The 124,191-nt window shown below is 41.5% G+C and overlaps 1 protein-coding gene across 1 annotated transcript; it reads left to right on the top strand.

Annotated features, from left to right (window-relative positions):
• Positions 1–50,667: 50,667 nt before the first annotated feature.
• On the top strand, positions 50,668–100,928 carry TMEM170B (transmembrane protein 170B). The gene is made up of 3 exons (XM_061398862.1): positions 50,668–50,860; positions 70,657–70,827; positions 92,768–100,928. The coding sequence occupies exons 1-3, from the start codon at positions 50,764–50,766 to the stop codon at positions 92,896–92,898; spliced, it is 399 nt and encodes a 132-aa protein (XP_061254846.1). The 5' UTR covers positions 50,668–50,763; the 3' UTR covers positions 92,899–100,928.
• Positions 100,929–124,191: the final 23,263 nt, after the last annotated feature.

Genomic DNA, 124,191 nt, shown 5'->3' with positions numbered 1-124,191 from the left:
TGGAGAGAGGAGCCTGGTGGGCTGCAGTCCATGGGGTCCCAAAGAGTTGGACACAACTGAGTGACTTCACTTTCACTTTTCTGGTATGAGAACACAGAGGGGAGACCCACTGATCTTCCAGGAGAAAAGGAGGTCTGGGAAGACTTCACAGAGAAGGTAACAGTTAAGCTGGGCTCAGAAGCATGAATACGATTTCGACAAGTGCACACGCCATTTCTAGGTAGAGAAGAAACCACAGTAGGTCCTGGGAGGTGTAAGAATTCAAGGCAAGTTTGGGGAGGCAGGGCAGCACGCTGTGATCACACAGGGCTACATCAGATGATGTACGTGGAATGAGAAGGAAAGAAAGGAGTTTCAAAAAGAAAACTGGCGGCCAAGGACACACTGTCCTGAGTGCTACATCAAAAATTTGAATTTTAGTGCAGGCAGTGGAAAATCATCAATTTTTATTTTAAGGAATTTTTTTTTTTTCAAAAAAGAATCTGTATTCTAGAAATGCAATTTGTGAAATGCCATGAAAGATAAAGTGAAATAAAAAGAGACAGAAAGCAGAGTCTTCATTATTGGGGCTATCCAACAGACCAGAAAAGAAATAGTCAGGGTCTGATTTTAAAAAATGACAGTGAGGCACTCTCCTGGCAGTAAAGTGGCTAAGATTCCAAGCTTCCAGTGCAAGAGGCTTGGGTTTGATCCCTGGTCAGGAAACTAAGATCCCACATGTCACATCAATTCAGTTCAGTCGCTCAGTCAAGTGATCTGAGTGACTTGACTGAGTGACTTTCCCTCATCCAGCTATAAGCCCCTCCAGGGTAGAGTTCATGACTTATTTGTCTTTATGTTCCCCAAATAGCATACTTCCTGCTTTATAGCAGGTGCCCAATGAATTCTTATTGAAAATACTCCCTTTTCTTAAGGAAAGAAGAATTTGGATCAACTTCTGAGAGTGAAGGAGTAAAGAACAGGGTGAGAGCTTGAGAAAAGAGATTTAAGTTCAGAAACCCCAGTGCTGGAGAACAGGAAACTGGCTGGCTAAGGATCTATATAAGGACTGTTGGGTAAAAGTCTGTACCAGCGGAGAAAGAGGAGGCTTCTCCCATTTGTGTAAGAGCAGCGAGAAGCTAATAATGATGCAGGCACCGCCTTGTGTGTGCTTTGTGAGCTAAGTCGCTTCAGTCGTGTCTGACTTTGCGACTCCCGACTCTCTGGACGGTAGCCCACCAGGCTCCTGTGTCCGTGGGATTCTCTAGGCAGGAACACTGGAGTGGGTTGCCAATAAGGCAGGCATAGCCTTATAAGAGCAAAAATCCAAGTTGAGGCTTTCAGAGAGATTTGCTTTGCGAATTCTCTGAAGATTGTGTCTCACGTATTGGTGAGCTCGGAGCCCTGAAGTCAGGTCAGCCCCCCTCATCCGAAGAGACACCCTTCAGTGTGTCTGAGAAAGTGATGTATGTGCTGTGACCGCCTCCTCCTGGCCCCCTGGCATGGGAACAGTCAGAACCCCCTTCTGCTGGAAGAAGGTCACAGTCCAAGAAGACAGGTAAACCAGGGGTCGGAGCACACAGGGCTTCAAGGATGCCAACTGGCTTTGCCGCGTCGGGAGATTTCTCACACTCCCTGGGCCAAGTCTCCTGTTTTGTAACAATTCAGTCAAGGGTTTTTACTGAAGTAGACAAGCATGAAATGCATTTTCCAGAGAAGTTTCCGAAGTGGGGGAAAGTTCATGGCTCAGAAGCACCGGTGGGTAATGAAGGGAGACTGCAAACTTCTGTTTTTCTTTATAAAAAAGAAAAATAAGAGTTTACCAGGTTTTAAAACCTAAATCTAAAACTTGTGCTGTGTCCTTGACTCTTAACCCACCTTCTTCTCTAACCCTGATGTTGCAAGCTTATTTGAGGCTGCTTCAAAATGCCCCAAGTGGGTGACCGTGGCGCCAGTTGGCAGCAGGACACTCTTGGAAATGCGTGCAGGCTGGCTTCCCTTTGCAGGGACCTCAGCTCTGTGACTCCCCTCCAGCCCAGAGTCACAGCTACCCAGAGGGACTCACTGAGAGCAGGCAAATCTAGTGAAGGCTGCTTGCCTTAACCGGCTGGTGAGCCCTCATTATAAGTCTTGATTAAACTGCTGTTTATTGTCAGGAACTCATCTTTCCCTCACCTAAAACCAAATGCTAGCCTTAAGGATGAAGAAACAAAACTAAGACAAATCTGGCCATCACTCTCTGCTTTGGGCATTAACCTATTCAGCCCGTGTCTTTGATATGCAATCAAGCACAAATGAATGTTAGGTTCCCAGATTTACGAGAAAAAAAATTAATAAAAATACAAATACAGCTTTATAAAACAAGCCAAGTGAAAATGCTTTGACTCATCCTAGTCCACCACCTAGCCAATCTGCTGGTTCTCAGATCTAGTTCCATTGTCTGACCTTGAGTAAGATATTTAATAAGTCACTGAGACTCAATTATCTCTATTTTTAAATTGAAGGATAATTGCTTTACAGAATTTTGTTGGTTTCTGCCAAGTATCAACATGAATCAGCCATAGGTATACATATGACCCCTCCCTCTTGATCAATTTTCTCTAAATTGGATTAGTAACACCTCTTTGGAAGTGTTATGAGAATTAAGTAACATATATAAAGTATGGAAAGTGAAAAGTGAAAGTGAAGTCGCTCAGTCATGTCCAACTCTTTGTGAGCCGGTGGACTGTAGCCTACCAGGCTCCTCTGTCCATGGGATTTTCCAGGCAAGGGTACTGGAGTGGGTTGCCATTGCCTTCTGCAGGGCATCTTCCCAATCCAGGGCTCAAAGCCGGGTGTCCCGTATTGCAGGCAGACGCTTTACCATCTGAGCCACCAGGGAAGCATTAAGTATGGAACACCTTGATAAATGTCTATTTCTGTTCCCTTCAAACTGCCTCTTGGGATTACTCCTGTATCTCTTTTAAAATAGCCATACCATCTGGCAATCCCACTCCTGGGCATATAGACAGAACTCTAATTTGAAAAAGGTACATGCACCCCTGTGTTCATAGCAGCACTATCTATAATAGCTGGTCATGGAAACAGCCTAAATGTCCATCGACAGATAAATGGATAAAGATGCGCTATAGGTGAATTCTGACCATCGTTTTCTTGACTACGCAGCCCAAGAGCCTGAGCTCAAAAGTTTCAACCAGCTCAGGAATGGACCCTCCTCCGCAAACTCTGCCTTCCTCTCCTTGTCTTTCCTTCTTTCTTTTTCTTTCCTTCCAGTAAAAAGTATTTTATATTGACTCTTTTATCCCGCTTTGCAACATCTTATATTTATCATTTCTCTACTACATTTTAGAGGTACTTCTTTGATATTTTTCAAGAGTATCAAATGTAGTGTCTTCCCCTGACTCTTCGCTTTTGCAGGCATTGTTTCAAGTCAGGATTTAGAATTGCTGAGTTGTATGTTTGAAGCAACAGCACCTGTTAGTTGAAAATTTGTTTCATTTTTTACTTTAGAATTATACACAAATTTTTTTATGATACAGTGTGTCACAAAACACAGATGGTTCAGCATCCATTTATATTATGAGCTCATAGCATTACATCAGTGTTTTGTAGACACAAGTTCATAGGTTGCAATGAGTTTCACATCAGCATCTTTATTTTGTAATTCTTAAGAAGACTTAGTGTTATGTAATCCTGAGACCACTGTACTTGAAATAAACAAAAATGTTAATTTTGTAGCATTTTTAGCATCTTGATAATTGAAAATCACATATGGGCAGCCCTAAATCTTCCATAGCACTTCTTATTCCAAATTCAGATAAAATAAAACTCACAAAGCAGACAGAAAATAGAAAAATTAAAATTTGCTCATGAAACCCTGCTGGCTCTCCTAACTGAATCTTTGATTAAGGGATACACAGCTGCAAAGCTAAGATTTAAAAGCCAGGACCTCCCTCTAATTATTAAAGTTCCACATCTTCTTTGAACAGAAGCTGCAAATGACACACGTTTCTTCCTCCAATGGTCAGATACCTTACCAAGGAGCAGACTGGCAGACAATCAAGGAAAAACAAATGGCTTGAATAATCTTAAAAACGGATTCATTCACTCAACAAATACTTATTGAACATCTACTGTGGCTGGGCATTTTTCTAGACAGCAGCGGCACAGGAATGAGTAAGACAGAGCAAGTCCTTACTCTTAGAGAGCTCACGTTCTTGTGGGAGACGAGTGACAGCAAATGAGAGACAGACAAGCCTGTAATTACAGCCTGTAGTCAGGGCTTTGCTGGGAATGAACTGGGTGTGCTGATGAGAGAGAGCACGTCCTTTGAACAGAATCGTCAGGAAGGTTTGATCTCAGGAGCTATGCTGCTGCTGCTAAGTCGCTTCAGTTGTGTCTGACTCTGTGCGACCCCATAGATAGCAGCCCACCAGGCTCCCCCGTCCCTGGGATTCTCCAGGCAAGAACACTGGAGTGGGCTGCCATTTCCTTCTCCAACGCATGAAAGTGAAAAATGAAAGTGAAGTCGCTCAGTCGTGTCCGACCCTCAGCAACCCATGGACTGCAGCCCACCAGGCCCCTCCATCCTCTTTCCAGGCAAGAGTACAAGAGTGGGAGACCTGACAAATATGAAGGTGCCCACTGAGCAAAGGGATGAAGGGAGGCACAAGAAGACAGCCAGCAAGGCTGGCAGAGAGGAAGTGAGGGAGAAAGTACACTCTCAAGTCATGATTTCCACCAACAAGTAAGAGCAGAATGTGCATCTGGAAGAATCCCATTGAATCATCAGCCCAATATACAATATACAATCAGGCCGATATACAAAAGGAATGTGTTGTGTGGGGCCTGATGGGAGGGCAAACTTAGCATATTAAAAAGCAGAGACATCACTTTGTTGACAAAATCTGTATAGTCAAAGTTATGGTTTTTCACGCAGTCATATACGGAGGTGACAGCTGGACCATAAAGAAGCCTGACTGATGCTTTCGAATTGTGGTGTTGGAAAAGACCCCTGAGAGTCTCTCGGACTGCAAGGAGTTGAATCTAGTCAATCCTAAAAGAAATCAAGTCTGAATATTCATTGGAAGGACTGACGCTGACACTGAAGCTCCAATATTGTGGTCACCTGATGCGAAGAGCCGACTCACTGGAAAAGACCCTGATGCTGGGAAAGACTGAAGGCAAAATAAGAAGGGGGCAGCAGAGGATGAGATGGTTAGATAGCACTGACTCAATAAACGTGAGCTTGAGCAAACTCTGGGAGACAGTGGAAGACAGAGCTGCCTGGCGTGTTGCAGTCCATGGGGTCTCAAAGAGTAGGACGTGACTCAGCAACTAAATAACAACACCAAGCACGGGGTGTACATTACTGGTGCAGCATGGACAACGTGAATAGAGAACTTGGCACTTTAAGCGTAATCTAAGATATCTGTTCCTACCAGTTCCTAAAGACCAGTGCTTAGGTCTTTAGGGTGGCGGGCTAGACAGACACAAATTTTAAAGACAGCTTCAAATGTGTGCGTGTGTGTGCTAAGCTGCTTCAGTGGTGTCCGACTCTTTGTGATTCTATGAACTATAGCCCGTCAGGCTCCTCTGTCCATCGATTTCTCCAGGCAAGAATACTGGACTGGGTTGCCATTCCCTTCTCCAGGGGATCTTCCCCACCCAGGAGTCGAACCCAGGTCTCCCATATTGTAGGGAGATTCTTTACTGTCTGAGCCACCAGGGAAAATCCATTCAAATGTGTGATGAATGTTAAATTCCTGTTGGAAGTAAACATCACTACTATAGCAATTATCAGTGGAAAGTATTTCTGACTCTGTTATGTGAATACGATTAATTCTCTACTCCCCTTGGTGGATATTGTGACATTCTTAATCTCCAGATTGCTCTGTGGAATAGCATTCTGAAACCATTATATGATAATTTCAGGAGTCCCTGAGCATTCCATTATTATTTTAAAAATAAAAATAAAAGAAATTACGTTAAGTTAAATCCTTCGCATCTGCCTATACCCACTTGCTCTTCTTAACTCTGGGGTGAAAGAACGGTCCTCGTCTTTTTCACCAGTCAGAAAAAGCACGACTTCTCCTCCTCCTTCTCTTCTCTAGACTAAACATCCCCAGTTCCCCCAATGCTTTCTTTTTGATCTTCATTTCCAAACTATTTATCACTTATGCTCTCTTCCCCTGAAAGTTCTCCAGAGTTCCAAATAGTTGAGCCGCACAATGATGAAACAGCTCCAAGGAGGTTTAAGTGATTGCAAATAGAAGCAACCAGGACTTTTCTCGTCTTCCCTGAAAGGCCCATGGTGAACAAAATCCCAGGAAGACAGTTTCTTTCTTTATAACTTCACTTTCTTTTGGGGAAAGCAGTAGGTAAAGGAGGAATTAAGTGGAAGACATTGGTTTTGCATCTGATCTAGTTACTCTAAAAGAAATTTCAGTATGAAGAGTTTTTTTATTTTCATTTAGAACAAAATGCATTTTGTTTATCACTTTAAAAAGCTAATTTGAAAGGCTTAATATTAATTAATTCACATATCATTTGCTGGTAACCGCACAGGTAGCACTAGCAGCAAAGAATCTGCCTGCCAGGGTAGGAGACCTAAGAGACAGGGGTTTGATCCCTGGATTGGGAAGACCCCCTAGAGAAGGAAATGGCAACCCACTCCAAAATTCTTGCCTGCAGAATCCCATGGACAGAGGAGCCTGGTGGGCTACAGTCCATGGGGTCTCAAAGAGTTGGACATGACTGAAGTGACTTAGTACAGCACAGAATATAGCATGCAACTAAGAACAATTTTCAGGGGCAAGACCCTAAAAGTTACTCTTAAGGTCTGTTAAAAACAAATGAACAAACGAAACACCGATTAAAAACAGAACTCTGTTTCCCAATACACGTTTTTCGGCAGTTGAACTGTCTTACGCCAACGCCAAATCTTTGGTCAGAGTGTTTGTTTGGATCCTGTTTTTAAGGAAGCACTACATTTTGTGTCCTATACTGGTCCTTACGCATCAGGCCTGTTTTTATTTCTTCTCCGAGTGATGAAAATGAATGTAAAGCGCAGTTTCCATGCCCCCCACAGCCCCGCCCCAGCACATGATCTGGGCATAGTCACGAGCAGAAGAAGAATTGCGGAGGTGGGGGCAGACTTGATCGGCAGTCTCAGCTTACCATGTCAGTGTCAGAGACAGGCAGGCCAGGCCACCAGCCACCAGGCTCACGGCACAGTGCTTGGCACCGTGTCAGTCGCACCAATCAGTGGGAACAGGTGCGGAAGCTTGAATTTCACCTACAGAAGTGTGGGGAAAATGATGGGCTTTCTGAGGAACAGCCTGTAGGCATTTCCCCCCTCATTTAACATCAGGATTATCCGAGGATTCCAACAACTTAAGCTCAGTTAGCCATGCTTCAATTCAGATTCAAAGGCTTTCTTTGCCTTATCTGTAAATAAGATACATGGGAGACAGCCACTCAAAGAGGGAAATCAGAGATTTAGAGCACTCCGGGATGTGGCAACAACAAGAGTTGCTGGGGACAGGAAGGCGACAAGACAATGAGTCTTGAGCTTCCCTAAAAGTCACAGAGCTGTGCTTTGAAAAGCTTGTCATCTGAAACCAACACAGGGTGGAGAGGGACAATCAGTCAGCATTCTGAGGCCCTCATGTTAAAAAAATAAAACTAAAAATGTATCCGTGCTTTAAAAAAAAACCAAAAACAGATACTAAAACTAAAATAAAATTGAATTACAAATCAAACTCTCCCACCACGAATCCCCCAGCTGTTCGAGGTTTGTTTGTTTTTTTTTTTTAATCAAAGGATGTTCTGGAAGACGGTCAACAAATCAGAGATGCAAACATTAAATGAAAGAGTAAGATCTCCTTGGTTACGTTTGGACCCATTAGTCCAACATGATTCCAGGTATTTAAAAATCATGCTGAAGTCACTTTGGAATGCCTACATTTTCCCCAGTTAGCAACAAAGAATGGGAGTAAGAATTCGGAACAAGTCATCAGCAAGATAGCTCAAGAGTCACGGGATTTTATAAGAAGCTGTCAAACCACCGAATCATCTCTCCGCCCATTCCTTTCACACAACCGAGTAGATGCCAACTCTGCTCATTGCTCTTTTCATCATCTTCCTGTCTTCTTTCTGGAAATGCATCCAAGTCAGATTCAGGGGTGTGGTTGGTATAAGTCCTCTGGGACAAGAAGGAAGACCCCTGGGGCCTGGACCTACCACCGATCCAAGCTGTGTGACACCGGGCCTCAGATTCTTCAGGAGGAAAGAGAGTTGGATCCAGGGGTTACCAGGGGTGGCTTAGACAACAGCATGTGTCCTCTCCTCGTTTTAGAGGCTGGAAGCTCAAGACCTAGGCGTGGGCTGGTTTGGTTTCTTCTGGAGTCTCTCTGCTTAGCTTGTCTTCTCCCTGGGTCTTCACATGGTCCCCCCTCTGTGAGCACGTCTGTGTCCTAATCTCTTCTCATAAGGACACCAGACACACTGGACTAGGGCCCACGCATATGACTTCATGATCTCCTCTTTAAAAGTCCTGTCTCCAAATACGGTCCCATTCTGAGGTACCAGGAGTTAGAACATCTGAATTTTGGGGGAAGGCAATTGAGCTCCTAACCGTCCCCAGGGTACCTTTCAATTCCAGAGTTCTCTGATTTCTTTTCTCCCTCAAATAAAAAAAAACCTGCCTGTCAGAGCAGGAGACATGAGTCACAGGTTCTATTCCTGGGGACTCTATGGTCCATGGGGTTGCAAAGAGACATGACTGAGCGACTTTCACTTTCACTGGTAACATTCCCCACTACCTTTGACCTGGCTTAGCAGTTAACAAACTGAGTTCTGAGAAGTTTCTGGATATCACAGGGAGATTCCTCAAGGACATTCTGTAGGCGATAAGGCAAGAAAGTGGTGTGCCCCTCACAGAGTCCATTTCTGTGTCCTCATTGAAACAGAATCAGTTGTGTATTTTGTTTTTGGAGAAAACATTTTGTATTTTACTTAAAAAAAGAGGAACCCACATGTTGATTCTGTCACACGTCACACCACGAGACCCTATCTTCAGAGTACCGATCCTAAAATCTACTTTATAGTCGGCTTTCAGATTATTCAAAAGGAAGCACACTTTTGATCATGTCGTTTTTCCACTGTCTGGAAATGCACTGCTAGATATGGTGGCCATTAGCTATATGCATGCATGCGTGCTAAGTTGCTTCAGTCGTGTCCACCTCTGTGTGACCCTATGGACTATAGCCCACCAGGCTCCTCTGTCCGTGGGATTTTCCAGGCAAGAATACTGGAGTGGATTGCCATGCTCTCCTCCAGGGGATCTTCCCACCCCAGGAATAGAACCTGTAACTCATGTCTCCTGCTCTGACAGGCAGGTTTTTTACCACTAGCACCGCCTGAGAAGCACATATGAATCCAAAAGTGAGTGGGTATATGCCCAACTGATTCATTTTGCTGTACAGCAGAAACTAACACGGCGTGGTAAATCAACTACACTTCAATAAAAAAGTGCTTTAAAAGAGAACAAACCCTAATGTAAAAAACATTAAGCAATAAATGAAACCAAATTTAAAATCCAGTTCATTAGTTGCCTTAGTGTATTTCAAGTGCTTGACAGTGACATGTATCTACTGGCCACCATATTGCACAACTCATATTTGGAACATTTTTATCATTGCACACATTTCTGTTGGCTAGAACTGGCCTAGCTCACTAGATAAAACTTTCTGACTTTGACTTAGGACTTGAATCAACCCTCTCTAGACCCTCTGTTGCTGTTTTCCTTCATGTAAGGATCCAATCGGACTGAAGTGTTCCCAAATAGACGTATTCACTTTCTGCCTCCATGCCTCAGTGTACCCAGCCCTGCCCAGAACGTCCATTACTCCATGCCTGGATGCCCAACCCTACTCCCCACTGGGGGGCTGTCCTCCACGAAGCCCTTTAGAGTTCACAACTCAAGGTCATTTCCTTGTCTTGTGAATTGTCATAGGGTTTCACATGAAGCACCCTAATGTCATCTGCCACCATTTTTTCACAGAATCAGTGACCTGGGGACCCAGCCAGGTAGCCTCTAACGAGTGCAGTGGGCGTGGCATACCTGCTACTTCAAGTCTACAAAGTAGTTTGAGGGAGCCTTAGGGTTTCTTGGACTTCCCTGGTGGCTTAGACGGTAAAGCGTCTGCCTACAATGAGGGAGACCCCAGTTCAATCCCTGGGTCGGGAAGATCTCCTGGAGAAGGAAATGGCAACCCACTCCAGTACTCTTGCCTGGAAAATCCCATGGACGGAGGAACCTGGTGGGCTACAGTCCATGAGGTCGCAAAGAGTCGGACACGATTGAGCGACTTCACTTTCACTTTCTTTCACTTAGGGCTTCTTAGCAGCATGTGTATGAAACTCTCTGGAAATTTCCATTACTAGCTGGGAGGGACTGGAGATACTCTGAGGTTCCCATAGTCCACAATTTGTGGTTAAGTTAAAGAGGGCAGCGTTTGCTATTACCAGAGTGTTATAGGAAAGTATGTTACATGTATTAAAGCAAGCACTGCACATCAAATGATAAGACTTCACCTTAAGTAGTACCTGAAAAGTAATATCACTATTTACAGACATGTGTTAGGTAGAAACATCATTCTACTACCTTCACTATATATTTGTGTTTGTACTGGCCTTGTTTTAACCCATTAAGTTCAGTCTCTCAGTCGTGTCTGACTCTTTGGGACCCCGTGGACTGCAGCACGCCAGGCTTCCCTGTCCATCACCAACTCCCAGAGCTTGCTCAAACTCATGTCCATCGAGTCAGTGATGCCATCCAAGCATTTCATCCTCTGTTGCCCCCTTCTCCTCCTGCCTTCAATCTTTCCCAGCCTCAGGGTCTTTTCCAATGAGTCAGTTCTTCACACCAGGTGGCCAAAGAATTGGAGTTTCGGCTTCAGCCATCAGTCCTTCCAATGAATATTCAGGACTGATTTCCTTTAGGATGGGCTGGTTGGATCTCCTTGCAGTCCAAGGGACTCTCTAGAGTCTTCTCCAGCACCACAGTTCAAAAGCATCAATTCTTTGGTGCTCAGCTTTCTTTATAGTCCAACTCTCACATCCATACATGACTACTGGAAAAACCATAGCCTTGACTAGATGGACCTTTGTTGGCAAAGTAATGTCTCTGCTCTTTAATCCCCGTATGATGGGGATTAAAACAAAGACAACAGGATCTGAGCTGATCAAATCTTGTGCTTGATCATCAACCTGGTGGGTCAGCTAGAGTTTGGGCTGCCATTTCTGGATGCCCTCAAGGAATCAGCTCTTCAGAGTACAGTTCTCTCCCACCCCAGCCCCCTTTGACTTACAGTCTTCTGGGTTTGCAGAGTCCTGGCCTCATAGCACAAGGCTCTCATCAGATAAACCCACCACAACCCACCCTTTTTTATTCTTAAGACCCTGCCCCATTCAAGCCCCAGGAGTACTTGAGCCACCCTGGGGTAGGGCCAGCTTTTAAGACTTACTTCGAGACGGACAGGCTGTCATCATCGCTCAGGCTGCCAACCTCCTCAGGTTACTATGAACGATTATGGGTAAAGTCTGCTTTGAATTAGTTGGAAAGAGGGGTGAATTACAATGTGTTTGGTTCAGGCAATTCATTTCAAGGCTTTCGTTTCCCAAATTTCCTGCAATCATAATCATGGCCCATTTTCACAGCCACTAGACTATCAATCCTGTGTAAATAAGAACTAGGAAAAAATAAGACCTTTAAAATCTGTGAAAGTGGTGGTACAAATACTCCTCGGGCCCCTGGGAACCAGTGCTCAGAATTACCCTCTCGCCATCAGAAGCTGTGACAGAGAGACTGCTGTCGCTGTTCCTAGATACGGTAAAGACGAGGTTCACTGTCGTTTACGGTAAAGACTAAGAACAATGTTGTTTAGAAATAACAGGTTTGCAGAGCCCTTCTCCTTTTCAGGGATTAAAGAAAATACAACCTGCTCGACCACATTTACAATGGGAAAAAAAAAAAAAGTGTGGGTGGGGTATTTTCTTGTTCTTTGTCTGCACATCCAGTACGGAGGTAGCGTTATTCATGTTTTCTTGTTTTTTTGAGAATGTGCTTACTACACATTCTTGTGTATGCTAGTTCACTGGTTTTGAATTCTTCTTCGGTCTGTGAAGTCCACCTTTTGAAAGGGATAGTGAAAAATGAGAGGCGGGCTCCCCCTGGTGCCTCGGCTGGAGAACTGCACCAGCATGTCTGAGACCGCATCAACAGATAAGTGTGCCCTCTAGTGCCCAGAAACAGAGTTAAGCTACAAATTAAATGCTAATTGCTGTTCACTTGCTAAGTCCTGATCGACTCTTGCCACCCCACGGCCTGCGCACACCAGAGTTCCCTGGCCTTCACTATCCCCTGGAGTTTGCTCAAACTCCTGTCCAGCCCACTCGCTAGAAAAGACCCTGATGCTAGGAAAGATTGATGGCAGGAGGAGAAGGTGACGACAGAGGATGAGATGGTTGGCTGGCATCACTGACTCAATGGACATGCTGCTGCTGCTGCTAAGTCGCTTCAGTCGCACCGACTCTGTGAGACCCCATAGACAGCAGCCCACCAGGCTCCCCTGTCCCTGGGATTCTCCAGGCAAGAACACTGGAGTGTGTTGCCATTTCCTTCTCCAATGCATGAAAGTGAAAAGTGAAAGTGAAGTCCGACTCTTAGCGACCCCAGGGACTGTAGCCTACCAGGCTCTGCGGTCCATGGGATTCTCCAGGCAAGAGTACTGGAGTGGGTTACTATTTCCTTCTCCACTCAACGGCCATGAGTTTGAACAAACTCCAGGAGATGATGAAAGACAGGGAAGCCTGGCATGCTGCAGAGTCGCAGAGTCGGACACGACTGAGTGACTAAACAACAAACATGTCCGTTGGAGTCAGTGATGCCATCTAACCATCTCATCCTCTGCTGTCCTCTCTCCTCTTGCCCTCAATCTTTCCCAGCACCAGGGTCTTTTTCAATAAGTTGGCTCTTGGCATCAAGTGGCCAAAGTATTGCAGCTTCAGTTTCAGCGTCAGTCCTTCCAATGAATATTCAGGGTTGATTTCCTTTAGGATTTGACCGGTTTGATCTTCTTGCAGTCCAAGGAATTCTCAAGAGTCTTCTCTAGCACTGTAGTTTGAAAGCATAAATTGTTTGGTGCTCAGTCTTCTGTATTCTAATTACTAATTAAATACTCATGAAAAATATTAAAACTACAAAATACTAACATTACACAGGAAAAGTGACCAATTATGCTCTATGAGGCAAGCACTGTGCTAAGGACCAGGTGAGTATTGGTGATTTGGCTGTGCATTGTGTGTGCTTAGTCGCTCAGCCCTGCCTGACTTTGAGACCCCCCTGGACTGTAGCCCACCAGGCTCCTTTGTCCATGGGATTCTCCAGGCAGGAATACTGGAGTGGGTTACCACTTCCCACTCCAGGGGATCCTCCCAACTCAGGGATCAAACCCGAATGTCTTGAATCTCCTGCATTGTCAGAAGGATTCTTGACCGCTGCGCCACCTTGGTTGAGCATTGCAGGGGGAAAAATCATCTCCTAATGCGGTAATTTAAAACATCAATCGTTTATTATCTCGCACAGTTTCTGTGAGCCAGGAATTCCCGAGCAGCTCTGCTGGCTGGTTCTGGCTGAAGGTCCCTCATGAGACTGCAGTCAGATGGTGACTGGGACATCTCTCAGATTTGTTTGCTCACCTATCAGGAGGCTGAGCTGTAAGACTGGAAGAGCTGGAGCTAGAACATGAAGCATTGCTCCCTGTCTCTCAATGAGGTCATAAACAGCAATACAGCTTCCTCCTGGCTCTTTGTTGGGACCCAACCTGAAAGAAGTCTGGCTATTCCAGGGAGTCAACAGAAGGTCTACAGAGAGACCGGGCTCTGTAAAGTTAACATCCACTCATAGAAGGTCTATATATTGCAATTTATTCCTGTCCAGTAGAAAAAAGAAATCCTACAGATTGACTTTACACGGCATTGATCAGTTTCAATCTAATGTGTAATCTCATTTCAGCATTCTTTTCACCTGCTGACTAGATATAATAGATCTTCCTCTCCTTCTTTATATTTTCATTGTCATCATGCCAGTTCCTACTTTAATGTGTTAAATAAATCTTTGCCAGTTGCGTGTGCACACACACATCAGCATCTTGGAGGAAAGCACAGAGTTCTTGCCAAAGGGCAGGTATGGCCATCATGGAGAGGTGCTACTTGGGTCTCCCTTCAAGAAAGGACTAGCAGATGAGCAGCGAGAGGAACAGCTGGCTGACAGCCTTGACTGACGTGCCTCTGCTGGGATCCATCACTGTGACTAAGCTAGGTCATGCTTTTTCTAGGCAGTCTGGAGCCAGTGAATAAACCCAGCGGAGGTAATACTGAATGTTATTATTCATATTGTTGGATTTAAAGCTACAGTCTTGCTACTGTTTTGTATCTATTCTGTTTGGTCTGTCTTGCTTCTCTTTCCCCTCTTTTTCTTTCTGTTTTTGTGTTCAGTTCAGTTCAGTCCAGTCGCTCAGTCATGTCCGACTCTTTGAGACCCCATGAATCGCAGCACGCCAGGCCTCCCTGTCCATCACCAGCTCCTGGAGTTCACTCAAACTCACGTCCATCGAGTCGATGATGCCATCCAGCCATCTCATCCTCTGTCGTCCCCTTCTCCTCCTGCCAGCATCAGAGTCTTTTCCAATGAGTCAACTCTTCGCATGAGGTGGCCAAAGTATTGGAGTTTCAGCTTTAGCATCAGTCCTTCCAAAGAACACCCAGGACTGATTTCCTTTAAAATGGACTGGTTGGATCTCCTTGCAGTCCAAGGGACTCTCAAGCATCTTCTCCAACACCACAGTTCAAAAGCATCAATTCTTTGGTGCTCAGCTTTCTTCACAGTCCAACTTTCACATCCATACATGACTACTGGAAAAACCATAGCCTTGACTAGATGGACCTTTGTTGGCAAAGTAATGTCTCTGCTTTTGAATATGCTATCTAGGTTGGTCATAACTTTCCTTCCAAGGAGTAAGCGTCTTTTAATTTCATGGCTGCAATCACCATCTGCAGTGATTTTGGAGCCCCCCAAAATAAAGTCTGACACTGTTTCCACTGTTTCCCCATCTATTTGCCATGAAGTGATGGGACCAGATGCCATGATCTTCGTTTTCTGAATGTTGAGCTTTAAGCCAACTTTTTCACTCTCCTCTTTCACTTTCATCAAGAGGCTTTTTAGTTCCTCTTCACTTTCTGCCATAAGGGTGGTGTCATCTGCATATCTGAGGTTATTGATATCTCTCCTGGCAATCTTGATTTCAGGTTGTGCTTCTTCCAGCCCAGCATTTCTCATGATGTATTCTGCATATAAGTTTTTCTGTTAATAGAGTATTTTTGTGATTTTATGATTTCAGTTTAAATCCTCTGTTTCTTATTTTTTATATCTCTTCTATAATTTTCTGTGGTTTATATAATATATATTATATATAATAATATAATAATTTATGATATATAAATATATTATATTTATACATTACCACATTATATAACATTATATAATTTATTAAATTATATATATTATATTAAATATATTATATATAGTATTAAATTATAATATATATTTAAAATTAAAGATATAGTTAATATTACATTTTAAAATATACTGAATTATATTATATATTTAATATAATTTATATATTGCTATATTATATAATTATGTTATATTACATAATATAGTAATATATAAATATAATATATTTATATATTATAAGTTATTATATGTAATATATTATATTAATATATATTTATTAATATATTATAGTATATATTATAAATATTATATTATATAATCTATATTGTATATTATAGATTGTATTATATATAATATATAGTACACACTATATTATATTATTACTATAATTGTATATAATTATAGTAAAATACATAAATATATAATATAATTATAAATATATAATTAATATATATTCATTATTATATATAATATATAGATAGATAGATATCTTTAGGCTTCCCTGGTAGCTCAGTGGTAAAGAATCCGTCTGCAATGCACGAGGCTCAGGAGTCATGGCTTCAGTCCATGGGTCGTAAAGATCTCCTGGAGGAAGGGACAGCAGCTCACTCCTGTATTCTTGCCTGGAGAATCCCATGGACCGAGGAGCCTGGTGGGCTACAGTTCATAGAGTTGCAGAATGGGATGTGACCGAAGTGACTCAGCAAGCACTCATGCACGCATATGTATGTATCTTTAATTATTCACAGTCTACCTCAAATAATAGAGTACTCCACATGTAGTTTAAGGGTCTCACAACCTACATCAACAGACTCCCAAGTTCTCCTTCCCATCTTGTGTACTATAGTTTTCATAAATTTTAATTTATATAGTCTATAAACATCCACTAAAAGATTAGTATTTTATTTTTATAGCAATTACCGATTACATAATGTCTTTTATATTTACTTTCTGTATTTCCTCTAGGGAAACAGAACCGTTAGAACATCTACATTTATATATCTCCATAGGAAACAGAACCATTAGATATCTATATCTATACATCTCCATATCTGTATCCATCTGTCTCTATAAAGAAAGCTGAGCGCCAAAGAATTGATGCTTTTGAACTATGGTGTTGGAGAAGCCTCTTGAGAGTCCCTTGGACTGCAAGGAGATCCAACCAGTCCATCCTAAAGGAAATCAGTCTTGAATATTCTTTTGAAGGACTTATGCTGAAGGTGAAACTCCAGAAATCAGTCCTGAATATTCTTTTGAAGGACTGATGGCTGAAGGTGAAACTCCAGTACTTTAGCCACCTGATGTGAAGAACTGACTCATTAGAAAAGACCCTGATGCTGGGGAAGATTGAAGGCATGAGAAGGGGACGACAGAGGATGAGATGGTTGGATGGCATCACCGACGCGATGGACATGAGTTTGAGTAAGCTCTGGGAGTTGGTGATGGACAGGGAAGCCTGGCGTGCTGCAGTCCATGGGTTCACAAAGAGTCAGACATGACTGAGTGATTGAACTGACAGATGTCTCTATACCTAGAGAGAGAGATTCTGAGGAACTGTGTCACTTGATTATAGAGGCTGAAAACTTCCACAATCTGCTGTCTGTAAGCTGATCGTGGAAGGCACTGGTGTAATTCCAGTTTGAGTCTGAAGGCCAGAGAACTGGGGGAGTCAGTGGTATGAATCCCAGCTCAAGGGCAGAAGACTGATGCGCCAGCTCAAGCATGCAGGCGGAAAGCAAAAGGGGCAAACGCTCTCTTCCTCAGGTTTTTCTTTCAGGCCCTGCCAGCTCAAGCATGCAGGCAGAAACCAAAAGGGGCAAACGCTCTCTTCCTCAGGTTTTTCTTTCAGGCCTTCAGTGATTTAATGATGATCAGACACACCGAGAAGGGCAATGTCAGGTATCACTGAATCCACCCACTCAAATCCTAATGTCACCCAGAAGCACCCTCACAGGCATACTAGAAACAATCTAACACCATTTGGCTCAGTCTAGTTAACACAAACAATTAACCATTACACCTTCCTCTTTAGCATTTCTATGACCTTCATTTCTTGTGTACAGGTAAGTTTCTAGCAGTGTAGTCCTTCCACTAAAGTACTTTAAATTTTCTTTTTAGCTGTTGGGTAATGAATTCTCTCAGCTTTTGTTTGTACAAATCAATATTTGACTTAATTTCTGAAAGGTGTGGAATCCTGACTGGTAGGTTTTTCTTTTTTCTCTCAGTATTTTAAAGATGTCACTCCGTTATCTTCTGGGGTGAGAAGTCTGCTGTCATTTTATTTGGACTGTCTTCAGGATTTTCTCTTTGTCTTTGGTTTCCAGCAGTTTCACTCTTATCTGTCTAGGTGGATGTCTTTTTCCTCACATTTCCTGTTCTTCCTGGGTATGCATTTTGAAGCCTTTGCTTATGTTAGTTTTGTTAGCTCTTCAAATATTATCATCCCATTCTTTCTCTTTTATTTTGCTTATATGGCATCTAACTTCTCTTACTCTTGTGCTTTGACCCACGTGTGACAGCGCCTACGTCCTCAGAAGGGCCTGTCTTCTTTAAATTTCAGACTTCTTGGCTATCTTGAAAACTTAGTTCTCTGATGGGTTCAAAGAGAGCTATACTTTTACAGTTTATCTTGCATTTTCTTGTTTTCATGGTGGAAGTGATGTTTTCTTTTTAAAATATAGTTTTTTATATCCTTAAGAGAAACCATAATTTTTAATTTTTCTATAACTTAACATTTAAACAAATGTTGTAAGAATAGTAAAAGAAATTCCTAAATAACCTTTATTCAGATTCATTAATTATTTATATGTGCCTCACTTGCTTTATCATTTTCTCTCTCTGCCTTTCTCTTTATATATATTTCTCTATCTATATAATCTGTATATTCATATTTTATGAATTATTTGAGAACTGGTTGAAGTTATCATACCTTTTATCCTAAATACTTTAATGGATTATCTTTGTGAGAAAATTTTCTTATAAACAACAGTATATTTATCACAATCAATATGCTATCAGTAAACACATATTTCTATATTTATTTCATATATATAAATAAAGCCTATAATACACAGATGGACTTTTCAGAACTGCCAACCCATATCCCTGTAAAAAACACTCCTATTAACTAGAGCTGAATAACTTGCTAGTTTTTTCAGATAAAATTTACATACATTTAAATACAAAAATCACAAGAGTTCAATTTACTGAGCTATAACATTTTGCATGCTCCTAATATTACACTGGAGAAGGCAATGGCACCCCACTCCAGTACTCTTGCCTGGAAAATCCCATGGACGGAGGAGCCTGGTGGGCTGCAGTCCATGGGGTCGCTAAGAGTCAGACACGACTGAGCAACTTCACTTTCACTTTTCACTTTCATGCATTGGAGGAGGAAATGGCAACCCACTCCAGTGTTCTTGCCTGGAGGATCCCAGGGATGGTGGGGCCTGGTGGGCTGCGGTCTATGGGGTCGCACAGAGTCAGACACGACTGAAGCGACTTAGCAGCAGCAGCAATATTACACTGAAATGTCATCTCTTCCTTTGAAGACTGCCTCAGTTACCTCCACTTGCAGCTTGAACATTTCTCTATTATAAAACTTACTGCAATTATTTCTCTGATGTCCAGTAGACTATAAACTCATGAAAAAAAAAAGGGACAATGCTTCTTCATTTTGGGGCCCCCAGTTCCAAACAGTATCTGGTATATAACAAGGTATCAATAAAAGTTTGCTAAAGAAGCAAAATGACATCGAAACAGATAGCCTGCAGCTTTAAATAAGGGAGCTGTATAATTTTAAAGTTAAGATCTGCTCACTGTGTCTACTAAATCACCAGTAAGGAATGTATGATAAGAATTGTCAAGACATGAAAGGGAGGAAAGACAGCACTTGGAACACAAATAAATCATTAGGTTCCTAAAACTCCTTACAAAGACAAGAAACTCTTTTTAATCATTCATGGAGCCTCTAAAACTTGTGGGTGGTACAAATTGCTACCACAATATTTATATAGTAAAACCTTCAGCTTTTATAACATGTTTAAAAGCAAATGAATGTTACCTGTCCAAAACCTAATGGAGAACATTTTTGTAGTTCCTGTTTGATATTCTGACACCTGAGATTTTCTATTTTCAACTGTCTAAAAGCTGTGGTTAATCAAATGTGTTGACACACAGATATTTCTTTGGTATCACTAACTATTTTGACCAAGGGATAGGTTACATGAATTGAAATCTGATTACGCGGTTGCTTCTGAGTCATGTCGGAAGTTGCTCTTCTTTTTCTTAATTACAAAAATCAAAAGAAAATATATAGTCTTTTGAATATAACTAAATAAGTAACTGTTTTTAGTTCCTGTGAGAAATTACCACAGAACAGTTCTATGATATATTCAACTCACGATGGGTTTATCGGGACATAACCTCATTGTAAGTGGAGAAAAGTATGTAAATCCAAAGTGTATAGAATGAAGGAAATAGTAAAGAAAAGAAACCGATGAAATAGAAAACATAAATGACAGAGAAAATTAACACAAACAAATTTTTTTTTTCTTTTTGAAACAATAACAAATTTGATAACCCTACATGGGTTTCCCTGATGGCTCAGATGGTAAAGAATCTGCCTGCAGTGCAGGAGACCCAGGTTTGATTCCTGGGTCAGGAAGATCCCCTGGAGAAGGGAATGGCAACAGTATTCCTGCCTGGGAAATCCCATGGAAAGAGGAGCCTGGAGGCTACAGTTCATGGGGTCACAAGGAGTTAGACACGACTGAACAACTAACACTTAAGCCCTACATAGGCTAATCAAGAAAAAAATAAGAAAAATCATCAATACCAGGAATAAATACATGAGTATACTACAGATACTACATATATTATTAACAATTTGATGTTAATAAATTCAGCAGCTAGATGAAATTCCTAAACAATGCAACTTACCAAAACAGACGCAACAAGAAATAGGAAATATTGCTGAAAATATATTTATTAAGTAAACTGAATTTGTGATTGAAATCTTTCCTCAAATACATCAGGGTCAGATGGTGTCACTGGTGAACTCTTTTAAACACTAAGGTAAGAAAAGGTATCAAACTTACATAAATGTTTTCCAAAACAGAAGATGAGGAAACACTTTGCAATGTGTTCTATGAGGTTAGCTAGATCCTGGTACTAAATCTGACAAAGTCATTAAAAAAAAAAGAAAATTAAAACACCAGTCATTTCCAACTGGCCACCCCATCTGGTTTCCTTTCCCCTCCCTCAACAGGGAGACACACTCCCCTGCACTGGGGCTAGGGAAGGGAAGAACAGGTTGGCTGGTGGGTGACATCATCAGACTGCACAGTCCCCAGCTGAACAAGGAAGTTGATGCAGCCCCATGTGACTTTCTTCAGGTTCCGGCAAGATCTAGACAGAAGCCAGAATTCGGCGAAGAAATGTAAGATACACGACTTAGAAGATAAACCACTTGATCTGCTAAGCAAACATTATTGCCAAATGCCTTAAGTAACTGATGGCTTGTAGAACGACTACTTATTAATATAAGAGTTCTTTGAGATTATGCTATGCCAGCAGTCACTGATGTCACCAGTTATATGAACAACCCACATGGAGACACTGAAGATGAATAAAATAATGGAGTGATCATGAAATCAGAAATACAAACAGAAAAAAGAAATGGTAAAATTCTGAACTGGAACAAACACAAAGGCAGGAAACCCACAGCAATCCTTGGAACGCTGATGAAGAAGAAGGTAAAGAATAAGATTTCTTTATCCTTAAATTATGCAGAGAATAAAGTCAAAGAGTACCTAAAATCTTTATTGGAAGTTCAATTTTTATAAAGCACATGTCTGGATTAAGATGAAGCTGACAAAAATCTCAAAAGGTCTCTTTTCTCCTGCTGGCGTGCAGAGGATTTTCTGGTGAGGCAGTTCTGAGAAAGTGCTTTGAGACAATGGAAGTTGACATATCCATCTTTTTGAAAACATGACAAAAATAGGTGCTGGAGATGGCGAGAGTGCCACGGGAGAGAAATAGGAAAGTGAGAGACTCACCTCTTCCATGCTCACTGATAATAAGATGGACAGAGCAGGGGAAGAGCAGTCACAGTATTGGTGAGGTTCATCAGGGAATCAAGGTCACAGTGAGGAATATGGGCTCTCTTCCTTCAGAAGCTGATGCAGACATTCTAGCTGTGAAATTTCACACCGTGACAATGGAAGAGCGGGGGACAAATTTGGAGCACTGATGCGGTCTGGCTTAGATTATGTCTAGTGGACTTTCTCCCAAATGCAAGTCCTGGTGACTAGACTTTTAGGGAATAAACCTATGGTATGTACACAATCTATTTTTCCTCTACCTTAAATATGTGGTTGTCAGAAGCAGTGTCTGTTGTGGGAGTTATCTGTTGCCTTGTGAACAATTAAAGATGTTTGTTCTTTTTTCTGTTGATCCCAACTGCTTTAGAGCTCAACAATGTAATATCTGTTCTCTTTTAGAACAGTGAGGGATAAAAGGCAAATGAACCAAAGCAAATTTGCCATTCTCCACGAAGAGCAGGTATAATGCTTTTGGAATTTTTGTAGAACTCCTGCAAATACTTGCTTTGTGTTTAGATGGTATAAATAATGATACAAATGTTAGCTAGAATGACGTTACAGCTGGTTGAGGTTTTGTTCTCTGTAGTGCACTGACAGATTTTTCATTTAATTATCACTGTTGTTCATCAAAATGTCCTATTTTTTAAAATAGCCTTTGGGAAAATTTCCAGGGCCACACTTCCAATATTTCTTTGCTGCCAGCACCTTGACTGCTGAATTGCATTATATGAAGGGATGGAAAATATCTATGTTTATTGTAAATTTTGATTTGAGAAAGCTATGATGCAGCACCAGACTTGATTTTAAGTGGAATTTCCTAGAACTTCCTTGGGGCTCAGCAAGATAATCTCAACTCACCGTTGAGAATTACTGTAAACAAATACTTGCTGTCCCAACAGTGAGGCACATTACTCAGGACCTTAAAGATACTTTCTTAGAATAGCACCTCACCGTTCTTAAATGCTTATCTCTTACAGCCTCAGTCACAGAACAGCTCACACTCAACACCATGCCAGCATGTACCAAAGTGACTAATCCACTCTCAACACACTCTCTGCCAACCTTCGCTGTTGGTGCTGTGTGCTAAGTCACTTCAGTCGTGTCTGACTCTTTGCAACACTATGCATTGTGGCCCACCAGGCTCCTCTGTCCGTGGGATTCTCTAGGCAAAAATACTGGAGTGGGCTGCCATGCCCTCCTCCAGGGGCTCTTCCCTGGATCGAACCCAGGCTTCTTAGGTCTCCTGCAATGGCAGTCGGGGTCTTTACCACTAGCGCCACCTGGGAAGCAGGATCAAACAAAACACGGAGGAAAGACATAGAGCATCCATTAACCATGTACAAAGCCCCCTACCTGTCTCACTTCAATTTTTTTCTTATTATTTATATATGGCTGAAGGACTTCCCTGTAGCTCAAATCGTAAAGAATCTGCCTGCAATGCAGGAGACCAGAGTTCAGTTCCTGGGTCAGGAAGATCCTCTGGAGAAAGGAATGGCAACCCACTCCAATATTTTTGCCTGGAGAATTCCATGGACAGAGAAGCCTGGCAGGCTACAGTTCATGGGGTCACAAAGAGTCGGACTCAGCTGAGCAACTCACACACACACACATGCATGGCTGAAGATTCCATATATTCTTCCTTGATGAAGACTGAGAATGAGAGCAGTGAAATTAGATGACAGCATCTTAAGCATAATTAAGAAACATTTCAACAGACCAGAGGTCAAATAACTTTAACATAATCCTTGATATAAAATATGATCTTAATTTAATGGTAGAAACACATATCAAATGATACAGTTAAGCCAGAGTTTCCTCCAAGTATTTTTCAAAAACCACTGAAAATATCTAGAAGTTTTAAAAATTGGTTTTATCCTTGCAGTTGATATTTGGAAGAAAAGCTCTAAGGTGCATATAGGGCATTTAATCACTGAATATTTGCTTCTGGACCTTCCACTGAATGCATTAAATGTTGATAAACTACCTGATAAGTGGCCACTTTTTGAACTTTTATTCTCCAAAGACCTCTCATTTCAGAAGACAGCACTGAAAGACCATTTCATTTCTCTGTGACTTCTCTTGGTGATACTCTGGGGACATTTTAGTTGAGTCATTTAAAATAGAACATTACTACTGCCACAAATCAAATGATGAGGTATTAGTTTCCAATTCTTTGAGGAAGTAAATGTTGGAGAGGCATGGGGAGAAGGAATATATTTCATAAAATACTGCAATAAAGCTCAGGACTGATCACTGACTGGTAGGTGTTTCAGTATGTGATTAAAAATATGTAATGGGCAGTTAAGAAAATTACCAATAAGAAGAAACTTTGAGCTCACAAAACAAGGACAGACTGAAGTGTAGATTTTGTCTCCACTAAGTGAGTGTAAAGAAAAAAAAAAAAAACTGAAGTTCAAATAGAAAACAATCTACTGTGGTTCTACTTCTGGATGTTATTTATTAACACAATCATTCATTTAATTTATTCGTTAACTGAGTCGTAGTCTTTCTAGCAAGTGTACATTGAACACTTTTGTTTCATGGTCAAGATAGAATCAGTAGCCAAAGTTACTTACCATCTACTAGTTTTCTTTCCATGTCTATATCTACTGCATTGTCTTGATTTATAAAAGTTACCTGGGAAAAATAGAGGTCTTTTTTTCTTTTAGAGGAATAATACAGAAATTGTTGCTGCTATTTTGATGAGAAAAATTTTGTACAATGTGTTTTAATCTTTCTAAATAAAATGTAAATGTTATTTTTTTAAAGCAAATTACACAAAACCCCCTCTATAACCATAGATGCAAACTCCTTAATGAGATATTCACAAGTAGAATCCAGCAATATATTAAAAGAATGATATACCATGACAAAGTAGAGTTTATCCCAGGAATGCAAGGTTGGTTTCATATTCAAAAGTCAATCAGTATTACTCATCATAGTGACAGACTAAAGGAACAAAACTGTAGGATCTCCTCAATAGATGTGTAAAAAGCACTTGACAGACTAAAAAAACTCTTATAGGATTAAAACAAATTCTAAGTAAGCCAGAAATAGAAGGGAACTTCCTCCACCTGATACAGGATATTTATGAAAATCTTGCAGTTAATATAATGCTCACTGGTGAGAGAATAAGTGTTTCTCCTCTCAGACTGGACATAGGGTAAAGATGTCTCCTTTTAATGTTGTAATGGAGGCCCCAGCCAGTGGACTAGGGCAAGAAAATGAAATAAAGAGCATAATGTGTTTGCATGAGAATTCTAAGGAACTTAAAAGCAACTTAACTTGGCTTAAAACTCAACATTTAGAAAACTAATATCATGGCATCTGGTCCCATCACTTCATGGCAAATAGATGGGAAAACAATGGAAACAATGAGAGACTATTTTTTTGGGCTCCAAAATCATTGCAGATAGTGACTGCAGCCATGAAATTAAAAGATACCTGCACCTTGGAAGAAAAATTATGACTAACCTAGACAGCATATTAAAAAGCAGAGACATTACTTTGCCAACAAAGGTCCATCTAGTCAAAGCTATGGTTTTTCCAGTAGTCATGTATGGATGTGAGAGTTGGACTATAAAGAAAGCTGAGCACCGAAGAAGCGATGCTTTTGAATGGTAGTGTTGGAGAAGACTCTTGAGAGTCCCTTGTATGGTAAGGAGATCCAACCAGTCCATCCTAAAGAAAATCAGTCCTGAATATTCATTGGAAGGACTGATGCTGAAGCTGAAACTCCAATACTTTGGCCACCTGATGCAAAGAACTGACTCATTTGAAAAGACCCTGATGCTGGGAAAGATTGAAGGAGTGAGGAGAAGGGGACGACAGAAGATGAGACGATTGGATGTCATCACCGACTCAATGGACATTGAGTAAGCTCTGGGGGTTGGTGATGGACAGGGAAGCCTGGCATGCTGCAGTCCATGGGGTCGCAAAGAGTCGGACACAACTGAGCGACTGAACTGAACTATAAGCGATTACTAGAATTAGCAAATTTTTAAATGTTTCAAGGTACACTGTCAATATTCTAAAATCAATTGTTCTTTTATATTTTACTGGTTTGATGGTAATAAAAATAAAAATTTTCATTTAGAAAAGCAACTACAACATAAAATATTTAGAAATAAATTAAAACATGCAAGATCTCTCTGCTGAAATATGCAAAACATTACTGAGGGAAATTAAGGAAAACCCAAATAAATGGCTATGTATATCAATACCATGTTCATGGATTAGAAGACTTAAGTGAACCTGAAAAAGAAGAATGAGTTGGAGGATTTACACTATTTCAACAAGATCCCCTGGAGAAGGGAATGGCAACCTACTCCAGAATTCTTGCCTGGAGAAACCTATGAACAGAGAAGCCTGGCGGGCTATATAGTACATGAGGCAGCTAAAAGCTGAACTTGACTGAGTGACTAACTAACACACACAAGACTACATAAAATCAGGACAGTGTGATATTGGCATGAGCACTGAGAAATATCAATGGAACAGGGCAGTGAGCCCAGAAATGGACTCACATTGATAAAATCAATTAGTTTTCAACAAAGGTACCAAAGTAGTACATTTGGGCAAGCAAAATCTTTTCAATGAACGCTCAGTCTTGTCCAACTCTTTGCGAACCCATGAACCATAGCCCACCAGGCTCCTCTGTCCATGGGATTATCCCAGCAGAAATATTAGAGTGAAAGGTACTGGAATAAACAGATACTCAACTGGGAAGTGCTTATTCAAAAGGAACCTGGATGTTCTTCAGCTTTGCCCTTGTTCAATACACTAATCTGATGTTTTCCTTTTCTATTTACACATCAGTAATGTAGTATCGGGCTTCCCTTGTGGCTCAGCTGCTAAAGAATCAAAGCACCATTTCCATTATTAAAATAATATTCCCACTGCAAATTTTTCCTTTTAAAAAATGACTTTTTTAAGTTACAAAAGCTAGTTTTTCATTTATAACAACTCATAGGTTAAAGCATAAAGTCAACAAAAATTACTCATGATAACACAACCCAGAAATTATCCAAACTGACCTTTGGGGTTGGTTTTTCTAATCTTCTGTATCTAGTGTCATAAAAATTGTATGATGTATTTTTAACCTAGTATTATTTTGCATGTAATTTTATTTTTTCAAGACTCTGAGATTTTATTATTATTATTGTTTGCCTATAATATGACAATATTAGCTTTCAACATATTTTTATGACAGTTGTAATTGCATTTCCTAAAGACATAAATTTGAATTGTAAGCTACATTCAGATTGCGCTTCCAACAGACATCTATTTCTGGAGTATCTGCCAACCTCCCCTATCTAAAATGTAACTGTACTACTGAACAAGCATGACTCAGAGAAGCAATCACAGAACATTTTATTTTAAACTCTTACTTTAAATTTATTTTGTGTGTTTAGTTGTTCTCTTGCCCCTGATGAAATTCAGGGCAGGTCACACAACTGAGCATTTCAAAATTATTTTTAAATATCCTGTTACAAGGAAAACCACAGAAGCCATCTCTGGGCAGCCAAATTTACAGTAGAAAATCCGTTCCAAGGCCACGAGTGATTGTTCAAGTTCTGACAACCTGAACAAAATGGGCCAATAACGCTCTCACTCAGGAATTCCAAAATTAAGTTCGTAGGAAAGTTTGCCTACAACCAGAGCCCACATTGTGGACTGAAGATGGAGAAATGGAGTCTTCCAAGAGAGAGAAGATGGAAGGAAATGCAGAAAAAGGAGAAGCAGATATGAACCAAGAGCTCTTCCTGGATTCTGCCAGCTGCTAATTGCTGATTTTACTTCCTTTCACAACTCCAGGTGCATTCCTCCCTCTGGGTCCTGTGAAACCCCTCAATCATTGTCATACCCAACTTCTCACTTTTTTCTTGTCAAGTCAAGTTTTTGTTAAAAGAAGCCCAAATAACACAGAGACGAATATGGACTATGGGAAGTTTTATCCCCAAAACAACCAACCCTGTTCATAAACCCTACTGTTCCGAGTATCCTTTGGCTTTGCCCACGGACGGAAGTCCTTCTCTCATCTATTCCCTCCATCTGAGGTCCATGTCAGCTGTAAACTTGCAGTGTCCCTGCTCACTCACTAGGGTGTTCTCTGTATTGTTACCTAGATCATTTCTGCTCTTTTGAAATATCAGTGTCAAACTTTTATGTATACTTTCTTGATCTGAGAGAGCACACTGTCAGAAAATGCTTAGGATTTGATATTCAGTGACTCCTTCAGATGAGTTTTTAACTCTAATCCCTTTGTGTTGTTCTTAGAAAGGAAATCAAGTTTTATTTGTCTTACTATTATTCCCAAGGTAGTCACTAATTTTAATACTGTGAGAATAAAGCACTTCAGTTTTTTTGGCCTCTGAATGTCGATGAGTTCTGTTTTCAAAAATTTGTCTTGGGTGAGTCATAAATTTACACGACATATTTTTAGTGACTAAAGGCAAAATTCACTCACATTGCTAAATTAAAACAATTCCAGTATTACCAATGTAATTTGTATTGGTTAGTGTAGTTCGAAGGATATGTCTAGAAAACCAAAGACAGAGAAGTAACACAACCCCTAAAATGTCCTAATATTAATTTTTCATCACATGACTTAGAAACTATCTTTACTATTCATATTGCAGACTCTGTTTTACCTCGGGTGAAATATTTTTAGTTTATAAAACCAATTTGTAGAACATGTTAGGTTTTAGAAACTTGGCTTCTTCACATTCTCAAACTATTGTGAAACTTTATTAAATTAAGTGTATCAAACAAAACATATTCAATAAATAGTCAACATTGGCTAGGTGATATAGATGTTACAGAAACAAAAGATGCCCTCCTTTACCTGGTAAAGTAGTTAGGAAGAGACACAGAACAACAGTAATAAACCAAGACACTGTGCAGGGATGTTCATGCTGATTTTTAGAAGTCCTGAGAGGCAGGGGTAAGAAATGGAAAAAAAAAAAAAAGTAAACAAAGAAGCTAAGAACAGAGGATACAAAGAAAGAGCATGCATCTTGCATTTCTGACAACTTTTTTGTCATTCCCTTCTTGGGGCTCCATTGAAATGAACTGAAGTTGAAATAGTCAGAGAGAACTTCCCAGAGAGTTGGATTAGATTTGGGACTTGAAGGAAGAGACGGGATTTGAAAGAATAAATGGTCAAGTAGACAACATAAGCCAAAGTATGGAGATGAGAATATATTTAGTTTTGAAGAGGAGCAGTTAACCTTACTAGCATTGGAAGTCATAGGAAAGAGAACTGGGAGAGCAAGGTGGAAAAATAGAGAAGAATTTGAAACATGAAGAACATAGGAAAATGCTGAGAAGAGGGGTAACAGGATAAAAATTGGTTAGGGGGGATTAGCTGAGCACAGAGAAGGTAATGGCACCCTACTCCAGTACTCTTGCCTGGACAATCCCATGGACGGAGGAGCCTGGTAGGTTGCAGTCCATGGGGTTGCTAAGAGTTGGACACGACTGAGCATCTTCACTTTCACTTTTCACTTCATGCATTGGAGAAGGAAATGGCAACCCACTCCAGTGTTCTTGCCTGGAGAATCCCAGGGACAGGGGAGCCTGGTGGGCTGCTGTCTATGGGGTCGCACAGAGTCGGACACGACTGAAGTGACTTAGCAGCAGCAGCAGCAGCTGAGCAAGGTCATGAAAGGTGCTTGGGAAGGGTGAAGACTGGAGTCTGTCATGGTAACTAGGACATTGCCATAGTGATCCTTCCACGAGGCGACGATGGCAGTGTTAAGGAGGACCAATAAGCGCTTTCCAAGAAAGAAAACTATCTGATTTTGAGCAACCTGAGTCAGAGATGATAGTAGAAATTCTTGTCAAAAGGAGTTGGGAAATATGAGGCTGGAGCTTAGGGAAGCAGACAGCATGGAGAAGTAGACTGACACAGATTTAGTAGTCAGTGATACAGAGGAGACAGCTGAAGCCGAGAATGAGGGAGGCTTCATCAAAGAAGGAATGTGAAGGAGAGAGCAGAGAAACAAAAGTTGGCAGGCACCCACATGGAGGGCACAGGACAAGTAAATGAGCCAATGAAGAGGAAACACGGGATCTGAGATGGCGGTGAGACTAAAAGACGGTGTTATCAGAGAACTGAAGCAGCAGGGTGCTTAAGGAGGAGGACTCTGTTACCAGAGCTGGAAGAGGATGAAGTAGCCAGAAGATGAGGACCTTAGGAGAAAAGTTAATAACCAATAACCATCTGGAACTGGAGACCAGATCACACAGACAAGGGAGGGAAGGAGCTGAGACAGTGAGCCAGAGGACACGGGCGGAATTACAAAGCAGCTGGGAGGACAGGCTCTGCGAGCAACTCCACCTGAATCCTGGCTCCGCCCAGACCAGGCAACTTTACACACAGACGCTGCCCTAAGTCTCCATGCACGGGACTGAACGGCGTCCCGCCAAATTCACATCCCTCCCAGAACCTCAGAATGTGACCTTATTTACAGACAGGGTTCTTGCAGATATAAACTAGTAAAGATGAAGTTATTCTACAGCAGGTGGGCCCTTAATCCAATATGACTGCTGGCCTCATGAGAAGAGGAAGGGACAGAGAGAGACAGACACAGGGAAGACGACCACGTGAGGATGAAGGCAGAGACTGGAGTTAACCTGCAGCTGCAAGCCAAGGAAAGCCGAGCACGGCTGGCAACCCTGGAAGTTAGGAGCAAGGCCCAGGGCAGATTCTCTCCCAGGAACCTGAGAGGACACAGCCCTGCTGACTCCTTGATTTCGGACTTCTAGCCTCCTGAACTGTGAGAAAATACATTTCTATTGCTTTAAGCCACCCATTTTGTGGCACTTAGCTATGGCAGCTCCAGTAAACCAGTATTCTTGGTAACCTTATCCTTAAGTGAGGATACCTAGCACTCTCCTATTGGGAAGGGTGGAAATATAATATTAAAAATGCTTAGCTCAGTGTCTTCCCTCTTGCAAGAGCTCAGTTACATGTCGTCATATATTTTTCTTTGAACAATTTGGTGTGGAAGAAAGGAAAAAGTGGTCCTAGATAAGTCATAGATGTGGTAAAGTAAATGTTGTTATTGTTTCTTTTTAAACAGCACTTGTCCATGCATATTAAAACACAGAAAATAAATAAAGTCTCCAGAGAGAGGGGGAGACTAAAGAATCTGGCGATAATATAATCTTTGTCAAAGACCAAATCCAGTGCAAATGAGAGACTTCAAGAGATGGGACTATAAAGTAATAGACAACATACTTTAATGACTTACTACCACTTATAGTCCCAAGACGATATTATCCTTCAGAGAAGATGTTCTGGAGGTAGACTGCTATTCTAATGGCATTGCCATCACCACAAATACTTTTTAATTTTCTTCCAAACCACATAGTTCCAAACTACACAGACAAAGTTTTCATTAATTATGACACATCTCATTCTTTATCAAAATACATATCTTCCCAGGCTGTTTACTCAACTGACATGACACCAAGCAACTTCTATTTCCAAATGCCAAGTCCACCCTGAAATTATAAACATTAGCATCATTGAGGGCATTTTTAAAAGGTGTACCAAATATTTATCAAAGTAGTCTTAAATACCAAAATGTGAAAGAAAACATTCTGATTTCAAATAGAATATCAAACTTGTTGGCATAAAACCCTGATGACTTCAAACTAGACATGTGTTTTGACAAAAGTTTTTTAAAACAAATATATATCAATTTTTTCCCAGATATGTTAACACTCAAGGCCTAACTGGCTACTCATTGAAGCAATGATGGAATTTTTACTGGTGAATTTCCAACTGAAATCCACTCAGCTATTTCTAAGTAAGCCATTTAAGTACATGGCTTTATTTTTTTCCTCCTTATATCTCATACCTCAGGATACACAAGAAAGAAATGGCCTTGTTTTCCAAAGGCTTACAAAGAACAGAAAGGAATAAACAATGATTTTAAAATGCTTAATAAACTATTCACATCGTGTTCAGATTTTCAGAGAGGAAGGACAAGCAAAGGAAGAAAGGGCCATCTTTAATTTGTTCCCATTTTAACTTTCCCGGAGTTTCCATCCAAACAAAAAAAAAGATCATTAACAAAAAGTCACTTTGCTTAAAATGCGATCTTTTAAAATGGGCCTTTTAGTATAAGAACCAAAAATTTTTTTGCTGTTTACCTTCACCGTGGAGTAAATTAAATTCTTTATTCATCCTTCTATTGCATTCTATGCACCATATTTCACAGTGAAACACTAACCTGCACTTTATTTGAGCTTGGAAATCCAGGACAAATATAGGGAGGTTGCAATAAAAGAGGAGGCTCCCCCAGAGCCCAGACTTTGAGAAGCAAAAATGTGCCCTGCCTGGTTGCAGAGAGGAAGTTGCATTCGGTTGTGCAACTCATTGGTTACACAGAACTCTTGGCCTGATTCTGAGAGATGACATCTGGTCAACCATTGCCCAACTAACTCCTTTCTCAATCAGGATTTGTTAGCTAGATTTTAAGATACAGTCTTCCATTCCTTTGATCATCAGGAGAGATGGGGGAACTGAGAGAGGAAGTGGAGTGCCCTATGAAATACGACCTTCTCTCAAACTTGCAGCTGGATCACATGGCTTTGGTTCTGAAAAAGGCTCTGATTCATCCTGTCCTATTCTTATAAAGCCATCAGCATTTATAGAATATATATATGTATGGTGTATATATATATATATATATGTCTGTAACTAAGTACACACTTGCATTGTATGTATATATAAAATGGCATACCTATATGTAATATATTTCCTAAGTATATTCAAATATTATGCAACATATAAAATATACATAATATACTATTTTTATAATACATAATGCATATATATTATATACATGTTACATAGAATACATACTAAAATACTATTGTACATTATATACATGTATAACAGATAGTATGTATCATATTATATACGTGTACATAATACATTCACATATATCCATTCAGTTCATTCATTCAGTCGTGTCTGACTATTTGCGACCCTGTGGACTGCAGCACGCCAGGCCTCCCTGTCCATCACCAACTCCCAGAGCTTACTCAAACTCATGTCCATCACATCGGTGATGCCACCAAACCATCTCATCCTCTGTCGTCCCCTTCTCCTCCTGCCTTCAATCTTTCCCAGCATCAGAGTCTTTTCCAATGAGTCAGTTCTTCACATCAGGTGGCCAAAGTACTGGAGTTTCAGCTTCAGCATCAGTCCTTCCAATGAACACCCAGGACTGATCTTTAGGATAGACTGGTTGGATCTCCTTGCAGTCCAAGGGAGTCTCAAGAGTCGTCTCCAACACCACAGTTCAAAAGCATCAATTCTTCGGTGCTCAGCTTTCTTTATAGTCCAACTCTCACATCCATACATGACTACTGGAAAAACCATAGCTTTGACTAGATAGACCTTTGTTGGCAAAGTAATGTCTCTGCTTTTTAATATGCTGTCTAGGTTGGTCATAGCTTATCGTCCAAGAAGCAAGCATCTTTTAATTTCATGGCTGTAGTCACCGTCTACAGAGATTTTGGAGCCCCCCAAAATAAAGTCTCTTACTGTTTCCATTATTTTCCCATCGATTTGCCAAGAAATGATGGGACCGGATGCCATGATCTTGGTTTTCTGAATGTTGCCTTTATGCCAACTTTTCACTCTCCTCTTTCACTTTCATCAAGAGGCTCTTTAGTTCTTCGCTTTCTGCCATCAGGGTGGTGTCAAATGCATATCTGAGGTTATTGATATTTCTCCTGGCAATCTTGATCCCAGTTTGTGTTTCATCCAGCCTGGCATTTCACAAGATGTACTCTGCATATAACTTAAATAAGCAGGATGACAATATACAGCCTTGACGTACTCCTTTCCTGATTTTAAACCAGTCTGTTGTTCTGTGTCCAGTTCTAACTGTTGCTTCTTGACCTGCATACAGATTTCTCATATATACGTATACATAACTATATAACGCTAGTGTATACTCAGTCACAGGTTGTTAACTGCCTTCTTACTCTTTCTAATGTACGTTTTATTCTCTTAAACCAGTGCTGAAGTCTTCAATGGAGGAACAGTATTGAGATATGATGGAAGATCTATACTGTGGGTTGGCATTGGGTAGATTTCTTTAAGGGCAGTTTAGTGAGGAGCAAGCTGTGCAGACCTCTGGGGTGGGGTGTTCCAGGCAGAGAGGTCAGTGACTGCAAGGACCTTGAGACGGAGTGTGTTGGAGAGTGCAAGGAAGAGCAAGAAGGTCAGGATTGCTAAAATGCAGCAGACAAAGAGCGGAAGGCAAAGAGTTCAGAGAGAGAGAGAAAGGGTGACCAGCTGACATATGGTCTTCCAGGCCTTAATAATACTGAACTGGACTCTAAAAAGCTGATGAAACATAGAGCTTGAAGTTGAGAAATAAGAGCTTGGAGAATATCTGTCAAGACAACAGAATGAGAGGACATAAGAACTGGCAGACCTTGGAAAGAAGAGAAATCCAGAGTGAAGGCACAACGGAAGTGGCCTGAAACATAATGAACCCTTCTGCAGACACAGTGAAGGGCAGAATAATGTCCTGTAATTAATTAGTGAGCACAATGAGAGTGAAATGAACAGTCCAAAAAGACCAAAAAAGAAATGACAGCTAAGGAAGACAGACAAATAAGATCCAATATGTTACTTACTGTCTTCTAAGAAGGAACCGAAACAAATGGAAGAGGAGAAATACTCAAAAAAGATCATGTGAACCTGCACTTCAGAGGAATGAGCAGAGACTTAAGCCTATGATGTCTTAGGAAAACACTGACTCAAAATGATTAACTCTGAGATTGCTGTTGTCCAGTCACTAAGTGGTGTCTGACTCTGTGACTCCACAAACTGTAGCACTCCAGGCTTCCCTCACTATCTCCCGGAGTTTGCTCAAACTCATGTCTGTGAGTCAGTGATGTCATTCAACCATCTCATCCTCTGTCACCTCCTTCTCCTCCTGCCTTCAATCTTTCCCAGCATCAGGGTCTTTTCCAATGAGTCAGCTTCGCAGCAAGTGGCCAATGTATTGGAACTTCAGTTTCAACATCAGCCCTTCCAATGAACATTTAGGGTTGATTTCCTTTAGGATTGACTGGTTTGATCGCCTCACTGTCCAAGGGACTCTCAAGAGTCTTCCCCAGCACTGCAATTCAAAAGCATCAGTTCTTTAGTGCTCAGCCTTCTTTATGGTCCAACTCTCACATCTGTACATGACTACTGGAAAACCATAGCTTTGACTGTACGGACCTTTGTCGGCAAAGTGATGTCTCTGCTTTTGAATATGCTGTTTGTCATAGCTTTTCTTCCAAGGAGCAAGTGTCTTAAAGTCATGGCTGAAGTAACTATTCAAAGTGATTTTGGAGCCCAAGAAAATAAAATGTGTTACTGTTTCCACTTTTTCCGCATCTATTTGCCATGAAGTAATGGGGCCAGATGCCATGATCTTAGTTTTTTTGAATGTTGAGTTTTAAGCCAGCCTTTTCACTCTCCTCTTTCACCCTCATCAAGAGACTCTTTAGTTGCTCTTCACTTTCTGCCATTAAAGTGGTATCATCTGTGTCTCTGAGGTTGTTGAAATTTCTCCTTGCAATCTTGATTCCAGCCTGTGAGTTATCCAGCCCAGTGTTTTGCATGATGCACTCTGCATATAAATTAAATAAGCAGGGTGACAATATATGTACTCCTTTGACAACTGACATACTCCTTTCCCAATTTTGAACCAGTCTGTTGTTCCAAGCCTGGTTCTAACTGTTGCTTCTTGTCTTAGACGTCTGGGATGCTTCCTGGTAAAATTACTGGACTTCACAGATAAGAAAATAATTCTGTGGGCACCCAAGGAAAAATATCAAGTACCTATGAAAACAAGAAAGTTAGCTTCTCTTAGCCACAGTCCATTCCAGGACAATAGAGAAAAAACTGAAATTCTTCAGTGAAGAAAATGTGGCTCACTGATTTTGTCAAAAAATTGTATTTTAAGATGCACTCAAATTGAACTTTTTGATGCACATTTTTATGCATTTAATGCATTTTATGCATATTAATTCATGTGAGCACCACCACAATGAAAATACAGAATAATTCTATCACCTCCCCAAATTCCCTGTTATCCCCTTTTAGTCAAAGCTACCCTTCACCCCAATTGCTGAGAACAAATCAGTTTTCAGTCACTATAGCTTTGTCTTCAGTTTCCTGGGGCTCCCCTTTTTGGGCTTCTGACCAAAACATGGAGCTCTGTTACCATACAATATGCAACCTTTTGAGACTGGCTTTTTTCCCCTCATTCACATAATGCCTTTAAGCTTCATTCAAGTTGTTTGAGTGTACCAGTAGTTTTGTTATTACTTTGTACTACTGAATAGTATTTGATTGTATAGTTTGCACATATTTTACGGTACAACTCATTCATCCATTCACCTATTGAAGGACATTTGTATGAGGTTGTTGATATTTCTCCTGGCAATCTTGTGTGCTTATGGATAGATATGCTGTAAACTTCCTGCTATTGAACCCATCCGATAAGCTCTTAATTTTGGTTATTATATTTTTTGCATATGTAATTTTTTAACTTTTTATTTTGTATTGGAGTATAGCCTATTAATAAATAATGCTGTGATAGTTTCCAGTGAACAGCAAAGGGACTCAACTACACATTTACATGTATTCATTCTCCTCCAAATACCTCTCCCTTCCAGTCCGCTACATAACACTGAACAGAATTCTATGTGCTATACAATAGGTCTCTGTTGGTTATCCATTTTAAATATAGCAGTGTGTACATGTCCATCCCAAACTCCCTATCTTTTTTTCCCCATCCTTCCCCTGGCAACTATAAGTTCAGTTCTCTAAGTCTGTGAGTATCTTTCTGTTTTGTAAGTAAGGTCATTTGTATCATTTCTTTTTAGATTCCACATATAAGGGATGTCATATGATACATCTTCTATGACTTCACTCAGGATGACAATAGGTCCATCCACGTTGCTCCAAATGGAATTATTTCCTTCTTTTTAATGGCTGAGTAATATTGCATTGTGTATGTATATATGTACCACATCTTTATCCATTCCTCTGTCGATGGACATTTAGGTTGCTTCTATGCTTTGGCTACTGTAAGCAGTGCTGCCATGAACACTGGGGTGTGTGTATCCTTTCAGATCATGTTTTTCTGAGGATATGCATTCTCAATAGATTTTATCTTTTTAGAGCAGTTTTAAGTTCACAGCAAAATTAAGCACTGAGCCTATATGTTACTTCCCTCCAACACCATAGAATTCCCCACTATCAACATCTCATACCAGAGTGGAATCTTTGTTGCAACCAATGAATCTTATTGTGTTTTTCAGTTTAGAAATGTCCACTTAACTCTTTTTTATAGTTTCCATTTCTTTGTTGAGATTGTCTTTAATTCCTTACTTAAGCATTTTTATAAGAGTTGCTTTAAAACCTTTGTCAGATAATTACAACATATGTGTCATCTTGGAGTTGACAGCTGTTGATTATCTTTTTTTCCCATGAAAACTGAAATTTTCCTGGCTTTTCATATGTCCAGTAATATTGAATTATTTCCTGGGTATTTAAAATATTGTAAAACTGCATTTTGTTTAAAATTTTATGGATAATAATGACTTTTTTAATTTTAAAGTGAGCAATCCCTGTGGTCTAGTTCAGGGCACAAGGTTCAGATCATTCTTCTGGGGGTTGTAGTACAAATCCTTCATAGTGGTTCTTGGAGCTTCCCAACACACACACCACCCAGGTGTCACTCTGCATCTGGATGGCGGTCAACTTTAGTTACCGAGAGCTGCTATGTTAAGTGTCATAGATTGGGTATCACAAACAAGAATGTTTCTTAGTGTTTTGGAGACTGTGAAGTCCAAGTTCAAGGTGGCAGCAAGATTCCACGTTTGCTGAAGGGCTTCTTCATGGTTTGTAGATGGCCACCTTCCAGTCGTATCCTCACACGGCTGGAGGAGATCATTTGCCTTGTGCCTCCTCTTATAAGGGCACTAATTCCATTCATGAGGTCTCCACCCTCACAACCTAATTACCTCCCAAAGGCCCAATCTCTAGATATCATCCCATTGGGGTTTAGAGAGTAAAGAGTAGAAAACATATCATATACTATAACCTGATGGAGAAAAGGAGGAAGAATTTGATGGAAAAGAGGAGATGGGAGAAAGTAAAGGTATATAATATTAGGGTTGCTTAGAGTGGGTCAATAGATACATTGTAAACAGATGAAGTGTTTAGCAATGTTGGTCATAGAGATTACCATGAAAAATAAAAACAGAACCAACTGTTTCAAATTATATGGGACACATAAAAAAAGCACAGGAAACAAACCATGCCAACTACTATTTTAAAAGAAGCAACAAAAATATAAATAATAATACAACTTTGATACAACTGCTACCACATACCTATTAAATCAACAAACAGAAATTGTCTAAATTCTCCTATTAAAATAAGAATCTCAAATTGGATCAAATAGTTAAATTCAGCAAGAGAATCCCTAAAACAAAATGATTCATAAAGTTTGAAAAGAAAGAACCAAGATATACTTAAAGGGGCTTCCCAGGTGACACAATCGTAAAGAATCCACCTGCCAAGACGGGAGACACAGGAGACGTGGGTTTGATCCCGGGGTCGGGAAGATTCCCTGGAGGAGGAAATGGCAACCCACTCTAGTAGTCTTGCCTGGAAAATCCCATGGACAGAGGAGCCTGGTGGGCTATATAGCCCATGGGGTCACAAAGTAGGACATGACTCAGCATGCACGCAAGATATACTTGGCAAATACAAACAACAAAAAAGTTAACATTTCTACTAAAGTCATGACCTTTACATTCAGCTCAGTTCAGTTCAGTCACTCAGTGCAACCCCATGCACTGACTCTTTGCAACCCCATGGACTGCAGGATGCCAGGCTTCCCTGTCCATCACTTAATAATACATATTAAGACATTTTAAATTAAAAAGTAGAATCATAATTAAAATCCAACACACTTCAATATCTATTCATCAAAAATATAGAATCAAAGTTCATAAAGCCTAAACTGAAAAAAAAAAAAAGAAGAGAGAGAAATAGGCACAAATATATCACTATTAGGAGGGAGATCTCACTTCCCTTGTGCTAACCTGTGTTATGTGTTCAAATCATCTGTTGCCTCCACCCACCTCTCCTTTGTCATTCTTTTCTTTAGGCAGAATACCTCTTATCCTGTTCACTTTCGTTTTGACCACACAACCTCCTCTGTCCAAAAGAATGTGAGTATATGTGACATGGGCTTCCCTTGTCGCTTAGACGGTAAAGAATCCGCCTGCAATGCAGTAGACCCAGGTTTGATCCCTGGGTTGGGAAGATCCCCTGGAGAGTGGCAACCCACTCCAGTATTCTTGCCCGGAGAATGCCATGGACAAAGGAGCCTGGCAAGCTACAGTCCATGGGGTTGCAAAGAGTCAGACACAACTGAGCGACTAACACACCCACACACCCCCGTGACATGGACCATCTGAGCATAAACTTTAAATGCGCTCGCACGGTTTGACCCTGCAACTCTTGTTTTACCAGGACCAGGGGGAGGGTGGAGTGGGTGAAGCAGGATCATGCAAGTGCAGGGTCATATTCTGTTTTTATTTAAAAATTTTGATATTTGTTCATCATGGATTTTTGTATTAATTTTTAAAAATATTGCATTAGAAAATTCATTTATCCTGATCACTGAGTTGTTTTTTTTTTTTTAAGTCCTCTTAAATTTTGTACCCAAGGCAAGTTTCCTGCTGGTGGCCCTGCTTCCTGCCCCGAACCATGATGATAGTATGAACCCAGAGAGTAGGTACTCGTTCAGCCCTGTATCTGGAGTGAGAAGACTGTGCAGCTGGGCTGGGCTGAACCAGGCGGATCCCAGGGGAACCACAGTGGGGATGCAGCACTCATGCAATGCCAGCAAGAAATAAGGTTTGTTTTTTAAACTAATGAGATTTGAAGTTTCTTTGTCATGCAGCATGGTCTAGTGAAACCTAATGTATAGCCTATGGCTGATCGAGTTCCACAGGACTGGAAAAAGTCAGCTTTCATTCCAATCCCAAAGAAAGGCAATGCCAAAGAATGCACAAACTACTGCAGAATTGCATTCATCTCACATGTTTACAAATTCTCCAAGGCAGGCTTCAGCGGTATGTGAACCATGAACTTCCAGATGTCCAAGCTGGATTTAGAAAAGGCAGAGGAATCAAAGATCAAATTGCCAACATCTGCTGGATCACCGAAAAAGCAAGCTGCTGCTGCTGCTGCTGCTAAGTCGCTTCAGTCGTGTCCAACTCTGTGGGACCTCAGAGACGGCAGCCCACCAGGCTCCCCTGTCCCTGGGATTCTCCAGGCAAGAACACTGGAGTGGGTTGCCATTTCCTTCTCCAATGTTTCAGAAAAACATCTACTTTTGCTTTATTGACTATGCCAAAGCTTTTGACTGTGTGGATCACAACAAACTGTGAAAAATTCTTCAAGAGATGGGACTACTAGACCACCTGACCTGTCTCCTGAGAAATCTGTATGCAGGTCAGGAAGCAATAGTTAAAACTGGACATGGAACAACAGACTGGTTCCAAATTGGAAAAGGAGTACGTAAAGGCTTTGTATTGTCACCCTGCTTATTTAACTTATATGCAGAGTACATCATGCGAAATACCAGGCTGAATAAAGTACAGGCTGGGATCAAGATTGCCGGGAGAAACATCAATAATCTCAGATATGCAGATGACACCACCCTTATGGCAGAAAGTGAACTAAAGAGCCTCTTAATGAAAATGAAAGAGGAGAGTTAAAAACTTGGCTTAAAACTCAACATTCAGAAATCTAAGATCATGGCATCTGGTCCCATCACTTTATGGCAAATCAATGGGGAAAGAATGAAACAGTGAGAGACTTTATTTTCTTGGGCTCCAAAAATCACTGCAGATGGTGACTGCAGCCATGAAATTAAAAGACTCTTGCTACTTGGAAGAAAAACTATGACCAACCTAGACAGCATACTAGAAAGCAGAGACATTATTTTGCCAACAAAGGTCTGTCTAGTCAAAGCTACGGTTTTTCCAGTAGTCATGTATGGATGTGAGAGTTGGACTATAAAGAAAGCTGAGGGCTGAAGAACTGATGCTTTTGAACTGTGGTGTTGGAGAAGACTCTTGAGACTCCCTTGGACTGCAAGGAGATCCAACCAGTCCATCCTAAAGGAAATCAGTCCTGAATATTCATTGGAAGGACTCATGCTGAAGCTGAAACTCCAATACTTTGGCTACCTGATGTGAAGAACTGACTTGTTTGAAAAGACCCTGATGCTGGGAAAGATTGAAGGCAGGAGAAGAAGGGGATGACAGAGGATGATATGGTTGGATGGCATCACTGACTTAATGGACGTGAGTTTGAGTACGCTTCAAGAGTTGGTGATGGACAGGGAAGCCTGGCATGCTGCAGTCCATGGGGTCACAAATAGTCAGACGTGACTGAGTGACTGGACTGAACTGAACTGCACTGATCTAGTGGACAAAAATGTCAGATTGCAGATGACCTTTAGTAATGTAATAAATATGTTAGATCTTTCATGCAGACCACACTATTCCCTAAAAACAGAGAAAAGTGAAAAAAGTAAGTGTTAGTCCTTCAGTTGTGTCTGACTCTTTGTGATTCCATGGACTGCAACCTGCCAGGCTCCTCTGTCCATGGAATTCTCAAGGTAAGAATACTGGAGTGGATAGCCAATCCCTTCTTCAGGGGATCTTCCCCATCCAGGGATCAAATCCAGTTCTTCTGCATTGCAGATTCTTTACTGCCTGAGCCACCAGGGAAGCCCCCAAACAGAGAATACACCTTCTTTTACTGCGTACTAACTTCCCAAAATTAACCATATACTAGGCTACAAAGAAAACATCAGTATATCCTTCAAAGTGGAAATGGTATAGATAACAGTCTTTGACTACACTGTAATTAAACTATGAAATGCCAACAAATATAGAACTGCCTCCCTTTGAAAGTTGAAAGTTATAAAAAATCTCTCTTTTACATGACTTCAAAGTAGAAATCAAAAGTAAACTGGCAGAATTTCTAGAAGATAACAATAGAAAATGTTAATGGAACATTATGCATCAAAAGCTACAGGGTACAACCAAAGCAGTGCTCACGGCAAATTCAAAGTTACATCATACTTACATGAAGAAACAAAAAGAAGGTTTCCCAGGTGTCTCAGTGGCAAAGAAGCCGCCTGCCAATGCAGAAGCAGCAGGAAGAAATACAAATGAATGAATCAAGGAGCGAGCGTAAAATTTACAGAAAATAACAAAACAACTCAAAGAAAAGCAGAATAACTAATAACGATAAAAGAAAAAAGCAAATTAATATAAAGAAACACAGAGGACTGATAAATACATCGAATAGCTTGTTAGTTGGGAAAAATAAAGAATGATTAGCAAATATAATTAAGACAAGTGAATTCACAAAATAAGCAATGTGTTGGAGAAGTTAAAAGATTTACAAAAGAGGTATTGATTAACACTGCAAATTATTTTTTTAAATTGTATCAGATAAAAACAAGCCAAATAAAAGAATTACAGAAAGAAATCAGGAAGAGAAAAAAATGTCTAAATGGACCAATTGCCATAGAAAAAAACATGGTGCATAGAAGAAAATGGACAAAGAGCTGCTTCCCCAAAGCACTGACAGCAGTTCTACAGTTGAATTTCACCAAAAGCTGAAGGAAAAGAAAAATCCAAATAAGACGGCTTCTACATATTTTGTATAAAGCCAACACAATGTTAATTAGCAAAAAATAAATAAAACCCATGAAACTAAGTTAAACACAGCTCTAAAGGGAAAAGCACAGATCAATTTCACTCACAATATTGATGACATAATTCTAATAAAAGATTAAGACATGGAATTCAGTAGGATATTAAAAAAATGAGAGATCATAACTAAGTGCCATTAACTCCAGAAAGTCAAAGAAGATGTGTTAGGAGCTATTTGAATGTAATCCTCATGTATTTAGAATCAAAGGACTCACATGCATATCCACAGACGCTAAAAAAAGACATATTACGCATCTTTTCAAAATCACATTTCTTAGTAAAAGAAAACATTAAGATCTCTCGAGATCCTCTAAATTTATTTATAAATGTAACATTATTTCAATGAAAATAGAACCAGTAATACTTTTAGAATTAGGAAGCTGATTTTAAAGTTCTTCTGGAATAACACACACTCAGGATTAATCAGGAAAAAAACTGAAAATGAGTAAAAAACAAAGACCTATCTCAGCAGAACCTGAAGCAAACTGTAGCGTTAAAGAAAATAAAAATAGAGCGGTGCCGCACGTGAACAGATAGATGGAACAAAAATGAAAGTCTAGAAATAAATCCAAGTATATATAGAAATTTTGCACATGATAAACCTAGTATTTTAGGTCAGTGGGAAAAGGATGGATTTTTCAATAAATGTTTTGGGACAACTCAGTTGCCATCTGGAAAAACAAAATTAGATCTGTACTAACACAATTCCAAGTGAGCCAAAGGTGTAAACAAAGACACCCATAAAGTTTTTAGAAAAGATATGAGACTTAAAAAATTAAAATAAAATCTGAGACAGGGAAAAGACATTTTAAAGCAGAAAACTCAGAGACCATAAAAGAAAAAGCTGACAACATAGTATATCAGAAATTTCTACAAGACCAAAGACTTAAAGCTAAAAGGTTACTGACAAATGGAAACGGATTCATACAATAAATATCACATATCCTACTCAAGGTGTGAAACGTGTAGCAAGATGAAATTAGGTTGCCTCTGTAATGTGACTCTATGAGGTAGTACCTTACAACAGGGAAGAAAGATAATAAAGGGGAGAAAAAGATGTCCTCAGTAGTTAATGTTTTTCTCAAAGGATCAATATCATTTTATATTCTAATTGATTTTAAAAGCTTTCTTCTGGGCCCTCTCCAGAGAATTAATAACATGCTAAGACTTTTGGGTGTTCCCTCACTGGTGGGTAAGAAACAAACCAGGAACTCTTTGTGAATTGCTGTCTATTTCACATTCAAGGCCACAGGGCTAAAGGAGACCTCCAGGATTTACTTGGAGGTGTTCCCTGATTTCTGGCAGGAATGTAACTGAACCATTCCTTGTCTGGTACATTAATTCAATATCAAAAATCTGCAAGAAATCATACAACTTCCACCTGCATTAATTCAGTTTGGGTTTCATAACCCTAGCTATTGGAAAACAGTCAATTCACTTAAGAATATAGGCTTTCAACATAGTGAGTATCATTAGCTTTATCAAGGCAAACACAAGTTAAATGCAAGGTATTAACCTACAGAACTGTGACCTTATGATCTTCAAATCTTACAGATAACTCTTAGCACAGAATGTTATTTCAGGTAAGAGATGCCAAATAAATGCTTATTGAATTGAACTGAAAAGCAGGGGAAAAGTTGTCTGGTTATCAAAGTACATTAATGGCTTGGGGCTTCCTTACTGTGTCTTACTTTCTCATTTCCAGAAATCAACACTTAGGTTCCACTTTAAAAAATTACAAGAAACAAGAAAAATGCTAACTTTTCTATGAAGCTTATCCAGCTATTCATTCAACAAATATTTGATGAATACCTTTTGCTAGACACTGTCCCAGGTTCTGAATATTTTAAATGCATGCTACCGTGTTTTAAACAATCAGATCAGATCAGTCGCTCAGTCGTGTCTGACTCTTTGCAACCCCATGAATCGCAGCACGCCAGGCCTCCCTGTCCATCACCAACTCCCGGAGTTCACTCAGACTCACGTCCATCCAGTCAGTGATGCCATCCAGCCATCTCATCCTCTGTCGTCCCCTTCTCCTCCTGCCCCCAATCCCTCCCAGCATCAGAGTCTTTTCCAATGAGTCAACTTTTCGCATGAGGTGGCCAAAGTATTGGAGTTTCAGCTTTAGCATCATTCCTTCCAAAGAAATCCCAGGGCTGATCTCCTTCAGAATGGACTGGTTGGATCTCCTTGCAGTCCAAGGGACTCTCAAGAGTCGTCTCCAACACCACAGTTCAAAAGCAGCAATTCTTTGGCGCTCAGCTTTCTTCACAGTCCAACTCTCACATCCATACATGACCACGGGAAAAACCATAGCCTTGACTAGACGAACGTTTGTTGGCAAAGTAATGTCTCTGCTTTTGAATATGCTATCTAGGTTGGTCATAACTTTCCTTCCAAGGAGTAAGTGTCTTTTAATTTCATGGCTGCAATCACCATCTGTAGTGATTTTGGAGCCCAGAAAAATAAAGTCTGACACTGTTTCCACTGTTTCCCCATCTATTTCCCATGAAGTGGTGGGACCAGGTGCCATGATCTTCGTTTTCTGAATGTTGAGCTTTAAGCCAACTTTTTCACTCTTCTCTTTCACTTTCATCAAGAGGCTTTTTAGTTCCTCTTCACTTTCTGCCATAAGGGTGGTGTCATCTGCATATCTGAGGTTATTGATATTTCTCCCGGCAATCTTCATTCCAGTTTGTGTTTCTTCCAGTCCAGCGTTTCTCATGATGTACTCTGCATAGAAGTTAAATAAACAGGGTGACAATATACAGCCTTGACGAACTCCTTTTTCTATTTGGGACCAGTCTGTTGTTCCATGTCCAGTTCTAACTGTTGCTTCCTGACCTGCATACAGATTTCTCAAGAGGCAGATCAGGTGGTCTGGTATTCCCATCTCTTGAAGAATTTTCCACAGTTTCTTGTGATCCACACAGTCAAAGGCTTTGGCATAGTCAATAAAGCAGAAATAGATGTTTTTCTGGAACTCTCTTGCTTTTTCCATGATCCAGCAGATGTTGGCAATTTGATCTCTGGTTCCTCTGCCTTTTCTAAAACCAGCTTGAACATCAGGAAGTTCACGGTTCACAAGTGTGTAATGATAAGAACCTCAATGATTCCATGAAAACTAAACATTCCTAATGTGAATTTGATGAGTTTAGAAAGTTTACCATTAACCTGACATTGAAGGTAGTCACATTCTCCAATATCACTAATTATATAATGTCAACTCTCTTATTGGTAACCATTAGGTAACTTGCATCTTCCCACCCAGAACCTTAACAGAATGCAGTTGACAGTGACTTAAGAAATTCAGAAACTGGATTGCAAAGTGGTGTCACCTCTGTCAACACAACTCTGCAGAATAAGTTTTTCCTATCTGCAAAATAAAGTGAATTAACAAAAATGGTAAAGCCTCTTTTGTCTGATATTTTAAAATCTTAAACTAAGATCTAATTAATTCTAAGTCCTCAGAAGAAAATCACTCCACATTATGAGTTTTGGATCAGTTCCTATTCAGTTCAGTTAAGTTCAGTCGCTCAGGCATGTTTGACTCTTTGCGACCCCATGAATCGCAGTACGCCAGGCGTCCCTGTCCATCACCAACTCCTGGAGTTCACTCAGACTCACGTCCATCCAGTCAGTGATGTCATCCAGCCATCTCATCCTCTGTCGTCCCCTTCTCCTCCTGCCCCCAATCCCTCCCAACATCAGAGTCTTTTCCAATGAGTCAACTTTTCGCATGAGGTGGCCAAAGTATTGGAGTTTCAGCTTTAGCATCATTCCTTCCAAAGAACACCCAGGACTGATCTCCTTTAGAATGGACTGGTTGGATCTCCTTGCAGTCCAAGGGACTCTCAAGAGTCTTCTCCAACACCACAGTTCAAAAGCAGCAATTCTTTGGCTCTCAGCTTTCTTCACAGTCCAACTCTCACATCCATACATGACTACTGGAAAAACCATAGCCTTGACTAGACGGACCTTTGTTGGCAAAGTAATGTCTCTGCTTTTGAATATGCTATCTAGGTTGGTCATAACTTTCCTTCCAAGGAGCAAGCGTCTTTTAATTTCATGGCTGCAATCACCATCTGTAGTGATTCTGGAGCCCAGAAAAATAAAGTCTGACACTGTTTCCACTTGTTTCCCCACTATTTCCCATGAAGTGGTGGGACCAGGTGCCATGATCTTCGTTTTCTGAATGTTGAGCTTTAAGCCAACTTTTTCACTCTCCTCTTTCACTTTCATCAAGAGGCTTTTTAGTTCCTCTTCACTTTCTGCCATAAGGGTGGTGTCATCTGCATATCTGAGGTTATTGATGTTTCTCCAGGCAATCTTGATTCCAGCTTGTACTTCTTCCAGTCCAGTGTTTCTCATGATGTACTCTGCATATAAGTTAAATAAGCAGGGTGACAATATACAGCCTTGACGTTCTCCTTTTCCTATTTGGAACCAGTCTGTTGTTCCAAGTCCAGTTCTTTTTTTTTTTTTTTTGATGTAGACCATTTTTAAAGTTTTTATTGAATCTTTACAAGATTGCTTCTGTTTTGTGTTTTAGTTTTTTGGCCATGAGGCATGTGGGATCTTAACTCCCTGCCAGGGATCGAACCCTCACCCCCTGCATTGGAAGGCGAAGTCTTAACCACTGGACCGCCAAGGAAGTCCCCCATGTCCAGTTCTAACTGTTGCTTCCTGACCTGCATATAGGTTTCTCAAGAGGCAGGTCAGGTGGTCTGGTATTCCCATCTCTTGAAGAATTTTCCACAGTTTATTGTGGCCCACAATGTTAAAGGCTTTGGCATAGTCAATAAAGGAGAAATAGATGTTTTTCTGGAACTCTCTTGCTTTTTCCATGATTCAGCGGATGTTGGCAACTTGATCTCTGGTTCCTCTGCCTTTTCTAAAACCAGCTTGAACATCTGGAAGTTCATGGTTCATGTATTGCTGAAGCCTGGCTTGGAGAATTTTGAGCATTTCTTTACTAGCGTGTGAGATGAGTGCAATTGTGTGGCAGTTTGAGCATTCTTTGGCATTGCCTTTCTTTGGGATTGGAATGGAAACTGACCTTTTCCAGTCCTGTGGCCAGTGCTGAGTTTTCCAAATTTGCTGGCATATTGAGTGCAGCACTTTCACAGCATCATCTTTCAGGATTTGGAATAGCTCCACTGGAATTCCATCACCTCCACTAGCTTTGTTCATAGTGATGCTTTCTAAGGCCCACTTGACTTCACATTCCGGGATGGGTGGCTCTAGGTGAGTGATCACACCATTGTGATTATCTGGGTCATGAAGCTCTTTTTTGTACAGTTCTTCTGTGTATTCTTGCCACCTCTTCTTAATATCTTCTGCTTCTGTTAGGTCCATACCATTTCTGTCCTTTATCGAGCCCATCTTTGCATGAAATATTCCCTTGGTATCTCTAATTTTCTTAAAGAGATCTCTAGTCTTTCCCATTCTGTTGTTTTCCTCTATTTCTTTGCATGGATCGCTGAGGAAGGCTTTTTTATCTCTCCTTGCTATTCTTTGGAACTCTGCATTCAGATGCTTATATATTTCCTTTTCTCCTTTGCTTTTCACTTCTCATCTTTTCACAGCTATTTGTAAGGCCTTCCCAGACAGCCATTTTGCTTTTTTGCATTTCTTTTCCACGGGGATGGTCTTGATCCCTGTCTCTTGTACAACGTCACGAACCTCCGTCCATAGTTCATCAGGCACTCTATCAGATCTAGTCCCTTAAATCTATTTCTCACTTCCACTGTATAATCATAAGGGATTTGATTTAGGTCATACCTGAATGGTCTAGTGGTTTTCCCTACTTTCTTCAATTTAAGTCTGAATTTGGCAATAAGGAGTTCATGATCTGAGCCACAGTCAGCTCCTGGTCTTGTTTTTGCTGACTGTATAGAGCTTCTCCATCTTTGGCTGCAAAGAATATAATCAATCTGATTTCGGTGTTGACCATCTGGTGATGTCCACCTGTGATACAAAATTTTCCCTTTACTCCTGTGTTGTGACATCAAACAGACAAAACACAGGCCAACTAAAAAATGTCTCTTGACTTCAGGTTCTATACACATGAAGTCCTTAGCCAGTACAGTTACTAACATTCAGGACGCCCTGAAAGGAGATAAGGGAGGAGATCAGGAATGAAGCATTCTAATCTCCAGGAGAAACTAGCAGAACAGGTCTTCAGATAGTTAGAGCCTTTCAGAAGAATTTATGAGCCCAGTTTCTTGCATCTTCTCCTATCTAGAAAAGCACTAAAATCGTTAGTGGAGGTATCTGCTCCTTGCGACTAGCAGCAACTGTCTGCCAAAATGTGTGCTTAAGTGCAAGCATCCTCTTCATGGAAGTCACATACAGTGACCTCCCCCCACCTCTTCAGAGCAGTTCCTCGCAGTTATCTGAGAGGCTGTCTCCCGGGCTATAGTCTTCATTTTGCCCCAGATGAAACTTAACTCACCATTCTTGGGCTGTACATTTTTTTTTTTTCACATACACACAAATATATCCGTACATAACTATACATATATATATATATTTTAAAGCAGTCACCAAAGAACACCCTTTTACAGGTGATTCACCCTTTCTGCGTTTTGCTCAACATACTTCATGATTTAGCTACAGCAAGAGCTTTGGTGTCCTTGGCAGATTTTCTTTCGCAAAAGGATGTGGAGGGGCAGCTGCCTAGTGCATATGTTTTTATTACCCAAACTTAATAGTTTTCAAGATAAGAGGTTTCAAACTTGAAGGAGGAGTTTAGTTTGTTGTAGCTGAACTTTAGACAGTTCCTTGGCCTCCCATGGACATGAAGATAGGCAGCTAATCATAGAAAGCGAGATCTAGTTTAAGTCCTGGATGGGGAAGGGGGTGGAAATAATAGAGACGTCTACAATTTACATACAAAGAGTATTGTCACGGAAAAAACAGCTAGCCCCCTTCTTGGGACACCTGCCCAGCCCCGGGCACCGTCGGTGATTTCAGATGGGGAGAACCACGCGAGGCCCAGGGTCTTCCTGTAGGAAGAATCCACTGGATGAATCGTTAAGTGGGTCTGTTTCAATGGCCTTCAAATATATTCTGCACTCCTTGCAGGTCATCTGATGCTCTCACAAAAACAAACAAACAAACAAACAAACTCGCAAACTGACATATATTTCAAATCTTTTGAGGTATTTACACTTAAAAAAAAAAAGTTGTACTCAAACCTTTTTATTCAAAGCATTTCATTCGAAACCAAAGATGTGAACAGTCACTGAATCCACCTGTGGGACCTGGACACTGAGCTCCCCGCCGCGTTGGGTCCGAGCCGCAGCCCCAGGCCTAGCGGTCCGGGTACCGCGGGGCGGGGGATTCTCCCAGGGCGCGCGCCCGCGGCTGGAGGGCGGGGCGGGAGGCGGAGGGAGGGAGGGAGGGTGTGGAGGCGGTTCCCTCGGAGCGTCCAATCAGTAGCGAGTGCCGGCGGTGGCGCTAGTGACGTAACAGCGCTTCCCCCCGCCCCACTGCGGGGCCTACGCTCGGCCCCGCGAGCCACCCGAGCTCGCGCGCGCGAGAAGTTGAAGGGGGCGGGGGGAGGAGGAGGAGGAGGAGGGCTTCGGGGCCGGCCGGCTGTCGGAGGGCGGCGGGTCGCGGGAGTGAGCATGCGCGGTGGCTGCGGCGAGGGCGGGGCGGGCGGGCGGCGAGGGGGCTCGTGTGCGCGCGCACGAGCGGCCCGCCGGCGGCCGCGGGTGGAGGGGGCGGGTCCTCGAGTGTCGGCGGCAGAAGGGTGGGCAGGCGGGCGGCAGGAGGGGCCGCGGCCGCCGCCGCCGCCGGCTCGTCCGCGTCTCGGCTCTCGTCGTCCTCGCGCGGTGATGCCTGGGCCCCGTCGGGGGCTGCACCTGCCGGCTGCCCGTCACCCCGGCCCTCGCGGCGTGACCTCGGCCTCCTCACGCTCGCCGCGCGGCCCCTGACAGGCCGCGGCCTCCACAGCGCCCCGAGTCTTCCTCGCTCGCGGGCCGCGCGGGGAGAGCGCCCGGCCCCCGCCCCTCGCCGGCCGGCCGTCCTCAATGTCTCCCCGGCGGGGAGGGGGCTGCCTGGGAGACGCGCTGATCGGCCCCCCGGCGGAGGCCCGGCGGCGGCAGCAGCGACCAGCCCAGCGCCCCGAAGCCTCCCCCGGCGGCGGCGGCGTTGGCGGCGGCCTGGAGGAGCCGCGCACCCGCCGCCGCCCCCGGAGCCCGAGGAGAGGGCGGCGGGCGCCCCCCGGGGAAGATGAAGGCGGAGGGGGGCGACGCCTCCATGATCAACCTATCGGTGCAGCAGGTCCTGAGCCTCTGGGCCCACGGGACGGTGCTGAGGAACCTCACGGGTAATTGATGCGCCCGGTGGGGAGCGGGACGCGGCGCCGCCCCTCGCCTCTGGGATGTCCGCGCCGCCCTGGCTCCGGAGCTCGCGGCCCCCGGTCCTGGCGTGGAGGATGGGCATGGGAGCCGGTCTGTGCCCGTTCTGGGGTGCCGACTCCGGCCCCCCTAGCGCCCCGCGCCCCCGGGCTCCAGAGTGGCTGCGGACAGTCCACGACCCCCGCCTCGCTCCCTCCCGCCCTGCCTCCGTAGTACGCGCAGCACTGCTTTAGCGCCGAGTCTTAGTACACTTAGCCTTTATTTATGCCCCCCCTCACCTGCATACATACACACGCGCGCACACACACACTTCCCCACCTGCATACACACACGCACACACACGCGCTTCTTGCTCTTGCGATCTTTTTCTGATTTAGCGCTTTCTAGCAAATCTCAAGTCGAATGCAGGACTTAAATTGCCTGCTCGGATTGATCAGTTTGCTTCAGTTAATTTTTTTTTGGCGATATAAATGACTCCTTGAGTAGATTATATTAGGTCACGGGCTGGACCAAGGTCTAGCGCGTTCTAAGCACTTTTTGCTTTTATCGTATATCTTCTCCCTCTTCTATCTCCTTTTGTCTTTTCCCCTCTGCCCATAAGCTGCTGCCCCTGTGACATTTGATAATTTTGTGTATTTCCCTTCACAAGGCTATCAGGAGGGAATTGGACTTAAAATGTTATAATAATTAACATCAATTTCTGGTTGTAAAAGTGAGCCATAATACTCAGACTTTAAAAATCGAATTTGTAGGTCTGCTTTGTGAAGAAACTTCTGGCTTGGTTACTATAGAAATGCTTGTCTTATACCCTGAATTTAAAACATACCCTCTAAAGACAAGTGTTTACAAGAAAGTGCTTTCAGTTGCGGTTTGATGACCCCTCAGTGCCTGCTTCTCAGTGAAAAATCTTACAGACATACCCAGGATTTAATTCTTGTATAAGACAGCTAATTTTGATAGAGCATTAGTGTTTCAAAATGCATTATGTTAAACTGGTTAAGAGGATGACGACTATTTTATAAATGTAACCTGTCTTGATAGGATACAGGATGTTATAAAATCTGGCATATATGGAATTCAGATATTCATAGAGAAAAATTGAGGGCTGACTTTAAAGGCATTGGGTATCTTGCATGTGAAAACTATAAAATGAACATCAGTTCTGGATTGATTCACTTGCTTTTAATCTGTGGTTATTTAACTCGAAGCACACCCATCTTACATGATGGTCGCAGGTCAGGAACATGTTTTTATTTCTGAAAAACCTAAATTGATATAAAAACCATTTTATAATTCAGTTGAATTTTGAGATAGACTGCTTTATCTTACTTAGGGCTTTCCTTGGATTTATTCACTGTTAATATTTCAAATATTGTAAAATGAAAAACAAGGATTTGAGTATACGTATTTATATCTGTTAATGACTGTCTTCGCTCATCAGTGGATATTTAGAGAAAAGTAACTTTGGGAACCATAGAGTAAATGTAACTTAACCTCCTGGCCAGAGTTAACAATATTTTGAAATACTGACTTTTAAGATTCTGAATCATTACAGTGGCTTAGTTCCCATAGGTCAACCATTAGGTTAACAATAGTAGTCTCAATCCAGGGTTAGCTCTAATTATCTCCTTATGTAATCTTAATAATCATCAGTCTCTCATTGGACTTTGCCATTTTATAAAGGATATGGGATATGCTGAATATCCAAAACCAGGACTCAGGTGGGACTGAGGAGCATGGGAACCTGTTCTAGGAAATAAATACAATCTCGAGTATGCAAAATTCTGTGAAAATGGAGAAAACAGATTAGAAATAGGCTTCACCACCAGGTGAATGTAGCGCATGTTAGGAACGGCATCACTGCTAAAAAACGGACTCTGCAGGTGGTGACACTCTGATGTGGTTCCTTATGGCCTTCTCCATGCTGGTGACCTTCCTGATTCCATACGCAGCTTGAGTTAAGAGATGTTACCTGCAGTGCCATTTAGAACTCAGTCTATTAAAAAGAAGTAGTCAAACCCGACTTGTGAAACAAGATAACTCCTGTTTCTTGAATGCCTGCTATGTATCAGGCACTTTACAAATAATTACTTCTAATCATCAGAATACAGTATATTTACAAAGAAGTTCAGGGAGGGAAATTAAGTTGACCCACGTCATATAGCTCGAAATGGTTAAGTGGGTCTGAAGCCCCGGCCTCTGCCTGCAGAACCACTCCTTCTCCCTTTCCAAGCTGCTTTAGCTACTTCTCTGTCCTCCTCAAACAAGATGAATTACTCGCTTCATCCTGCTACTTCTGCTCTTTGTACATGCTTTTGTTGTTATGGTTTTCAGTTACATTTGCTGTTTTATTCGTGTCTTTGAGACTGTGAGCTTTCTGAAGGTTGGGTCCTTGTTGTAATTATAGAATTCTGGAATCCTAGCATGTTATATCTGGCACATAGTATATGCCCAATGCATGTGTTTTGAGCTTTTAAAACAATACATCACAGATGCATGATTAAAACATTCTGGTTGCCTTATTTTTCAGCTACATCTGTTGGAGTGAATGTGCTTTTAAGGAGGACATAAGTTGTTTAAGCAATTTATAGAGATTATTGTCATACCTTTAATACATACAAATGCTATTTTTGGTGCTAGTTGCTATTCTTTCATATGTTTTATTTCATCTTTTCAACCATTTTGAGAGAGGTTAGTGTTTGTCCTTCTTTTATAGATTCAGACATTGAAGCGTAGAGTGCCTTGCTTGGATCAGGTAGCTCATAAGTGAAAACTGCTACTTTTTCAGATTGTGATGACTCATATTAAGTCAGAAGGCATTTTTGTCATCATCATAAACTTGGAAATGAAACTAGAAAGGAGCATAGTGTAGAACCAGGCTGATGTAGATTTTAGATCTAAAGACCAACTTTTAGAAACTAGTCTTGTGAATGTATTGCTTTGATAGAAATACATGTTTAAAAAGTGATAGGAACTAGAAATTAGAACTAGCTTAACATTTTAGAGATAGAAGTTATAAAGTTTGGTTACTTCATTTTAGAATTACTGAAATACACACTGCTGGGATCAAACGGTCATTTAATGACAGGGCCAGGACTAGAACTGATGTTCACTGACTCTCAGTTCTGTGCCTTTTGCTTTTATTCCACATCAGTTCTTAACTCAGGCAGGTCTGACAGATGATAAATCTTAAGGCAAGTAAAAGTTGCTGTGTAAGTGTTCACCCCAAATGAGCCCAAGAATGGGTGAATGGAACTAATTTTTTCCAGAAATAAAAGATACTGGACATTGTAAGATATTGACTAGTGATAATAATAGTAATAATCTTTCTAAAATGTAAAGTTGCCATAGTCTCTGTAAAAGTTAGTGACCCATATGTATTATATATCTACTTTTAGAAATTATACCAGTTTCTGTCTGTGTTTTTCTCCTTTCAGGAAGACAGTAGTATGGGGATTCCGTATGGAGATTAACCCCTTGAGACCCTATCTTTGTCAATTAGCAACTGTTGCCAGGGTTCTCTTCTGTGTTTGTCACTTCCCAGTGTGTGTGATTCTCAGGATTCCCAAATTGTTTGTTAACTGTATGTAGGTTATATGCTTATTCAGCTTACTCAAGTAGAGAGAGACGTGGTTTCCTTCCTTCTCAATTATTTTTTCTTTCTCTGAATATGTCCTAAAGCCCTCCTCCTTGCCACAACTTAAAATTAGAGTCAGTATGTATATATTCTTTCAGTTTTGTGGTTAACCTGACTTTTAAAAAATGGTCTACAGTGAAATGTATTCTTTTGCTTTACGTTTATTTTCTTCAGCTTACACTGGCTCCCAACCTTGTGTTCCCACCCAAGCTTGGTTGCTAAGAGTTTAGAGAAGAATTTTGTTACTTAAAAGGAGGCAGGATCCTTAGACCCCTGGATAAACATAGCCCAGCTGGTGTTGGGAAAGGAATAATTGGTCCCTAGGAAAAAAAGTGAAGGTAGGCTGCACCCCTCTCTCAGTGTCAGCAGCAAATGTGGGAGCTGGTGCTCTCTCCTCTATTGATACAAACACCGAGAGACTGGGAATTCAAACTGGAATGAAGGTCAGAGGTCTGTATGTGTGTTTATAAAATATATGTGTGCTTATGTTCACTGTATACGTACACACTATTATAGTCCCCCTTTAGACTTTGTAGTTGCTAAGCCACCTTAGCGTTAATCGGATTATCAGAAAAAAAGAGGGAAAACAACTGGGTATGTGCTGTGCATATTTGTAATTGTTCACATCTCATACTGGGCTTCCCAGGTGGCTCAGTGGCAATCTGCCTGCCAAGCAGGAGACCGGGGCTTCGATCCCTGAGTCGAGAAGATCCCCTGGAGCAGGAAATGGCAACCCACTCCAGTATTGTTGCCTAGGAGATCCAATGAACAGAGGAGCCTGGTGGGCACTACAGTTCAAGGGAGCCACAAAGAATTGGACAGGACTCGATGACTGAACAGCAACACCCCTCAGGCTCGTGTAGCCAGAACCTTTCTTTGGTGGTGCTCCCAAACAGGTTTGCTTCTCCCAGTGTTACCCTGTATTCTAATGTCCCATTCCCAAATGATCTATTACAGGCGGTGAGTTTATGTAGGTAAAATTATTTCAGATGTCCACTTACAGATATGTTTTGAAACTGTAGTCTTTTTTTTAACTAATTATTTTAATTGGAGGCTAATTACTTTACAGTACTGTAGTGGGTTTTGCCATACATGAATGGCATGAGTCAGCCACGGGTGTACATGTGTCCCTGATCCTGAACCCCGCCTCCTCCCTCCCCGTCCCCTCCCTCAGGGTAGTCCCAGTGCACCAGCCCTGAGTGCCCTGTTTCATGCACTGAACTTGCACTGCTGATCTGTCTCACGGATGGTAATACACATGTTTCAAAGTACATGTAGTCTTAAAGACAGTGTGCTACTTTTCAATATTTATGCCAAATCCCCAAATTCACTTTTTCTGAAAACATGAACAGTCCCTTACTCTTTTGTGGTGCTGAGCCAATTAATAAGTGACTTTTACTTTATAGGGTTTTGTCATTTGGAAGACCTAGCTGTGTATCTTGATCAAGAATGAAGTCACTATCATTTTTCAAAACTTAGAATTGTCATCTTCAGGTTCTTACTTTCTTAATTCCCACCTCATTATCTTTGAATTGTGCATCTGTATCTTCTGGCAATACCACGTCCAAGGTCCAGATGATATTTCTTAAAGCAATTTCCAGATGAGTCTTGAGACTGTGTAGGCTGTAAGTTTGATTCTTGAGTAGTTAACTATCAGAATATAAATGCATTTCTCTTTTCTTGCTTAGTGATTGGAAGGAATGACCAGAAAGGTAAGATAATTCACAAAGAGGACTTGGAGTAGCTGGAGATATTTTTCCTATAGAAAGGAATCCTAAACAGAAGAGGAAGGATGAGGCAGAGATGGGGAAGAGGAATTGGAATCAGGGAAGGAAACTGGTATTCAGAATGGTCAGAGGTTAAGAGGAGAGCCCAGAGAACACAGAACACTGAACTTACCTTAGAATCAGACGAATAATCCTAATGGGGCTCTGTTTACTGAACACCGACTACATGTCAGGTCCTTTGCAAAACATTCTGCATGCATTTCACTTCCTATAATCAAAGTGGCCATATAATGTATTGTTTCATTAAATGTATGTAGAGGATTTATACTAAAAAGCAGCATCTAGCATTTTCAAGGGTCAATCTTGTTGGGTATTTCTTGATCTTGAGTGATTTGCCAGTCTCTGTGGTAAACACTGATAAACAAAAATGAAAATGTCAGTCATCCATAAGGGGTTCATAGTGTAGAAATGCTAACTAACCTTCAGGTTAATAGTACTCTAGTGGTTTGTAGAGTTCAGGGAGAACCAAATAATGGGACTTGGAAGACAACAGAAGAGGTAGAGAGCAGAGAAAGAACGTGTTTAAGGGATGATGGAGATGGAGGAGAGGATGTTGCCTGCTTTTAGGATGGTTCAGGATACTACTCGGTTTTAATTAAATTTAAAAGTATAATATTACTCTTGGGTATTATGTGTAGCTAGTCAATTTTCATTTTAAAATTCTCTCCCTGTCCCGTCCCCTTCCATGGATGGCTGTAATCCAGCATGGTTTCTAAATCTTGCTACATGTCATAATAACTTTGGGCTGGTTAAGGGTACAGTCCACAGCCCCAGTCCACAGCTATGGAATTAGGACCCTTGAGAACATAGTCTAGGAAGATACATTTTTAACTAGCTCTTAAGGTGATTTTTTGGGGGCTTCCCTGGTGGTTCAGATGGTAAAGCACCTGTCTGCAATGCGGGAGACCCGGGTTCGATCCCTGGGTTGGGAAGATCCCCTGGAGAAGGAAATGGCAGCCCATTCAAGTGGTCTTGCCTGGAGAATCCCATGGATGGGGGAGCCTGGTAGGCTACAATCCGTAGGGTCGCAAAGAGTCAGACACGATTGAGTGACTCCACTTTCTAAGGTGATTTTAGTATTGAGAGCTCAAAGATTGGGAACACCAACTTTTTAAAAATTAAGCTTTTTTGTGATATTTGTAACTGTCTTGTGATATATAATTCAGTCTAAATACGGAGTGTTGTAGTATAGCTAAAGATTTATTAAAATTTCAACATAAGTGACTCATTTCCAGGAGGATGCTATAACCCAGTTTTTTAAAAAGTGACTGCCTTTTAACATTAGAGGATAATATTGTGTGTTTAGTCACTCAGTTGTGTCCGACATTTTGCGACACCATGGACTGTAGCCTGCCGGGCTCCTCTTTCCAAGGGGATTCTCCAGGCAAGAATACTGGAGTGGGTTGCCATGCCCTCCTCCAGGGGATCTTCCCAACCCAGGGGTTGAACTCAGGTCTCCCGCATTGCAGGTGGATTCTTTACCATCTGAGCCACCAGGAAAACCCAGAGGATAATATTAGAATTTATCTTAAAAAAATGTTTTATTTATGAGTTACTAGCAACAGAGAAAAATTCTTATTAAATGGTATTTTAAAAGAAATCCTAAGCACTTTAGTTATATTTAATCTGAAGTTATATTTAATCTGAAGTTTATATATATGGGAGAACTAAACATTAACAATGTTTATGTAAATACTTAACATGATGTGCAGGTATCAGAACTTGCCCCCTACTGGGATAAATTGGATCCTGCTAGACTTTTGTATCCAAATGAAGAGTCTAAAGAAGTGATAGGATCCTTGAGTTTATGAGTCAATAAACTGAGTTTTATCCTTGAATGCTATTAATTTGCTCTTATACTTGAAAAACCACATATTTAACCAGGCCTCTGTTTCCTCATTTATAAGACAATCCAATGACAACACTTTTCATGTTGATGTTAAAGGAAAAATGATCTAAAAATATTAATGAGTTAAGAAAAAAGTTGAGAGATTTTTATTTTGAGTTAAGGAAAACATTTACCCATTTGCATATAAATTTTTCTTTTTATCTTTAAGCTTTCTTTTTGAAGTGGGGCTTCAGACCTTTAATATTGCTAATTTGTAGAGTGAGGTTTGTTTTGTTTTTGTTTTAGTTGCTCAGTCCTCAATGCCTTGGATTGCTCAGGCAAGAATACTGGAGTGGGCTCTTATTTCCTTCTCCAGGGGATCTTCCTGACCCAGGGATCAGACCCACATCTCCTTCATTGCAGGCACATTCTTTACCTGTGAGGTTTACTGCTAAGTCACTTCAGTCGTGTCTGACTCTCTGCGACCCCATAGACGGCAGCCCACCAGGCCCCACCGCCCCTGGGATTCTCCAGGCAAGAACACTGGAGTGGGTTGCCATTTCCTTCTCCAATGCATGAACGTGAAAAGTGAAAGTGAAGTCGCTCAGTCGTGTCTGACTCTTAGCGACCCCATGGACTGCAGCCCACCAGGCTCCTACTCCCGTGGGATTTTCCAGGCAAGCGTTTAAGACCTAGAAAAACCTTTGTGCTCTTAACACCATTTAATAATTAGTTTTTAGAATTGGGCTTTCTTAAAACTTGATTTAGGAAACTCTGGATTCAGTATCTGAAGATCCCTTCCAGTTCTGAGATTATCTGTTTTTGTTTTTTAACCTCAGTGGGGCAATAACTGCTTCCTCAGGATTACTGTCATCCTATCAAAGGTATGACTGTTCTTACCAGCCTGTGCATTATTTGTTTTCCCCATTGTGCTTTCATTAATATCTTCTGATCTGTCCTTTATTTGGACTCCTATTTAGATTTAACTTTAGAAATTTGTTACATTGAGAGTTTCATTATAAGATATGCTCATTGATGTGAAGAGTTCTGCCGGGGACCAGCCCCGGCTGATCCAGGGTATTCGAAGGGGAGACGGCGTCGGCGACCTATTCAAATGGTAATTAGAGATATAAAGAGTAATAGAATGAGGATAGCTCAGTAGGAAAATTCAGTGGAGAAAAGAGGCTGAGTAGCTTGGTTTACGTGGAAAATCAATATAACCCGTGACACCAGGTTAGCTCTGACCACGGAGGCCGCAGGCGCCCTCTCGAATAGCGGAAGGTGCCCCACCTTAGACACCTTCTCGAGTGGGTCTTAGAAGCCCAGGCAAATAAGTGGTTGCAGAGGATATCCACGCTCCAGATGGAGACTTCAGCCAGAATGTTAAAAGGAAGAATGACATGGGGAGACCAAGCGTTGGTGAGCAAGGCCCATAGCTTTATTTTTAACAGGGGCTTTTATACCCTAAGTTACACATAGAGGATAATAGGGGATGCAAAGTCAGCAGTCTTTGATTCTTATCAAAAACCAGGGTTTCTTTCCTGCAAATTTATCCTATACAAATGGTTTAGGTGATTTACATCATCTTCTGGCCAGAAGGCCTACTAACATTTTATGACTCTTGACAAGGACTTATCAACAAAGACTTATTTTCTCTAAGAGTAATTATTTTAAGGTTTGGCGCCATCTTCCAAAGATAAAATTGCATTCCTATAGGGTGGATGTGTAATGGGTTAACAACAAAGGAAAGAATTTATTACCTTAAGGGTCTAAAGTTACTAACACCAAGGCCACTACTTATTTTTTCTACATACCAACTATTAATTAATACATATTCAAGGATACAATTCAGGGGATGTGAAAACTTGGCAGCAAGCATTGACTCATCAATGAAATAAATCCCTTACTAGTCTTATTCTGACAGTTTCTAACTCTCTGAGAGGCTCTAAGCTATTTGAATATCTTAAGCTTCCCATGCCGGCTGGGAGACTGCATAGCTGCAGGAGTCCGGGTAAACTTGTCAGGCGAGTTAGAGAGCCATCTGAGGGGTTTGGATTTAAACACTCCTAATTGCCCAGGAACTTTATTAATTGGAGCTGTAAGTTAACTCTTTGACAGAGAGAGAGAGATGGCGGTAGGGGACAGCCCCCAGTAAAGTCAGAGGTGAGAGCACAAAGCAATAAAGTAGGCAGACTCTGGTTTTTTGGGGGAAGATACTTGAGAATATCCGGGGAGACTCCCGAGGCTCGATCCCGCCTTTGCGTATGCCGAGCCTCCTTCCTCATGACCTTTGTCACGAGCGGAATGTCTCTCGCCGGCTCCCGGCAGAGTTCCTATTTCAGTCTTCAGTGCAAATATCCCTTGGAAATACTGTATCATGAAGTTGTAAAACATTTTATCAATCCCTGAAAAGATGTTTTTTTTAGTTCAGTGACTGATTCAAACAAATTCGTGTTACTGAAAAATTTTTTTGGTAGGATGTATAATTTAAGATGCTTAAAGGTGTATAAATAATAACAATGCAAACTATTGTATATTGTTCTAATTTCATAATAGACTCAGATTTTGACATTTAAGCCTATACATTTATAACTATGTAACTAATCAGTTATGAAAAGGGCAAATTGAATGGCATTTTTTAGGAAGATAGTGCTATTTTGGAACTATTTTAAATAGCCTTAAACTGATTTTTTTAAATAAAAAAATGATATTCTGTTTTAAATTTATAACTTGTTTTTCTAAGAATTTTCTTTTTTCTGTTCAATGATTACTGTAATTTACAGTTTAAAATTATATAATTAGTCGATAAAAGGGTAATTTAGTTTAAGTAAGTAATAAACAGTATTGTGATAAGCTCTGAGAGAGGCAGTATACTAAAGTAGCTCGTGAAGGTGTCACAACTAAAATTTCAAACTAATGTGTTTGCCCCTTTTTAAGAAGTAGAAGCAGACAGCTATTAAATATCTATCATAGCTTTAACTTTTCCTGCGTTAAATGAGGCTTCAAGTGAACAAATGCAGCAGCTTATTTTTAAATCCAGTTAAAATATTAGAGTGATTAAAAATTAGAAACAATATATTTTAACTTTCTTTGTTGCTCATTGCTTTGTGGAGACTTGGGTTCTCATTTCACGTTGCCCTGCTGTCTGAAGAGCTTCCTTTAATATGCCACGTAGCACAAATCTGCTGGCAGTTAATTCTCCCAGTTTTGTTTTGTTTTTTTTTTCTGGAAAAAAAACTTCATTTCACCTTCAGTTTTGAAAATTATTTCTCTTGAATATAGGTCCTGGCTTTGCAGTTTGTTTTTTTTTTTCCCTTTTAGTCTTTTAAAGTGTTACTCTAGTTTGTCTTCTGATTTGATGGTTTCTGATGAGAAGCTTGTGGTACTTTTTAATCTTTGTCCCTTGGTAATACGTCTCTTTCCTCTCTTTCTTTTTTCCCTTATTTCTTCTTCAGTATTTCCCTTTATCTTTGGTTTTAGGTCGTGTTACGGTGGTATATCTCGGTATGATGCTTGTGTGGTTTATTTTTGCTTTATTGTTTTTTACTTCTTTTGGGTGATCTTTATCTTGCTTGGGATTCTCTGGGAGTGTTAGATTTGTGGTTTGATATCTTTTATCATTTTTAGGCTTTTCAGCCAGTATTTATTTAAATATTTTTCTTCTGCATGATCTCTTCCTTCTCTATCTGGGTCTCCAGTTACATGTACGTTAAACCATTTGAATTGTTGCATAGCTCTTGTATGGTTCCTCTTTTCCCTCCTCCTCCTACCTTTTTCTCATTGTATTTCAATTTGAGTAATTTCTGTTGGCCAACCTTTACGTTCACTGATAGTTTATTTTTTACATTTTTTATTGAAATACAGTTGATTTACAGTGTTGTGTCAGCTTCAGGTTTACAGCAAAAGGATTCAGTTATGCATATATAAATACTTGTTTTTTAGATTCTTTTCCGTTATAAGGTATTATAAGATAACGAGTACATCCCTGTGTTATATAGTAGGTCCTTGTTGGTTATCAGTTTTGTATATAGTAGTGTATATATATTTAATCCCAGACTCCTAATTTATCCCTCCCCCTCTTTCCTTTTGGTAACCGTAAATTTGATTTCTGTATCTATGAGTCTGTTTCTGTTTTGTAAATAAGCTCATTGGTATCATTTTTTTTTTTTTAGATTCCGTATATAAGCAATATCATATGATATTTGTCTTTCTCTGTCTGACTTAGTTCCCTTAATATGATGAGCCCTAACATTATTTCATTCTTTTTATGGGTGAGTAATATTCCATTGTGTATATATACTTCATCTTTTTTATCCATTCATCCATGAGTTGAAACTTAGGTTGCTTCCATGTCTTGACTCTTGTAAATAGTGCTGCTGTGATAAGCTCACCTGTTCTTCAGTGTCGAGTTTACTGGTGAGCCCACTGAGGGAAGTCTTCATCTTTGATATCATGTGTTTTTGTTTGTTTTTTGTTTTGTTGAGGATTTTTTTTTTCTTGAGGATATTCATTTGACTTTTTCTTGGACTTTCTGTCTCTCTGCTGAACCATCCCCATCTGTTCATGTGAGTTGCTGACCTTTTCCATGACTGACTTTGACATGTTGGTTATAGTTAAAGTCCCTGTCTGCTTGTTTTAAAATCTGGCTCATCTGAGTCTGATCACTTTATTTTTTGATGATGAATTGTTTTTCTTATTTTTGAGAGTGTCTTATACTTTTTATTGAATTCAGGCCTTCACATGTATAACAGTAGTGACTGAGGTAAATAATATTTGTGCCTGGAAATGGGCCGCCTCTGCTAGACGGGTAGGGTTCAGGTTCATTTAATTTACTCAGGAGTGATCGGTGTTTGAGCTTTCTTGCTACTGGTTAGGCTTCAAATTCTCTAGAAGGTGATGTTGTACATGGTACTTGGGGTGCGGGCCAGTGCTGCAGGGTCATTACAGTGTTTGTGCTGTGTTGTCAGCTTTTAGCCATCTCTGCAGGCCTGCCTGGAAGACACTTTCCCACACACTTGCCTGCCCCCAGTCACAGCCTTGTTGCTCGTTACTTGGTGTCAAGCTCTCTTCAGTCTCCTGCCTGAGACCCTGTATTTCTAGGGAATGCTCGGTAGCAACCCGTGGAAAGAGCTTGCAGGTGACCCTGAGCTTTCCTGTGTCACTTACTCCAGGTTAACTGCACACCTGGCTTTCAACTTGCAGTTACAGTTTCAGCTGCTCTTCTTTCCCACGCACATGGTACCCATTTGTTGCTCCTGTGCTTTGCCACAGGAGACCCTTTCCTTGGAGGGTCCCTCTTTGGAATTCATGTTACTGCGTTATCTTGCAGGGTCACCTGACTGGTCGGCTTAAAAACTGTGAGTTTGTAGTTTATCTTCTTCTCATTGTTAGGGTAACAATGACATTCCTTATAGTAAATTTGATTCAAACTTGTATCTAATAACAGAATTGTTTTAGTAATCATAGATTTAAAATTTGACAAGTCACACAGGAAGATTAGAGATACTAAAAATTTGAGATTTACTCTTTTTTAAAAACATGTCCCATAATATAAATGTATAGGGTTAGATCTTCACATTTTTCTACTTGACATTTTCTTGGCTTTAGCTTCTTTATTGTTCGCTGCTCACCAACATTTGAGTATACGGCAGATGTACCGAATATATTTCCCGTGTTTCCATACCTGATGGCCTGTGCTCTATTCAGCTATGTCCGTAGCAGGAGTCAGGGAAGCCAGACATCGCATCTCCTCCATCATCCAGGCTGTCAGCCAGTCCAGACACTTCACATTCTTTTCAACCCTCTGGCCATTGCCTAAGTCCAGGCCTCAGTTTCTCTTTGGATTCTTGAAACGTTCTGATATTCTCTCATCTCCATCTAGTCCCCCTTTCCCATATCTGCCAGGATAATTAATTTGTTTTAAAAGATAAATGTGATTGTATCACTTCCTTGTTTAAAGTCTTTCATTGGCTCCTTATTACCTTCGGCCTTTGGAATGAAGTCTATATCTTTAGGGTCTATAAGCAGCCTCCCCTCCCCCACAAAAGCCACCCTGGCCCCAGCCCACGTTGTAATCCGGAGCATCTTCTCTCAGTATTTCTTGGCAGTAGCCGACCCAGAGGTTGCCGGGCCTGAGAACCAGCCAGGCCTGAGAACCATGAGCTATTCTCCACCCCCTACCCTCGTCTGTCTCCAGTATGTTTTCTCATTCAGTTCAGTGGTTCAGTCCTGTTTATTAACAATTCAGGTGGTAACAGATTCTCTTGGGATCTTTCTTGATTGATATTTCTTCCTCTGGTTCTTTGTCCCTGTGGTAATATGTGCCCCGTAGTCAGGTGGTTCACAGGTCTCGTGAATCATACTCTGCCAATCCCTGCTGTAGTTGACTTTCTCAGATTATAAAGGCATCATCTCCCTGAAATTTAATGAGCCGCCAGTGTGGGATACACCCCCACGACAGAGAGGTCTCATGTCAGAAACTAAGGGGGACAGTTGCCACCCCTTAGATTTGATGGAAGCTTGAGATAACTCAGTTTGGACACAGATCAGTTAAACGTACAGTGAGGACCATTTCTGTTAAGAAGAGAGAAACTATGAGCAGCCCCCAAGTTTAGTCTTGCTGGTGTATTATAGTCACCTCGAGGCTTAGAGTATGTTGAGTACATGTAAGTGTTCAGTATGATTTTTGTTAGAAGGGTTAGATCCACTGTAGAGGATTAAAGATTATATTTAGTGTTTGTCTAGTAAGATACGTTTTGTTGTTTTTATGGCTTTGGGATTTTTTTTATAGGTACCTCATGTGTAACCTTAGCCTAGAGCAGTGATTTCTGTCTTTATTGCATGTCATGATTGATAAAGGCAATGAAAACAGAGTCGTTCAGGTCCCCATCTATAGATAGTTTTAGCTATCTGTGGGTAATTCTTGTGAGCAGCCTGGATTGAGAAGCACTGGCCTCACAGAGCATCTTCTCTGATGAATTCTAGAATGAAAAACTATTTTTAAAAGACAGTATATCTGCAGTAAAACAAACAGAACTTCAGGCTGGTTGCTAAAACATAACCAGTGAAGAGTAAAATAACATCATGCATATCCTCTCTTATTCTTAGAAGATAGCCATTATTTTCTGTATTTCTCTGTACCTATTATTTTTAACAAATACAGGGTCATACAATATGTACCATTCTTTGAATTGTTTTTACTTGGTTAAATATACTCTAGAGAAATTCATTTCCCAGAAATAATTTTGTCCAAGGATTAAAAACAAAAGCACAGAAGATGATTTCTAGTGACTTGGCAACCAGGGCTGATGGGAGATACAGACTGGGAGTGAGGCTATTTCTAGTATTGCTTGAAGGCTGAAACAGATCACAGCTCCCCTGCTTCTGATCCCACTGAAGGTAAACACACACACACACATACACACACACACACACGCGCGCGCGGCAAGAATGAACACACACGCAACAAGAGTGAACACACACACATGACAAGAACGAACACACACATACACGCTGGAGCAGATCACAGCTCCCCTGCCTCTGATCCCACTGAAGGTAAACACACACGCACACTGTTTTACTGCAGATACACTGTCTTTTAAAAACAGTTTTTCATTCTAGAATTCATCAAAGGAGAAGATGCTCTGTGAGGCCAGTGCTTCTCAACCCAGGCTGCTCACAAGAATTACCCCCAGAGCAGCTAAACTCTCTCTAGATGACAGACCTACACGACTCTGCTATCATTTCCTTTATTGAGGCAGGGATTGAAGGGGTGGCATACTTCTGTTTTGTAGAGTGTGTTTTTTGACTTTTTGTTTTGTATTTTGTTTAGCACCAGAGAAGCCTCCCTCTGGCTCCCTCCTTTCCTTGTTGTCAGTTGCTGGAAGCTCAGGTTAGGCGGGGTATGAGTGGGGAGAGCAGCCTGGGCCTCTGGGTTGTTCGTGTGAGCTGTGCCGTGCACAGCAGTTGAGAACAGGTGGTCCCCGTCCTCTCCTGGTCTCAGCACCTCTTCCTGCTCTGGGGCTCTGGGGCGTCTGTCTGTGCTCTGCTCTTAGGGGCCTGCAGGTAGTTCTCCAGGTGTCCTGCGTTTGCAGAAGTGAGTTGCCTTAGACTTGTTTATCCAGGTCTTCAGAGGCCCTCCCTGTTCACTGATGGGGTGGTTGGTATTGATCTATCAGGTAATTTAAAATAGTAGTAACAACATCACTCATTATCAGAGAAGTGCAAATCAAAACCACTATGAGGTACCATTTCACACCAGTCAGAATGGCTGCGATCCAAAAGTCTACAAATAATAAATGCTGGAGAGGGTGTGGAGAAAAGGGAACCCTCTTACACTGTTGGTGGGAATGCAAACTAGTACAGCCACTATGGAGAACAGTGTGGAGATTCCTTAAAAAACTGGAAATAGAACTGCCTTATGATCCAGCAATCCCACTGCTGGGCATACACACTGAGGAAACCAGAAGGGAAAGAGACACGTGTACCCCAGTGTTCATCGCAGCACTGTTTATAATAGCCAGGACATGGAAGCAACCTAGATGTCCATCAGTAGATGAATGGATAAGAAAGCTGTGGTACATATACACAATGGAGTATTACTCAGCCATTAAAAAGAATACATTTGAATCAGTTCTAATGAGGTGGATGAAACTGGAGCCTATTATACAGAGTGAAGTAAGCCAGAAGGAAAAACACCAATACAGTATACTAATGCATATATATGGAATTTAGAAAGATGGTAACAATAACCCTGTGTACAAGACAGCAAAAGAGACACTGATGTATAGAACAGTCTTATGGACTCTGAGGGAGAGGGAGAGGGTGGGAAGATTTGGGAGAATGGCATTGAAACATGTAAAATATCATGTATGAAACGAGATGCTAGTCCAGGTTCGATGCACGATACTGGATGCTTGGGGCTAATGCACTGGGACGACCCAGAGGGATGGTATGGGGAGGGAGGAGGGAGGAGGGTTCAGGATGGGGAACACATGTATACCTGTGGCGGATTCATTTTGACATTTGGCAAAACTAATACAATTATGTAAAGTTTAAAAATAAAATTATAAAAAAAAATAGTAGTAACAACATGCAACCTAAATTAATTCTAGATATTCTGAGCAGCATTCAGGTTTTTTTTTTCTGTGATAAATAGTGTGATTAAAAAAAAAAGAAACATAAAAATAAATTTGCGTTTGGGTAGTTTGTGCTCAGTCTGCTTGAGGGATAATCCTGGACTGATCCTTACAGGACTGTTTGAGATTCTGCCTTTTGGTTATATCATTCTTTGATATCTAGGGATTTTATAAGACATTAGACTTAAAAACTTACTTTTCCTAATTACTAGGCAAATTTATTGTTGAGGTCAATAGCTGTATAGTCAGTAGGCAGACAACATTACTTAATAATGTCCAATAATTCCTGTTCATAGTGTTACACATGGTCACGAAATTTTTCACCCCACCTGCATGACAAGGACAACAAGGAAAAGTGCTCTGGGGGCTCACTCTGGTAAGAAGCAGGCTTGGGGCTCAAGGCAAATGACTGATGCCTGACTCCTCTTATTAAGAGCAGGCACCTGCCACAGAGCCTTTCCTCATCTCAAAGCTCCCTTAGAGAATTTTTGTTCTCTTATATTCTTTGTTAGATTCACTCTGAAAAGTTAGATCTTTTAAAATACAAATATCATCTGGGCAAGTTAAGCGCTTTTGTCTTTAATGCATTTGAAGCTATTTGTTTGGGAAAGACAGCATGAAAGCATTGTTTCCCTGAAAGCTAAGAGAGAGAAGCCTCTGAAAGGCAAGCTTTGTCTGTTTTCCTTAATCACGAGCGTCTCGCTCTTCTGCCATAGAGAAGCATTCTTTAACACAGAGATTTATCAGATTTCTCTTCCTTGAAATTATCAGTCCATTTTAAGTGTCAGTTCTTACGAATTTGGCAGGGTGAAACTGATTTTTTTTAAAAAATAAAATCTGTTTGCTATATATCCTCCCTTTTAAAAATTCCGCCTTTAATTTGGAGGTAATTGTAGATTCCCATGCAGCTGTGAGAAATAGTACAGCGAGAACCCAAGTGGCCTTTACCCCAGCTGAAAAGTGAAAGTGAAAGCTGCTATACAGTCCATGGAATTCTCCAAGCCAGAATACTGGAGTGGGTAGCCATTCCCTTCTCCAGGGGATCTTCCCAACCCAGGGATCAAGCCCAGGTCTCCCGTATTGCAGGCAGATTCTTTACCAGTTGAGCCCCAGGGGAAGCCCAAGAATACTGGAGTGGGTAGTTTGTCCCTTCTCCAGTGGATTTTCCCAACCCAGAAATTGAACTGGGGTCTCCTGAATTGCAGGCGGATTCTTTACCAGCTGAGCCACCGGGGAACCCCAAGAATACTGGGGTGGGTAGCCTATCCTTTCTCCAGCAGATCTTTCTGACCCAGAAATTGAACTGGGATCTCCTGCACTGCAGATGATTCCTTACCAACTGAGCTGTACCCCAGTTCCCCAGTGGGAACATCTTGGAAAAACCAGTGTGTAATACCAAAACAAGGATGTTGACCTTGACACAGTCCACCAGCCTTTTTCAGATTTCACAGGTGTTACTTGTACACCTGTACTCATGGGTGTGTTTATATTTATTTCTTTTCAGTTTTACCATTTGTATATGTGTGTACCACCACAATCAAAATACAGAACAACTCCACCGCTGCAAAGATCCTTGGTGTTTGTACCCATTTTAAGACAAGAAGTCCCACGTTTCCTCTGCCCCAAGTCCCTGGCAGCCACCACCCTGTTTTCTGTTTCTGTTCACTTGACTACTTTAGATACCTCATAGAAGTGGAATTTACCAGTATTTGTCCTCTTGGGCCTGGTTTATTTTACTTAGTGTAATGTCCAGAAGATTCATGCATGCTGTAGCATGTGGCAGAATGTTCTCCCAATGAATAATATTCCATTGACATATAAACCTTATTGTTTATTAACTCACCCATGGATGAGCACTTGAGTCGCTTCCCCTCGTGGCAATGGCGAATACTGTTACTGTAATCATAGTTGTGCAGCTGTCTCTTCATGATCTTGCTTTGATTCTTCTGGATATATACCCAGAAATGGAATTGCTGGATCAAGTGGTCATTTTGTTTTTAGTTTTGGAGGAGCTACCACACTGTTTTCCATAGCTGATGCCCTGTTTTACATTCCCACCAGCAGTGTATATCTGTACTCCACTGATGTTTGAGTAAATAAGTTTCAGTTAATCCATTTTTGTTCTCTTTATTCATGACTGTTTTATTGCCCTTTTTCACTTGATAGAGAGTGAACAGATAGCTCAAATAGCAGATGAGACATTTTGCACTACAGAATGTTTGCATACCAAGGCTGATCCTGAAGGTGACATCTAAATATTTTGGAGTCAGTTCTTTCAGCTATAAATAACAGAAACCTTACATAGGCCAATTTAAAAGGATTGCATTACAAGGAGATTTTATCATGTTGAATCTAAGGGTATTAACATGGCAGGGCTGAATGTAGCACTGGAATAAGGGATTTGGTTGTCCCTTGCCTTTGATGCTTCTGTTTGTCTTTTATCCTGTTATCATGGGTTTGATCAAGTGATGATGAGATGACTGTTCACAAAGCCTGAGCCCTTCAGGTTCAGCCTGAAGGATAAAGACTGAGGTGCTCGGTTTTGGTCCCAGTTCAGAGTTCCCAGGGGAAGGGACTGATGGACCCAGTTTGGATCAGTGGCCTGTCCAGATGTTCCTCCACGCAGGCACAGTCAGGGGGATGGAGTTGGTGGAGGACAGGCAGTCTCTGCAGGAACCGTGGGCACTGATGGAGGGGCAGGTGGCCAGAAAGAAAGGGAGTGGGTGCTGGAGAGAGAGCGGAGGGCATGCCCGTTGGCTGGCTGTAGCCGACTTCAGTGAAAGCAGTTGAGACCACATTGATGAGTTCTGGGTAAGGGCTAGTATATGACCTGAGACAAAGAACTTAAAAGATTCGGACAGTTCTTCAGTATACAAAGTCGAGAGCCAAGAGGGAAAGGACCTGAACTTCTTAAAATTGTAAAAGACAAAAATCATTGACTCACTTCTGGAATTATTTGAATTAAGGGGTAGTTTTTTTTTTTTTTTTTTAAGGTTTGGACACTTAGTGTAGACAGTTATATATCAGACAGCAATTAATTAACTTAAATAATTTATTCCAGGAGATTTGCAAACAAGAGGGTGTATCAGAGAAAATAATAGAGCATAGCTGTGTCATGGGGACATTTAGAGGAAATTGGAGTGTGGCTTTGACCTGGTGAAGTCATGGAGGTCGATTTCCCCATCAAGCAGTAGTAATGATGATAATTGTTAAAATTTCGTACTACTATGTATCAAGTATTGTACTGGGCATGTTTGTATCTATGATCTCTAACCAGACCATGATTATCCAGACCATGGGTGCTCACGCTTTGTTACACTGGATTTTTCCAAGAGGTTTTCCAGCACAGTTTTCAACGCCTTGCTTTCCCTTTCAGAGATGTGGTACTGGATCTTCCTCTGGGCCCTCTTCTCCTCTCTGTTCGTCCATGGTGCTGCCGGAGTGCTGATGTTCGTGATGCTGCAGAGGCATCGGCAAGGGAGAGTCATCTCCGTCATCGCCGTCAGCATCGGATTTCTGGCTTCCGTGACTGGAGCGATGATCACTAGTAAGTAGATGCTGTTTTAAGAATGTCATTTTATATGCACGTAAGTTTGGGGCTTTTTCATTATAGGTTATTCTGTGTGTGCGTGTGTGCGCGCGTGTGTGTGGGCGTGTGCGTGCTTAGTCACTCAGTCATGTCCAACTCTTGGTGACCCTATGGGCTATAGCCTGCCAGGCTCCTTTTTGTCCGTGGGATTTTTTTTTATAGGTTGTTACAAGATATTAAATATAGTTCCTAGTGCTACACAGTAGGTCCTTGTTACCTGTTTTTTCTATAGTAGTCTGTATCTGTTAATTCCAGGTTTATCCTTCCCTCTGCTCTCCGATTTGGTAAATACCACTTTGCTTTCTGTGTCTGTGAGTATGTTTCTGTTTTGTAGATAAAGTTGATTTGCACCATACCTTAGATCCCACACCCAAGTGACGGTATGTGGCATCTGTCTTCTGACTTCACTCGGTGCGCTGACCCCTAGGTCCGTCCGTGCTGCTGCAGAGGCATTATTTCATCCTGTTTTAATTGCTGAATAATACTACACTGGGTGTGTCTACCATATCTTTATCCATTCGTCTATCAGTGAACATTTACATTGCTTCCATGTCTTGGCTATTTTAAACAGTGCTGCGATGAACATTGGGGTACATGCATCTTTTTTTAATTAGAGTTTTCTCCAGTTATATAACCAGGAATAGAATTGCTGAATCATGTGGGGCCTCCCTGTGGCTCAGATGGTTAAGAATCTGTCTGCAATGTGGGAGACCTGGGTTCGATTCCTGGGTCAGGAAGATCCCCTGGGGAAGGGAATCCCCTCCAGTATTCCATTATTCCCCAGAATCCAGAATTCTGGAGAATTCCATGGACAGAGGAACCTGGCAGGCCACAGTCCATGGGGTTGTAGAGTCAGACACAGCTGAGCAATTAACACACACACACACACACACACACACAAGCTGTATTTTTAGTTTTTTAAAGAACCTATGCTGTTCTCCATAGTGGCTGTCCCAGTTTATATTCCCAACAGTGTAGGAGGGGTTCCCTTTTCTCCACACTCTCTCGAGCATTTATTATTTATAGACTTTGTAATAATGACCATTCTGACTGGTGTGAAGTGATATCTTATTGTAGTTTTGATTTGCATTTCTCTAATAATTAGTGATGTTGAGCATCTTTTCATGTGCCTGTTGGCCATCTGTATGTCGTCTTTGGAAAAATATCCATTTAGGTCTTTTGCCCATTTATTGATAGGGTTGTTGGTTTTTTTTTTTTTTTAATATTGAGCTTTATGAGCAGCTTGTATGTTTTGGAAATTGTTAGCAAATATTGGTCCCATTGTTAGCAAATATTTTTTCCTGGTCCATAGGTTGTATTTTTCATTTTGTTTGTGTTTCCTTTGCTATGCAAAAGCTTTTAAGTTTAATTAGGTGCCATTTGTTTATTTTTGCTTTTGCTTCCATTTCTCTGGGAGATGGATTGAAAAAAAGATTGCTGCAATTTATTTCAAAGAATGTCCTGCCTATGTTTTCCTCTAGGCATTTTATAGTATCCAGTGTTACATTTAGGTCTTCAGTCCATTTTTAGTTTATTTTTGTTTGTGATTTTAGAGAAGGTTCTAATTTCATTCTTTTATATGTAGCTTCTCAATTTTCCCAGAACCACTTATTGAAGAGACTGTCTCTTCTCCATTTTATATTCTTGCCTCCTTTGTCATAGATTAACTGACTATAATCATGCACTTCCTTCTTAAACACAAGTTGTTACGACATAAATCTCCCCTGGCCTACTAGAAACTATTAGCCACTTTACACTGTCCTCCAGTTGTCTGGAGGTTTTCTACTTCCCTGCCTCATGTGTGTGTCCTGCAGGCCCTAGGTTCATGCCCTCTGACCTTCACCTCTTACCACAGCATTGAGGCCCCAGCTCCAGCCTTAGGTTCTGCTGTGCTAGTTAAACCGGGACTTTGATGTGTCCTGTTGAGCCTGGAGGGCCTCAGCTGCTTCCTTCGAGTGGTTCTGCTCAACACTGGTGCTGCTGTCTGCTGCCGTGGTCTCATCACCGCCTGCAAACAGTAGCACTTCTGTTGCTGGTCACCTGGCCTGCTTCCGTGAGGCCAGGGCAGCTGCCTGCCACCACTGGATGTGTGCAAGACCCTCCTTAGCTCAGAGATGAGAGGAAATCTGTTCCTACCATAGCTCTATGGCCTCCCTCCTCTTGTGGCACAGTCACGTTTCCCCGGAGTGATCAGCGTGCCTTGCCTGAGAACATAGCCCTGTCCCCGGGGCTCTGGGTCTGCCCTGGGCACAGCTGTGGTAAGCTGTGAGCAGTCTATTTTCTCTTCCTTTCTTCATTTACTATTCTTATGTATCATCTTGTGTTAGGTTTTTTTGTTGTTGTTGTTGCTGTATTCACCTGTAACTTTCTCATATACTACTTCATTCCCTTTGCCATAGGGTTTAAAACAAGTAATCAGGTTTAGCTGAAGCACCAAGTGTACAGAGTGGAGTAATGGGAAATTCAGCTGGGACAAGCCAGATCCTCAAAGATCCTGGAAGGTCAGCCAGAATTTGGACTTTATTCTGCAGGCCATGGAAAGCAAGTAGATATTTTAGAAAGGAATTGGAAAGGGGCAGAGCAGTTCACTAGGAAATTTGTTTTGTGGCTGAATGTAGAATAAATATATGTGAAGGAAGAACCAAAAGGAAACTCTGAGAGAGCAGGGGCCTTGCCTGTCTTCATCACTGCTGAATCTCCAGCAATAAAACAGCACCCGGAATGTAACAGATACTCAGGAAATACTAGTTGGATAGATGGACATAGTGAGGGAGGAGGCACAGAGGACAGGAAGAAGAAAGTGGAGGAGGGAAGAGGGGGCGGGCGGAGAGGGAGAAAAAGAGCCGAGGCTTTAACTTTTGGTCTGAATTTGAGGCTGGATCTGAAGTAGGCTGTGGCAGTGAGATGGAAGAGTTGCTATAAGGACTGTGACAAAGCAGAGAGTTCAGATTAGTCGTTGCTCACTGTGGAGACGTACAAAGAGGCCTGGAAAGGGACAGCTCATGTTTTTGATGTGGCCACTGCTGTAACTGTGGAACCGTGAGCAGAGGCGGAAGGACGAAGGAACAGCTTGTTCAGAAGCTGAAAATAGTGTGTGTATTACACGTGTGTTTATTGGTATACATAAAGTTTAAAGAGAACATTATTCTACTTCTGTTTATCTCTAATGATGGGTGTATGTATTACTTTCTTTCTTTTTTTTTTTTTATTCTTCCAATTTTATTTTATTTTTAAACTTTACATAATTGTATTAGTTTTGCCAAATATCAAAATGAATCCGCCACAGGTATACATGTGTTCTCCATCCCGAACCCTCCTCCCTCCTCCCTCCCCATACCATCCCTCTGGGCCGTCCCAGTGCACCAGCCCCAAGCATCCAGCATCATGCATCGAACCTGGACTGGCAACTCGTTTCCTACCTGATATTTTACATGTTTCATTGCCATTCTCCCAAATCTTCCCACCCTCTCCCTCTCCCACAGAGTCCATAAGACTGTTCTATACATCAGTGTCTCTTTTGCTGTCTTGTACACAGGGTTATTGTTACCATCTTTCTAAATTCCATATATATGCGTTAGTATACTGTATTGGTGTTTTTCCTTCTGGCTTACTTCACTCTGTATAATAGGCTCCAGTTTCATCCACCTCATTAGAACTGATTCAAATGTATTCTTTTTAATGGCTGAGTAATACTCCATTGTGTATATGTACCACAGCTTTCTTATCCATTCATCTGCTGATGGACATCTAGGTTGCTTCCATGTCCTGGCTATTATAAACAGTGCTGCGATGAACATTGGGGTACACGTGTCTCTTTCCCTTCTGGTTTCCTCAGTGTGTATGCCCAGCAGTGGGGTTGCTGGATCATAAGGCAGTTCTATTTCCAGTTTTTTAAGGAATCTCCACACTGTTCTCCATAGTGGCTGTACTAGTTTGCATTCCCACCAACAGTGTAAGAGGGTTCCCTTTTCTCCACACCCTCTCCAGCATTTATTATTTGTAGACTTTTGGATCGCAGCCATTATGACTGGTGTGAAATGGTACCTCATAGTGGTTTTGATTTGCATTTCTCTGATAATGAGTGATGTTGAGCATCTTTTCATGTGTTTGTTAGCCATCTGTATGTCTTTTTTGGAGAAATGTCTATTTAGTTCTTTGGCCCATTTTTTGATTGGGTCGTTTATTTTTCTGGAGTTGAGCTGTAGGAGTTGCTTGTATATTTTTGAGATTAGTTGTTTGTTGGTTGCTTCATTTGCTATTATTTTCTCCCATTCTGAAGGCTGTCTTTTCACCTTGCTAATAGTTTCCTTTGATGTGCAGAAGCTTTTAAGGTTAATTAGGTCCCATTTGTTTATTTTTGCTTTTATTTCCAATATTCTGGGAGGTGGGTCATAGAGGATCCTGCTGTGATGTATGTCGGAGAGTGTTTTGCCTATGTTCTCCTCTAGGAGTTTTATAGTTTCTGGTCTTACGTTTAGATCTTTAATCCATTTTGAATTTATTTTTGTGTATGGTGTTAGAAAGTGGTCCAGTTTCATTCTTTTACAAGTGGTTGACCAGATTTCCCAGCACCACTTGTTAAAGAGATTGTCTTTAATCCATTGTATATTCTTGCCTCCTTTGTCGAAGATAAGGTGTCCATATGTGCGTGGATTTATCTCTGGGCTTTCTATTTTATTCCATTGATCAATATTTCTGTCTTTGTGCCAGTACCATACTGTCTTGATAACTGTGGCTTTGTAGTAGAGCCTGAAGTCAGGTAGGTTGATTCCTCCAGTTCCATTCTTCTTTCTCAAGATCTCTTTGGCTATTCGAGGTTTTTTGTATTTCCATACAAATTGTGAAATTATTTGTTCTAGCTCTGTGAAGAATACTGTTGGTAGCTTGATAGGGATTGCGTTGAACCTATAAATTGCTTTGGGTAGTATACTCATTTTCACTATATTGATTCTTCCAATCCATGAACATGGTATATTTCTCCATCTATTAGTGTCCTCTTTGATTTCTTTCACCAGTGTTTTATAGTTTTCTATATATAGGTCTTTAGTTTCTTTAGGTAGATATATTCCTAAGTATTTTATTCTTTCCGTTGCAATGGTGAATGGAATTGTTTCCTTAATTTCTCTTTCTGTTTTCTCATTATTAGTGTATAGGAATGCAAGGGATTTCTGTGTGTTGATTTTATATCCTGCAACTTTACTGTAGTCATTGATTATTTCTAGTAATTTTCTGGTGGACTCTTTAGGGTTTTGTATGTAGAGGATCATGTCATCTGCAAATAGTGAGAGTTTTACTTCTTCTTTTCCAATTTGGATTCCTTTTATTTCTTTTTCTGCTCTGATTGCTGTGGCCAAAACTTCCAAAACTATGTTGAATAGTAATGGTGAAAGTGGGCACCCTTGTCTTGTTCCTGACTTTAGAGGAAATGCTTTCAATTTTTCACCATTGAGGATAATGTTTGCAGTGGGTTTGTCATATATAGCTTTTATTATGTTGAGGTATGTTCCTTCTATTCCTGCTTTCTGGAGAGTTTTTATCATAAATGGATGTTGAATTTTGTCAAAGGCTTTCTCTGCATCTATTGAGATAATCATATGGTTTTTATTTTTCAATTTGTTAATGTGGTGTATTACATTGATTGATTTGCGGATATTGAAGAATCCTTGCATCCCTGGGATAAAGCCCACTTGATCATGGTGTATGATCTTTTTAATGTGTTGTTGGATTCTGATTGCTAGAATTTTGTTAAGGATTTTTGCATCTATGTTCATCAGTGATATTGGCCTGTAGTTTTCTTTTTTTGTGGGATCTTTGTCAGGTTTTGGTATTAGGGTGATGGTGGCCTCATAGAATGAGTTTGGAAGTTTACCTTCCTCTGCAATTTTCTGGAAGAGTTTGAGCAGGATAGGTGTTAGCTCTTCTCTAAATTTTTGGTAGAATTCAGCTGTGAAGCCGTCTGGACCGGGGCTTTTGTTTGCTGGAAGATTTTTGATTACAGTTTCAATTTCCATGCTTGTGATGGGTCTGTTAAGATTTTCTATTTCTTCCTGGTCCAGTTTTGGAAAGTTGTACTTTTCTAAGAATTTGTCCATTTCTTCCACGTTGTCCATTTTATTGGCATATAATTGTTGATAGTAGTCTCTTATGATCCTTTGTATTTCTGTGTTGTCTGTTGTGATCTCTCCATTTTCGTTTCTAATTTTGTTGATTTGATTTTTCTCCCTTTGTTTCTTGATGAGTCTGGCTAATGGTTTATCAATTTTATTTATCCTTTCAAAGAACCAGCTTTTGGTTTTGTTGATTTTTGCTATGGTCTCTTTTGTTTCTTTTGCATTTATTTCTGCTCTAATTTTTAAGATTTCTTTCCTTCTACTAACCCTGGGGTTCTTCATTTCTTCCTTTTCTAGTTGCTTTAGGTGTAGAGTTAGGTTATTTATTTGACTTTTTTCTTGTTTCTTGAGGTGTGCCTGTATTGCTATGAACTTTCCCCTTAGGACTGCTTTTACCGTGTCCCACAGGTTTTGGGTTGTTGTGTTTTCATTTTCATTCGTTTCTATGCAAATTTTGATTTCTTTTTTGATTTCTTCTGTGATTTGTTGGTTATTCAGCAGCGTGTTGTTCAGCCTCCATATGTTGGAATTTTTAATAGTTTTTCTCCTGTAATTGAGATCTAATCTTACTGCATTGTGGTCAGAAAAAATGCTTGGAATGATTTCTATTTTTTTGAATTTACCAAGGCTAGCTTTATGGCCCAGGATGTGATCTATCCTGGAGAAGGTTCCATGTGCGCTTGAGAAAAAGGTGAAATTCATTGTTTTGGGATGAAATGACCTATAGATATCAATTAGGTCTAACTGGTCTATTGTATCGTTTAAAGTTTGTGTTTCCTTGTTAATTTTCTGTTTAGTTGATCTATCCATAGGTGTAAGTGGGGTATTAAAGTCTCCCACTATTATTGTGTTATTGTTAATTTCTCCTTTCATACTTGTTAGCATTTGTCTTACGTACTGTGGTGCTCCTGTGTTGGGTGCATATATATTTATAATTGTTATATCTTCTTCTTGGATTGATCCTTTGATCATTATGTAGTGACCATCTTTGTCTCTTTTCACAGCCTTTGTTTTAAAGTCTATTTTATCTGATATGAGTATTGCTACTCCTGCTTTCTTTTGGTCCCTATTTGCATGGAAAATCTTTTTCCAGCTCTTCACTTTCAGTCTGTATGTGTCCCCTGTTTTGAGGTGGGTCTCTTGTAGACAACATATGTAGGGGTCTTGTTTTTGTATCCATTCAGCCAGTCTTTGTCTTTTGGTTGGGGCATTCAACCCATTTACATTTAAGGTAATTACTGATAAGTATGTTCCCGTTGCCATTTACTTTATTGTTTTGGGTTCGAGTTTATACACCGTTTTTGTGTTTCCTGTCTAGAGAATATCCTTTAGTATTTGTTGGAGAGCTGGTTTGGTGGTGCAGAATTCTCTCAGCTTTTGCTTGTCTGAAAAGCTTTTGATTTCTCCTTCATACTTGAATGAGATCCTTGCTGGGTACAATAATCTGGGCTGTAGGTTATTTTCTTTCATCATTTTAAGTATGTCTTGCCATTCCCTCCTGGCTTGAAGAGTTTCTATTGAAAGATCAGCTGTTATCCTTATGGGAATTCCCTTGTGTGTTATTTGTTGTTTTTCCCTTGCTGCTTTTAATATTTGTTCTTTGTGTTTGATCTTTGTTAATTTGATTAATATGTGTCTTGGGGTGTTTCTCCTTGGGTTTATCCTGTTTGGTACTCTCTGGGTTTCTTGGACTTGGGTGATTATTTCCTTCCCCATTTTAGGGAAGTTTTCCACTATTATCTCCTCAAGTATTTTCTCACGGTCTTTCTTTTTGTCTTCTTCTTCTGGAACCCCTATGATTCGAATGTTGTAGCGTTTAATATTGTCCTGGAGGTCTCTGAGATTGTCCTCATTTCTTTTAATTCGTTTTTCTTTTATCCTCTCTGATTCATTTATTTCTACCATTCTATCTTCTAATTCACTAATCCTGTCTTCTGCCTCTGTTATTCTACTATTTGTTGCCTCCAGAGTGTTTTTAATTTCACTTATTGCATTATTCATTATATATTGACTCTTTTTTATTTCTTCTAGGTCCTTGTTAAACCTTTCTTGCATCTTCTCAATCCTTGTCTCCAGGCTATTTATCTGTGATTTCATTTTAGTTTCAAGATTTTGGATCAATTTCACTATCATTATTCGGAATTCTTTATCAGGTAGATTCCCTATCTCTTCCTCTTTTGTTTTGTTTGGTGGGCATTTATCCTGTTCCTTTATCTGCTGAGTATTCCTCTGTCTCTTCATCTTGTTTAAATTGCTGAGTTTGGGGTGTCCTTTCTGTATTCTGGCAGTTTGTGGAGTTCTCTTTATTATGGCGTTTCCTCACTGTGTGTGGGTTTGTACAGGTGGCTTGTCAAGGTTTCCTGGTTAGGGAAGCTTGTGTCGGTGTTCTGGTGGGTGGAGCTGTATTTCTTCTCTCTGGAGTGCAATGAAATGTCCAGTAATGAGTTATGAGATGTCTATAGTTTTGGGGTGACTTTAGGCAGCCTGTATCTTGAAGCTCAGGGCTGTGTTCCTTTGTTGCTGGAGAATTTGCTTGGTATGTCTTGCCCTGGAACTTATTGGCCCTTGTGTGGTGCTTGGTTTCAGTGTCGGTATGGAGGCATTTGATGAGCTCCTGTCAATGAATGTTCCTTGGAGTCAGGAGTTTCCTGGAGTCAGGGTTTGGACTTAAGTCTCCTGCTTCCGATTATCGGTCTTATTTTTACAGTAGTTTCAAAACTTCTCCTTCTATACAGCACCATTGATAAAACATCTACATTAAAGATGATAAGTTTCTCTACAGTGAGGGTCACTCAGAGAGGTTCACAGGGTTACATGGAGAAGAGAAGAGGGAGGAGGGAGTTAGAGGTGACCCAAATGAGATGAGGTGAATCAATAGTGGAGAGAGTGGGCTAGCCAGTAGTCACTTCCTTATGTGCCCTCCACAACTGGACCACTCAGAGATGTTCACGGGGTTATACAGAGAAGAGAAGAAGGAGGAAGGTAACAGAGGTGGCCAGAAGGATAAAAGGGGGAATGAAAAGGAGGGAGACAGATACAGCCAGTAATCAGTTCCCTAAGTGTTCTCCACCGTCTGGAACACACAGAAATTCACAGAGTTGGGTAGAGTAGAGAGGGGTTAGGGAGGAGACACAGGCGACCTGGTGGAGAAAAAGGAGGGTCCAAAGGGAGAGAGAGCAGTCAAGCCAGTAATCTCACTCCCTAGTGAAAAATGGGTCCTGAAGATTGGGTCCTTAAAGGTACAAAATTGGTAACAAATACATAAAAGCAAAAATTAAAAATCTAGAGTAGAGTTTGGAATTTCAAAAATACGATGTTAAAGAAAAGAAGAAGGAAAAGAAAGAGAGAAAGAACGAACAAACAAAAACAAACAAGGTCGCGAAAATTATAAAGAAAGGACAGGTACAAAATTGATAACTAATACCAGAAAGCGAAAATTAAAAATCTAGAGTAGAGTTTGGAATTTCAAAAATACGATGTTAAAGAAAAGAAGAAGGAAAAGAAAGAGAGAAAAAACGAACAAACAAAAACAAACAAGGTCGCGAAAATTATAAAGAAAGTACAGGTACAAAATTGATAACTAATACCAGAAAGCAAAAATTAAAAATCTAGAGTAGAGTTTGGAATTTCAAAAATACAATGTTAAAAAAAAAAAAAAGAAGAAGAAGAAAAATAAAGAGAGAAAACAAACAAACAAATACGAACAATGTCACAAAAATTATAAAGAAAATACAGGTACAAAATTGATATCAAATACCAAAAAGCATAAATTAAAAATCTAGAGTAAAGTTTGGAATTTCAGATATACAATGTTATATAAAAGAAGAAGAGAAAGAAACAGAGAAGAAGAAGAAAAAAAAAAGTCACAGAAATTATATAAAAAAAAAACTATAGGTACAAAATTGATAACATATACCAAAAGCGAAAATTAAAAATCTAGAGTAGAGTTTGGAATTTCAAAAATACAATGTTAAAGAAAAGAAGAAAAAAACAAAAACAAAACAAACAAACAAAAAAAAACAAGGTTAAAAAATTATAAAATATATATATATGAAGTTTGCTGAAGAAGAAAAAAATAGGGTCTTTTTTTTTTTTTTTTTTGCAAAGTAATAGGTTATAAAAGTGAAAAATAAAGGAACAATAGAGGAGTTAAAATTTTTTTTTTTAATTAAAAAAAAAAAAGAAAGAATGATCGTAAAAATAATAAAAATATATCTAGGGCTTTTTTGGGTTTTTTTTTGTGGGTGTTGTGGGTTCAGTTCATTTTTGGCTAGTTCCTTGGTCAGATTTATATTTCTCAAGATCTATAGGCCCCTTCCTATGTAGTCCGTAGTAACCACAGGGTTTTGATCTATTGCCTGTACCTTCCAAGGCGTTTCCCTCTGTTATATCTTCTTCTGTTTGCTAGTCTCTTCAGTATCTGGTTTCCGCCCTGACTCAAAGGGCACGGTGGAGGACACTTTTTTTTTTTTTTTTTAGGCTTACTTGTTCAGTCGCGCTGTGGGGAGGGAGGGAGGGATGCTGCAAACAAATAACACTGGCGTGGGCTCGCAGTGCCTCAGCCACCCTGGGTCTGCCCCCGCTCACGGCGCGTGTAGCCTCCCTGTCCACACTGCTCGGACTCTAGGTTGTTCCGCCGGGAACAATCCGAGGCTGGCCCTGGGCTGCATGCACCTCCCAGGTCCAAGCCGCTCAGGTTCAGGCACTCGGGTAGTCCTCAGAGGCGCAGACTCAGTTGGGCCTGCGTTTTGTGCTCTTCCCAGGTCCGAGCGCCAATTTGCTCTTCCCAGGCGAGCGCCAATGCTGCGACTTATCGCCTCCCCGCCACTCGGTTATCTGGATGTAAAACCGGCGCACCTTCTCAGGCAGATGTTGACCGTCCAGACCCCCAAGAAGTTTTAGTTAGCAAAGAAGCCTGCTTACAATTTTATAGATAATGTCTCTCTGGGGCTGCGATTGCCCCCTTCCGGCTCTGGCTGCCTGTCACCGGAGGGGGAAGGTCTGCAGCCGGCTATCTCTGTTCAGTCCTTTGTTCCATGCACGGGCCTGGCGGTCTTAGGTTAGGGCTGGCTTTTCGCGTGGTAGGTATCCCACAGTCTGGTTTGCTAGCCCAAATTATTTCGCTCAGATAGCGCTCAGGGTATTCAGGCCAGATTCTTACTCTCAGCGATGCAGCCCACGCCGCGCCTCCCTGCCCAGCCCCGGTTTGCTAATGGCGGATGCAGGCGTCTGCGCTGCTTCTCCGCTGGGGGAGTTACCGTAGGGCTCGCAATCTGCGAGTTTTAAATTGTTTATTTATTTTTTCTCCCTGTTATATTGCCCTCTGTGCTTCCAAAGCTCGGCGCAGATTCGGCAGTGAGAAGGTTTCCTGATGTTTGGAAACTTCTCTCTTTTTAAGATTCCCTTCCCGGGACGGAACTCCGTCCCTCCCTCTTTTGTCTCTTTTTTTTTTTGTTTTTAATATTTTTTCCTACCTCCTTTCGAAGAGTTGGGTTGCTTTTCTGGGTGCCTGATGTCCTCTGCCGGCATTCAGAAGTTGTTTTGTGGAATTTACTCGACGTTTAAATGCTTTTTTGATGAATTTGTGGGGGAGAAAGTGTTCTCCCCGTCCTACTCCTCCGCCATCTTGGCTCCTCCCCTATGTATTACTTTCAACTCAGTCAAGAATAAAACAAACTAATGATTTTAGAAACTGTTATATTTAAAATTCCTTACAAATATGTCTGGGCTCCCTTGGTGGTTCAAACTGTAAAGAATTTGCCTGCAATGCAGGAGAGTGGGGTTTGATCCCTGGGTTGGGAAGAGCCCCTGGAGAAGGGAATGGCAGCCCACTCCAGTATTTGCCTGGAGAATTCCATGGATAGAAGAGCCCATGGGCTACACTCCATGGGGTCACGAAGAGTTGGACATGACTGAGTGACTATCACAAATATGTGTGACACAATTTCGAGTAAAAACTTGTATCCAGGTTGACAATGAAACATACAAATTTCTTCTGGCTAATTTTCTGACCTGCAAACACTTGAATTAAGAAGACTATCCAATGTGAATATTTACCTGCATTTATTTTCTTAAATGCATTTTGTGAGCGCTAGCACAGTCACAGCTATATATTCCATTCAGCAAAATGATGACTGACTGAATGTAGATACGTAACTATTATATTTTACTACCTCTTAGATGTTTATTTCCAGGATAGGGTGAATTTTCATTTTAGTTAGTACTGATAGTTAATACCAGAATTGGGAGGAAATGGGTTTCTATATAATGCCATTGCTTGGCATTGTGTTGCTGTCTAATTTTAGCAAGTCTGAGGGCTAAATTAGTGACATCTCTTTGTTGGTTTGATTTGCATTTCTCTGATTACTAATGTATTTGAACATCTCTTTCTATTCTTATTATATATTTAGTTTTTTTCCCTGCAAATTGCTACTTTTAATTCTGTGCTTTTCTTTTGGGGTCCTTGTTCTTATTAAATGATAGATGTTTCTTAGATACATTGGTGTCCTGTTGGTTTTGTACTTCTCAAATAACTTCTTTGTCTTTTAGCAGTGCCTTCATCCATGATACTGTTCATTGAGTAGAAATTCTTATTCTGTGTAACCAGCTTAAAGAGTTTTTTGCCTGTGGTTTATAATTCATAATTTTATTTATGTTCTCCCCCACACTAAGGTCAAAAGATACTCTGATATATTGTGTTTTGTTAATTTTATAGTTTTACCTTGGTAGTAAAGTCTTTATCGAGAGCAGGACTGAGCAAAACTTTTCTTGAAAGGCCAGATAATAACTGTTTTAAATGTTGCAGGCTAGATGGTCTCTGTCACAACTCTCCAGCTCTGCCATTAGGACTTAAAAACAGCCATCAGTTCAGTTCAGTTCAGTCGCTCAGTCGTGTCCGACTCTTACGGACTTCACTCAAACTCACGTCCATCAAGTCGGTGATGCCATCCAGCCATCTCATCGTCTGTTGTCCCCTTTTCCTCCTGCCCCTAATCCCTCCCAGCATAAGAGTCTTTTCCAGTGAGTCAACTCTTTGCATGAGGTGGCCAAAGTACTGGAGTTTCAGCTTCAGCATCCAAAGAACACCCAGGGCTGACCTCCTTTAGAATGGACTGGTTGGAACTCCTTGCAGTCCAAGGGACTCTCAAGAGTCTTCTCCAACACCACAGTTCAAAAGCAGCAATTCTTTGGCGCTCAGCTTTCTTCACAGTCCAACTCTCACATCCATACATGACCACTGGAAAAACCATAGCCTTGACTAGATGGACCTTTGTTGACAGACTAATGTCTCTGCTTTTGAATATGCTGTCTAGGTTGGTCATAACTTCCCTTCCAAGGAGTAAGCGTCTTTTAATTTCATGGCTGCAGTCACCATCTGCAGTGATTTTGGAGCCCAAAAAATAAAGTCTGACACTGTTTCCACTGTTTCCCCATCTATTTCCCATAAAGTGCTGGGACCATATGCCATGATCTTAGTTTTCTGAATGTTGAGCTTTAAGCCAACTTTTTCACTCTCCTCTTTTACTTTCATCAAGAGGCTTTTTAGTTCCTCTTCACTGTCTGCCATAAGGTTGGTGTCATCTGCATATCTGAGGTTATTGATATTTCTCCCGGCAATCTTGATTCCAGCTTGTGCTTCTTCCAGCCCAGTGTTTCTCATGATGTACGCTGCATAAGTTAAATAAGCAGGGTGACAGTATACAGCCTTGACGTACTCCTTTTCCTATTTGGAACCAGTCTGTTGTTCCATGTCCAGTTATAACTGTTGCTTCCTGATCTGCCTATAGGTTTCTCAAGAGACAGGTCAGGTGGTCTGGTATTCCCATCTCTTGAAGAATTTTCCACAGTTTCTTGTGATCCACACAGTCAAAGGCTTTGGCATAGTCAATAAAGCAGAAATAGATGTTTTTCTGGAACTCTCTTGCTTTTTCCATGATCCAGTGGATGTTGGCAATTTGATCTCTGGTTCCTCTGCCTTTTCTAAAACCAGCTTGAACATCTGGAAGTTCACGGTTCATGTATTGCTGAAGCCTGGCTTGGAGAATTTTGAGCATTACTTTGCTAGCGTGTGAGATGGGTGCAGTTGTCATAGTTACCAGTAAATGAATGGGCGTGGTTTCTTCCAGTAAAACTTTATTTGCAAAGGCAGATGTTGAACATTCAGGTCATAATCTGCCTTCTGGTTTAGAGTCTGTCTTCATTTTTGGAATTAGGTAGGATTTCAGGTTTGTTTTTTTTTTTCCTTCCACAGAGTAAGTCAATTTTTACTACATTCTAAAAAAAAATCCATCCATTGATCCATCTTTTGTTGTATACTATGTTCTCAAGGTACATGGATCTGTCTCTGAACTCTGTTCTGATTTTTTTAGTCCTTTTAGCTGTTGTTTCAGCAAGGTCTCATTTTTTATCTCTCCTGTTTTGTACTGTTTCTTAATATCTGGTAGAGCTGGTCCCTCATTTTTTTCTTTATCAAAGTTCACATAACTATTTATGGACCTTTATTCTTTCATATAAATTTTAGAATATGTCTACTGAATTCCTCAAAAAGTATAACTGTGATTTTTGTGGGGATTTAATACAAGGTAGAGGTTAATTTGGGAAGAATTGACATATTAAATTATTCCACCCAAGAACATGTAATATATCCCCATTTGTTCAGATCATTTTCTGGTTCTTTTGTTAGAGTTTCAAAGTTTTTTCTTCTCCCAATAGGAGAGTTATACATTTTGATTAAGTTAATTCCTAAACCCTTATTACATTAATGTTGTTGTACATGGTATTTTTTTAAATTATGTTGTTTAGTTTTATTAGTATAAAGAATTGCTGTTTTTTAAGTAAAGTTTATGAAAGATTAATAACAAAGCAAAAAACTAATTTTCTAGAGAGATAATAAGCCGAATATATTTCTGCCTTAGCTCTAAAATAGTTAAGACAGAGAAATAAAATGTGGGATAAAATAGAAGAAATAACTACAGGCTTGACAATAAAGGTAGAATAAAGAATTATAAAAATAGCAGTTTTATACACAGCTATATATTCCTAAATATAAATTGTTAAAATTGGCATAAGAAGAAATAGAAAATATGAGTAATACAATAAATATTGTTAAACAGTTGAAATATTGAAGATCCCTCCTCCCTGAAAGAAGTCCAGTCTCAAATGAGGTTTACAGATGAGTTCTACCAGATTTTCTGGGAACAGTTCCTATTTATCCAGATTATTGCAGAAAATGGAAAGGTTAAAAGCTGTGCACAGCATGTTTGCTGAATCATTGTAATCTTTTTGCTAAACAAGATGAAGACTACAGAAAAATGGAAAAGTATAGGTTCATTTGCTTCAAGAATATTATCCTACCAACCAGGACCTACTGTACAGCACGTGGGTCTCTACTCAGTGTTAGGTGCCAGCCTAGGTGGGAGGGGAGTTTGGGGAAGAATGGATGCTTGTATATGTACTGCTCAGGACCTTCACTGTTCACCTGAAACGACCACAGCATTGCTAATCCCTCTGCTCCAATTCGAAACAAGAAGTTTAAAGTTTGAAAAAAAATGTTATCCTGGAAATGCAAAGATAGTTCAGTATCAGAAATGACTGTGGGTGTATGCCAATGAAACTTTGTTTATGGACATTGAAATTTGAATTTCATATAATTTTCATGTATCATGAAATAATACTCTTCTTTTGATTTTTTTAAACCATTTAAAAAATTCAGCAGAATTGTTTTCTCCACTTCATCTTTGCTATACCAGTCTTCTCTAGCTCCTTAATGCTTTGGGGAATCTTTACTTATTTCTAGCTGATACCTTCCAGAGAACGCAATGGCACCCCACTCCAGTACTCTTGCCTGGAAAATCCCATGGGCAGAGGAGCCTGGTAGGCTGCAGTCCGTGGGGTCGCTAAGAGTCGGACACGACTGAGCGACTTCACTTTCACTTTTCACTTTCACGCATTGGAGAAGGAAATGGCAACCCACTCCAGTGTTCTTGCCTGGAGAATCCCAGGGATGGGGGAGCCTGGTAGGCTGCCGTCTATGGGGTCGCACAGAGTCAGACACGACTGAAGCGACTTAGCAGCAGCAGCAGCAGCAGCAGCAGCTGATACCTTCTGCCATTGTTCACAGTGGCCATTCCAAACATGTTTCATTTATTTCATGCACCCTATTATACTTCTACCCTCTTCATTCTTGCATATATTTCACCAAGAAAATAAGGATCACAATATTTGTACTTTTTCAGCTGGCTATTGTTCAGCAAAATATACCTTAACAAGAGTGAAAACTAAAGCACAAGTTGGGGTAAGACATTTGTTAGCTTATATAAATGTCAATAGATTAATATCCAAACTATGTTTTTAAAAACCCTATGAATCAAATAAGAAAGTGACAGTCCAGTAGAAAAATGCATAAAAGATATGCCAAGCATTTCGTAAAAGTAGAAACCCTAATGGTCAAATTTGAATGATATATGAGGAAAAGCTCTGTGACATTAAATATCAGGGGAACACAAATTAATTGCAGAGATAACATCTCTTACCCAGATTGACAAAAAAAAAAAAAAAAGTGTTTTTAAAGATATCAGCTGCTCCTGAGGATATGGAGTAAATGGAATATAAATTGGTTCAAATACTTTGGAACAAGTTGGCATTACCTAGTAAAGTTGAAAATGCCATAACAGGCATACCCACATGTTATAGGGAAACTCGATTTAGTATGTGTGCTGGGGGTCATGTTACAAGGATGTTCACAGAAGCAGGGTTTGTCATTGTTAAGGATTAGAAACAGTGTCATCCACATTAAAATGGAAAAATAGGTTGTGGTATATCCATACTTAGAATTCTGCACAACAGTGGAAATGTATGAATTACAGCTCCATATTATACAACAGCCTGGATAATTTCCTGACATATGTGCTGTGCTTAGTTGCTCAGTCGTGTCCAACTCTTTGCAACCCTATGGACTGTAGCCCACCAGGCTACAGGCTCTGTCCATGGGATTCTCCAGGCAAGAATACTGGAGTGAGTTGCCATGTCCTCCTCCAGGGGATCTTCCCAACCCAGGGACTGAACCTAGGTCTCCCACATTGCAGGTGGATTCTTTACCATCTGAGCCACAAACAGCCAAAAATTCCAAAATACTTAGAGTATCAATTTATATAAAATTTGCTTATTTAAAAAATTCAGTAATATCTGAGGATATAGGCAGGTGGTAATGCTGAAGAAAAGCAAAGGAATGATGAAAACCAAACTTGGGAGGAATTGGGGTGTGACAGGGGAGTCCGTGGGAGCCTCACGTAAAACAGTAACGTTCCTGTGTACAGTTGGATGATGGTACTTGGGCAGCTGTTGGCTTTAATTTTATAATCTACATATATTTTGTAAATACTGCTTCCTGTCTGCTCAGTATTTAATAGCAGCTTCCAAAACCATTTAATAGGCACACAAAATTGTCTTCTTTGTGATCATTTTGCTGAAGAGTCCCACGGGAGCGGTCCTCTCTGGCTAGTGCTTCGGGTCTCGCAGTGATGCAGTGCGGTGGAACTGCTGTGCGGTGCTGCCTTCAGGGGGAAGCTGTGACTCACACACTGGTTCCTGATCATCCACAGGGAGGAATATGGTTCTTCATTTTATTTTCTGTATAACACTACAGTGTCTCCCTTGATTTTGGAAACTGGAGTTTTACACTGGGTTTTCTACTCTTAACATCATAGTCTTGAAGATCTTACCCTCTGTTCTTGAAAGTATAAAGAAAAGTGGATTATTTACGGTTGTGTTAAGCTTTTCCTTGAACAGTACAACCTTCCAAGGGAAATTCATTTTATTTATTTGTTTTTAACAACTAGTTTTTTAATCCATCTGAAATTTACTTTGGGGAGTGGTGTGAAATAGGGACCTAGATTTATTTCTTCCAAATGGCTATCAGTTGTTCCATACAACATTCATCTTACTTGCTAGCAAAGAAATGCTCAAAATTCTCCAAGCCAGACTTCAATAGTACGTGAACCATGAACTTCCAGATGTTCAAGCTGGATTTAGAAACGGCAGAGGAACCAGAGATCAAATTGCAAATATCTGCTGGATCATCAAAAAAGCAAGAGAGTTCCAGAAAAACATCTACTTTTGCTTTATTGACTACGCCAAAGCCTTTGACCGTGTGGATCACAACAAACTGTGGAAAATTCTTAAAGAGATGGCAATGTCAGACCACCTGACCTGCCTCTTGAGAAATCTGGATGCAGGTCAGAAAGCAATAGTTAGAACTGGACGTGGAACAACAGAGGTGGTTCCAAATAGGGAAAGGAGTATGTCAAGGCTGTATATTGTCACACTGTTTATTTAACTGATATGCAGAGTACATCATGAGAAACGCTGGGCTGGATGAAGCACCAGCTGGGATCAAGATTGCTGGAAGAAATATCAGTAACCTCAGATATGCAGATGATACCACCCTTATGGCAGAAAGCAAAGAAGAACTAAAGAGCCTCTTGATGAAAATGAAAAAGGAGAGTGAAAACGTTGGCTTAAAACTCAACATTCAGAAAACTAAGATCATGGCATCTTGTCCCATTACTTCATGGCAAATAGATGGGGAAACAGTGAAACAGTGAGACTGTATTTTGGGCTCCAAAATCATTGCAGATGGTGACCGCAGCCATGAAGTTAAATGATGCTTGCTCCTTGGAAGAAAAGCTATGACCAAATCTAGACAGCATATTAAAAAGGAGAGACATTACTTTACCAACAGAGGTCCGTCTAGTCAAAGCTGTGGTTTTTCCAGTGGTCATGTATGGATGTGAGAGTTGGACTATAAAGCTGAGCACCGAAGAATTGATGCTTTTGAGCTGTGATGTTGGAGAAGACTCTTGAGAGTCCCTTGGACTGCAAGGAGATCCAACCAGTCCATCCTAAAGGAGATCAGTCCTGAATATTCATTGGAAGGACTGATGCTGAAGCTGAAACTCCAATCCTTTGACTACCTGATGTGAAGAACTGACTCATTGGAAAAGACCCTGATGCTGGGAAAGATTGAAGGTGGGAGGAGAAGGGGACAACAGAGGATAAGATGGTTGGATGGCATCACTGATTCGATGGATATGAGTTTGGGTAAGCTCCGGGAGTTGTTGATGGACATGGAGGCCTGGCGTGCTGCGGTTCATGGGGTCACAAAGAGTCGAGCATGACTGAGTGACTGAACTGAACTGATTGAATGATGAATCACTGATTGGAAATTCATTTATCATGTACTACTTAGACAACTACTAATCAAAAGTTGGAGTACATAGTAGGGCCAGACACTGTTCTAAATACTTTCCAAATATTATCTCTTACTCTTCATACCCACCCATTTTACATTTGAGGGAATGAGGCACAGAGAGGTTAGGTGATTGCTCATTGTCACACAGCTACTAATAAGTGAGCTCGGATTTTAACCCACAAGTCTAACTCCAAAATCCATGTTCCTAACCTTATATAAGCATGAGTTGTTGGAATTAAATATTTGGTACTTCCCAGGCAGCCTGAGAAGGCAATGGCACCCCACTCCAGTACTCTTGCCTGGAAAATTCCATGGATGGAGGAGCCTGATAGGCTGCAGTCCATGGGGTCGAGAAGAGTCAGGCACGACTGAGCGACTTCACTTTTCACTTTCATGCATTGGAGAAGGCAATGGCAACCCACTCCAGTATTCTTGCCTGGAGAATCCCAGGGACAGAGGAGCCTGGTGGGCTGCCGTCTGGGGTCGTACAGAGTAGGACACGACTGAAGCAACTTAGCAGCAGCAGCAGCAGGCAGCCTGAGCTTATGTTTTTCACCTCTTGGATCATTTTTGAAATTTTTTTTCTTTTTAGTTGCTCAGTCTCTTTGTGACCCCATGGACTGTCGCCCGCCAGGCTCCTCTGTCTGTGGGGCTTCTCCAGGCAAGAATACTGGAATGGGTTACCGTTCCCTCCTCCAGGGGATCTTCCTAACCCAAGGATCGAACCCACGTCTCCTGCATTGCAGGCGGATTCTTTACCATCTGAGCCACCAGGGGAATTTAGTGCTGGAGAATGGAGGCCAAATTGCGGTTTTTAAAATTGAAGATAGTCATGGAAAACTAGGGAAAATCCAAAGTGAAAACAGTATTTCTCAGGTTTATTTTAACATATTTTCTGATAACAAAGAAGCCTAAGATATTTAAATTTTTTTCAGGTTGTTATCCAATTCTAAAATTTGAGGATAGGGCTTCCCTGGTGGTCTGGTGGTTAAGACTCCCCACTTCCATTGCAGAGGGTTTGAGTTTGATCCCTGGTTGGGGAACTGAATTCCTGCATGCTGCATTGTGTAGCCAAAAAAAAAATTAAAATTCAAGGATATGACCAATTACACTAGTGAAGTTTTCTACTTGATTGAATAAATGTTGGTGCTCCTAGGAATTTTATTTAATATTGATGTAATTATCAGTTACTGAATTTCTTATTCTATTTTTTCACTTGGTGTAAATGTAAAATAGAATGATTTGGAGATTTATAGCCAGACTAACCTGGATTGAAATTCCAGCTCTATACTTAAATGTATTTTCTTGGACTAGTAACTGAAACTCTCTGAACCTCTCTTTTTTTCATCTTTAAATTAAGTGATAATACTCAGGAGTGGTATGATATTTAAGATGATATTTGTAAATTTTCTGACAAGTTACATATATACTATAAATATACTATGCATTTTAATTTCTTTCTTTAAAATATGTATACGAAAGCCCTTGGCTTAAATTAATAATTTGCTTTTCCTATTTGTATCTTCAATAGAGGACTATAATAATTTTTATTTGGAAAATTTAGGTGAACTATGGAATTAATTCTTAGCTAATTTTTGTGAGTAGATTTCTATCTCAAATGATTTAATTCAAGTGTCTTCAAATAACATTTCTGTTCTTCTTTCCTTTTGTTTGACCATTCTAGGAATATATAGACAGTTTTTTCCAGACAAAAGTTTTAAGGCCTTCTCAACCTGTTCAATGCCATAACCGTAGTTTAAACGTTTCCTCCTTTTATGATTTCTGAGTGTACTTTTAAAGTCAGACTCTTAGATCCCATTATATATACTGTAGCAGTAAGATGAAAGTATTGAGCCAGAGCCTCAGGGCACTAAGGTGCCCGAGAGTCTCTCATTCTCAGAAGTGCCTGATATCTAAAGCATTTTCCTAAAACAGATGTCAGGTTCATCTCCCACTTTTATTAGATGTCAAAATAGTAGTCTCCAGATAATTTTACAGTTTTATTCAAATACTTAAACCATTTTATACGGTAGATTGTAAAGTACATTATTCAAAATTCTGATATTATTTATGACGTTTAAGAATTCATTTTACTGAAAGAAATAAAAATTTCTTTAATATTAACTTTTTCTTGAATAATTTAGAAATTATATTGTGTGGTTTTTCTATATTATTATTTATAATCATCAATATATTGTGTCATATGTTTTTAAAAGTGCTGATGGGATCTGGCCGAGTCAACACCCAGCTGAGAGATTAATGAGTGATTCATTTTTTTATGAACATATCTTGTGTCAAGTAAGCAGCGTATACCATAAATACATATTTTGCAGTCGAATTGAAAAGCCTGTTATTCGGTTTTGTGGGTGAATGTGGTATGGTAGAGTGTAACTTGTACCAGTCGCATGGAAACTCTTTCGCAGAGAACTGTAGAATGAGAATGCCTGGTGGCTTGCTGTCTGGCTCCCGGGAAGGCGAGCCCAGGCGGCAGCCCTGCAGCGAGCCTCGGGAGTGAACGTGTCGTCTCCTCTCTCGCCAGGTGCAGCCGTGGCCGGCATTTACCGAGTGGCCGGGAAGAACATGGCCCCCTTGGAAGCCCTGGTGTGGGGCGTTGGGCAGACAGTACTGACTCTCATCATCTCCTTCTCAAGGATCCTCGCCACACTCTGAGGTTTCTGTGGGAATGTCTTTACTTCACATAAGGAAACAGACGTACAGATTCTCTGAAAACGGCATCGTTAGCGAGTGGGCGTGAGACGGTACAAGGACGTGGAAGGAGCAGGTCGAAACACAAGGCCTCGGGCCGTGTGGGAAGATCGCCCTCTGGTGTTCAATGATTGCACTACCGCACCGCACCTTACGTGCCTCCGTCCCGGGCAAGGCGCACTGCTGCGTGAAGCTACAAGAAAAAGCACCTTGTTTAGCTGCCAATCAGGTTAACACTGGTGTTGAATCATCATTCTTAACAGTGTTGTGTTAAGTTACAGGGACGTTTTGAAGAATTGATACATGTGCCAAACTCTTTTTTTTTTTTTTAACATTGATCATGTGAAATTTGCAAGTGTAGCTGTAGATGAGTGCTGTGAACATATTTGACATGAATTCAGGTGATGTAGTGAGAAATTTTGTTTTGTAATGCTAAATCCTGTATGAGTGCTGAATATCAAGTCATTTATTATGAGACAAATTACCTGATTTTTAATGTTGAACGTTTCTGGGATTTAGGGCTTTCATATAAACTAGGTATTTATTGTTATTTACTTTTCGTGGAAAATAATACTGAATGGAGAACTGCTAGACTCTTTCAAGGATTCAAAGTAGATCTATAGGGTGCATCCTTTTCACTCACTCAGATAACACTCTTTAATAGTTTCCCTCATGCATAAACATTCTGTTGCTATGAATTTAAAAACTTTTTGGGTCACACATATTGATTGTAGTTTGTGTGTCATGAAAATTTAATTTGAAAATTTTCTTATAAATTTTGTAAGAAAAGTCTGAAATACACATCCTATTCTTGATCCTTCTGAAGAAAGTTTCTGCCATGTATCTCATGGAGAAAACATCTTTACAACTGGTATCTCAGTGGGATTATATTACTTGTTGCATATATCTTGATTTTTGACAAAATGTAAGCAATCTTTCATCCTGGAGTATCAAATATATATAAAGAGTGGCCTAAATTAGGCTGTGAAAACAAGAAGCCTCACTTGTAGTTAAGAAACAAGTCATATAGGAAGAATAATGAACGATCTTATTTTGGCTGTGTGGTAGCATCATAATTTCTCTAAGTAAAAATTGGGGAATATAGTAAATTTAAAATTTGGCAGTTACTCTCAGCATATCAGTACAGTGTTGAACATATATTTAAGTGATTCATTTCAGTTTTTCAACTCTTGTTTCATTCTGTTATTTAAATTTACTAGCACCTATAGTGATATTTATTAGAATGAAAAGTTATTGGTATAAAACATTTTAAGAGGTTTTGGCCATATGTAATTGTATTTAAGAGTGTAAGAAGTAAGGGAAGCGTAGAAACTGGTTGAATTCATCTCCTACTGAGACTTTTTCGAATACTAGATGCAATTATACATTGTTGTTTAGTTGCTATTCATGTCTGACTCTTTGTGACCCCACAGACCGTAGCCCCTCTCACACTCCTCTGTCCATGGGATTCTCTAGGCAAGAATACTGGAGTGGGGAGCCACTTCCTTCTCCAGGGGATCTTCCTGACCCAGGGACTGAACATGCATCTCCTACATTGGCAGGCGGATTCTTTACCACTGAGCCACCAGAGAAGCCCATGATTGCATATATGTTAATTCAACAGAAGAGCCAATTGCAGAAAATATGAAGTTATGGACAATCCAAAAGATAATCTCCATACTCTAGCCTCACTCTTTTATAGTCTAACTTGGTAACAAGTAAGCTTCTACTAGGCCCCATTCAAATTTAAGACCTTTGTTACCCACGACACCTTTTCTCTACCAAAAAGCAGAATACATCAACAACTCGATGATGTGTTGGGGGTATTTTTCCAGTATGGAAGCCAGTTTGGGGTGGGGTAATTTAATAACACTGTGGTTTGGAAATCTGTTTTAATAGAAGCCAAGAAGCAACTATGCATTCTTAGAGATCTTTAAATCTTAAAGTGGATTATTTTTATTATGTTTAGCCTGAAATTAGTTTCACATGTTCTTTATATTCCTGATGTTTTCTTAAATTTAGGTCTAAATCTCCCAAGTCCACTTGACTTTTCCTTTTCAGTTAGATTTGAATCACTTTCTTCCTTTACTTTGGTTATTCTGTCAGTAATTTAAAGTGTTCATATTCCTGGGGAGAAATTATCAATAATGTATTGAAATTGAGATTCTACAGAAATGAATATTTATTTTAACACGTGATTAGTTTATGTTTTCAGAAAGTTATCTTGGTAAGGTAGCTGGGGCACGTGGTTCAGAATCTGAAATTAGCCAGAAAATAACTTGGACATGTTAAATGTATGGCTGCATGGACCAAAGAGATTTAAACTCCTGTTTCTGCTCTCGGATAGAAGTATAAGAAGGTGGATCGGTTTGTAGCGTGTCCTGCAACTATCTCATTATCAGGTCGCTTCATATTGTGAGCTGTGCGTGTGTGCCTGCGCCTGTGCTTTTAACTGTGGGGGGAATTTTGGTTTCTTCCATTGTTCTTAGTTACTTTCATTGGGATTTTGTGCAGCCGTTACTCTTCTGATGTTGTGAAATGCAGCTGATAGTGTGAATGGATGAAATGTTTTAATAGCTGTTTCTATGAGATTTTTTTTAAAAGGTCAATGGTTTTCTTATAGAGGCAAAGAAAACATTTAATGATATATGTCTATACACATATATGTCATTATACACACACACACACACATATATATGTAAAGCTGCTGTATATGAATAGAGTCTAATTGAAAAGCTTTTGTTCAGTGAGCACTTTGATGTAATGGAGAATTTAATGTATTTGCTCAGTTGAATGATCTTTTAAACAGATTTGAGGAAGTTTGAGATTTTTGAATTGGGGGAAATTTTTCTTGGTTTCTTAGTGCTAGATATCCTTGTTTGTGATATAACAAAAGCCCATATTGATATATTTGGGTTATTCTTAAAATTTGTATGTGATTTAGCAGTAAACTTTTTTGTGTGTGTGATAAATGCAAGAGGAAAGGGGGCTGAGAGCCTCGGCAGTTTATAGATCTTTATCTTAAGAAATGCTAATAAAATATGGCTGACAGTGAAATCAGTTCCTTGAGAAAGAGACTCCTGTCTGCCCAAACTAATCATTAATTACTTAACACACTGGTTAGAAATGTCCATAGATCAGAGTTAGGGGGTCTCATCTGAGCTACAAGTGATGCTTAAAATTTAAAATGCTTTAAATGAAGAAGGTGCCAGCAGTCCCCCCTGGACAGTCCCACTGGTTGTCTAGAATAACATGAGTCCTAAACTCGGGCCGTACTCCGTGTTCACACTAGTTACTCACTCTTCCTTTAGGTCTGTGTGTTTACCGAGCAGGTTCACAGTTTGTAACCCAGTGTGCTTTCTTGGTATTTGCAGAATGTGTTTCCACTATCCTCCCAAAATGTGAAGATTTTGTTTGTACTTTAAGTGAGAAATAAAGAAATGAGCTACCCCATATGTCCTATTTGTGGTATAAGGAACAAGAACAAGTTTAAAAAAAATGTTCTTGGAAAACATGTTTAGAGAACCTGTAATAAAGATCTGGAGAATGGAGCTGCCAAGTCAATGTGCCCAGGCTGGCACTTACATACCAACTAATTCAATTTTGTAAGCATTTTTGGTGGATCTAATATATACAAAGTGCTGAGCCTAGTATTTTCTGTAGTAAGCACAGGATACCTCCAAATGGGATCCCTGCGCTTGAGTCCACCAAGAGCTACTGAGACGATTTAAATCCTAAAACAGTTGGGAGAACATCCTGCTTCTAGTTGAGAGCCCCCAGCCCGCCCCCTCCCCCAGTTCTGACTTTTCTCATTCACCAAGTGGAATTTTAGAAACTGAGACCCCACTGCTGTGGCACAGCAACGAGAACACTGGAACCACGCCGGTGACACAGGCTTGAATCCAGGACCTCTCACTTGCTGACCGTTTGTTTACGGTGGAAGTGCGTAGTTTGCCCTCCGTATCTGTGGTTCCACATTCAGGGATTCAGCCAACCTTGGATGGAAATATTTGGAAAGAAGATCCAGAAAGCTCCAAAAAGCAAAATGCCCCACACAGAACATTTTCATAGTGTTTACACAGCATTTACATCGTGTGAAGTAGTATAAGTAATCAAGGGATGACTTAAAGTTATATAGGAGGGTGTGTGTGGGTTAAATGCAAGGGCTGCACTGTTTTCCATAAGGACCTTGAGCATCCTCAAAGTTTGGTACCCACGGGGGTCCTGGAATCAGTCCCCTGTAGATACTAAGAAAATACTCAGTATTTAATAGGAAATGATCGATAGTCATTTTAATTTTTTAAATTAAACTTTGCAATACCAAGTTAATACATTGTTTTGTAAGATTCATCTATTGTCTTTCATTTCCACATTTCCCCTACATGTATTTTAAGAAGGAAACTTTAAAAAAAAATTCTCTTATGTTGCTTTCTTTACTTACTTTCAACCTCTTTTTTTTTTAAATCACCAGATATTTTTCCAAGAGTGCTTCTGGGGGCTGGTGGTGATAGAAATGGCCAGGGCAGGCAGGAATCAGTATCAGGCTGTGCGTATTACTAGTTAAAAAACAGGAAAGGTGAGAAGTGGTCAGGACTTACCCCTTATTTTCTCTGGCTTGCGTAATATCCATTGAATCTCCACTGCATGCAGCTTACTCTGCTTGTTCTAGGCATGGGGAGGTTACCCCTCGCCCATGCATCCACCTCTCTCCTGCCACCCCAGCCTGCAGGAGAACATAACTCGGCAGTGCTGTCTGCCATGTCCCTCCTCCCCTGGAGCAAACGTGCTTCAGCCCTACTTGTTGTTTGTTTGTTTTTAACTTAAAAGGTAATACTTTTGTTTTAAATTTATGTCCATTTTATAATTCAAGAGATAATAAGATGTTGGGGACTTTCTGAAATATTCTCAAGCCACTTGACTCTTGTAACAAACGTGTCTCTCTGAAAGTCTTAGAATTCTTCAAAGAGTCGCTATTTGTTTTTAAGATGTGAAGAATGGAAAGTTACTGAAAAAATTGTAGTGACCTAGATTGCAGAGAAGTTTGGCAACACTTGGGTAACTGGGTAAACGGTTTCAAGGCTGAGAATGTCTGTGGTTGAAATTGACCAGCAATTTCCCTTTTCCTGTCCTTTTTATAACATTGCGGAGGAAGACTGCAGCATAAAAAGGACATTATTTGATTAAAAAATGATAAAAATGTTCAAACATGTAGTAGTATTTATAGCAGGGGGAAAGTTTAAAGATGGGAAGAAAGGTTGGAAGGGTAATGCACAAAGACAGACGCATTTGACAAAACGCCCTGCAGTATGTGAGCGCAGGTTCCCCTTCTGGTAAGACTACAGATGCCACCGCGTGAGTATGTTTACTGCATGTTTGCAAAACGCGTTTCTTTATATGTGAGACTAAACGCACCACAGAGCATGAGATCGTTCTCCGGTTTCGTGCGTGTTGTGGTCGGTTTGCCCCACTCCCTCAGAGACCTCTGTTCAGGGTAGGCAACACGGTGTTTTTGAGGAGGTGGCTGAAGCTGTTGTCTAAAAATTTATCTATGAATTTGTTTAGAGAAAGTAACGCTTACTATATACAGTATTTTCTGTAAATGTGGAGATAAACCGGTTAATACATTATTAGATTAGTGGAAACACCCAAATTTCTCAGTGTGCTGAGCTGTAACCATCTCCTGCCCTGAGCACAGGGGCCTTGTTTTCACATTCTTTATGTTCATTGCATGTATGTTGAGGTTTCATAATAACCCTGTCTTGATTTTTGAGAACTAATTTAGCAGTGTTTTTTTTTTAATATTCCTCCCTCTTCCATACACATATCATACGGGGTAGTTTAAACATATGTACAGTTTGTTGATAGAATCAGAAGTGCTGGTTTAGAAGAGAATGTTCTCAACACCTTACAGTTATGCAGCTGTAATCTTGCTGAAAATTAAATACTGTAAACAAATCAAGAGAGCATGGACCTCCTATGTGGTTTTTTTTTTAGGATGGTGTCCTGTACCAATATATATCTCCGCTCAGAGGTGATGTGCCTGTCCTCTTTTGGGGACTGCGTTTAAGTATGTAACTGAAACTGGGAAGCAGTGTAACATAAATACATAGGAAGAGGAGCTATCATGTATAATCACCATAACTGTAACACTCTTTCTTCTGAACATATTGCATATTGGTAATTTCTAAAGATCATCCCTTTTTTATAGCCCTGTATAAATGAATGGTAACTTGATAGTACTGTTGGTGGTGAGAAGTTTCCTTTGTCTTTAACGTATTTATACGTCCTCACTAAGTATCTTTGGGTAGGGACATTTTTAAGTTCTCTCCATAGAAGGCAAAAGAGAGGCACCTGTTTGAATTAAAAATGATTTACTTTCAATACTGGATGAGTTGAGAGTCTGATTATTGACGCTTTCTTAGTATTTGTGATATCACATGCATTTACACTGGAGGAATTTTTAAAGTTCTGGCTGTCTCCCAAACACACACACACACACACACGAGCTCTGCATATTTAGATGAACAGTATACAATTCCACAGTATTTTTCATTTTAGTTCATTTAATTAACTAGGTTAAAATTCATAGGATTCTACCATGAAGTATTAACTCCTGACTCTAGTCATTCTAGAACAAGGGGATCAACTGTATCTCAATCAGCTAAAATGTTCTTATTTACATAGCAAAAATATAGTTTGCCTGATAGGTATTACAAACTCACTTGCAAACTGTGTTAATGCTCAGACCACTGATGAATCATTTAGTAAACCACAGTGCAGTTTTTAAAAGCTAAATGATGCCTTAGTGCCTTGGAAGTTAAGATACTTTCGCAAAGTGAATTTAGCAGAATTCAGGATTGGTATGCCTGTTGCTGGGAATTCAGAGCTGAGGAAGGATGTAATTGAATTAACTCCTTGTGGTTTAGTAAACAGTCAGTTATTTCATCCTTGACAGATGACAACTGCTTTCATTACATTATCATGATGTGTGGTGTTTGTTTTGTTTTTTTCCTCTTTCCAAGTAAGTTTGAAATGGGAGAAAATGTAGTCAAGACAGTTAAATGTGGAATGTTAAAACTTGGTTTTGTTGTAAACTGGAGACACTAGCGTGAACAGTGTCAGCTTCGTATTGTAGTTCAAGGGCAGACACTTAATTGTCACTTTTAGGAATATGTTTACCGTCAGGGACTTTTTGTTTTTTACTCTAGAAACACTTAATGTACTGTGAAACTTAAAGACAGGAAGAAGAAACCTTGGAGGGGTGTGCACAAAACAGAGGTGTATGTGACGAAGTAACCTGCATTATGTGAACACAAAGTCCCCCCTTCTGTTAAGACTGTAATCTACACTGTATGAGTATGTGTGCTGCATGTTTACATAATACAGTTTAATTTTGAAGGGTTATTTAAAAAGTATGTTTATTTATAATGCCTAACAAGCTGTAAATATTGTATACTATTGATTTTTAATTTTATATAAGCAATTTTTTATTTCCAACTCATGTACAAATCCCATGGTGTATATAGTGTACTTTCCCGGAGAACACAAACTTTGCAGTGAATTTTAATTGTAGTAAGCATCGGGTTTGATTGTGGTAAGCATAGAAATGTTGATCTTTATTTTTAAATTATTTTCCACCACTCATTTTCTTCAAAGGGCAGCAATAAATATATGCAAGTTATTTTTGATTTACAGAACGTTGGTCTGCAAAGACAAGGTCTAGGTTCCAATTCATTGCTTTACAGAAAAGATGCACAATTAACATCACACACCGTCTAATCTCAGGACCATTTCTGAGGTCCGTATGTGTCTCTCCGCTTTGTAATGTACAGGGTGAACTCTTTACTGATACACACAGAACAACTGTTCCAGCACTTAAATGTCATTACACAGAATTTATTGGGTTAAAATTTGTAATATACAGTATTTTAATAAAGTTTCTGTATTCAACTTCATGCACTTATATATAAATAAACCTGTCTTTAAAAGCTTTATAGGGTGTGTGTCTCTTTATGACATACATTTTCAACTCATTCCTTGCAGACTCAAACCTGACACAAGGCCAAGTGTCTCCTCTTACCCTTTGGTCGGCTTTTCTGGGCCAGTTTTACAGTGGATTTGGAAGATAGCACTGAGAAGTTGATCACATGTAAGAGACAAACCTGGCCTACTTCACAGTTTTACGGAGGACAGTGCCAGGCCACATAAGGATCTGCTTCTAAGGATCACTGTATTAAAGAGCCCATTGTCACTTTTATTAATAAATGACTACCCTTTACTGAGTACTTAGTCTGTTAGACACCTCATAGGCATTCTTTAACACGTAGCCTTTCAGGCTAAGGGGATTACTAAGAATTCTGAAGGTAATCCTTCACTTTATGAGTGACGCATTTGAGGTTCAGAGAGGGTGAGCAGCTTCTCAAAGTCACACAGCTAATAATGCTGAAGTGGGCTTTTCTTATTTTATTACCTATATTTTTCCCCCACTGTGCTGTGCTGGTTTCTGCGAAGTATCAGGGAGCCGGTAATGAGATCGGTCAGTCACTCAGTCGTGTCCGACTCTTTGCAGCCCCTTGGACTATACAGCCCATGGAATTCTTCAGGCCAGAGCACGAGTGAGTAGTCATTCCCTGCTCCAGGGGATCTTCCCAACGCAGGGATCGAACCGAGGTCTCCTGCATTGCAATCGAATTCTTTACCAACTGAGCTACCAGGGAAGCTCTGTAATGAGGTAAGACAAAGACCAGATGGCAATACGGGGATTTGAAAAATCATCCTCAAGATTTGTATTGCCAAATCTAAGCATATTTTGAATTTTTGTTGGGGATTCCTAAGGCATGGTACTAGTTACCCAGTTAGGGTCCACTAATCTCCAGCCTAAAAAGAGATTGGGGCCAACAAAGCCAGTGACTGTAATTGTTAACAAACCCTGCTGGTATGAAAACTTGATTAACTTTAAAAATTGTGCAAAGAAAGTATAAGTAAACTTTTTTTTTCCCCCACATATACTGACTTATTTCATGTATTGCTTCATTAAAATGTATTTTCTTTTTTCTAGGTAACTTCTTCATTCAACCATAAGATTTATAAAATTATTAAATATATTTTCCTTCCTGACCATGAGTCTTAAAAGGTCCTTAAGATAAAAATCTTGAGATTAAAATTTTCCTTTTTGATTTTATTCTTTTGAGCTCTTGAAGTAATATTTTTATAGTATTTTTGTAAAAGGAAATCTGTCTTTGGGTATCTTGATAATTCACTGAGCATCGAAAGAAAGCATTGGATTTCATATCTGTTGCCACCCATTTAGAATAAGACCAGAGGGGAAAGTAATCTAGAAGAAAGATCCTCAGTTCTTAGACGGAACTTGTTTTCTTTCTTCCTTTTATAAAAAGTTTATATTTTTGGCTGTGCCGGGTCTTCGGTGCTGCACGCAGGCTTTGTTTTCTCTAGTTGTGATGAGTCGGGGCCACTCTTCATTGCAGCCCGCGGGCCTCTCCCTGCGGCGGCTTCTCTTGTGCAGACGCAGCGCGAGCAGCAGTGGCGTCAGGCCTGCTCAGTGGTCATGGCACCCGGGCTCAGTTGCCCTGTGGCTTGTGGCACCTTCCCAGACCAAGGGTCAACACGTGTTCCCCTCATTGGCAGGCAGGATCTTAGCCACTGGACCATCAGGGAAGTCCTGAGCTTGTTTTCCGATGGAGAATGAGTTATTGGGGAGGAGGAATATCTCAGACTTATCAAGTGGACACTTAGACGTTTTAAAGTTGTGTATATGCTCAGTCACTCAGTCGTGCCCTACTCTCTGCAACCCCACGGACTGTAGCCCGCCAGTCTCCTCTGTCCATGGGTTTTTCAAGGCAAAAATAACGAGTGGGTTGCCATTTCTTCCTCCAGGGGATTGTCCCGACCAGGGACTGAACCTGCACTTCTTGCATCTCCTGCATTGGCAGACAGATTCCTTACCACTAGAGCCACCTTTGAAGTTGAACATTTGTTAATTCATAAAATAGTACCTAAAGTTTTAGGGTATAAAGAAAAATGTAAACAGGACCTGTGGCAGATTTGAGGAGTAGAACTGGGGTTTATATCCAGCTTCTATCAGAATCTTAACAGAATAATCTGTCCCATTTTACTATTCCTGTTTGTCTACTTTTAATTTTCTGTATTCTTTGTTCTTGGGGCTTCCCTGATGGCTCAAGTGGTAAAGAATCCACCTGTCAATGCAGGAGATGCTGGCTTGATCCCTGGGTCCAGAAGATGCCCTGGAGAGGGAAATGGCAACCCACTCCAGTATTCTTGCCTGAAGAATCCTATGGACAGAGGAGCCTGGCGGGATACAGACCATGAGGCTGCAAAAGAGTCGGACACGACTTAGTAACTAAACAACAATTCATTGTTATCATTTTTCTTTTGGCCAATTTTATGAATATTCTTCAGGCTCAGAGTTCTAGGGATTGAATTGTAAAATGGAAATATATTAGTTGGTTTTCCTGCAAAGAGAGAGTTTTATCACTAGATGGTGCAAGAGTTCTATTTCATTTTATCCTGGCTTTTGGCCATTCTTATCTGTGAACCAACCCTAATTAAATCAGCCTATACTTCTGGACTCATCTCCATAACATATATTAATGTATATTTTTCTGATAAAGATACATGTGAGGAAATGAAATACAAGAAAAACCAAGAGCTTCCAGGTTGTCACTAATTTTCCAAAGAAGGTTAAGATACAGTGTTCAGGGGTCACTTACAAATTGGAAAACCACATTAACTTTATGATTTTGGCAGGTCATTAATCTGGACCTTGATTTTTCTATTTTTCATAAATTCATGCTCCAGCTCATTGCATAATGGTCTTTAAAAGTCTATACTTTGGTGATTTTTAATTGCAGAGTTGGTCAACCTGTTGGGATAAGAGGAATATACCTGTGTATCACAACCAGTCTTATACTGTGAAACTTGATTTTGAATTCCTGTTCTGCCATTTAGGATTTTAACTTGGCCAGGTTGATTCACTTCTGTGATCTTCAGTTACCTCACCAGTGAATGAGGTAATATCTCCTGTTGCAGGGGGCGCTCAGCAAACACCCTGCCCCATGGGCTTCCTCCTCTCATGCATCCTGTGCAGGAGGAAGGTTGATGTCCTCCTAGACTTTGCCGTGAGTTTTAATAGTAAGTCCAGGTACCTCTATTTCAGAGTCGTTTCCATACCATACACGTTGGGATTTTAGAGAGGACTTGTCTCAGGTTTAAACCGTCCCACTGAACCGTGTGCTGCTTTGGCAGCAAAGTTTGCCGAGAGAATTTTTCAGAAACAGACCTCAGTGGGAAACAGCCTGCTTAGAAAGCAGTGGATAAACTTGCTCAGCTAGCAAATTCCTTGCGTTCTCAAAACCAAATATGTACAAGATAAGGAAGCCAAAGCTGTCAGCATAAAACCCCTGAAAGATGCTCTGGACTTGCCTGTCGGCTGCCTGCAGTCATCGACCACCATGATCCTGCTATAAGCGGGCTTCTTGGCTTTGCTTGTTGTTTTGCAGAGATGGTGTTGGTCTCTTCAGCTCCAGAGAGTCCGACCTGAAAAGCACAAGTCTCAGTACACAGCGTGGTCTTAGTGGCCTCGGAGATACACATGCACTCCAGGTCATTAAGGAAATCAGGACGGCACTTAACAGACCAGAGAAAGGACCAAACAGATTTTCATAAAATGGCAGAGCTCCTGTCCCTTTTGCTTTTTTTTGGTGGGAATTAGTACCAATGGGTAGGACTCTAGGATGTCTTACAGGAAGACACTTGTATTGTCTTTGTTGTTGTTGTTTTAAGATTTTTTTTAAAAAAATATGAGCCATTTTTAAAGTCTTTATTGACTTTGTTACAATATTGCTTCTGTTTTATGTCTTTGCTTTGGTTTTTTGGCCTCGAGGCACGTGGGATCTTAGCTCCTCGACCAGGGATCAAACCCGTATCGCCCTGCATTGGAAGGCAAAGTCTTAACCGCTGGACTGCCAGGGAAGTCCCACCTGTGTTGTCTTTGACGTGGAAAATAAGGGAAGATAGAGAGATGGGTCAGAGACATTGTAGGGCTGAGAAAACACCAATTTTGGGAGACTTCAGACTGTTGAAGGCCCTGTGTGTGTTGACAGAGTGGGAGGGTATCAGACCTGGGACTTCTCCCTAGTTCTGACTTCTTGTGCCCAGGAAGCCTCATGTTAGACTTAGTCTATGACCACATCTTCTGCAGTAAACATGAAAATCAGTTAGCTTCTCTTGTCTTCCCTTAAATGCAGGTTGAAACTTTCAATGGGACACCATCAGTTTAGGTCTGTTATTCTTGGACATTTTGAAACCTGGACCAGTTTGACACCTTGAACTTGACATTTGCCATCCCTGCTACAGCTTTAAGCTTTAGTGCATCTGTAGGTGTATTTGGAGCTTGCCTAAACTAGAGACTTTTTGCCAGGTGAGTGAGAAGAGATGAGCATTTCAAATCGAAAGTACAACTGCTGTTGTACTTTTTAACAAGTATTTGGAGGAGCTATACGGGCCCATTTTATTGATAAGGTACTCCTATGTTGGCATTCAGCTTCCAAATCATTTTCACATCTCTCTTTTACTCTCACAATTTGTTTTATTTGGGGGAAAGGAAAAAGTGCTTTAAAAAAACATCAAAGCCATTTACCTGATTAAGCACAGGTCTCTCTTGAGACCTGGGCAGCTATTTGGACAAATGCCAATACAAGAGCGGACTTAAAGTAGCGATAGCAACTCGGGAGCCTGAAGGGATCCCGGTGGAAACTGACCACTTTCTGGGTAACCCAGGACTGGCTCACTCTCCTGCCACAAAGCTTTGGCTTCAGACTTTTTGAGAAAGGATGCAGAAAGACCCCAGTGTGTTCACACAAGTTCTTCCTGGGGCATTACCCTGTTTTCTTCTATCAGAAGTATCCTACTTATATCAGACATCTTCAGTTGTCAGCGTATACACCACCATGTAGACAGGTGCTCATTATCAGCAGAGGTGCCCCCACATTTCATCGTTTCCCACGTTTTCATTTAACTAAGCAGATTATCCCTTTCCTTGTTCGAACTTCTTGATCTTCAGAGACCCTGTGTCACCTCAACTGATTTATGCCCACCGCCAGTGATCTGGACAGGGAAAGTTGCCACGTCGAGGCAAAACCTGTACGTCTTCCTGAATATTCTGAAACCAAAACGGACCAAAAGAAGAAAGTGTAGTTTCGGTATCATGGGAACGGGAGGCAGGGTCTGGTGTCCGCAGGCAGGGGCCGGCAGGGTGTCAGCAGCAGGTTCGTTGGCTGAGATGGAAAAAATGAACAGTGTGCCGATTAACCTCAGAATCAGGATCAAGTGAAAAAATGCATCCACCCGAGACCGCGGAGATCTGTTTGTGGTATTTGAAAACGCACTGGGAAACCGTGAAAAGCTTGAACGGAAACTTAGATGACAACAGTGCCCATAAATAAAGACCAGCTCAACATTATGGAAGGACAAGAGGCAGAGAGAAGAAACCGACAAGCAACCCTGAAAGAATTTGTTGTTGATGAGCCTTAGGGTTTTGCTGTTGTTAGTTGCTCAGTTGTGTCTGACTCTTTGCGACCCCATGGACTGTAGCCCAACAGACTCCTCTGTCCATGGGATCTCCCAGGCAAGAATACTGGAGTGGGTTGCCATTTCCTTCTCCAGGGGATCTTCCCGACCCAGGGATCGAACCCGAGTATCCTGCCTTACAGGCAGATTACTTGCCACTGAGCCGCCAGGGAAGCCCCACTTTGCAAATATCTCTATATTTTAAAGCGTTTCTTTCTCCAATATAAACCTTGCTTCACTCACCATCTCCAGAAGGGGGCAGACATGGTCAAGAGTCAGAGGGTTTCTTTCCACTCAGAGTAGATGGAGAATTAAGATGGATCAAGTGGATAAGATTTTTTCCGAAAGGTCCCCAAAGTTAACAAAATAAGCCCTTCAAGATTCAGTCACTAGAGCTGGGCTTTTTCCATAAACTGAAATGAGGACAATCTAGCTAAAGATAAATTTGTTTCTCTTAAATATGCCTACAGTGTCTTTAATATTGGAACATATCAAATATCAACCTGAGAAATATATCAAATCATTTGGTGAGGTTCCAGTTTTATGATGTACACCTTGAAAAATTTGATGGTTATCTTGGCTGTTATTAATCCAGTCTGGGCTCATCCTTTTGTCCAAAGCTGATAAATAAATATGCTGGCTTTTTATACACTGATAAATTTGGTAAAATAAGGCCCACTCTCTTTACAACTTCCCCAGCTTCTCTCTTTTTTAAGCCACAATGATACATGGGTCAGACTAAATGTAAACAGCCTGTGTTAAGTATGTGCTGAAGAGCCCTCACCCGGAGGGGCTTTTGAGGAAAAGAATCAGTTGGACAAGCAAGTCTGATCAGACTTACCTCCTATGCCTCTGTCTTAGAGATTCACAATTCACACAGACATATTTAAAGACTGAAACATTTTGAGTCAGGAAACCCTATTTGTCTTTGTTTCGTTGCCATGAATTCTCTGAAAAACGTCTATTGCAGTAAGAGAAATCTCGCTTGCTGATTCTGTGGACTTCTAGATAGCATTCCCAAGCATTTTTAAAGTTCTACCTGGTGTCCCCAGGCAGATCTCTGGCTCAGTCACACTCAGTCTGAAGCAGGGTTTTCATATCTGAGTTTTAATCTCCAGTGTTATTCCTCTCGCCTCCAGTGTCTGTTGATGTTAGGTCCCCATCCTTCGCTCGGCCCTGGGACTCTGGAACCTTCTCAGCCCTGTGTTTTCATATGTGGCAGATCTCTGCCAGGCTCCTCCTCACTTACACGTCCTTTAGGCGTTTCCTGGGCCCAAGTTTCCTGGATAATGTTTGCTGCGTATACTGCTACTGCTGCTGCTAAGTCACTTCAGTTGTGTCCGACTCTGTGTCACCCTGTAGACGGCAGCCCACCAGGCTCCCCCATCCCTGGGATTCTCCAGGCAAGAACACTGGAGTGGGTTGCCATTTCCTTCTCCAATGCGTGAAAGTGAAAAGTGAAAGTGAAGTCGCTCAGTCGTCTCAGACTCTTAGCGACCCCATGGACTGCAGCGCACCAGGCTCCTCCATCAATGGGATTGTCCAGGCAAGAGTACTGGAGTGGGGTGCCATTGCCTTCTCCTTGCTACATAAGCCCTGGCTTAATGTTGGTCATACTAAGTGGGACCCTCATAGGAAATCCAAGGTTGCATCTGAAAAGTGTCCAGTGAGGGGTGCAGGCTAACTGTCTCAGCATTTCCCCCAAGGAAGAGACCCTGGGGGCTGGGAAAGTCAGGGCAGCTTCACAGAATACATGGCGATAGGTTGGACCCTGAAGGCTGTTTCTAAAGACAGAAGAGGTGCCCGCAGTGAAGAGGAAAATGGCGGACAGGGCCAGTTCAGGGGGGACAACGAGGGAAAGCCAGGCGGGGACTGGGACGTGTGAGGTGAGTCACGGACAGGTGAGGCTCTAGGGGGAGACCGCGGAAGGCAACACGAAAAGGGAACCACATGCCAGGCATCAGCGCTCCGAGCAGGCACGTGAACTTGAATTTTCTCCCACAGGCAGAGGAAAACCACTGAAGCTGTGTCAGAAGGCAACGTGCTCTCCTCGCGAAACGAGCCTCGGAAAGCGAGTGGGGAGCCCCGTCAGCGCTTTTAAATCGTCCGCGTGTCCGCTTCCTCGGTGTTCGTGGGAAAGAACAGGGGCTTCTGAGTCGGAATCCTTGACCGGTTCCCACCTATTATGGCCATATATAAGCTTGAGAAAGTTTCTTAATCTCTCAGAGCCTCAGTTTCCTCGTGTATGAAATGATTTAAGAAGCGGCCTCAGGGTGTTGTGAGACTTCAGCAGTGTGTACTACATACTGCGGACTGAGTCACTTCAGTCGTGTCCGACGCTTTGTGACCCCATGGACTGTGGCCCGCCAGGCTCCTCTGTCCATGGCATTCTCCAGGCAGGAATACTGGAGTGGGCTGCCGTGCCCGCCTCCAGGGGATCTTCCTGACCCAGGGATTGAACCCATGTCTCTTACATCTCCTGCATTGGCAGGTGAGTTCTTTACCACTAGCCCCACCTGGGATAGTGCTGTTGGAATAAATCTTGGCTTGCAGACATGCTTCATAAAGTCGTGCATGTAGGGATCATTCTGACCTGCATTTTCCAGCAACACGACAGGCGTGCTCCCCGGTCAGCTGCTGTGTCTCAAAGGATGCGAGTCCGCACTGCCCTAACTGCCCGTGACAGAGAGAACCTTGCTGCTACCCGTATTTTTCTTTCCTAACCTGAGTTGTTGCGTTATTTTGGTTGCTGTTGAGGCCCTTATCTCTCGTTCTCCCCATTAGCACTCACGTCTGCTGTCAACAGACAGAAGCAGCCACCTGGACTGGCTCTGGGAGCGAGACTTCTTGAAACCCAATCTGCTCAGCTGCCTCCCAAGCAAAGAAGACGGTCAGAGGGAGGTGAAACCCGTTGACCCCAACCCGGCAGGTTTGCCTAGAGCTGGAAAACTCAAATTCCCTTCGTGGCCTCTCCCTTTCTTCTTTTAAAGCTGGTTAATGGAGGGAAGGAACGCCTGACGGGAGTTCTCTGTAACATCTCTTATCAGGACACGACCTGGATTCAAGGCACTGCAAATTAGTTCAAGCCAACTCGTATGCGTGAGGGTTTATTTTATACCATAAGATACTTAGTGAATAGTTATTACATGCCAGAGATGTATTTAGTCCTTTGATGTATTATTTCGCTCCTTACCCTATCTCTGCACATTGGGATTTTATCAAGTTAATTTAAACTTCTTCCCATCAACCCAGGCTCTCTCCTTCTGGACTGAAGGCCTTACTTTCTACTCACATGGTAGCTCTTTACTCGCGTGTCCATTTGGTTCCTTGTCTCTGACCCCGCACCTCCCAGTTCGGCCTCCGTGCAGGCACAACACCCACCAGCTCAACCTGCTCCAGGCGAGGGGTATTTGGACTTGGCTCTCTGGACAAGAGTTGAGTAGGCTCCAGGCCTCGGGGAAATAGTCAGAGGAAAAGGAGGGCAAGCTGGGGGAGGAAGGGCAGGAAAGAGAGAGCTTGATGGATTCCTGGGGCAGCCTTGACCTGGTAAGACATCCCTGCAATGACATAGAAGAAAGGGAGGTAAGATTGTGGGTCTGAGGGTAAGTAGGTGGTATTGATGGAATTCCATGTTACGTTATTATGAAATGATTACACACACACACACATTTCCAGTGGAAAACACCCCTCTCCCCTTCAGAAGGAGGAGCACTGGAACAGGGCAGTCTTTGGGTTAGTGGCTCTTGCTGTCGGCTTCTTCTGTGGCGCTTAACTGTGCGTTTCCTCATCTTATAGGGACAGGGGTAATGTTCATAAAGAATACTCCTCGTCCACGTTTGCGTTTTTGTATGCCTCAGAAGCCCAAATCTTGCTAAAACGTTAAAGCTTATATTTTACCATTTAAAATTTCCTACCATTAATTGCATTTGTAATAATATATACATCTTTCAAATCAACCTGATGCCAGCAGGATTGTCAGAAGGTCTTCCTGGATTTATAAAGAGGTATTCAGATGCTTTCAGTGCTGGGTGATAAACAAGCTGAAAATAGATAGATATCAGTAAATATTTTATGGAGCTAATACTTTGTTTTTAAAGTAAAATGTTTGTCACGAATGATACCTGCAGTGAGTAAAACATTTTCCTTTGTTTTATTAAAACCTCGAATAGCTGCACTAAGACTTTTGGAACGCCTTCTAGCCGTAATTTATGAACTGCAGATTAGATCACCGTGTCACATCAGTGTTGCATTTCCTGAATGTGAGAACTAAACTGTGTTCATGTGAGAAGATATCTTTGTTCTCAGGCAAACACTGGTATGTTCAGGGGTAAAGAGGAACAATGTTTGTAAGTGCTCATATTAATATTAATGTCGGGCTTCCCTGGTGGCTCAGACAGTAAAGAATCCACCTGCAACGAGGAAGACCTGGGTTCGATCCCTGGGTTGAGAAGATGCCCTGGAGGAGGGCATGGCAACAGGCTCCTGAAGAATTTCTTCAGTAATTCTTGCCTGAAGAATCCCATGGACAAAGGAGCCTGGTGGGCTACAGCCCACGGGGTCGCAAAGAGTTGGTCATGACTGAGCACCTAAGCACAGCAATACCAACATTATGAATTACATTAATATTTATACATTATATTAATAATTATATGTAAAGGGAGAGTGAATGATAAAGCACATGTGGATCAATGTTAAAATCTGGTTTATCTGGATAAACACAGTATGAGGGTTCTTTGTATTAGTTTAAAAACTATTCTGTAACTTTGAAATTATTTCAAATAAAAAGTTTAAAACATATATATATGGTCATGTATTAGATACAGTTGTCCCCTGGACCCTTGGGGTCTGGCTCCAGAACTCCCACGGATACCAAAATCTGAGAAAGAAGGCTCTCACGTAAGACGGCATGTTTGTGCTCAGTCGTTCGGCTGTGTCAGACTCTGCGACCCCATGAACTGTAGCCCTCCAGGCTCCTCTGTCCATGGGATTTTCCAGGCAAGAATACTGGGGTGGGTTGCCATTTCCTTCTCCAGGGATCTTCCCGAACCAGGGATTGAACTCGGGTCTTCTGCATTGTCAGGCGTGTTCTTTACCACTGAGCTTCCAGGGAAGCCCGTAAAACAGCACAGTGTTTGCGTGTAACCTATGCACATCTTTCTGTATATTTTAAATCATCTCCACATTTCTTACAACACCTCATACAATGAAAATGCTATGTAAGTAGTTGTATATAGTTGTCCATGTGCAGCAAATTCAAGTTTTGCTTTCTGGAACTTTCTGGAATTTGTTTGATCCACTGTTGGTTGGATCCCAGGATGCAGAGCCTGAGGACATAGAGGGCCAACTGTATGTATCTGGATGTATAATCTGTTCATGTTTTGAATTTAACCTTTAGACTGAGAAGGCTCCAGCTGATATTATCATGAAACAAGCTGAGTCAGCTGATTCGGGTATAGGGTGTATTTGCCATCTTCACGCTGCGCTGGGAGGCTGCCTCCCCACCAGGCGTGCCCGTAAGTGCAGGAACCCTGAGAGTTCCCTGAGTTTCCTGTTGTGCGCTGACATTTGCTTTCCCTGGCTCACTGTGTTCCCTCATTATCACAGAAAGAGAAGTAGCAGGAGCTCTTTCCCAGCAGCCGTAAAACGCCAGCTAAGTGGCTTATTTGCAAATTGCCAAATACAACCACGATGTTATTTCTACACAAAAATCCCTGTGTAAACAAGTCTCCAGGACCTCAGGATTCAAATGACATGAACCTATGAAAAAATCCTGGGATTGACAGATAAAACTACTGTACATAAAATAGATTTACTGTTTAGCATAGGGCACTGTGTTGAACATCTTGTAATAATGTATAAGATTACATTATTATACATTATTATTACACAATTACAGGAATATTATCTGAAAAAAACAGCTGAATCACTATGTTATACATCTGAAACTAACACAATATTATAAATCAACTACGCTGCAATTTTTTAAAAAGTTCTTGGCATCCAGATGACCAAAAGCATGTGAAAAGACGCTCAACATAATTAATCATTCAATTCAGTTCAGTTCAGTTGCTCAGTTGTGTCCGACTCTTTGCGACCCTGTGAATCTCAGCACGCCAGGCCTCCCTGTCCATCACCAACTCCCAGAGTTCACTAGAGAAATGCAAATCAAAAGTGCAGAGAAGCGTCACTTCATACCGCTCAGAATGGCCGTCATCAAAATGTCTACAAACAGTAAATGCTGGAGAAGGTGTGGAGAAAAGAGAGCCGTTCTACACTTTGGGTGGGAATGTAAATTGGTACGGCCACTGTGAAGGATGGCATGGAGGTTCCTTAAAAAGCCAAACATAGAACTGCCATATGACCCAGTGGTCCTAGTCCTGGGCCGATATCTGGAAAAAGCCATAATCTGAAAAGATACATGCACCCCCGTGCTCACTGCAGCACGATTTACAACAGCCAAGACATGGAAACAGCCCAAACGTCCATCAGCAGAGGAATGGATAAAGAAGGTGTGGTACATATATATACAGTGGAATATTAGCTGTAAAAAAGAATGAAATAATGCCATTTTAAGCAACATGGATACACCATGGGTAGAGACTATCATACTAAGAGAAGTAAGTCAGAGAAAGACAAATACCATATGATAGTTTTGATATGTAGAACCTAAAATAAAAAACCCCAAAAAACTATAACCTTAATACAAAGCAGAAATAGAGTCACAGATGGAGAAAACAAACTTATAGTTACCAAGGAGGAGGAAAGGGGAAGAGAATGATAAATTGAGAGACTGGGATTGATGCATACATACTACCATATACAAAGGCCATAACTAACACGGACCTGCTATATACCACAGGGAACTCTTCAGTGCTCTATAATGGCCTAATAGGAAATGAATCTGAAAAGGCAGGGGATGTACGTGTGTGTATAACTGATTCACTTGGCTGTACAGCAGAAACTAACGCAGCATTGGTAAATCAATTATGCTGCAATAACATTTTTTTTAAGTTAAACCAAAACAAATAGAATAAAGAACTCCAAAAAAAGGTGCTTGGACAAGTTAACAGCTAGTTCTAAGTCGGAGTGCTCTGTTCTGCTGAGCTCTGCTGGGCGCTGAGAGTTAAGGCGTGGAGGTTCCTGTGCTGATTCTGTTCCTGGAAAGGGCTGGAACTTCCAGCAAGCACCTTCCCCTCTATCTCAGCCTCTGTGGCCTTTTTTCTTTTTGCTTGTAAAGCATTGGTATGTCTGGGATGAACTTCACCCAATTCTAAAAGCCCTGAGGAGAGTATCATGGTTAGAGAAAGCTCCTAATGGGAGGACATGATATGGAGAGAAATAGTCAAAAAATCAACAGAACTCATCTTTTACTTTCACCCTCCCCTGGGCATCTCTGCTTTCTACTCTTTGCTCCTCACCTCCTAAGTTTCTGAGTCTTCTAAGAATTTCCCATGAGGCCTGCTTTGGGACTGAAAGATACTCTCAAAGCATCAAGAAAATTGAAACAAAAAAAGGCAGACTACTTCTCATGTTTAAACTGAAAATGTTTTAATGAAGAAAAAAAAAAAAACAACAACACAAAAAACCCACCAAAAGCAAAAACCCTCCTTGCTTAGGAAGTAGTAGCAGATTGAAAGCGTAACCAGATATGAGGAGAGGCTGACATCTCGAGTGCAAGGGTTGGGCTTTCCAGCTGGCCATGGCCGCAGGTTGCCTGGTGAGAGCATCCCAGCCAGGTCTCCCTACCTGCAACCCCTTGTCAATGCCCTCGGTTTGTGAAAGAATGTGTGAATGACAAATTATTCATAATGCTTGGCAAAGACCCTTCGGCTGACTCTGTTCATAGGGAAGCATTGCTATAGAGGTTGTGTGTGTGTGTGTGTGTGCACGAGTGCGTGCTTAGTTGCTCAGTCATGTCTGACCCTTTGGGACCCCAGCAGGGAGGACCACAGTGGGGACTCAAGTCCATCGTCAGCACTTTTCCAACAGCATCTGCTCACTTTGTGTCTCTGTGTCACATTTTGCTAATTCTCACACTATTCCAAACTTTTTCATCATCATTACATTCGTCATAGTGATCTGTGATCAGTGATCTTTGTTGTCCTTACTGCGATTCACTGAAGGATAAGATGATGGTTAATAGTTTTTGTCAAGAAAGTGTTTTAAATTAAGGTTTGTATGTTGTTTTTAGACATAATGCTATTGTACACTTCATAGACTACAGCAAACGTTTTTATTACTTTTTTTAATTGTTACTTTTATATGCACTGGGAAACGAAAAATACCATGGGACTTGCTTTGTCATGATGGTTTGATACCAAACCCACAGTGTCCCTGAGATACGCCCGTACGTGTTTTCACAAACTGAAAGAAATTTGAAGAGGATTTTTGCTTTTAAGAATAAAGGCAAAAGGCAAAAATTGATTTATTTTGTGTATCCATTTACAAGCTGTGTCTCTAGGTCTTGCTCCTTTGCTCCGTTTCAGCTTATGAAAGTTTTCATGAGAATGCTCTGCCTGCAAATTGTGGGGGAAACCCGCACCTCTCCGAGCTCTCTACCTGGGGCACAGCTGCTGAGCTGTCCACAGCTAGGTGCTCCATGGCACCCGGAGGCCCCACCTCAAGGAAAACTCTCATTTCAATTACTCACATGCAGCAACTGCACCCTGCCTTTGCTTTTTTAAGTGAAGTGAGACTCGCTTAGTCTTGTTCTACTGGTTGCGAGCCTACAGGTTGTAGCCCGCCAGGCTCCTCTGTCCATGGAGTTCTCCAGGCCAGACTACTGGAGCAGGTTGCCATTTCCTTCTCCAGGGGATCTTCCTGACCCAGGGATCGAACCCAGGTCTCCCTCACTGAGGGCAGATTTTTTACCGTCGGAGCCACCAGGGAAGCCCAAAGGATACTGAAGTGGGTAGCCTATCCTTTCTACAGCAGGATTGTTTACCAGCTGAGCTACCGGGGAAGTCCTTGCTTTTGTACAGGGATTTGCTAAAAAGGAATGTGGGCCCTTTGTCTTTAAATGTCAAAGCAATGTTTCACTCTTTAAAAACAAAACCTTTCTTTTGGTTCTTCTGAACGTTACTGATAAGACCAAAGGGGGTTAAACAGGGAAGGAACAAGGAGAAGAGAAACTTTGGCGCCAGGGCCTGGAAAAGGGCTCTCCGTGGGTGGAAAATATTCCAGTTGTTTCTCCCAGGCAAAGCTTGAGGCAACAAAATCATGCTGAAAAGCTCATGGAAAATCGGAGCAAAATATTTTTAGCTGGTTGACCTTTTAGTAAGAGTAGTATCTCCTTTAAAAGGAAAAATTATCAGAAGAATGTTGTGTTACTAATACTTGGAAGGGAGGTGGGAGGCTGGGGGGATAAGCCAGAGGTAAAAATATCCAAGTTTGTGGTATATGCTTTGGGAGCTTGGGTGCCCACTGGCTCACCTTTCCGGACTGGTTGGTACTGGAGCTTTGTTCCTGCATCTGGTATAACTGCACCCCTCGCCTGTTGGAATGTATCTGCAGAACCATTTCTCAGAATGTTCCCATACGACACCCCCTTCCCCTCTTTCCCCTCGCCCTCTTCTTCCTTCCGTGCTCCTTTCTTCCTTCTCATTTTCCTTCCTGCAGCCAGGAAAATACAGCATCTGGGAGGTGATGAAGCTTCCAGTTAAGAGCACAGACTTCAGTCCTCCTGGCCTGAATCTGGGTTTGGACTCTGCCACTTACTCTATGAGTGACCTTGGACAAGTTGCTTAATTTCTCTGGGCCTCAGTTTCCCCATCTGTGTAATGGGAAGAATAATAGTACCCGTTTCTCAGGGTGGTTGGGATTGTCAGGCGAGTGTATGCTCCTCGGTTCTGTCTCATCACAACAAAGATTTGGAGTGACGGACATTAAAGCCCTCTCAGCGTGTCACAGCTCTCGGGTCTTGGACAGACCATGTTATGGCTCTCAGGTCTTGAACGGACCATGTTATAGCTCTTAGACAAATCAGTGTTCCAGCTCTGTGTTACAGCTCTATTTTATTTAGATAATAGCAGGAAAATCCATCTTTGAGACGTGAGGGCACGTTGACTCAAAGACGCGAAGAGAAGAGCGCCCCAGCACCGCGGAGGGAGTTTGGCTCTTCTTTTTACATGTGTTTTTCTTCTCCCTGGGCCTGCCCTATGCAAATTGGGCTTAGTCAGGAGTGCTGTTCTACTTGAAGTCCTCACTCCGGTCCTCGGACCTTCCTTTGTTCTATTTTCTCGGATTTTTCCCTTCCTTGTCTTTTAGTCACCACCATTTTGGACTCCTGTTTTCTATTCTAACTACCTAACATTCCCCTCTCAAGAGATGGGAGGCCCAATTCTTTGGGAATAGGGGCAGTCTTTCTGGCTACTTCCTGCTGAACTGGGATGGCGAGGGGTATTGGGCCTCCCCCTCTTGCTAGACTCAAGCCTCAAAGCACATGTACTGTGCTCAGTAGAAGTGAGTTCTCAGGAGAAAGGGAGGCGCTCTGTAGTAAGACTGTCTGCCTGGGGGCTACGAGTGCAGGATAAGTCAGGTGAGGATGCCCTGTCCAGACTTCTTGCATCCTGACTTTATTCCGTTGAACCTGGGTGGATGGTTTTGATAGAAGAAACTGAGCTAATCCCACGCTATATTCTGCAAAATTCGCTGATTCTAGGGTTTCTTTTCCCTCAAAATACTCCACTGTTCCCCAAATGTCACCTCTGAGTAAAATCACAGCGCACGCAGGGCTCTCTTGTGGTACTGCTTTGGTCTTGCTGCGCTCTGCCTCCTGTCTGTAGGCTTCTCATCTCCATCTCCTCCCCGTCACCCTAGAATCCCAAGGGGTCTTGCTGTCTAAAGTCTTCACCGCACTGCCTGTCCACTTCCACCCTCTTCCTTGTTTTCCAAAACAGCCTGTCTCGGTGACCTTGCATCACGCGTATCTCCTGGGACAGCTGAAAGTGACGTGAAAGTGCAAGTCACTCAGTCGTGTCCGACTCTTTGCGAGCCCATGGACTACACAGTTCGTGGAATTCTCCAGGCCAGAATACTGGGGTGGGTAGCCTTCCCCTTCTCCAGGGGATCTTCCCAACCCAGGGATTGAGCTCAGGTCTCCCGCATTGCAGGCAGATTCTTTACCAGCTGAGCCACAAACAGCTGATATTGGCTAATTTTCAGGAGTCAGCCTAAGGCAGTCCCAGATGCCATCATGAATGGTCTTCCTCTTACTGTGCTTCTCCGCTCACTGTGATTTCAAAGGCTCATTTCCAGCAGTGAGAGAGGCAGCAGTTCCCAAGCAGTAAGGACATTCCAAGGCACCCCCAGTTGTGCCTTCCTGCAGGGAGTTCCCTGCTCTTTCTTCCGTAAGGCTGGCTCCCAGTATGACCAGGGTCTCATCTCCCAGGATGCTTACGGCTGGATTGAGGGAACAGGCTGCACGGGTGGACGCTAGATAGATCCCTGCGGAGGGGCAGAGCGGCCAACCACCCTTGCAGGCGGCGACCTCACCTTCCTGGGTATCCTCCTGGCCCGACCTCACTGCTTGGCACCATTCTTGGAATGGATGCAAAGTCTTCTACTTTTCTTGGAAAATCTCGTTGAACTCACTCTCGCTTGGACACTTGCGGGCTACTGGAGAGCAGCATGCCTCCCGGGCTTGGGAGCGGCTATCCTAAGGGCTCTGTGGAGCCTCGTCCTCCTGCCGATCAACAGTTTCTCCTATTTTCAGTTCAGTTCAATTCAGTCGCTCAGTCGTGTCCGACTCTTTGTGACCCCATGAATTGCAGCACGCCAGGCCTCCCTGTCCATCACCAACCCCCAGAGTTTATTCAAACTCATGTCCATTGAGTCGGTGATGCCATCCAACCATCTCATCCTCTGTCGTCCCCTTCTCTTCTTGCCTTCAGTCTTTCCCAGCATCAGCTCTTTTCAAATGAGTTGGTTCTTCGCATCAGGTCGCCAAAGTATTGGAGTTTCAGCTTCAACATCAGTTCTTCCAATGAACATCCAGGATTGATCTTTAGGATGGACTGGTTGGATCTCCTTGCAGTCCAAGGGGCTTTCAAGAGTCTTCTCCAGCACCACAGTTAACCAGACGGAATTCCAGACCGTTTTCACTCCTGCCACCACCCCCTCTGAGCCTCCCACGTGACCCCCTGGCTCAGGGAGCCACCACGGCTCATCCGAGGGGGACTTCCACTTTGCTCCCCTGCCAGCTGCCCTCACCTGCCCTTCCCTCCTTCCTGCCTTCCTCTTCCTCTCCAAGACAAATGCTTTGTCCTAGGAACCCCACCCTGGACCCCAGTAAAGGCAGAAGCCTGGGTCTGTGTTTTCTCTCCCTCCCTCGCTTTGGCCCCCAGGACTTGTGAGTTATGTATCTTGGTTTCTCTGAGTTCCTGGATGGTTGTTGCAGAGGTGGGGACAATCTGTGATCATGATGAGAACCACGAGGACTGGTCCAGTCTCCAAATAGCTTCAGTGAGGGGGACTGTCGTGGGGGCTCCCTGCAGGAGCAGGGCCCCAGGGGAGCGCCCTCAGATGTTCCTGGCGGACAGGCTGAGACCGACCCCAAACAGCAGCCTTGAGCGGGAGAAACTGTAACCCCTGGAGACGGCAATGACGCCAGGGTGACTTCCGGTCCCTGGGAACGTGGGGAAGAGAAGGGCTGAAGGTGGGAGGGGAGAGGACGGTGGGCCGAGCTCCGGGGCTTTGGCGCTTCACTCAGTTTCTGTTGTGATTAGAAGGGTTCAAGGCAGGAGAGCCCTGGCATCTTTCACAACTATGCTGCCTGGGCTGTGCCTTGCCTTTTGAAATATCATCATGTATCTTTGTCAAAGCCTTGGTGAAAGAACGTTGCTTTAGTCGCTAAGTTGTGGCTGACTCTTCACGACCCTATGGACTGCAGCCCGCCAGGCTCCTCTGTCCATGGGATTTTCCAGGCAAGAATACTGGAGTGGGTTGCCATTTCCTTCTCTGGGGGATCTTCCCTTCCCAGGGATTGAACCCACATCTTCTGCATCTCCTGCATTGGCAGGTGGATTCTTTACCACTGAGCCACCAGGGAAGCCCTCTGTGGAGGAATACAGCAGCACAAAACACCATTCTTCCTCAAAGCTGAAAGCAATTTTTATCAGCTTCCAGAAGTTTCCTTTTAAAAATCCTCTGGTAAACACTTATATTTCAGGAACTTGGAATGGGTAGTGTAACCATCAATACAAGGGAATCATCGGAAGCCAGGCAGGACTTTCAGAGCCCCATCAGCCACCACCTCCAAGATCCCAGCGGGCCAGGACCTTCCAGAGTCTCATTTGGAGCCTTCCACTCAAGAATCCACTCCCATTCTTGGCTTGGCTGCCCACGGGCGGGTACAGGAGGCCTGGGAAAGGAAGAAATCCTGATTGAGGCATCACGAGCCTGTTTCCCCTAACACTCGAGTGTGGGCACTCCCAGGCACCGTTTGTTCTCATACAAAGGAAAAAATAGGTGTGTTGTGAGCTCCCTGTGTGCCTGCTTGGTTACCTGATGTTGGAATGGTTTGTTTTCTGGGATGTCTAGCGCCGCCCGTGTTCCTTTCTGGGGCAAGTGCTTTGTAAGGACATAAACAGCCCAGCAGGCTGCGAGGAATCAATGCATAGCTGACTCTTCTTTCTTCGGAACTACATCCCTGCAGAGATAAATACACAGAAAGACAGACGGATTATAACAGGCAAAGGGAAGCCGTGTCAGCATGATGGCTCCAGAGAAAACAAAAGGGCTACTGTGTGCAGGGGCTGAAAAGAGAACGTAAAGCTACTGGGACTGGGGGAAACAGCAGAGGCCTCCTGGGGCATCATTTGCAAAGAGATCCTGAGCCTCCCTGGAAAACAGACTGGGCAGAATCAGTGCGAAAGTGAAACTTAAGAATCCGTGTGCGTGATGCCAACAGCTAGAGAGGCGAGAAGCCACCGCTTTGGAGGCTTTGCTCTGAGCAAGGCATCCTGGCCTCGGGCAAAGGGCTTATTGGGACGTTGCCCTGATTGAGCACGGTGTATCTGGGCTAGTGGGAGGGTGGGGTAGACCTTTGACCCGAGCCCCGCTCACAGTTCAGACAGAAAGATGGCAGAGCTGCTGCAGCACGGTTGTTTCTAAAACAAGATTGTTGTTGTGGTTTAGTCGCTAAGTCGTGTCCAGCTGTAGCCCACCAGGCTCCTCTGTCCATGGGATCTCCCAGGCAAGGATACTGGAGTGGGTTGCCATTTTCTTCTCCGGGGATCTTCCCCACCCTAGGAATGGAACCTGCATCTCCTGCGGTAGCAGGCAGATTCTTTACCACGGAGCCGTGAGGGAAGGCCATCCAAAACAGGATATGGTGTGTTAATTTTACATTTATGACTCTTTTTAAAAAGCAGATGCTCTCCCCCACCCCCTTCAGCTGTTTGGCAAGCTTGCTATGACCCCATGAACCAAAGCAGGCTGTCCCCAGCTCTTATCTTGTGCAGCATCTTCAACCCTAACCCTAACCTGCTGAAGAAAGGGCAGGGCTCAGTTTAGACAGCATTTCAATGGGCAGTTAACCCTGGAGTTAACGACTCTGCACCCGTGGTCAGCTTCCTCCCCCTGGCAGGCACTTCCACCAACCCTCCTTCAATTCCAGTACTTCTTGTTTACTGGCTGGTTTAAGATCCAGTTGGCCACTTGCCCTGTCAAGACAGAGGCAGCCCCTGAACTGCACTGAGAACCATCCGCTCTAAGTGCAGCCAGCTGGGTCAAAAAAAAAAAAAAATGCGGGAAAGGAAGTGGCCTTTTAAGAAACCCCGGTCTTCTGGTTAAAGTAAGAATTACAGTCTTACTTTAGGAGGGTCTTTGTGCAGCAGCTAACATTTAAAAACATTTAACCCCCACTAAATTGGAGTCCCAAGCTCAGAGCCTCAGTGGCCGGGGTTGAATGACAAGATCAAAACGGTTTAAGTTGTAAACATCGGTGGTCTACCTGAGTCCACTTAATGATGGCTTTCAAGGAGGAAAGTGCCCCCAACAGGAAGTGGGACTGCTTCATTCTGAGTTTGCCTTGAAAGCCATGAGTGACCCTTCCAAATTCAAAGGGAAAGTCGCTCAGTCGTGTCCGACTCTTTGTGACCCCGTGGACCACAGAGTCCATGGGATTCTCCAGGCCACAATACTGCACTGGGTAGCCATTCCCTTCTCCTGGGGATCTTCCCAACCCAGGAATCGAACCCAGGATTCCTGCGTTGCAGGAGGATTCTTTACCAACTATCAGGGATTCCAAGCTCTCTCTGCCTATAAATAAATTTGTATTGACTTTTGTTGTTGGGACGGTGATCTATGATTTAATTAAGAATGATCCTCATTCTTTACGAGATTGCTGTCTTAAAGACATGAAATATATAGCACGCTCCACTCTGCCCAGAAATGCGGAAAGAGGACCTTACATGCCTCTTTGTGACGCTGAATGAATCCCCATCTTCAACATCACAGAGGTGCGTCTTATCTAGAGAACCCAAGGGTGCTTTAAGGATCTCATTGTGTGTGCTCAGTTGCTTCAGTCATGTCCGACTCTGTGACCCTATGGACTGTAGCCCTCCAGGCTCCTCTGTCCATGGGATTTCCCAGGCAAGAATACTGGAGTGGGTTGCCAATTCCTTCTCCAGGGGGTCTTCCTGACTCAGGGATCAAATCTGCATTTCTTGTGTCTCCTACATTGGCAGGCGGGGTTCTATACCACTAATGCCACCAGACGGCGAACCTAGGGAATGCAGAGACTAGATAATGCAATTGCATCAGTTACGGGCTGGGCAGGTGGGTGGCATGGATGGAATTAAGGTCTCAGCCCCAAAGACACTCTGTTTTACCCCTCATGGACCCAGTTTTGTGACTGAGTTCCAGCACTGAGCCCCTTGTCTCCTTTAAGACCTCCACTCCCATATCACAGTCTCCGGAAGGAGCTGAAAAATGCATCGTGTTGATTTCAGGAATAATCTGAATGTTGCCAGGAAAAGGCTCGCTGAAAACTCTGCAGGATTGATGTGCGTCTGGTAGAAACCAGAGCAAGTGAGCGGAGCAAAGCCAGCCGCCCCTGGCTCTTTCCCCAGAGTGCTCAGCCTCACCCTCTTCCGTCTCTCTTGGATCCACGTCTGGAGTCCTTTTCACACCAGTTGTGTTACCAGCATCATCAGGAAGTTTGATGTGGTATGAATTCCTGCCACTGGGATGGACTGAGAAATTCACAGAATCTCAGAAAAAGAGAGCAGGGGAGGCTTATAAGGGTCTTTCTTCGAAGCCTGAGTCCTACAAGCACAAGTAGGCACTCTGGGAACTGGCCTCTCCAGATGATGGGCTTCAAAGCTACCTGACAGTGGGGGCCCCACAGGCTTTCTGGGGGCTTATTTCTGTGTTTCGTTCCAGGGGAGTCCCAGTTTCTTCCGTTGGGCCTATTAAAATCTAACCGATTTGTTCCACACCCACCCCAATGCCTCTTTTGTTGACTCTTAATTGTGTGCCTGTGAGTTGTCACTGCAGATGGTGATTGAAGCCATGAAATTAAAAGACACTTACTCCTTGGAAGGAAAGTGATGACCAACCTAGATAGCATATTCAAAAGCAGAGACATTACTCTGCCAACAAAGGTCCGTCTAGTCAAGGCTATGGTTTTTCCAGTGGTCATGTATGGATGTGAGAGTTGGACTGTGAAGAAGGCTGAGCGCCAAAGAATTGATGCTTTTGAACTGTGGTGTTGGAGAAGACTCTTGAGAGTCCCTTGGCCTGCAAGGAGATCCAACCAGTACATTCTAAAGGAGATCAGTCCTGGGTGTTCTTTGGAAGGACTGATGCTAAAGCTGAAACTCCAGTACTTTGGCCACCTCATGCGAAGAGTTGACTCATTGGAAAAGACTCTGATGCTGGGAGGGATTGGGGAGAGGAAGAGAAGGGCACGACAGAGGATGAGATGGCTGGATGGCAACACTGACTTGATGGACGTGAGTCTGAGTGAACTCTGGGAGTTGGTAATGGACAGGGAGGCCTGGCGTGCTGCAGTTCATGGGGTCGCAAAGAGTCGGACATGACTGAGCAACTGAACTGAATTGAACTGAGTTGGTCATCCATCCTTCAGAAAGTACCTCCCACCCCAACACCTCCCCAGCCTTCCATTTAGATTCACAGTGACCAGAAGTGTTGGTTGATGCTTTTGAATCAGGGGAGATGAGGCAGAAGTAGTTATTCATTCATTCGAAAATTAATTTTGATGGTCTTAGTTATGCCAATCGCTATTCTGTGATTGGGATACATAAAGGAACAACACCAAAAATTGTTGTCTTGAAAACTTACATTATAAGGGTGGGAGGGGAGTGCAGAAGACAGATGGTAAGCAATAAACAATAAATCACACAGTGCATTAGAAGTTATAAATACTGTAGAAAAAATAGAGTAGGTGAAGGGACATCTGGTGTGCAGGTGGAGCAGGGAAGGGACAACGCTAACAAAATTTCCAAGTGAACTTTACTGAATAAGGAAAAAGACAAACGAGTGTTTCTATTCCTTCCTGTGAAGAATAAATACTTGCCAATAAACAAATATTGGGATAATGACGTATCTGAAGCATCACAGTTTATTTTCTACAAATATTTTTATTTATCTATAAAATAATACATGGGGAAATGCGGAAACAGTGTT

This window comes from Bos javanicus, chromosome 23 (assembly GCF_032452875.1).
Source record: "Bos javanicus breed banteng chromosome 23, ARS-OSU_banteng_1.0, whole genome shotgun sequence".
NCBI classification, from domain to species: Eukaryota; Metazoa; Chordata; class Mammalia; order Artiodactyla; family Bovidae; genus Bos; species Bos javanicus.
This window is presented reverse-complemented; position numbering and strand designations above follow the sequence as displayed.

Coding starts and splice junctions, on each gene's coding strand:
- TMEM170B (XM_061398862.1), top strand. CDS start 50,764: ATGAAGGCGGAGGGGGGCGACGCCTCCATGATCAACCTATCGGTGCAG. Junction 50,861..70,656: donor GGTGCTGAGGAACCTCACGG/GTAATTGATGCG, acceptor TTTCCCTTTCAG/AGATGTGGTACTGGATCTTC. Junction 70,828..92,767: donor GACTGGAGCGATGATCACTA/GTAAGTAGATGC, acceptor CTCTCTCGCCAG/GTGCAGCCGTGGCCGGCATT.